Here is a 144,179-nt window from a genome sequence, read left to right on the forward strand (position 1 = left end):
CACAGTCATTAACCAACCACCCTCTTCCTCCACAGTCAGTAACCACCCACCTTCCTTCCTCCACAGTCAGTAATCACCCACCCTTCTACCTCCACAGTCAGTAACCACCCACCCTTCTTCCTCCACAATAACTAACCCCCCACCCTTCTCCCTCCACAGTCATTAACCAACCACCCTCTTCCTCCACAGTCAGTAACCACCCACCTTCCTTCCTCCACAGTCAGTAATCACCCACCCTTCAACCTCCAAAGTCAGTAACCACCCACCCTTCTCCCTCCACAGTCACTTACCACGAAACAGCCGCCCTCCACAGTCAGTAACCACCCACCCATCTCCCTCCACAGTCACTACTTACCCACCCTTCTTCCTCCATAGTCACTAACCTCCCACCCTTCTCCCTCCACAGTCATTAACCACCCACCCTCTTCCTCCACAATCAGTAACCACCCACCTTCCATCCTCCACAGTCAGTAACCACCCCCCTTCTTCCTCTACAGTCACTAACCACCCACCCATCTCCCTCCACAGTCACTAACCACCCAGCCTTCTCCCTCCACAGTCAATAACCACCCACCCATCTCCCTCCGCAGTTAGTAACCACCCACCCTTCTCCCTCCACAGTCATTAACCACTCACCCTTCTCCCTCCACAGTCACTAACCACCCACCCTTCTCCCTGCACAGTCAGTAACCACCCACCCTTCTCCCTCCACAGTCAGTAACCACCCACCCTTCTCCATCCACATTCACTAATCACCCACCCTTCTTCCTCCACAGTCACTAACCACCCACCCTTCTCCCTCCACAGTCACTAACCACCCACCCTTCTACCTCCACAGTCAGTAACCACCCACCTTTCTTCCTCCACAGTCACTAACCACCCACCTACCTTCCTCCACAGATAGTCACTACCCATCTTTCTCCCTCGAAAATCAGTAACCACCCACCCTTCTACTTCCACAATCACTAGCCACCCACCCTTCTACATCCACAGTCAGTAACCACCCACCCTTCTACCTCCACAGTCACTAACCACCCACCCTTCTACCTCCAGTTAGTAACCATCCGCACTTCTACCTCTACAGTCACTAACCACCCACCCTTCTCCCTCCACAGTCACTAACCACCCACCCTTCACCCTCCACAGTCACTAACCACCCACCCTTCTACCACCACAGTCAGTAACCACCCACCATTCTACCTCCACAGTCAGTAACCACCCACCATTCTACCTCCACAGTCAGTAACCACCCACCTTTCTTCCTCCACAGTCACTAACCACCCACCTTTCTTCCTCCACAGTCACTAACCACCCACCCTTCTCCCTCCACAGTCACTAACCACCCAGCCTTCTCCCTCCACAGTCAATAACCACCCACCCTTCTCCCTCAGCAGTTAGTAACCACCCACCCTTCTCCCGCCACAGTCACTAACCACTCACCCTTCTCCCTCCACAGTCACTAACCACCCACCCTTCTCCCTGCACAGTCAGTAACCACCCACCCTTCTCTCTCCACAGTCAGTAACCACCCACCCTTCTCCATCCACATTCTCTAATCACCCACCCTTCTTCTTCCACAGTCACTAACCACCCACCCTTCTCCCTCCACAGTCACTAACCACCCACCCTTCTACCTCCACAGTCAGTAACCACCCACCTTTCTTCCTCCACAGTCACTAACCACCCACCTACCTTCCTCCACAGATAGTCACTACCCATCTTTCTCCCTCGAAAATCAGTAACCACCCACCCTTCTACTTCCACTATCACTAGCCACCCACCCTTCTACCTTCACAGTCAGTAACCACCCACCCTTCTACCTCCACAGTCACTAACCACCCACCCTTCTACCTCCAGTTAGTAACCATCCGCACTTCTACCTCTACAGTCACTAACCACCCACCCTTCTCCCTCCACAGTCACTAACCACCCACCCTTCTCCCTCCACAGTCACTAACCACCCACCTTCCTTCCTCCACAGTAAGTAACCACCCACCCTTCTACCTCCACAGTCAGTAACCACCCACCCTTCTACCTCCACAGTCAGTAACCACCCACCTTTCTTTCTCCACAGTCACTAACCATCCACCCTTCTCCCTCCACAGTCACTAACCACCCACCCTTCTCCCTCCACATTCACTAACCACCCACCCTTCACCCTCCACAGTCACTAACCACCCACCTTCCTTCCTCCACAGTCAGTAACCACACACCCTTCTACCTCCACAGTCAGTAACCACCCACCCTTCTTCCTCCACAGTCACTAACCACCCACCCTTCTCCGTCCACAGTCAATAACAACCCACCCTTCTCCCTCCACAGTCAGTAACCACCCACCCTTCTCCCTCCACAGTCACTAACCACCCACTCTTCTCCCTCCACAGTCACTAACCACCCACCCTTCTTCCTCCACAGTCACTACCCACCCACCCTTCTACCTCCAAAGTCAGTAACCACCCACCCTTCTCCCTCCACAGTCACTAACCACGAAACAGCCGCCCTCCACAGTCAGTAACCACCCACCCATCTCCCTCCACAGTCACTACTTACCCACCCTTCTTCCTCCATAGTCACTAACCTCCCACCCTTCTCCCTCCACAGTCATTAACCACCCACCCTCTTCCTCCACAATCAGTAACCACCCACCTTCCATCCTCCACAGTCAGTAACCACCCCCCTTCTTCCTCTACAGTCACTAACCACCCACCCATCTCCCTCCACAGTCACTAACCACCCAGCCTTCTCCCTCCACAGTCAATAACCACCCACCCATCTCCCTCCGCACTTAGTAACCACCCACCCTTCTCCCTCCACAGTCACTAACCACTCACCCTTCTCCCTCCACAGTCACTAACCACCCACCCTTCTCCCTGCACAGTCAGTAACCACCCACCCTTCTCCCTCCACAGTCAGTAACCACCCACCCTTCTCCATCCACATTCACTAATCACCCACCCTTCTTCCTCCACAGTCACTAACCACCCACCCTTCTCCCTCCACAGTCACTAACCACCCACCCTTCTACCTCCACAGTCAGTAACCACCCACCTTTCTTCCTCCACAGTCACTAACCACCCACCTACCTTCCTCCACAGATAGTCACTACCCATCTTTCTCCCTCGAAAATCAGTAACCACCCACCCTTCTACTTCCACAATCACTAGCCACCCACCCTTCTACCTCCACAGTCAGTAACCACCCACCCTTCTATCTCCACAGTCACTAACCACCCACCCTTCTACCTCCAGTTAGTAACCATCCGCACTTCTACCTCTACAGTCACTAACCACCCACCCTTCTCTCTCCACAGTCACTAACCACCCACCCTTCACCCTCCACAGTCACTAACCACCCACCCTTCTACCACCACAGTCAGTAACCACCCACCCTTCTCCCTGCACAGTCAGTAACCACCCACCCTTCTCCCTCCACAGTCAGTAACCACCCACCCTTCTCCATCCACATTCACTAATCACCCACCCTTCTTCCTCCACAGTCACTAACCACCCACCCTTCTCCCTCCACAGTCACTAACCACCCACCCTTCTACCTCCTCAGTCAGTAACCACCCACCTTTCTTCCTCCACAGTCACTAACCACCCACCTACCTTCCTCCACAGATAGTCACTACCCATCTTTCTCCCTCGAAAATCAGTAACCACCCACCCTTCTACTTCCACAATCACTAGCCACCCACCCTTCTACCTCCACAGTCAGTAACCACCCACCCTTCTATCTCCACAGTCACTAACCACCCACCCTTCTACCTCCAGTTAGTAACCATCCGCACTTCTACCTCTACAGTCACTAACCACCCACCCTTCTCTCTCCACAGTCACTAACCACCCACCCTTCACCCTCCACAGTCACTAACCACCCACCCTTCTACCACCACAGTCAGTAACCACCCACCATTCTACCTCCACAGTCAGTAACCACCCACCTTTCTTCCTCCACAGTCACTAACCACCCACCCTTCTCCCTCCACAGTCACTAACCACCCACCCTTCTCCCTCCACAGTCACTAACCACCCACCCTTCACCCTCCACAGTCACTAACCACCCACCTTCCTTCCTCCACAGTCAGTAACCACCCACCCTTCTACCTCCACAGTCAGTAACCACCCACCCTTCTACCTCCACAGTCAGTAACCACCCACCCTTCTTCCTCCACAGTCACTAACCACCCACCCTTCTCCGTCCACAGTCAATAACAACGCACCCTTCTCCCTCCACAGTCAGTAACCACCCACCCTTCTCCCTCCACAGTTAGTAACCACCCACCCTTCTCCCTCCACAGTCACTAACCACCCACTCTTCTCCCTCCACAGTCACTAACCACCCAGCCTTCTCCCTCCACAGTCAATAACCACCCACCCTTCTTCGTCCACAGTTAGTAAACACCCACCCTTCTCCCTCCACAGTCACTAACCACTCACCTTTCACCCTCCACAGTCACTAACCACCCACCCTTCTCCCTGCACAGTCAGTAACCACCCACCCTTCTCCCTCCACAGTCAGTAACCACCCACCCTTCTCCCTCCACAGTCACTAACCACCCACTCTTCTCCCTCCACAGTCACTAACCACCCACTCTTCTTCTTCCACAGTCACTAACCACCCACACTTCTCCCTCCACAGTCAGTAACCACCCACCCTTTTTCCTCCACAGTCAGTAACCACCCACCCTTCTACCTCCACAGTCAGTAACCACCCACCCTTCTACCTCCACAGTCAGTAACCACCCACCCTTCTTCCTCCACAGTCACTAACCACCCACCCTTCTCCGTCCACAGTCAATAACAACCCACCATTCTCCCTCCACAGTCAGTAACCACCCACCCTTCTCCCTCCACAGTCACTAACCACCCACTCTTCTCCCTCCACAGTCACTAACCACCCAGCCTTCTCCCTCCACAGTCAATAACTACCCACCCTTCTCCCTCCACAGTTAGTAAACACCCACCCTTCTCCCTCCACAGTCACTAACCACTCACCTTTCTCCCTCCACAGTCACTAACCACCCACCCTTCTCCCTGCACAGTCAGTAACCACCCACCCTTCTCCCTCCACAGTCAGTAACCACCCACCCTTCTCCCTCCACAGTCACTAACCACCCACTCTTCTCCCTCCACAGTCACTAACCACCTACTCTTCTTCTTCCACAGTCACTAACCACCCACACGTCTCCCTCCACAGTCAGTAACCACCCACCCTTTTTCCTACACAGTCAGTAACCAGCCACCCTTCTTCCTCCACAGACAGTAACCACCCACCCTTCTCCCTCCACAGTCACTAACCACCCACCTACCTTCCTCCACAGATAGTCACCACCCATCTTTCTCCCTCGAAAATCAGTAACCACCCACCCTTCTACTTCCACAGTCACTAGCCACCCACCCTTCAACCTTCACAGTCACTAACCACCCACCCATCTACCTCCAGTTAGTAACCATCCACCCTTCTACCTCCACAGTCACTAACCACCCATCCTTCTCCCTCCACATTCACTAACCTCCCACCCTTCACCCTCCACAGTCAGTAACCACCCACCCTTCGACCTCCACAGTCACTAACCACCCACCCTTCACCCTCCACAGTCAGTAACCACCCACCCTTCAACCTCCACAGTCAGTAACCACCCACCCTTCTACCTCCGCAGTCAATACCCACTTACCCTTATCCCTCCACAGTCACTAACCACCCACCCTTCTTCCTCCACAGTCACTAACCACCCACCCTTCTCCCTCCACAGTCATTAACCAACCACCCTCTTCCTCCACAGTCAGTAACCACCCACCTTCCTTCCTCCACAGTCAGTAATCACCCACCCTTCTCCCTCCACAGTCACTAACCAACCACCCTTCTCCCTCCACATGGAATAACCACCTAGCCTTCTCCCTCCTCCCTCCACAGTCAGTAACCACCCACCTTTCTCCCTGCACAGTCAGTAACCACCCACCCTTCTCCCTCCACATGCAATAACCACCCACCCTTCTTCCTCCACAGTCACTAACCACCCACCCTTCTCCCTCCACAGTCACTAACCATCCACCCTTCTCCCTCCACATGCAATACCCACCCACCCTTCTTCCTCCACAGTCAGTAACCACCCACCTTTCTCCCTCCACAGTCACTTACCACCCACTCTTCTCCCTCCACAGTCACTAACCACCCAGCCTTCTCCCTCCTCCCTCCACAGCCAGTAACCACCCACCTTTCTCCCTGCACAGTCAGTAACCACCCACCCTTCTCCCTCCACTTGCAATAACCACCCACCCTTCTTCCTCCACAGTCACTAACCACCCACCCTTCTCCCTCCACAGTCACTAACCACCCACCCTTCTCCCTCCACATGCAATAACCACCCACCCTTCTCCCTCCACAGTCATAAACCACCCACCCTTCTCCCTCCACAGTCACTAACCACCCACCCTTCTCCCTCCACATGCAATAACCACCCAGCCTTCTCCCTCCTCCCTCCACAGTCACTAACCACCCACCCTTCTTCCTCCACATTCACTAACCACCCACCCTTCTCCCTTCACATGCAATAACCACCCACCCTTCTTCCTCCACAGTCACTAACCACCCACCCTTCTCCCTCCACAGTCACTAACCACCCACCCTTCTCCCTCCACATGCAATAACCACCCACCCTTCTTCCTCCACAGTCAGTAACCACCCACGTTTCTCCCTCCACAGTCACTAACCACCCACCCTTCTCCCTCCACAGTCAATAACAACCCACCCTTCTCCCTCCACAGTCAGTAACCACCCACCCTTCTCCCTCCACAGTCACTAACCACCCACTCTTCTCCCTCCACAGTCATTAACCACCCAGCCTTCTCCCTCTACAGTCAATAACCACCCACCCTTCTCCCTCCACAGTTAGTAACCACCCACCCTTCTCCCTCCACAGTCACTAACCACTCACCCTTCTCCCTCCACAGTCACTAACCACCCACCCTTCTCCCTGCACAGTCAGTAACCACCCACACTTCTCCCTCCACAGTCAGTAACCACCCACCCTTTTTCCTACACAGTCAGTAACCAGCCACCCTTCTTCCTCCACAGACAGTAACCACCCACCCTTCTCCCTCCACAGTCACTAACCACCCACCTACCTTCCTCCACAGATAGTCACCACCCATCTTTCTCCCTCGAAAATAAGTAACCACCCACCCTTCTACTTCCACAGTCACTAGCCACCCACCCTTCTACCTCCACAGTCTGTAACCACCCACCCTTCAACCTTCACAGTCACTAACCGCCCACCCTTCTACCTCCAGTTAGTAACCATCCACCCTTCTACCTCCACATTCACTAACCACCCACCCTTCACCCTCCACAGTCAGTAACCACCCACCCTTCTACCTCCACAGTCACTAACCACCTACCCTTCACCCTCCACAGTCAGTAACCACCCACTCTTCTACCTCCACAGTCAGTAACCACCCACCCTTCTACCTCCGCAGTCAATAACCACTTACCCTTATCCCTCCACAGTCACTAACCACCCACCCTTCTTCCCCCACAGTCACTAACCACCCACCCTTCTCCCTCCACAGTCATTAACCAACCACCCTCTTCCTCCACAGTCAGTAACCACCCACCTTCCTTCCTCCACAGTCAGTAATCACCCACCCTTCTCCCTCCTCAGTCACTAACCACCCACCCTTCTCCCTCCACATGCAATAACCACCCAGCCTTCTCCCTCCTCCCTCCACAGTCAGTAACCACCCACCTTTCTCCCTGCACAGTCAGTAACCACCCACCCTTCTCCCTCCACACGCAATAACCACCCACCCTTCTTCCTCCACAGTCACTAACCACCCACCCGTCTCCCTCCACAGTCACTAACCACCCACCCTTCTCCCTCCACATGCAATAACCACCCACCCTTCTTCCTCCACAGTCAGTAACCACCCACCTTTCTCCCTCCACAGTCACTAACCACCCACTCTTCTCCCTCCACAGTCACTAACCACCCAGCCTTCTCCCTCCTCCCTCCACAGTCAGTAACCACCCACCTTTCTCCCTGCACAGTCAGTAACCACCCACCTATCTCCCTCCACAGTCACTAACCACCCACCCGTCTTCCTCCACAGTCACTAACCACCCACACTTCTCCCTCCACACTCAGTAACCCCTCACCCTTTTCCCTCCACAGTCTGTAACCAGCCACCCTTCTTCCTCCACAGACAGTAACCACCCACCCTTCTCCCTCCACAGTCACTAACCACCCACCCTTCTACCTCCACAGTCACTAACCACCCTCGTGTATTGCCTCGTGTTAGCTGTTGTAGTTGCTCGTGTTAGTTGTTGTATTGCCTCGTGTTAGTAGTTGTAGTGGCTCGTGAAGTTGTTGTGGTTGATTGTTAGTTTTTGTAGTGGCTCGTGTTAGTTGTTGTAGTGGCTCGTGTTAGTTGTTGTAGTGGATCGTGTTAACTATTGTATTGCCTCGTGTTAGTTGCTGTAGTGGATCATGGTAATTCTTGTAGTGGCCTGTAGTAGTTTTTGTAGTTACTCGTGGTAGTTCGTGTAGTTGCTAGTGGTAGTTCTTGTAGTGGCTCGTGGAAATTGTTGTAGTGGCTCGTAGTCGTAGTTTAATGGATCATGGTAGTTGTTGAAGTGGCACGTGGTCGTAGTTTAATGGCTCAAGGAAGTTGTTTAATGCTCGTGGTAGTGGTTGAAGTGGCTCGAAGTAGTTATTAAAGTGGCTCGAGGTAGTTGTTTAATGGTAGTTATTGCAATAGCTCGTTGTAGTTGTTGTAGTTGTCTCGGGATAGTTCTTGTAATGGCTTGTGGTGGTTGTTGTAGTGGCTCGTGGTAGTTGCTGAAGGGTAGGTGTTGTAATAGCTGACATTAGGGTTGGTGGTGTTTGATGTAGTGGCTCGTGATAGTTCTTGTGGTGGCTCAACATAGTTGTTGTTGTTGTGGTTCGTGTTAGTTGTTGTACTAGCTAGTGGTAATTCGTGTAGTTGTGCGTGGTACTTGTTGCAGTGATTTGTAGAATTGTCTCTTTTGTGGATTTTATAGTGGCTCGTGTTGTATTCTCTTGTAGAAGGTGTTGTATTAGCTCGTGTTAGTTTTTGTAGTGGTTCGTGGAATTTGCTGTATTACCTTGAAGTAGTTGTTGTATTAGCTCATTGTAGATGATGTATCGGCTCGTGTTAGTTGTTGTATAGGCTCGTGGAAATTGTTATACTGGCTCTTCCTCCACATTCAGTAAGCACCCACCCTTCTCCATCCACAGACAGTAACCACCCACCCTTCTACTTCCACAGTTACTAGCCACCCACCCTTCTACCTCCACAGTCAGTAACCACCCACCCTTCTACATCCACAGTCACTAACCACCCACCCTTCTACCTCCAATTAGAAACCATCCACGCTTCTACCTCCACAGTCACTAACCACCCACCCTTCTCCCTTCACATTCACTAACCACCCACCCTTCACCCTCCACAGTCACTAACCACCCACCTTCCTTCCTCCATAGTAACCACCCACCCTTCTACCTCCACAGTCAGTAACCACCCACCCTACTCCCTCCACAGTCACTAACCACCCACCCTTCTTCCTCAACAATAACTAACCCCCCACCCTTCTCCCTCCACAGTCATTAACCAACCACCCTCTTCCTCCACAGTCAGTAATCACCCACCCTTCTACCTCCACAGTCAGTAGACACCCACCCATCTACCTCCAGTTAGTAACCATCCACCCTTCTACCTCCACATTCACTAACCACCCACCCTTCACCCTCCACAGTCAGTAACCACCCACCCTTCTACCTCCACAGTCAGTAACCACCCACCCTACTCCCTCCACAGTCACTAACCACCCACCCTTCTTCCTCAACAATAACTAACCCCCCACCCTTCTCCCTCCACAGTCATTAACCAACCACCTTCCTTCCTCCACAGTCAGTAATCACCCACCCTTCTACCTCCACAGTCAGTAACCACCCACCCTTCTACCTTCACAGTCACTAACCACCCACCCTTCTTCCTCCACAGTCACTACCCACCCACCCTTCTACCTCCAAAGTCAGTAACCACCCACCCTTCTTCCTCCACAGTCACTACCCACCCACCCTTCTTTCTCCATAGTCACTAACCTCCCACCCTTCTCCCTCCACAGTCATTAACCACCCACCCTCTCCCTCCACAGTCAGAAACCACCCACCTTCCATCCTCCACAGTCAGTAACCACCCACCCTTCTTCTTCTACAGTCACTAACCACCCACCCATCTCCCTCCACAGTCACTAACCACCCAGCCTTCTCCCTCCACAGTCAATAACCACCCACCCTTCTCCCTCCGCAGTTAGTAACCACCCACCCTTCTCCCTCCACAGTCAGTTACCACCCACCCTTCTGCATCCACATTCACTAATCACCCACCCTTCTTCCTCCACAGTCACTAACCACCCACCCTTCTCCCTCCACAGTCACTAACCACCCACCCTTCTACCTCCACAGTCAGTAACCACCCACCTTTCTTCCTCCACAGTCACTAACCACCCACCTACCTTCCTCCACAGATAGTCACCACCCATCTTTCTCCCTCGAAAATCAGTAACCACCCACCCTTCTACTTCCACAATCACTAGCCACCCACCCTTCTACCTCCACAGTCAGTAACCACCCACCCTTCAACCTTCACAGTCAGTAACCACACACCCTTCTACCTCCACAGTCACTAACCACCCACCCTTCTACCTCCAGTTAGTAACCATCCGCACTTCTACCTCCAGTTAGTAACCATCCGCACTTCTACCTCCACAGTCACTATCCACCCACCCTTCTCCCTCCACAGTCACTAACCACCCACCCTTCACCCTCCACAGTCACTATTCACCCACCTTCTTTCCTCCACAGTCAGTAACCACCCACCCTTCTACCTCCACAGTCAGTAACCACCCACCCTTCTACCTCCACATTCAGTAACCACCCACCTTTCTTCCTCCACAGTCACTAACCACCCACCCTTCTCCCTCCACAGTCACTAACCACCCACCTTCCTTCCTCCACAGTCAGTAACCACCCACCCTTCTACCTGCACAGTCAGTAACGACCCACCATTCTACCTCCACAGTCAGTAACCACCCACCCTTCTTCCTCCACAGTCACTAACCACCCACCCTTCTCCCTCCACAGTCAATAACCACCCACCCTTCTCCCTCCACAGTCAGTAACCACCCACCCTTCTCCCTCCACAGTCACTAACCACTCACTCTTCTCCCTCCACAGTCACTAACCACCCAGCATTTTCCCTCCACAGTCAATCACCACCCACCCTTCTCCCTCCACAGTTAGTAACCACCCACCCTTCTCCCTCCACAGTCACTAACCACTCACCCTTCTCCCTCCACAGTCACTAACCAACCATCCTCCTCCCTGCACAGTCAGTAACCACCCACCCTTCTCCCTCCACAGTCAGTAACCACCCACCCTTCTCCCTCCACAGTCACTAACCACCCACTCTTCTCCCTCCACAGTCACTAACCACCCACCTTTCTTCTTCCACAGTCACTAACCACCCACACTTCTCCCTCCACAGTCAGTAACCACCCACCCTTTTTCCTACACAGTCAGTAACCAGCCACCCTTCTTCATCCACAGACAGTAACCACCCACTCTTCTCCCTCCACAGTCACTAACCACCCACCCTTCTTCTTCCACAGTCACTAACCACCCACACTTCTCCCTCCACAGTCAGTAACCACACACCCTTTTTCCTACACAGTCAGTAACCAGCCTCCCTTCTTCCTCCACAGACAGTAACCACCCACCCTTCTCCCTCCACAGTCACTAACCACCCACCAACCTTCCTCCACAGATAGTCACCACCCATCTTTCTCCCTCGAAAATCAGTAACCACCCACCCTTCTACTTCCACAGTCACTAGCCACCCACCCTTCTACCTCCACAGTCAGTAACTACCCACCCTTCAACCTTCACAGTAACTAACCACCCACCCTTCTACCTCCAGTTAGTAACCATCTACCCTTCTACCTCCGCAGTCAATAACCACTTACCCTTATCCCTCCACAGTCACTAACCACCCACCCTTCTTCCTCCACAGTCACTAACCACCCACCCTTCTCCCTCCACAGTCATTAACCAACCACCCTCTTCCTCCACAGTCAATAACCACCCACCTTCCTTCCTCCACAGTCAGTAATCACCCACCCTTCTCCCTCCACAGTCACTAACCACCCACCCTTCTCCCTCCACATGCAATAACCACCCAGCCTTCTCCCTCCTCCCTCCACAGTCAGTAACCACCCACCTTTCTCCCTGCACAGTCAGTAACCACCCACCCTTCTCCCTCCACATGCAATAACCACCCACCCTCCTTCCTCCACAGTCACAAACCACCCACCCATCTCCCTCCACAGTCACTAACCACCCACCCTTCTCCCTCCACATGCAATAACCACCCACCCTTCTTCCACCACAGTCAGTAACCACCCACCTTTCTCCCTCCACAGTCACTAACCACCCACTCTTCTCCCTCCGCTGTCACTAACCACCCAGCCTTCTCCCTCCTCCCTCCACAGTCAGTAACCACGCACCTTTCTCCCTGCACAGTCAGTAACCACCCACCCTTCTCCCTCCACATGCAATAACCACCCACCCTTCTTCCTCCACAGTCACTAACCACCCACCCTTCTCCCTCCACAGTCACTAACCACCCACCCTTCTCCCTCCACATGCAATAACCACCCACCCTTCTCCCTCCACAGTCATAAACCACCCACCCTTCTCCCTCCACAGTCACTAACCACCCACCCTTCTCCCTCCACATGCAATAACCACCCAGCCTTCTCCCACCTCCATCCACAGTCACTAACCACCCACCCTTCTCCCTCCACATGCAATAACCACCCACCCTTCTTCCTCCACAGTCAGTAACCACCCCCCTTTCTCCGTCCACAGTCACTAACCACCCAATCTTCTCCCACCACAGTCACTAACCACCCAGTCTTCTCCCTCCTCCCTCCACAGTCAGTAACCACCCACCTTTTTCCCTGCACAGTCAGTAACCACCCACCCTTCTCCCTCCACAGTCACTAATCACCCACCCTTCTTCCTCCACAGTCACTAACCACCCACACTTCTCCCTCCACACTCAGTAACCCCTCACCCTTTTCCCTCCCCAGTCAGTAACTAGCCACCCTTCTTCCTCCACAGACAGTAACCACCCACCCTTCTCCCTCCACATGCAATAACCACCCACCCTTCTTCCTCCACAGTCAGTAACCACCCACCTTTCTCCCTGCACACTCAGTAACCACCCACCCTTCTCCCTCCACAGTCACTAACCACCCTCCCTTCTCCCTCCACATGCAATAACCACCCACCCTTCTTCCTCCACAGACAGTAACCACCCACCCTTCTCCCTCCACAGTCACTAACCACCCTCCCTTCTCCCTCCACATGCAATAACCACCCACCCTTCTTCCTCCACAGTCAGTAACCACCCACCTTTCTCCCTGCACAGACAGTAACCACACACCCTTCTCCCTCCACAGTCACTAACCACCCTCCCTTCTCCCTCCACATGCAATAACCACCCACCCTTCTTCCTCCACAGTCAGTAACCACCCACCTTTCTCCCTCCACAGTCACTAACCACCCACCCTTCTTCCTCCACAGTGACTAACCACCCACACTTCTCCCTCCACAGTCACTAACCACCCTCGTGTACTGCCTCGTGTTAGTTGTTGTAGTGGCTCGTGTAAGTTGTTGTATTGCCTCGTGTTAGTTGTTGTAGTGGCTCGTGAAGTTGTTGTGGTTGATTGTTAGTTTTGTAGTGGCTCGTGTTAGTTGTTGTAGTGGCTTGTGTTAGTTGTTGTATTGCCTCGTGTTAGTTGTTGTAGTGGCTCGTGAAGTTGTTGTGGTTGATTGTTCGTTTTTGTAGTGGCTCGTGTTAGTTTTTGTAGTGGCTCGTGTTAGTTGTTGTAGTGGGTCGTGTTAACTATTGTATTGCCTCGTGTTAGTTGCTGTATTGGATCAAGGGGCCTCGTAGCCTGGTGGATAGCGCGCAGGACTCGTAATTCTGTGGCGCGGGTTCGATTCCCGCACGAGGCAGAAACAAATGGGCAAAGTTTCTTTCACCCTGAATGCCCCTGTTACCTAGCAGTAAATAGGTACCTGGGAGTTAGTCAGCTGTCACGGGCTGCTTCCTGGGGGTGGAGGCCTGGTCGAGGACCGGGCCGCGGGGACACTAAAGCCCCGAAATCATCTCAAGATAACCTCAAGATGGTAATTCTTGTAGTGGCCTGTAGTAGTTTTTGTAGTTACTCGTGGTAGTTCGTGTAGTTGCTAGTGATAGTTCTTGTAGTGGCTCGTGGAAATTGTTGTAGTGGCTCGTAGTCGTAGTTTAATGGATCATGGTAGTTGTTGAAGTGGCACGTGGTCGTAGTTTAATGGCTCAAGGAAGTTGTTTAATGCTCGTGGTAGTGGTTGAAGTGGCTCGAGGTAGTTGTTAAAGTGGCTCGAGGTAGTTGCTTAATGGTAGTTATTGCAATAGCTCGTTGTAGTTGTTGTAGTTGTCTCGGGATAGTTCTTGTAATGGCTTGTGGTGGTTGTTGTAGTGGCTCGTGGTAGTTGCTGAAGGGTAGGTGTTGTAATAGCTGACATTAGGGTTGGTGGTGTTTGATGTAGTGGCTCGTGATAGTTCTTGTGGTGGCTCAACATAGTTGTTGTTGTTGTGGTTCGTGTTAGTTGTTGTACTAGCTAGTGGTAATTCGTGTAGTTGTGCGTGGTACTTGTTGCAGTGATTTGTAGAATTGTCTCTTTTGTGGATTTTATAGTGGCTCGTGTTGTATTCTCTTGTAGAAGGTGTTGTATTAGCTCGTGTTAGTTCTTGTAGTGGTTCGTGGAATTTGCTGTATTACCTTGAAGTAGTTGTTGTATTAGCTCATTGTAGATGATGTATCGGCTCGTGTTAGTTGTTGTATAGGCTCGTGGAAATTGTTGTACTGGCTCTTCCTCCACATTCAGTAAGCACCCACCCTTCTACATCCACAGACAGTAACCACCCACCCTTCTACTTCCACAGTCACTAACCACCCACCCTTCTACATCCACAGTCACTAACAACCCACCCTTCTACCTCCAAGTAGAAACCATCCACCCTTCTACCTCCACAGTCACTAACCACCCACCCTTCTCCCTTCACATTCACTAACCACCCACCCTTCACCTTCACCCTTCACAGTCACTAACCACCCACCTTCCTTCCTCCACAGTAACCACCCACCCTTCTACATCCACATTCAGTAACCACCCACCCTACTCCCTCCACAGTCACTAACCACCCACCCTTCTCCCTCCACAGTCATTAACCTACCACCCTCTTCCTCCACAGTCAGTAACCACCCACCTTCCTTCCTCCACAGTCAGTAATCACCCACCCTTCTACCTCCACAGTCAGTAACCACCCACCCTTCTTCCTCCACAATAACTAACCCCCCACCCTTCTCCCTCCACAGTCATTAACCAACCACCCTCTTCCTCCACAGTCAGTAACCACCCACCTTCTTCCTCCACAGTCAGTAATCACCCACCCTTCTCCCTCCACAGTCACTAACCACGAAACAGCCGCCCTCCACAGTCAGTAACCACCCATCTCCCTCCACAGTCACTACTTACCCACCCTTCTTCCTTCATAGTCACTAACCTCCCACCCTTCTACCTCCGCAGTCACTACCACCCCCTTCTCCCTTCACATTCACTAACCACCCACCCTTCACCCTCCACAGTCACTAACCACCCACCTTCCTTCCTCCACAGTAACCACCCACCCTTCTACATCCACAGTCAGTAACCACCCACCCTACTCCCTCCACAGTCACTAACCAACCACCCTTCTTCCTCCACAATAACTAACCCCCCACCCTTCTCCCTCCACAATCATTAACCAACCACCCTCTTCCTCCACAGTCAGTAACCACCCACCTTCCTTCCTCCACAGTCAGTAATCACCCTGTCTTGATCTCAAACCTACCACCTAGAAGTCTCCTGTAGGTATTTTCACCTCTTGCAACTTAGTTTCCGATTTACTCCTTTCACCTTCCACACAGCCACATGAACCTACATTTGCCCTCTTGGGCCTGGAAATTGTGACCCAAGATTTGAGGCTTGCTTAATCTGTTAATGGGCTGAACATTTTTGGAAGATGGGTGCCTATCCCAATCCCTGTAATAAAGGAATGTTCGGGTGATTGCACCACAGTGTGGATGGCAGAGTAGCCACATCCCTTTAGCATATGTTGATCACACTGCTCTACTAATATCTAACATTCTCTAAGTTAACTTTTTGAAACTTATTTTTTTTGTATATACTTCTGGCTATTAGGTACGTCATAAATATGTGTAGTACAGTATACATATTAAATTTATTGTATCTTCAAAAATTTGTCTATTTTAATATGAATATTGTATTGGTTACATTATAGATTTAGGCCTAATTTTACTTAAGGTAAGCAGAGTAAAGCAATAGGTATACTTAAGTCAGTTTGCTAAGTTAGTTTTGTTTCAAATTACAAAAAATTTCATGTTTATTAAATTGAGCATGTTTATCATTCTGTTGAATTTAATTTTTAACAGATTTAAGAAAATTTGGGCAGTTATAGAAAACAAATAGGTACAACTGTATGTATATTCATGCACTACTATATGTATATCTATATATATATAATAAATATCTATATAATATATCTATATCTATATAATATATCTATATCTATATAATATATCTATATCTATATAATATATCTATATCTATATATTATATCTATATATTATATCTATATATTATATCTATATATTATATCTATATATTATATCTATATATTATATCTATATATTATATCTATATATTATATCTATATATTATATCTATATATTATATCTATATATTATATCTATATATTATATCTATATATTATATCTATATTATATCTATATATATATATATATATATATATATATATATATATATATATATATAATATATATATATATATATATATATATATATATATATATATATATATAATGTCGTACCTAGTAGCCAGAACTCACTTCTCAGCCTACTATTCAAGGCCCGATTTGCCTAATAAGCCAAGTTTTCCTGAATTAATATATTTACTATAATTTTTTTCTTATGAAATGATAAAGCTACCCTTTTCACTATGTATGAGGTCAATTTTTTTTATTGGAGTTAAAATTAACGTAGATATATGACCGAACCTAACCAACCCTACCTAACCTAACCTAACCTATATATATAGGTAAGGTTAGGTTAGGTAGCCAAAAAAAGCTAGGTTAGGTTAGGTTAGGTAGGTTAGGTAGACGAAAAAACATTAATTCATGAAAACTTGGCTTATTAGGCAAATCGGGCCTTGCATAGTAGGCTGAGAAGTGAGTTCTGGCTACTAGGTACGACATATATATATATATATATATATATATATATATATATATATATATATATATATATATATATATATATATATATATATATATATATATATATAGAATCTATAATAGAATCTTTGATCTAATATTATATATATATTTATATATATATATATATATATATATATATATATATATATATATATATATATATATATATATATATATATATATATATATATATATAAATATATATATAATATTAGATCAAAGATTCTATTATGAATCTTCTCCGTTTCTCATGTTCTTTACTTGAAAACTTGGTTGAAAAATGAACTCTCCAAATGTTATTTTACTATTTGTAATGGCTTTACACTAAGAGATGTGTTTTGTTGTACCTGTCAACATTTTCAAAGGCAGAGGTGAAGTGTATATAAGTTAGCTTTTATATAACTGAATATATAACCAGGCAGGGTGAGGTGTTGGGACAATAGGCCTCTCTTGCAGTTTCCTTCTTACATTCTTATAAGGATTTGATCAGTATACTGTATATTCTGCTTTGGTCTTGAAGATGCTAGAATGTACTCGAGTGTGATTGTTTGATTTGTAGTGGTTCGTTGATGTCTAATATTATAATGTTGTTGTATCTGTTGACTATTTGGGTGTTGTTGGTCAGGATCTCTGGTGATGATATGGTTTTGTGTAGAAATTATGTTCTCTAATGGAGCCTTGTTTGTGCATTGGCAGGCATCTTGAAAGAAATGGTGATGTCTTGTCTATTTATTGAGATCATTGAGGATGGCACTCCCCAAGTGGGCATGTGAAGGCATAGACGATATTTGTTTCTTTTAAGGAATTTTGCTTGGTGTTGGGAGGGTTTTCATGAGCATGTTGGTTTTCTTGCTCCTGTAGTAGATTATCATTGATCTTTTGGATGGTGTCCTTAAGGTTCATATTTTTATCAGTAGGACCAAGAAGGCCACCAACTTGCTCCTGAAGAACCTTCCCTACACCAAGCAAAGCTCCTTGTAAGAGACTAATGTCGTCTATGCCTTCACGTGTCCACTTGGGAATTGTTGACAACAATTGACCTAGGTCGAGCCTGGCCCCAAAGTGGGCTCGGGCAGTAAAACTCCCAAAAGACTCTCCAGGTATGCTCCAGGTAATCTCGATATACAGGCAAAAAGTTTTTACTCCTATTATGCTCGAGACAAAATCTATCAAAGTGCCCGACAATGCACAAACAACAAGGTTCCATCAGAGACCATAATGTTTGCACAACTGGATCATCACCAGAGAGATCCAGACAACGAGCAAATAATTTTCATATACAACAGATGATGATTAGACGTTGGTGAAGCACTATATACCAACAATCTCAACCCATTATAAACAGCAAGTTTACACTCTGGTACATTCTTCCATCTTCAAGAAAGACAGAATATCCAGCAGACTGCTCCACCCTTCATAAAACCATAAGTAAGGAAATTACAAGAGGCCAATTGGTCCTTACAATACCTCACTTCACCCCATGCTTCTTGGTTATATATTTGGTTGCTCAAGTTAGCTTGTATACATTTTACCTCACCTGCCCTTGAAAAATTTGACAGGCTCAACGATGCACATCACTTCGTGTCGGGTCATATAAAACTGTAAAAGGAGTTTTGGACAATTAATTTTTAAAGTGCCTTCTCAAGTCCTCACAAAGAACTCGAGAAATAGAGAAAATTTGTTCTATAATCGTTGATCTAACCCTTTTATCATATTTAATAACATTTATATATTTATATTTTCCCTACAGTAATTTGCAGTGATAGTTTTAATTTGGTTTATGAAGGGATGTATTATTAATGATTATTAAATCCTCATTTTTTTCAGAAGGTGGGTGGTTGGAATCAGCTGACTGGAATGGTCAAAACCGAGCGCATGGACAGTATAGATGAGCGTCGTCTTTTAGAGCAGCAGCAACAGCAACGACAGGAAGAAGCTATACGTCGTGCTCAAGAACCTGAAAAAATGGTTCATGATAGCATATACAGATATTTTCGAGATTCTGATAGAGGAAGGGAACCTCAAATCAAAATGCGTTATCCCCCACCAGCTCACTTATCTAAACCTCCCGTGGAAAAGCCCACAGCTCCTGCAGGTTTGCCTAAACTTGCAGAACCAAGCTTCAATCTTGGCAACTACCCATCAAACTACCTTCCTAAAGAAGCGAAGCTTCAACATACGTCTGAAAGGGTACCCTACTCACAGTATCATGATCCAAGGGATAAAACATCTGTTATCATACAGCCAGAAGTGAAGTATGAGAAAGCTCCACCACATTCTGTAAGTCCTAAGCAACGTCCCCCTGAAAGATCTAGTCCATACCCACCTGGCTCAGCGTACAAATCACATGATCCATCTCCATCCCTACACAGAAGCAACACCTCGCACCATCCACCGTCTTTGCCTCATAGTGTGGAGTTGACGAAAGCCAGGCAGCCACAGTCATCTCCACATTCTTCCCCTTCACCAGCCCATCCTGATCGTTATTTTCCTCCAGGGACCAGGCCACCACCCACAACATATTCTTCTAATCTTATTGCTGCTGGGCTGGTTCCCAATCCAATTCATGTTTCCTCCGTCTCTGCAAAGTCCAAGGTTAGCTCACCTCCTCCCCAAATATATGGGAAACCTGGCATTACCACGGGTACTCCTGTTTGTCGCGTTGATTCAAGACCGACTCAACCTGTTCCTTTAACAAGTAAAGCTCCAGTCACGTGTCCTCCACCTGCTCATTCAGGAAGAGGATCTCTTAGTGAATCCAGGCCTCCAATGCCTTCCCATGAACAGAGGCCTCAAATGGATAGAGTTCCATATGATGCTCGTATCTATCCGCCCACAGTACCTTCTCCACACCATAAACATGTAGTGGCCCCAGGTCCTCCTCCTGTAAGAATGCCTGCAGCCACATCTCCACATCTTGCAACCCCTCACATTACCCCACATCCTTCTCCACAGCCAACACAAACACAACCACTTGACTTAGGTACTCGTGAAGACACTGCATCTCCTAGCAAAAGAAGAACCCAAACACCCACTCCACAGGACCCCAAGAAAGCCAAGTTTGAAACGACTAATAATCAGCCATTATTATCTCGGGTATCGGAACCTAGTCCTCTGTACCCAACTGCTGCCACTACTATTACTACAGTGGAAAACACTGCTGTGTCAGCAAATTTGTCACGTGTGGCAAGCCCAGCTTCGCGTCCGCCCAGTCAGCCTCCCCCTGCCACTACCCCAACGTTGCAACGTACAGAAAATTCTTCTTCTCCCGGAACAAATAAAGTACCTGAACCCGAGAAGAGTAGTAGTCCAGGTCCAGTAGGTGGATATGTGCACAAGCTTAAAAAGGCCTGGCTCCAGAGACATGAAAATACGCCGGATGCTCTTCCCCCTACCTCTGCTTCGGCGGGTCTTTCAACTAGAGTAGCAACACCACCTCCGGCCAGTACTACAACTGCATCCTCAAAACCAACTACAACCACCATTACAACTGTTAAAACTGAATCTAAAACTATTGCACGTAAGCCAAAAGTTGTGAATAGCATACCTAATGGGCATAGTCAAGATATAAAAGAGGGCGACTCGAGCTCGACCGACTCTGAAGGAAGTACCACACAAAAATCTAAAAGAGGTAAAGGAAAAAGAAAATTAAAAAAGATGAAGAGGGGTAGTGATAGTAATAGTGACAGTGAAAAAGATAGTGATGCTAGTGAAACAACTATAAAGAATTCTGGACGTTTACCTTCAAAGCCAGATTCTGAACCTAAAAAGAGAGGAAGAAAGCCAAAATCTAAACAAGAAAAGGACAAGGAAGATGGTCCAAAGCCAAAAAAATCCAAAGAGGAGCCCCCACAAAATGATCCTCTGCAGAAACCTCCCGTATCTCAGTTAAAGAAAACAGGGGAGAGCTTCTTGCAAGATGGATCATGTTATGAGGTGGCTCCCAAACTGCCCAAATGTCGTGAGTGTCGTTGGACTGCGCACCAGAGAAACAAGAAAATGCCCAATATATTTTGCCGTTTTTATGCCTTCCGTCGCCTTCGCTACACCAAAAATGGACAGCTAGCAGTTGCTGGCTTTTCTGATCCCATTAAGGATGCATATGGAGAAGATCTCAAGCTGTGGGTGCCAGACATTGATAGGCCTCCAAATGATCTGGATGTTGATACCAGCAAGTTCCTGTTGACCCATGTTGGTGACCAGTTTTGTGACTTGGTAGAACAAGAGAAAGAAGCAATGGCTCTCCACATGGGTGATGGTAAGTTTATTTTATCAATTCAAGAAAATGCATTTGTATATTGAATAAACAATAAAATCAATACTTTGGTAACTTATGTAAATATTGTTATTCCCATGACTGAGATTTATAATAAAGCACCATGATTTTTGGGCAATAATTGTTTTGGCATCAGTTAACTCTGATGCAAAACTTTTCTTTTTTGACACTTAATTTCTCCACCTTACTTGACTTTTTTTCTGCATCATTCTCTCTTCTAATAATCTATCTCTGGATTTTTATCATATTGTTAAAGGATGTGTAATGTTTTTATAATTAAGGTTTACTATTGAAAGTTGTATCAGCTTAATTACTATTTAAATGAATTTTATAAATGTCATTAAATGTTCCATGTTTTGTTTAAAAAACAATGATACTTATGATGCAGGCAGTTTGGCAGGCCTGTTTTTCTTGAGAATAATATCCTAGGTAGGGGAGCAGAGGAGTAGGGTGCAAATGACTTGAACCAGCTGTCTAGTGGATTATGACGCTCATTTTCTGATCCAAAGTGGGAAGAATAACAAAGTTATCCACTGTGGATGTGACACCCAAGTGCTTGCCATGCATTTTACCCCATAAACCTGTTTCTTTTTTAGGTCTGAACTGGTTGGCTGCATGTATAGCTTGTTGCACCAGAGCTCTCTGCAGTTGCATTGATACCATTTTTTTATAGCAAATAATTTATTACCACAAATGATAAAATGCCATTTGTGCATATTTATACACCGTATGTATATATAAAAAGCACACTTTGACTGCTATAAGGCAGAGAAAAACTAAATTAAGGCTGGACTCATTCAGCCTTATTGAACTCGATGAATGGAGTTCATCGCCATTCTCCTCCTGAGACCCACCTATATTTCCACCAATTTGATCAATCTATTTGCAGAAAATACCCTGTAATCTTTCTCCTAACTAGTACATAGCAGTATCGATAGTCAGACCACCACTAGTCCCTCTGAGGGTTTTATGAATGTCATTGGCAATTCCTTGTCATGTTCATCAATCTTATATCCTCATCTTGTATATACAGATACAAGATTTCAGAATTGTTTCTCCACAATGTCTGTAAAGTTGTTTGCTTACACCTAGTTGTAAATTTGGATCGTGTGTTTTGATTTCTGTGATCACTGTTTTCTCCTCTGTTGTCCACCAAAACTGAGATATTTCTAAACGAACAGATTGATTGTTTGGATGGATATGGGTCCCTTATGTAGTCTTTGGAGACATACTTGGCCTCCTTATGGCTTTTGCATGCATTCCATACCATGCTCCTGGATCAGTGTTCATATAGTGGTTCTAATTGCAATTTGTATGTCCTGCTAACTCGGGGCAGTTGATTGTGGCTTGTGGAGCCGCCCCTTTCTTGCCATAGGATAAGCGATAATTGATAAGCATCCCATCATAAAAGGATTTGGCCTGTGGTCTTGTTAAGGCACAGAATTCTGCCCATACCCACCTGGCTTTGACTTGTTTATAAGTTGAGCTATGTTTATTAACCTTCAGCAAAAGTTAGATTAATATTTCAGCAAAAGTTAGATTAATATTTGTGTTTAGTGGCAACGACCATTTTTCATGGTGCCAGAATTTTGTTTGTGGTCACTGCATTCTTTAGCTACTAGTTTTAGGCTGCACAGTACTTAATGTTGTTAAAAATAAGATATAGTGATGATGTACTGTGTATGTCTTGGCATCTGCAGTTCTGTTGAGAACCATAGATTCTTGGTCACTAACACATTCGGTACTTTGCAAATCCCTAATCTGATGGTGGATGCAGGAGAGCTGATTTTGGTGTTATGATACTTATCACTAGTGACTTTACAATACTTTACTACTTTACATTCTCCCTATGAGTTTTTTCCCAGGTTTCTTATATGTTATGATTTCACAGGATTTTATTTTACCTTAAAAAAATGTTTGGTGCAAAATCTGGAAAATGCCTTCGTGCAGTGGCTTGAAACTTTGAACGCTTGTATGTGGTGATGCAAGTAATGTGGGTGGGGAAATTAAGACCTTGATCTGTATCTTTAAAAGTAAATAAGTATAACTGTACTTTAAATGTACAAATCTGTTGCTATGGAATGCTCCCAGTTGTCGGCAACAAACAATATTTCAACCCTGAAGAGTATGTATCATAAAATGCACCATATACCAGATGTAAATTTTATATTCATGACCATACTAGTTTTAATAGACATTTCTAATTTCTTAACAAATACATTTATTCATTCACCTATTGATTCCCGTTAGAATGTTTCCCACAGTCTTAGTATGGGGTGGCATGAGGGAAAGGGAAGTGGAAATATAGTACAATACAGTAATGTGTGGTTAAAGATTTTTAAAACATAATGGTCTAGTCATAAATTGTTATGAGAAATTGGTCAGATGAAATGCTTATTTCTGATGTGCAGAATGACTAAAAAATTATGGATTTTTACTTAGAATTTGTATAATATAACCATACAGTATTTAATTTTAGCTGATTAATTTCACTGATTTGTTTCCAAATTGGGTGTATATATGTAGTGAAATCTTGGTTCCAATCCCCACTTTCCCCTCCCACACCAGTACATTTTGATTATATAATTTCTTACTTTTCCCTACGACCTTCTTGTAGTATCAATCACCACCTCTTATCTCTTTTGGCTTTCATTTTTTCTCCATCCTCTTAACACTAACCTCTTGCCTGTACTTGTTACACCAATCTGTACTCCTTACATTACCCTATTCGCATCCCAAGATATTCCAGCTCAGGATCTCTTCTCTCCTTTTTTTACAATTGCCTTTGATACAGAAACATTGTTATTAATATTAATGTTGTATGAGTATTTTTCACCAATTTGCAGCAGGAGTACTTATGAATTAATTTTTTTGCAGATACTGTAGTGGCATGGAAACGAGTTGTGCAGGGAGTTCGTGAAATGTGCGATGTGTGTGAAACGACGTTATTTAACATCCATTGGGCATGCAGTAAATGTGGCTTTGTGGTTTGCATAGACTGTTATAAGGGTCGAAAGAATGGAACAGTTAAAGTGTGGGATGAAGGGGGAAAAGATCGTGATGAATACTCATGGCTATTGTGTGCTTCTAGACTTCCTCATGAACAGGATAAACTAATGCTTACGCAGATTATATCTGGTAATGCACTCCTTGATCTGGGTAGGAAAGTGCACGAGGTGCGGAATCAGTGGGGCATCCCTCAGTATTGTGATTGTACAGAGGCTAAAAAGTACAAAGACCAAGCACCTCAAGATGACAAGAAGAAAGTCAATGGTGTGAACAAAGATCTGCTCAAGGACATTAAGAAAGAACCTAAGACAGAACTATTTAATGGAATTATAAAGCAGGAGAAGACAGAGAAGGTTAATAGCAAAGATGAAGAGATGTCCAACTCCCCTCTTAACTTCTTTGCTGATGTTGCGTTATCCAGTGACAAACGTGAGAGTGAGGTGAGTAAATGATTTATCATATAGTAGGTACCTTTTATATATGAAATTGTAGTGAAGCTAGATGGATTATTGCTATCATGATCATTGAGAACATCAGTTAATATGTTTTACAACATGGCAGCCTTAACTGGTTTCATGTGATCACATCACATAGTTGTTTGGTATTCTATTAAAATGTTATGGGCTGGATAGTTTTATCGAAAGAATTCTCCTTGGTATAAAAATCTTGGTTGTGAACAGGGTTTCACATAAGCTTCTTATTGCTAACAAAGTATTCTAATAGGTTCATAGCTTGAACTACAGATAGTGAATTTGCCAGTTGGTATACAACCTATTGGTTGCTAGTACTCGCCTAGTTATACTCGCCCAGTTGTGCTTGCGGGGTGGGGGTTGAGCTTCGGCTCTTTGGTCCCGCCTCTTAACTGTCAATCTACTGGTGTAGAGATTCTTTAGCTTCTTGAGCTCTATCATATTTACATTTGAAACTGTATATGAAGTCTGCCTCCATACGGCAGTGGAGTGGCATTGCTGTACTCATTCCTTGTGTATAACAATGAATGGAAACTTGAACACTTTTTAGGTGACTAAATGCTGGAATGCTGATATTGCCAACATGGTGCATTTTACTGAAATTGCTTTTGGAGCTCTTTCCTGGCGTTATTATGCCTGTTAAATTTAGTTTCCTTTGAAGAAATTTACAAATCAGAAACATAGTGAATGGAATAACATGCTTGGTGGGACTTGTCACTTACCAACATCTTGACTTTCTCTCTTCACTCAGTCCTCTGTTTCCTACGTGTCAAATACTCGAGTATTTAAGCATTACTTAACATCTTCTCAAATATCTCCTGTTACACAGCTTGTTTTTCTAACTCTTTGTTTGTCTTTAGTGTGGGAGGACAGTCTTTTAAGACTTCCGGGCAGTCTAGAAAGATGTAATCAAACTATGATTCTCGTGCCGAGTCTGGTCAATCTTGTCATAGAACTTGGTGTGATTTGTAAGGTATGCCTTTCTATTTCGTAGCCCCTCAAGGAACGGCTATCTGCTTTTGCGATAAAAAAACCCTTCATAAAATGGCTCATTTACTGTACATCTTGAGGTTATCTTGAGGTTATCTTGAGATGATTTCGAGGCTTTTTAGTGTCCCCTTTTTTTAGTGTCCTCTTTTTAGTGTTTTTCTTACATGCAAGAAAAAATGAATGAAAATACAAAGAAAAGCACAAACATCCAAGTACTCACCTAGTTGTGCTTTTGGGGGTTGAGCTTTGGCTGTGTATGTCTTTTCATACATATTGAGAGGGGGGTGAGTGGAGTCTATGGTCACATTGCTACATAATTTTCCTTATCGTATAGGGGGTGAGGGCTCTGATGTTTGTTGGAGGTTTCACTTCAGTTTATGCAGTGTGTGGATCAAATACTTATGTACACATAATTGACTAAAAGAGTGATTGCAGGTCTATATGCAGTACTCATTTTAATGTGTTCACCTGTATTTCATGTAAGTTTGTTCCTAGCACAGATCAAAGGACGTGTCTTGCATCCCACTCCTTTGCTCCAATTCTCTCGGGGAATGTTGTCCAGAAACAAACACTGGTGAGAAAGACCAAATTGAAATTTTATGATAATTGCAAGTACAGTACACAATAACTTTATCACATAGTAAACAATTAAGAACTATAGTTCAGTACTATTTATTTGTGAGTCTTGGTTAATTCCAGTACATCAGTATACATTATCTATATATGGTTATAATACGTACATTCTATAAAAATGAACTGATATTAACTAAAATCAACACACGACAATAACCACGTTATCCCGGGATTAACACATGATCTTTTAATTTTGCAATTTTGTTTTTAATGTCCATAATGTCTTGGTCAATAATAATGGGTAGCAAATCACCGAATCAATTGAATATATTAATTGAGTTAACTAAGACACTAAGGCAATGAGATGTTCATGTTAAATGGGAAGGCTTAAAGGCCAGTTAGTAAATAGTTTGTTATACACACATGAACTTATAACATTATTGAGCCTAATAAACCTTGTTTAGTATCTGTTCTGTAAGTTGTGGATGGAAGTAACTTTGACAGTTTGTCCTTTCGGCATATTAAAGTTGCTGACCACCCATACAGGGTGCAAGTATTTCCTTAGTTCTGTGATATGATTGTGTTTCCTGCTTCCACTGATGCTCTCATGTATTTTCTTTCCATGATGAGTGTCCTTGTCTATCTTTTCTATTTCCTTTATTCTGTTAGATTTAGGTCCATTACCCTGTCCTCGTATGGCCCTAGTCTTCTCGTGCCTCACGAGGTGCAGAAGCCACGTAGGTCGTGTAAATTGTCTTTGAAGAGTTCTCGTTTAGCTTTTTAAATTCTGTTCTTATGTGTGTCAACTTTCCTATATGCTGCTGCTGTTATCCTGTTTGTGTGTCTTTTGTTAGGGGGTGTTGGAATTATATTCATTCCCAAGTCCTCTTTCTTTTTTCTGATTCCTGTAATTTTTCTTCCTCTTGTTGGGGCTGAATATTTAGCAATTATTTTTGTTCCAACTTTTGCAGCTTATTAAGGTCTTTGGTTTTTAATTCATTAGTTTTGCATCTTCTGCAAACACTGACATATAAAGGCTCACTCCCTCTGGTAGGCGATTCTATATCGGCACCTTTCAGATTATGACCCTTTGTTTCCTGTCTGGAAGGTCTTCCAGTGCATCCTGGAAACCTAAGCGTAGTTTCAGGATAAGAGCTATGCTCCTAAATGTCCTATCCAGGTGGTGGCACTTGTGGTATACCATCTTCCCAGTACTCTGTTCTGTAATGCTCAGACACTCCCGATAATTTTGGCACCCACCACCACCTCGCTTGTTCCAGCCATCTACCACTCTGCTTGCAAAAGTGAACTTTCTAACTTTTTTTTGGTAGCTTTGTTTCCTAAATTTGAATTTATGACCCCATTAAACTTGATGTTGCAATTTCAAGTATTCTATGTAAATGTCGATTCCTGGTATAGTACAATACTATTTTATACACTGATCATATCACCTCTTTTTCTTTTATCTTTTAGCTTTGGTATGTGTAACACCTAGTTCAGTTTCTCCAGCTATCCCTGCTCCTCGATCTTGTACATCAGTATTTTGTGAGGAATGGCATCAAATGCTTGGTGTATATTGATCGAGCATGACTTTCCCCCTCTAAATCCATGCTACTCATCGTTTGTGAAGTTTATCTCATTACTCTAGAGGGTACATTTTAATGTAATACCACATATGCATTTGAAAATAAAATTAATAAGTACTCCTCATCAAATCCATTTCTTATATTCTTCGTACAGTATTACCATAAGGTTTTCATAAACAAACCCGAGTTTGGATCTAATCATCAGCTGCTGTTTTAATTCCTTTGGAATTTATTTGTAATATTCAATATAAACAGGCAGGAAGTAATTTTTAACAAATGCATAATTTCCAAGAGAAACAAATTGTTTACTACATGCATTTTTATTATTAAGAGTCAAGTTATAATAGTTTCAATAGTAAGGTATTTTTAGTCCACCTTGTACAAATTTAAAAGCCACTCTCTAAATGTTTGTTGGTCCATAGTCTTTATTAGAAACATGGCCCCCTAGAACATTTTGTATGATCTCTCTTCTCTTGAGAATTCTTTTAGGTCTTGGCAGTACCCGATCACTTAAGGTTAAGAATCGTTAATCGTTCAAATTAACAGCTCTACGGATGCTATTAGGTGCCTGAATACACAAACAAATGTCCTACTTTGATTGTAACCTTCGCATCATTACAACATGCACATCATTGTAACATTTTAACTGCTTTGACCCTCTTGGGTTTCTCCACAAACTTAAATTTTATGGGTTGTGAGGATTCTTTGCATCACTGTTCTCCTTAATCTGAATGTCACTATTATTATTATTATTTATTATTATTATTATTATTATTATTATTATTATTATTATTATTATTATTATTATTATTATTATTATTATTATTATTATTATTATTATTATTATTATTATTGTTATTGTATTTATTATTAATGTTGTTGTTGTATTGTAGTTTTATATTTGAAAGAATGTTCATAAATGTGGTCTTTCAAGTACAATATTTTTCCCATCCCTCTCGTAAATTAAAGCGTAAAGAGCGTAAATTTTATTAGACGTGAGAATTGTAATTGCCCTAATTGATTTGTAAAGGTTTTTACTTCTTATATTAATTATATCTTGTCTATCAGCCTTCCTACATTACAAATTTATTAATTTGTGCATAATTAATAAACACATTGTTATTTTGCAGAGTTCTGATTCTGACTCAGATTCTGATTCTGACGAGAAAGAGGGCAACTTTTCCACATTACGGAAGCTATTAATACAGCCAAATGGAAATACGAAGGAAGAATCTGGGATCAGCACAAAGCCCAGCAAGGAGAGTAAAAAGAAGCCCAAATTGGACACTGTGGATGAAATCATATCTAGTGTAATTGAACATACTTCTAGTAAAGAGGATGTGAAGGACAACAATCAGATAGTGCTCAAACATTTCGTCAGAAAGTAAGTTGGAATTTTGTTTATTGTTTTAATACCTAACATGCAGCAATTAATTTAGATGCCCCCCCAAAAAAGAAGAAAAACAAAAAAATCCTCTTAGAATGATTAATTTAGATGCAAAATACACTGAAAAGTGGAAATTGGATGGAATGTTTACATTTGTAGTCTGTTTTGTGCACTGAACAAATTGAATGTATATATATCAGTAAAAAATAGGAAACCTCAAAAGCCCTAATGGCCGTACATGGCAGCTCTTATTTAAATGAATGATGCAAATATTAATGGCTTCCTATTTATATTGTGCATGTAAATATGAGTTGCCTCTTAGCCTATTCCAGGCAGCTTCTATTTATTTCATGGATAAATTAATGAAATATGAAATAAGGATGAGCCCGGCGAGTTTAATAAACCCTGCACTGCGCACTTGTTTTTGGCAAAACTTTCATAGTGCAATTGTTAAGGACACATTTTTTTTTTTCTAAATGTTCAGGTAAAGTTAATGTCAATGTTTCCAAACTCCACCATTTTCATTTCAAATCACAGAGTGACGAAAACATTAAAAAGACATTAAAATATAGGCTAATTAAAATAAATAGCACAACCCCCCCCCTTGCGCGCGCACACACACACACAAAAAAAAAAAAAAAAAATAAGATTAGGCAAGAAAGAGAAGGCTGGGTAGACTGCATTTTCTTGGATTGTCGGAAAGCCTTTGACACAGTACCACATAAGAGGCTGGTACATAAGCTGGAGAGACAGGCAGGTGTAGCTGGTAAGGTGTTCCAGTGGATAAGGGAGTACCTAAGCAATAGGAAGCAGAGAGTTACGGTGAGGGGTGAGACCTCAGATTGGCGTGAAGTCATGAGTGGAGTCCCACAGGGTTCTGTACTCGGTCCTATTTTGTTTCTGATATATGTAAATGATCTCCCGGAGGGTATAGATTCATTTATCTCAATGATTGCTGACGATGCCAAAATTATGAGAAGGATTAAGACAGAGGAGGACTGCTTGAGGCTTCAAGAAGACCTATACAAGCTGAAGGAATGGTCGAACAAATGGTTGTTAGTTTAATCCAAGCAAATGTAATGTAATGAAGTAATGAAGATAGGTGTAGGGAGCAGGAGGCCAGATACTAGGTATCGTCTGGGAGATGAAATTCTTCAAGAGTCAGAGAGAGAAAAAGACTTGGGGATTGACATCACGCCAGACCTGTCCCCTGCAGCCCATATCAAGAGGATAACATCAGCGGCATATGCCAGACTGGCCAACATAAGAACGGCATTCAGAAACTTGTGTAAAGAATCATTCAGAACTTTGTATACCACATATGTCAGGCCAATCCTGGAGTATGCAGCCCCAGCATGGAGTCCATATCTAGTCAAGGATAAGACCAAACAGGAAAAGGTTCAAAGGTTTGCCACCAGACTAGTACCCGAGCTGAGAGGTATGAGCTACGAGGAGTGGCTAAGGGAATTAAACCTCACTTCGCTGGAAGACAGAAGAGTTAGGGGGGACATGATTACCACATTCAAGATTCTCAAGGAAATTGTTAGAGGTAGATAAAGACAGGCTAATTAACACAAGGGGCACATGCACTAGGAGACACAGGTGGAAATTGAGAGCCCAAATGAGCCACATAGATATTAGAAAGAATTTTTTTTAGTGTCAGAGTAGTTGACAAATGGAATGCATTAGGCAGTGATGTGGTGGAGGTTGACTCCATATACAGTTTCAAGTGTAGATATGATAGAGTCCAATAGGCTCGGGAACCTGTACACCTGTTGACAGTGTACAGGTTTTGGTTTGACAGTGTTACAGTTGGTCTTGGTTGTGCTCATTCTGTATTTCATAATTATATAATGTATTTAGGACATTCTTGGTTACTATTCGTAAATGTTTAGGGAAAGATTTAAATCACCACAGATCATTTTCTTCATATTGCATTGTGACGAGAATGAAAATTATGGAAGTTTTTGTTGGTAGGTTTTCTGAAGGCTTTGAACTTGATTGACCATCTTTCATTATTAGGGGGTTTCAAAGTAGTTGTTGTTTTTTATTTCTATTTGATCCTAAAATAATCTGTATGATGATTAGGACATCATTAACATTCATGCCATTTCATAATACTGTACTAGGAAAGATGCTGGAAAATTGTTGTGGCTTCAAGGGGTAAACTACTAAGCAGTTGCCATAATTGGAGACCCCCCCATTCCTGCGTTAAATTGTTGTCAAGGGCTTTCTATTTGTCCCCCCTTGAGTATTAGTGTTATGTTTTTTCCAGATGATTGGGATTTGATTGTTGCTGCTGGAGGTGGCTAGTTTATTGTGCACCCCATACTCATCCTGTGAGCGTTAGTGCAAAAGCATTACAGAGGGCACAAAAGGTCTTTATTAGACCTCATCTTAGATTATTACATAAACAATTTCATCTATCCTTCACACCTTATAGTTACATGTCGGCTAGTTACAGAGAATGTTCTATTTCAAGAGCTATATATTTACAGTAAGTCATTATACATTAACTCTTGGGCTGCTAAGGGTCATAATGGCTTCAACATCCACAGGCACAAAAAAAAAAATCCCCAAAATTCTCTCGTCTTATAAAAGTGTTTGTTCATTTATGTTCCCAGATCACGGGAAAAATAAAAAAAAATCGTAGGTGGTATATTTTGGGTGCACTAGGGTGGGGAAGTCAGGCAAAAAAAAGAGGTGTTGACAGAGCCAGTCGCCAGACAAGGTCTGCTCCTCCCGTGCTGTCAGGTGGGGGTTGCCACAAAGATATTATTACCTAATTATTTCAATGTCTCCGACTGATTTTTTCTTTTTTCTTTATTTTTTGCAGTAATATATATATATATTTTTTTTGCAGTAATAGTATTCAGTAGTGTGTATAATGTGTGAACCATCGCTGTACTCAAAATTATTGTATTCATATTAGTGATTCAATTATGTTAATTAATAAAACAATAAACAAATAGCTTTGCTGTTATTACACTATATAACACAGGTTATATGTATATATCTGCATGTTTTACTCACCATAACAAACCACTAATTTGGTATTGTGAGTCAAAAAGCAACGAGGAGTGACCGCCACATACCAGCCAGCCACTCGCTGCCACTCCCTCCCTCAACAACACCTCACTCGCCCACATTCTCCTCCCATGATACTGTTTTCGCATTTATTCACTATACACAGACGTTATATATAAGTATTTACATGTTTTGTTCACCATAACTGTACATCTAAGCTTGTATGGTGAGTAAAGGCAGTAAGACATAGCTACTCACACAGTCAGCTGGTGGCGGCCGCCCTCAAGGCCAGACGCACTAATATTTCTCCTCCAACAATACTGCTTGTGTTATTATATTATAAACACACATTATATATAAGTATCTACATGTTTTATTCACCATACCTGTACAAATAAGCTAGCATGGTTCCCAAAGACCATAGTGGCCACCAGTAAACAAGACATATCACGCAGACAACGCACCTCCCTCACCAAAATGGCGGCCCCCAACATACTCCTATTGCTGTTATTACACTCTATACATACGTTATGTATAAAGTATCTACATTTGTGTTCATAGTGAACCACTAAGCTGGTGTGGTAAGTCCAGTCAATAAAAGGTGGCCACACACAGAAGACGATGCCACCTCCCTCCCTCCCTCAACATTACTCCTCCCACCATGGAGCACAGCGCTAAATATCACCACAATCCTGCTATTATCAGAATCCTGGTCAGTTTTATCACAGTCGGGGGTCTTCTTCTGTAATACTATCATTGCTATATAATAGCATGAACATATATATTTTTACATTTTTAGGCGATGTGGTCACAAGCTGAACAGCGGTTCTGTGAGCTCATGCTGCATGCGTCAGCCTTGGTGGCTCGCTCAGTACTGAAGCTCACACCCAGGAATGTTAATGTTGGGCCACGATTTTTTTTCTTGGTGGCATCTGTCAACTATCAGTCATGGGTGCACTATAGCTGCCCCTATCCCACGTGGGGCGTTTAAATCAAGGCGCTAGACACTTGAACAACTATTAATGTATTGCACAGTTCCGGTTTTCTTTCTCAAATCATCTATATATGTATTGTGCGGTCTAAGGGTTAATGGTAAGTGTTATCGCTAATACATAATTGTTTGAACAATGGAGATATTACAGTCATAGGGGTAACTGCTGTTTATTATTAGTCTTCACAATACTGAGTTAATTAATCTCATATGTCATTTATCTACTGGGAGCGAAATATGGATACAGCGCAAGGATTTCAGGTATTTTTATCCTTGGTAATAAGATAGGTTGCCATATCATACAGCATGAGCTTAGATTTATCTCTAAATGGCTCAATTTTACTACAATCCAAGATATCGTGTTTGAGTGTGTCCCTGTCTTTGTCCTCACACTTTACTTCATCTAGATCCCTATACAAGCCAAACTGCCAGAGATACTTGTAGCCAAGTCTTATTCGATCTGTGACATCTAAGTCTACTGACTTTGTTACTTGCCCCATACACATGTTTTACTTCACAAATTTCATTGTGATAAACAATGAACCTGCTGATTCCAATTTGCACTGTTCTACTTTCTTCAAATCCATCAAGGAGTTTTCGTCTAATGACACTTTTAAGGGACCTATTTGATTACTCAAGATTCCGTTCAGTACTGTCTTTATTTACTGCAACCTTAGCAAGGGCGTCAACTTTTATCATGTTCCTGCAGGCCAATGTGAGAAGGAATCCATAACATTTTTATATTTACACTGTTGCTAAGTATGCTTATATATCTATGTCTGGCTTCTGAGACAAGCACATTATTACTTGATTGCGAATTGTTTATTGCCAATAGTGAGGAAAGGGAGTCGGAAATAATTAAGCTGTCTACTTCAGTGTTGTCAATAATTTTGAGTGCTACCAACTCTAGCTTACATTGTGGATGCCCAGTTACTAATTCGTATATTCCTTTGAATTGTGTTATCATCGGGCTGATGAGCAATAACAGCACTTCCTGCCCTCCCTGTAGCTGTATTGAGTGATCCATCAGTGTATATGGTCTGTGTTATGTTGTTTTCAGCTTGTATATTGTGAATGTGTTTTATGGTGCTTAATTTAGCAGCAAGCTGAACATGAGGGTTGTTTGTGATTAGTTTCTTGATGGGGTATGCAGGGGTCAGGATGTCAAAAGGTACTATCTGCCAGGGTGGAAGGAAGTGCTGTACTCTTTCATCTGTATATACATCATGCAGTCCCATCATTTTAATATGAGTGGCTGTTCTTCGAATCCATTTTGACTCGTTGGTTCCATTTCGTATGTGTTCTAACAGTTCAACTGACACAATGTTGTTTTTATTATCATGCAGAAGCTTTAGTCCCATCATGAGATTTATTTCAAATATTCTATCTCGAATGCTAAGTATATTGTATTTAATTCTTTCCGCATATTGAGAACTTTGGTAGTTATAGGACAGCCAAGTATAATTCTGAGTACTTCATTTTGCATTCTTTCCAGTCTATCAATACTTTTGCCATTTTGCAGGACTAAAGCTGGTGCATGATAGTCTATCAGAGACCTTATATATGCTAAGTACATCATTTTTGCTATTCTAATATTAACACCATATTTAGGGCTGTATCCCACTACAGTTCTGAAAGCCTTTAGTCTGTCTCTACATTGTTGATGTAACTTATTGACTGCACTTGAGGTTCAAGGGACAGACACACCAAGGTATTTGAAAGAGGAGACATAGTCTATTGGTATGTTATCTAAAGTTTTCGTGGTCCACTTTTGCGGTTGCCAATTTGTCTGTTAAATACCTTGGTTTTAGCAGCTTTGATTACAAGATCAAGGCTCTCACAAGCTGCTTGTATACAATTTAAGATTATTTGCATTTTGTGGTGGGTTCTAGTATGTACAAACATCACTATCTGCATAGCTGATAGTGATGTTTGTTGGACTAGTTGGGATTGATTTTAGTAAGGCATTAATTAGAACATTAAACAAGGTAGGACTTGGTACTCCTCCTTGTGGGATGCCTAATTGCATTAATTTGGTTTCAATTTTGTAGCCTTGGAACAGTGCAGAGGACTTCCGGTTGGTAAAATAGCCCCGTATCCATTGTAATAATTGTCCCCCTATATTCATTCTCGCTAATTCGTACATAATCACTTTCCTATTAGCAATATCAAAGGCATTTTTTAAATCAAGAAATGTTGTGTACTTGTGCCTTCTATCTTCAAGAACAGTGAGAAAGGTTGTGAAACACTTTTACCATGTGAAACCATTGATGTCAGGTGACATGTGCTCTTTAACTCTATACAATACTCTATTAAGCACCATTCTCTCAAAGGGTTTGCACATGCAACTGGTCAGAGGGATGGGATGAAAGGCATCAGGTTGGCCAGGCTTTGGCACAGGTACTGTGAGACTGCTGGTCCATGACTGACTGGTCCATGACTGTTGCCCAGTTATAACTCGCATTAAACAATTCTAATAATGGGTTACCGGGTACACAGATGTAGGAGTCTTAGAATATCATAGGTGATGCCGTCCTCACCAGGAGCAGTGCTACTGCCCCTGGAGAGGGCTGCATCCAATTCATAATCTGTGTATGGAAAAATCACATTCATCATGTTGCTTGCTCAACATGAAATTTATTATTACCAATATTTATTTTTACCAATAATTTTGTTTATGCATTTCCAGGCTTTGCCCAGGGGAGTATGCAGGTTAAGTCCACTAACAAAACCCTCCCATCCATTTTGTTGAGTAGATGATTGGGAGCTCCCTCAATTCAGCATCAAATGGGATATAATGTAGATTCATATGGCCCCCTCCCTCAATTACTTGAATTTCCTAGAGGATCTAAGATACCAAAGTCTTACAAGATAAAATATCTAAATTGTTTTCTTTTCAGTCATTTATTAATGTAGCATTTATACAAAAATCAGTACAATATTATTATTGTTTACTTAACAGGTACAACTACGGCCCCCGTGGTCGGGATCCACTGCCAATCAGGATTATGACAAAGACTGAAAGCAGCATGTTGTATCCGGGTGTGGCACATTCTTGGTTGTGTGATGGGAAACTTTTGCGTTTATTAGAACCTTTGGCTCCAGGCAACACTCCCCTCTTTCAAGACCAATGGAAACGAGGTCAGCCCGTTTTAATATCTGGTGTGGGACAGAAGCTCAATCCCGAACTTTGGACACCTCAGTCCTTTTCAAAGGATTTTGGTGATATTAAAAATGATTTGATAAATTGTCTAACTGGAAATATTGTGCCCAATCAACCTATGAAGAAGTTTTGGGATGGCTTTGAGAATTATGGAAAAAGACTCAAGGATGAGAAGGGTCAGCCAATGGTACTAAAACTTAAAGATTGGCCTCCAGGAGATGACTTTGCTGAGATGCTACCCTCGAGATTTGAAGATTTAATGAGTGTTTTACCAATGGGGGAGTATACAAGAAGAAATGGACGTCTTAATCTAGCTGGTCGCCTTCCAGAATGTTTTGTTCGACCAGATCTGGGGCCCAAAATGTATATTGCGTATGGGTCGGCAATTCATCCAAATAGAGCTTCCACGAATCTACACTTGGATATCTCGGATGCTGTAAATGTCATGTGTTATGTTGGAGTTCCAAAAGATGCAGATTATGAAGATCACATTAAGGGTAAGTTCTTGCTTTTTAAATTGCAATTGCAAATTGTGAATACCTGTTGTGTGCATGGTTTTGCCTTTATTTTATTTTAAAGAAAATATATCAAAATTCATTTATGAAAAAGTTCCTCATTAAATGTTCTGCAGACTTTACCTGTACATTATGATAAAATGACAGTCCATGTGTTGGTAATGTATGTAATGGCTCGTTAACCCTTGAAGAATATCACTAATGAAACCTGGTCACCCTCTGTGGACATGAACAAATTATTATAAAAATTAGGAATTACTGTAGATTTTTTCTAGCTCAAATAGCAGTACAGTATTGTACTTCGATTTGAGCTCATAAGCAGATATATTTTAGGTGAAGAGTGTATAGACGTAAGTGTTCATGCAGTGGGAAGTGCATTTGCACTTAGTTCTTCAGTTCTTCAGTAGACAGTGAATGAATAGTCAATATAGTAAAATAATAGATTTTATATTGTATGAATTGTACTGTTGATACTGCATATATATTCCTAGAAACTGCTTGAATATTAGGACAAAACTGGTAATGCCTTCAATTTATTTGGCAGTCTTGGTAATGTGATATCTAATTAATAGCTCATTTGCTGAATAATTCTGCATGTATACATCTTAAGTTGTGCAATATTCTTCCACCGAGATAACATTTGTTGTGTTTTATGACATTACAACATTTTCTGAATGCTTTACCTTACTTTTGATGCAGGTGCATTCAAGGCCATAGATGAAGCAGGCTGCGATATCCTGACCAGACGGAGAGTACGTGAAAAGGAGGAGGTACCTGGAGCTCTGTGGCATATTTATCATGCTCGTGATTCTGATAAAATTCGTGATTTGCTCAATAAAGTGGCCATAGAACGTGGGGATAAGTTGGAACCACACCATGATCCTATCCATGACCAGGCTTGGTACCTCGATGGCCCTCTTCGAGAGAGACTGTACAAAGAGTACGGAGTCGAGGGCTATGCTATCATCCAATGTCTTGGCGATTCACTCTTCATTCCAGCAGGAGCTCCTCATCAGGTATCTTATTGTTCTTCTGGCTTTTGTATTCAGCTTTTTATTGTTGATATACTCTTCATCATTTGACTTGGTTAAATGACAAGGGTTAGGGGCTGCAATTTTCTACATGCTAGTTTAATTTTTTTAATTAAAAAAAAAAAATTCAGCTAAGCTACGAAAGACTCAAATAATTTTTTTTTTATAGTGCTTCTATTGCAGCCTGCACTAGTTATTTTCTACCTTTGATTTGAAAGTCCACTTTGTCTTTGTTAGTAAAGAATGGTCATAAAACTATGCTATGACACTGTAAAAAAAAAAAAAAAAATTTAATGAGGTTTGCTCTGATGCAGGATATGTTTGTTGAAGTATGAGTAGATTCTATTCTGGTACTAAACATTCTACTTTGATTAGCTGTTGGTAATAATGCTTGAACACAAAGATGATACTAGGAATACAAGGCCGTTCTTCAGATGAAGAGGCTATGCCACACACTCATTACCAATATGTTTTATCTTACAGGTTCGTAACTTGCACAACTGTGTGAAAGTGGCAGAAGATTTTGTTTCTCCGGAGAACATTTCATACTGCTTCCACTTGACACAAGAATTCCGACATCTAAGTGATACACATACTAATCATGAGGATAAACTCCAGATTAAAAATATTATTTACCATGATATGAAAGACTCCATGGCATGCCTAATGGCTACCAGCAATGAATTACAAAGGAAGATTGAGGTGGAGGAAGATACAGACAGTAAAGTGAAAGAGTCAGACTCATGAAATTAGCTCAAGTGACTAGAACTTTGTTGCAATGAAATCGTGATTCTGTGCTCGTGAAAGTGTTTTTACTTTTTTCTTTGCAACTCTTGGAGTTATGGAAAATAGTCGTGTAGTAAGAAAGTGACTACAAATACGGCTTTATTATGTGCTGTAATAGAACTAGCTTTGCAGTGAATGAACAGTGCAGTGGTCTTGGAAAAATATGTTTATAAGAAATCAATTTCCTACTTTCGAGTGCAAAAAAATCTATTCCACTTTCAATTTATAAGACATCATGATTTGTATGGAACATGATAAAGTCCAGTTCATTTTGATGTTTATTAACAAAGACAAGTAATGTAAGTAGAGATGGTGTAATTATTTATTAATCCTATATGATGTACTAATCACAATGGACCTTATTGTTAAGGACCTACATTAATCTCTATGTATCCACGGTGTACTTAAACCAGTGATGCGACATAGAGTGCACAGGATGGTGTGCACGTTAAAAATTTTGAGCCAATTTTGGCTCCTCCACTTGACCCAGTGTGTTTACACAGCTTATTGTGTGCATTCTGGTTACTGGTGTTAGGTGTTGACTCCATCTGGGAAGCCATTTGCAACAAGTGGAGTTGTAGAGCCTCTGTGCTAACAAGCCAGGAAACCCCCTTGTGGCCAGGCAACTGCCCCCGTCACCCTTCCATGCTCTTTCTTTTTATCCATAACTTGAAATGTAACTCTGTAGCAATCTCTGTATCTGTCTGTTGCACACACAACATACCAGTATACATAATAATCAGGCCTCATCTTTAAATAAACTGGCTGAGGCCTGGACTGCATCTGTATATGGATGGGACTTTGCCCAGCTATAACATTGGTAGTGAGAGTGAAGCAGGGAGCCCAAGACCAGGGGGAGGAGAGTTTTGGCTGTGCTATTGAGTGGCAGTAACCAGCTCCACAACGACCCTCCACCTTTGCTGCTGCTGCCGCCACCCCTCCTCTCCCCCACCTCGCTCCCTGTTGACCTAAAACCATGTCTATTTCATTTTGTACATTGATCTCATTGTTGGTGTAAATGTGAGTAGTGTTGAGGGATGGATGTTACTTGTAGTGTGTTTCTCACATGTCATGTTGTTATATTTGTTTATTACTGAAGTATGTGTTTTATTTGAAAAAGAAAAAAAATACAAAACACAAGTGATAGGCATATTGTTGCCATTGACCTTTCTTTTATTAAAACTTAAAACTTAAACAGAGAATAATTTATTTGCTTGTAAAGTGTGGGCGGATGTAGAAATGTACATTGATGTAGACGTGTAGTGCGCGAGGGGTGAGCAACGCCCTGAAGACTGCCCCTCACCCCGCCTCACCAGGAGGACGCAACTCTACTACTTTTTTGTACTGTCAATATGTAAACAGATCACAATTTGAATAGGAAAAATGATGCCAAGATTGTATTTCTCTTCCCCAATTTCCCTTAAAACTGAAATTGTTTGCAGATTTATATTATACTGTATAGGCTGAACTAGAAAGGACAAAAGTATATTTTTGTTTTTGAAAACTATTGAAAATTTGTACCAAGGTTGGTTTTAGGCCTAATTTTTTTATATTCAGCTTCTACTCAATCTTGACTCATAGGTCAGATGTTATGAACAAGGATATTTTAGGGCATTTGAGTAATCTTGACCTTTGAGAGTCGGTAACTGATACTGTGGCTAGTAGATATACCGTACAAATGTATATATGTTCAATAAAGCCTCATAATTAAATAATTCAGCCTGTGGTCTGTTACTAAAGTTAGACTTCTCGGTAAACATCTATTTTTTGTGCTTTGTGTTTAATTTTGTTTAATACATTTAAATTTAAAATTACACCTATACACAGTATCCAATAGATTTAACGACCCATATGGGGTTATACCTCGGTCATTAAATCAAGAGGGTCTACTAAATACGAAGGAATCAAAATGTCCTTAACTCTTTAGTCATGTTTGGGAGGGCAAAAAGATGGATGGTGGGTAGACAGCATACCTAGCTGGTAGGCAGGGCAGGCAGGTGGATGGATGGATAATTGGCTGGCTGGCAGGCAAATGGCAGAGTTGGGGGGGGGGGGGGGTCAGGTAGTTGCAAGAGTTTGAAAGGGGGCTAGGCTGGATGGATGGCTATCAGGCAGGGTGGGTGGATGGATTGCTAGCTGGCTGACAGATTGGGGCTATCTGTGGGTTATCTTGAGATGATTTCAGGGCTTAGCGTCCCCGTGGCCCGGTCCTCGACCAAGCCTCCTTTTTGTTACACACCCACAGGAAGCGGCCTGTAGCAGCTGTCTAACTCCCAGGTACCTATTTACTACTAGGTGAACAGGGACATCGGGGTGAAAGAAACTCCGCCCATATATTTCCGCCTCCACCGGGAATTGAACCCAGAACCTCTGGACTATGGAGCGCTGTCCACTCAGCTGTCAGGGGCAGACGAGATGTTAGCAAAAATTTTCCCAAGTTTATTAAAGCAATAAATCTGGATCTGGAAGTTAGAAAAGATCTTTCAGTTACAGAGCGGCAAGCACTGTTTAGAATAATGTGAGGGAAGAACACATGGATGGCAGGCAGAGAGAGGGCTGGTAGGTGGTAGAGTAGGCAGGCAGCAGTGAGCAGGCGGGGAAAGTGAGGTGGGTGGGCAGGTGGCAGAGCAGATGGTCGAGTACGGAGTTGGGTGGCTCAGTGGGCAGGCAGCAGAGCGGGTGGCAGAGATATCAGACTAGGACTTACACAGACTGTGTTGTTGGCCTATAGGTCACACCCGGTCCATCCCTCCATTCCCACACCTGGGTCCCTCTACTACATCCCTCACATCACTGAACACCCCCAGCTCCCATCCCCACACTGGGCACTCCCAGCTATATCCTTCCCACCTATCCCTCAACCATTCAGCCATGTCTGGATGGAATTAATAGTGTATGGGTTCCCTACCACTGGGAGAAATTGACAGTGCCTGACATAAAAATCATATTGTTTACCGACTGGTTGTGGCCAACTGTGAATGCTTGACTGGCTTTGAGTAGTTGTTAGCATAACTGATTTCCTGACTGCCTGTTACTGGCTGTGAATGCCTGACTAGCTCTGGCTGTGAGTGACTGCTTCATAACAGGTAGTGAAATGTGTAAAAGGAAAAAATGTGACTGTTGGCATGGGGAGGGTAAAGGTGTCACAGCAAATCTAACAGTGGTGTCCAGTTTAATGAGCACTTGACTGTAAACTCTGCTCTTTATTCTGGATTTAAGTGCTAATGAGACTGTAAATAAGGTTGCAGTTACTGACCTCAAATTCTATCTCGGGACTTGCAGAACGGTAAATCGGAAGTCATAAAATTGAGAGGATAGTTGTGTGTTTGTGCATGTGCATTCTTGCCTATTTATGCTCGGCCCTCCTATTGAGCCTGCATGATCAAGCTGTAGTTCTTGGACCCCACTTTAGCTGTCGGTTGTCTAATGCAATGACTCTTAACCTGTTTCTCATACCTGCTCATAAAAAATTATACATGCTTTTAAAGCTATGAATGGAGTTTGCCTCAATAACCGGCTCCTTTAGTTCGCTTCATTTATTCACTGCTCTTATGCTTAAAGAAAACTCTTAAGTCCGAGTCTCGAGCTTCCATCCGTGCTGTTATATTAGTATTAATTGTAAACATTATCTTTTTCCACAATCAATCCCCCAAATTATTTTATAAACACACTTTCCTTGTTTCTAGTGCTGTTAGGTTCAGTTCTCTTTCTTCATACCTCATCCCTCGCAACGCTGGGAAGTCTCATTGCAGACTTTTGCATCTTTTTGAGTTTACCTGTGTTTTTTAAGATGGCTGTTTGGAAGGCTTTATGATGGGGGCAGCATAGTCTTAAGACTGTCTATGCGAGACCAGTCTTCAGTAATTAATAGCATCCTTATTTAAGTTCCTGAAGATCGTTCAGACTTTACCATGCAGCTGAAGTTAGTTACAAGGGCCTCTGAAGTTAGGTTTGGTGTTGTTCACTTCCATGTCTTTATCCCTAATCGTTATTGAAAGGTTGTTTCCTTTCATCTTGAATTGGCCTTTCGGTCTCCTGGCTGTTGTGTTGAACATTATTAGCCATTTTTCTTACCACTTCTGCATCCTTAACTCATAGACTTCATCGGCTTGGAGCTCTGCTTCCCGACTGTCCCTCACTGTCATTTCTCTCTCGATAGAATCCTTGGCGAATCGGATACCTTTGAAAACATTCGTCTTGTATTCTTTTGTTCTAGTATTGGCATCCTTCGTGATATTTGGCGCCTTTTGAATATCCTGCACCTTTGATGATGCTACATAAGTCTCCCTGGCTTGGCACCTTTTGATATAATTACTTAATGGAACTGCTCTACTCCTTACTTTCTAAACTGCACTGTGCCATGTACAATCGTTCTCTTCCTCGTCCAATGTACCGATTTCCAGGACAAAATTATCTAATGTCCCTCGAAACCATTTGCCCCTCAACAAGTAGAGTCTGGTGCTGCTAGCCTTACCTGCTTTTGTTCTGGTATTGCCATCCCGAGTGATATTTAGCGCCTTTGGACTCATTATTGGAGACTGCTTCTTGTAGGTGATTTTAACTAGGCATGCTCTCCATGGTGTGATGCTCTGACGGATACCCAAGGCGGTCTTCTGGAACTTTTCGTCACCTCCATTGTCTCTTGAATTAGGAAAGCCGACTCGCGCATTCCCACCCTTTCTTGTATTGATTCCCATTGCTCGTCCTCCATTTATATAGATCTGTTGTGGAGTGTCCTCGATAATCTCATAAGTGACCATTTGCCCATCCTCATCACCCTCGTCGACCAGGAGGCCTGATCGAGGGGACGCTAAGCCCCGAAAACACCTCTAGGTAACCTCCAGAGTAACCTTTTTGCCCCCCTCTCGTTTCCTCCGTGGTGGTTTGTTAAGGCGGACAGAGTCTTCGTCCTCTATGCTCCTCATTCCAACCTATCCGATCTGCCTCTTGAACCTCCTTTCATTTTCCTCGCTACGCCTAGTGCAGAAGTGTATGCTCTGGTGGATTTTGGACTATGCCTCTGCTGTAAGAGTGCTGTCTGGAAAAGACACCGGTGCAGACAGACATCAGATTCCTGGTCAGTGTCATTCTTAAGTGGTTTTTAAACACTATAGCTTCCTCTTCCCTTTCCAAATTTGAGGGGAGATTATTGCCCTTTCCTCTAACGGCGGCTCCAACTTCAAAATTGATGCTGTGTTGTCCTGAGCCACCAGTCATGGCTTCAATTTCACTAAGTCTAAGACTTGTGGTGTGACTTTTACTTTGATCCAGGTCATTCTTAATCCCCCTTTGTCGCTTTATAGTGGTCCTCTTCTGTATATAGAATCCGCAAGGATTTTTGGGCTTATCTTTGACACTAGTTTGTCTTGATCGGTATGTTACCTCAGAGTTGAATGCTCCAAGGGTTTTACATTCCTTGGTCTTGTAACGTACTTATTGGAGTGGTGATGGACACCCCATTTCTTTATTTGCACTCGTGTCTTAAATAGGATTTTGACTGGCCTGCTTACTCCTCTGGGTGTCCTTCGATTCTTTGTCGTCTTAATGCTCTGCACCATGCAGGGTTGCGGCCTCGGTTCTGGTGCCTTTAGTTTATCCCCAACTCGGAGCTTTTATGATGAAACTGGCGTTTTGTTTCTAGAGGAGCATCGGGATTTTTACTTTCTTCGTTAACTCTTACAGTGTCTGCAGCTTGTTCATTAATGCTTTTGGTTGGCTTTTGATGACCCTCTGTTAGGCTTTGTTCCGTTTTATCAATTTTCTTTGTGTACGGATTTTTGTTTCAAGCATTCCTTTTGGTTTGTTTGGAATGTGTCGTCTCTTGTTCTGTCATTGCTCACATGTGTTGCGAAGTTTTGCAAGACCGACCCATACGGTAAAGGCTTCTTGGCCTGCTATTGTTATGGAGCGCATTTGGCTTTTAACATTTTACTTCGTACTCAAAATCTGTTCCTGTCTTCAGAGATCCGTCAAAGTATGGTGAGGGTGTTGAATACTCTTTGGTGTTTGTGGACCAGACTTGTGCGTGTCGCAAACGTCTAGAAGTTTAGCAGCTTCACGAGTGAACTGTAACAGATTTTGTAATGTCTTCTTCACTTGGTCCTTTGTAGTCAACGGTCCTTTGTCATTGTGATTGACTGTCGTAGTGCTCTCGTGGATCTGGAATTAATTGTGTGGTAGTCGCATGTGGAGAATATTGGGCGTTCAATCTAGGAGATTGAAGACGGTCGAATTATTGTGTTCCAGTCATATTGGTATTTTCCTAAATGAGGGTTTGAATACACCCGCTGAATATGGTAACAGTTATTGTCCTATTCCCAGAAATACGTTAGTCATTCCAGTTTGCACTGTGAATGCCATACCTTTGGTATGGCATACCTTTGGTATGGCATACCTTTGGTATGGCATGTCGGTTTGTTAGTTTCTTGTGGTATCGACATGCTTGGTAATATTTATCGACTTTTGAATAAATTGTGTTAGTATCGGGCTCGGTGCCTTGTGATAGTGGCTTGCTACATGTTCACGGTGGATTGCATTTGCAAGTTTCAGATGTTCCCGATATTATGTATAACAAATTCATAACAAGTAGTTTTGTTTGTCCGACTGGTTTTGATCAACGTTCTACCTGGATGAATGGTAAGCAGGCATTTTAGTTGCACAGATCTGGGTTTTTTATTTAGAATCTCAATCTTCAGAAAGATTGATGTTGCATATCCATCTTCCATCGATTGAAGTGTGCAACATTAAGTGTTGCGCATCCAGACGAAATGTAAACGGCAAAATTGGTAGCAGTCAAAGGCATTAAAATGTAATGGAGTAATAGGTGCATCTATTGCTAGGTGGTCCCGCCTGCTCCTTATTGTCCGAAGTTCATTGTCCCTCTTACAGTTGTGCATGTCCAGACCTTCAGGACGTGCACTTGTCTTGCTTCCTGCCTGTCCCTCGATATCCTTGGTGAACCAGATACCTTTGCTATCGCTCACCTTATGCGGTTTTGTTCTCGTATTGACATCCTTAGTGATATTTAGCTTCTTTGGGTTATCCTGCGACTTTAAATGGTGCTACATAGTCTCCTCGGCTTGGCGCTTTCTTGCGATAATTACTTGTTGCTAGAAGGGAGAATTGTGACTAGACCATGTTCGGACAATTTGCTTAATTGTTATTCCAATTACTCATAAGACATTTAGTATATTGCATTGTCTTTGAGGCGGTGGCTCTTCACCATTAACACCTGAAAACAAATATGACATTAGATAACTATAAACAACTATAGGCAGCTTAATTAAGGCAGCGCTCAACTTGCTCAAGTGTCACCTAACCTAATACTTTAGCAACAAAGTCATTAAAACGTGTGCAATATACAAGTCTTTAAGCTCATTAGTATTCTGAGTGCAAATCATCACTAATAACAGTAAACTCGAATACTTATATGCCAAGCACAATCATAAATTCCTATATATAAAAGTATAAACTAAATATTTCTAGCAACCTACCTCTGAACAATTCTAACTAAGGGAAATGCAACTTACAGTATCGACGCTTCGCGACAATTGCCTCACTCCCGGAGCACTTGCCATCAAGTGCAGCTGGCGACGCCCTCTGCTCAACTACTTGATGGGGCTGCCTCACCACATCGATAATTACTTACATGCAATCTTCACTCTTCGCCACTGTGTCCTTGCCTGGAACAAACGAACATTGCAACAATATCTCTTTCCATGGCAACATGATAATTTAGGGTTACAACAGGAGGTAACTGCGGATCTATCACTGCCTCAGCACCTAAGTTACACTCCAGTAGTTTATCCTACCCGCCGACAGCCCGAGGTGAGGGAGGTGCGTGCTGTGACCCCCACGCCCTCTGCTAGTGTCTGGCAGACTGCCTTTCCACGCTCTGGTACCCACTCTATATACAGTATTCCCCACTTAACACGGATATCACTGTACACACTGCTGCCCTTCAACCGAGTTGGTACCGGATCACTGCTCTGCTACATAAACTATCACTTCACTGTCTCGGCTTGCCCTAAAGCAATCATAAGGCTTTACAAGATTAATGCAACATTAAACGACAAATGATTCTCCACTATTTACTTCAATGTCTTGCATCGATAAATAATGTTAAGTTGCTCTCGTCACTTTACTGCATTGACCTTACTGATCTCATTTCCACTCGGGACTGTCCTTGTACTCGTACAATACTGCGCTCTCGACCACCTCTACAAAGCGCTCTGCAGTTTAAAAAGATTGCATCTGGAATTCCATTAACCCAATAACGGTCACACTATCAGCCGTCGTCCAGCTACAGCTCTAGTCTTGCTATTTGTAAACTATGCGACGTAATTCATCTTCCAGAGACTTCCTCAGGTTCTCCCGTCTACCAGAGGTCTTCTGCTCTCCACTAAGGCTCAACTTTCGCCGTCATCATTATTTGTCGAATCACACACCAAACAGTAGCACGTCCAACCTCTGACTAATGGGGCTGCAGTCACGCGTCCCACGCCAGTGCGACGTCTCGCTGCCTTCCACGTACCTCGCGTGACACTTTACCTACTGATTGGTCCATACCTTCAAGTTTTAGTCAATTCCATTTTTTCACCTCCGGGTTTATGCCTGTCGTCTTGCGGCGCAAATTCTGATGAAGATGACAAAAATCAATGAAACTATAGTATGCCTATTAGTCCACAGGTCGCAGCTCCTGTTTATCATTGTTATTATGAACACCCAAACTCATTCTTATATGTCTAACCTACGCTTGAAACGGATCCCATTTCTTATGTTACCCAGTATTTTTTATCCACAACACCACAAACCTTTTACCAAGTAACTAATTATCAAAAGAAGGCGTCAATCCGGGGGATATGTACCAACCTATTACCAAACTCAGGTCTGTCCTAATTCTAAAATTACCAACTTCATATCCAGTTTCGTGTTATGTTTTCATACATTTAATATCTTATTAATACGCAAAAGATGAGTCGCAATAACATGCCTGAAGATATATTGAACAAACCACATATCAAAAAATGGAAAAATTACGTTTCGGTCCGTCCCGGACCTTTATCAAGTCGTGCGAGAGAAGAGATTGATGGAAGATTTAACCACCCAAGAGGTGGCACGGGCATGAATAGCCCGTAAGGAGGGAAGAGAGGAAGGTACGGGCAAATGAACAAGGTAAGGGAGAGGCGAGGAGCAGGTAAGAATGGGATGAAGGTTAGAAAGAGGAAAGGGTAAAAAAAAAAGAGGGGGGGGGGGTTAGGCTCGAGTCCTAGATTGTTTGTTAAGAAGGTTAGAGCATTTAAGTATGTACTGTGAAAGGGTGGCTGTTGACAAATCTACAAGGGCCGTGACGAGGATTCGAACCTGCGTCCGGGAGCATCCCAGACACTGCCTTAATCGACTGAGCTACGACAGGGTTAAAAGGGTTGAAACCGAAGTTCTACTGAACTTACTGGATCCCGTAGCCTCTCCGAGGCACAAACCAGGCTTTTACACAACCCCCCCCCCCTGCACCCGAGCTATGTCAATAGGCCGTTCTCCCTCTTCGCCCTTACATCATCACACACAGAGATCACACTAACGTGATGCATCAAATGAACAAATCCACAAGGGCCGTGACGAGGATTCGAACCTGCGTACGGGAGCATCCCAGACACTGCCTTAATCGACTGAGCTACGCCAGGGTTAAAAGGGTTGAAACCGAAGTTCTACTGAACTTACTGGATCCCGTAAGTGTGTGTGATGATGTAAGGGCGAAGAGGGAGAACGGCCTATTGACATAGCTCGGGTGCAGGGGGGGGGGGGGTTGTGTAAAAGCCTGGTTTGTGCCTCGGAGAGGCTACGGGATCCAGTAAGTTCAGTAGAACTTCGGTTTCAACCCTTTTAACCCTGTCGTAGATCAGTGTCGGGATGCTCCCGGACGCAGGTTCCAATCCTCGTCACGGCCCTTGTGGATTTGTTCATTTGATGCATCACGTTAGTGTGATCTCTGTGTGTGGCTGTTGACGTTTGTCAACAGCAACAAACTCTAACCCGTCCTCAGATCAAGTCCATTCCATCCAGCGGTCGACCCAAAAAGACACATTCATCAATTTTAACATGCTGTTCATTCAAAACAGGAATGTTCTCACATATAGAATAATATATATTATTACAAACGAACATTATATATTATATATATATATATTGGCATACTGTGCATATTTAGGCACTGGTTATAATATATATATATATATATATATATATATATATATATATATATATATATATATATATATATATATATATATATATATATTGGCACTGGTAATTATTGTTCATAATATATATATATATTGGCACTATATATATATATATATATATATATATATATATATATATATATATATATATATATATATATATATATATGGTGTATACTGGCAGCAGGTTTTCTTTCAAACATGTTTCATTGAATATGACCGCATATTCTGTATTTATTATTTTCTGGTTTAGGGCTTCTATCCCTCTAACTATTTTCTTAGCATCAGGGCTTAATTGAAATAGGAGTTCTCCAAAACTCATTTTCGTACTTTTAAGGTGAAGAAAAGAAGTGATTTACATTGATTTACACATGAAAATAGTGAAAATAACAGTCTGCCATTCTTGGACGTACTAATAACAAAAACAGGAACCTCTTTAAGCACCAACGTATATACCAAGCCCACCAACATAGGATTATGCCTGAACGGTAGAAGTGAGTGCCCCCAAAGATACAAAGCCAGTGTTCTCAATGCTTATATTCGTCGAGCGCTTACCCACTGCTCTGAATGGAGCAACGTGAGTAGAGAGTTTGAAAGAGTAACTCAGGTATTGGTGAACAACGGATATAGCAACGCGGAAATAAACGCTGCTATAAGAAGACACTTGGACCGCTGGTATAATTCAGAACCTAGAACAGAAACCACAACACCCCCAATAAAATTATATTACAAATCAACCATGCACAGTGAACATATAAAAGAGGAAAGAATAATGAAAGAAATAATCCGTAAAGGAGTAAAAAGCACTACTCCTAACCAAAACATAAACCTGATAATATTCTACAAAACCAAGAAGACTTCCGAACTCCTTATCAAAAACAGCCCGAAGCCGACGGAGAACCCTCTACAGCAGTCAAGCGTTGTATACATGTACACTTGCCCCCACGAAGGATGTAACCTTCAATGTAAGTACATAGGTATGACGTCGACCAAGCTGACGAGGCGTTTGACATGCCATCTTCAATCTGGTGCCCCTAGGAATCACATGAGACAAGCCCATGACATTACTCTAACAAGAGAAATGTTGAACAAGAATACTTGCATAATAGACAAAACCCAAGATTCAAGAAGATTACAAATTCTTGAGGCAATTCACATAAGAATAGAGCGACCTACCATGAACACCCAAATCACGGAACTATTTACTCTACCCACCATGAGAGTAAGGACAAGACAAGAACATATCGATGCCAACACAGAAGACAATGTCCAACATAACAGGCCAATTACACTGGATTAATCTTTGTGTTTAGATAGGAGATGCCTCGTATGGGCCAATAAGCCTTCTGCAGCCCCTATGTTTATCCCTTATGTATCCCCCCATGTTTTCGCCTTAATTGTATTATCACCTGACCTAATGCGGGTATAAAATCAACTAGTATTGTAAGATCTGTTCACTTGAGAATGAACCATGGAGGTTCGAAACGTCGTGCAAATTATACAAATAAGTGTAATACACTCTATAGTAAATCACTTCTTTTCTTCACCTTAAAAGTACGAAAATGAGTTTTGGAGAACTCCTATTTCAATTAAGCCCTGATGCTAAGAAAATAGTTAGAGGGATAGAAGCCCTAAACCAGAAAATAATAAATACAGAATATGCGGTCATATTCAATGAAACATATATATATATATATATATATATGTCGTACCTAATAGCCAGAACGCACTTCTCAGCCTACTATGCAAGGCCTGATTTGCCTAAAAAGCCAAGTTTTTTAGTATTAAGTTATTTTCTCTAATTTTTTTCTTATGAAATGATAAAAGCTACCCATTTCATTATGTATGAGGTCAATTTTTTTTTATTGGAGTTAAAATTAACGTAGATATATGACCGAACTTAACCAACCCTACCTAACCTAACCTATCTTTATAGGTTAGGTTAGGTAGCCGAAAAAGTTAGGTTAGGTAGGTTAAGTACTTGAAAAGCAATTAATTCATGAAAACTTGGCTTATTAGGCAAATCGGGCCTTGCATAGTAGGCTGAGAAGTGCGTTCTGGCTACTAGGTACGACATATATATATATATATATATATATATATATATATATATATATATATATATATATATATATATATATATATATATATATTATATATATATATTAGCATACTGTGCATATTTAGGCACTGGTTAGGTTAGGTGTTTAGGTTCTGTTGGCGATTATTTGTATTTGTAGTACGTGGGGTGAAACATTTACAGCGTTGTTGTTCGAACAAAAGTCGTCAGCGAAGCACATGTTCCGGAAGTGTTCGTTTGTCATCAGTTGTGAGTCGTGTGCAAACCGTTTTTCATTCATAAACAAGGAGTTTGGCGAGTGCATTGAATGAACTTTGACCTTTGTTTATGAGGACGGGCTACAAAGCCAGGATTAAGGGTCATGTTGAGCATGTGTACTAAAAAATATCACTAATACCCTTCGTCCTCTTGATATAAAGCTCGCCTTTCGACAAACTAAAACTTCGAAGTAATTTGGTTCACAATGCTCTTCCTGCTTCCATTCTATAAAGGTTTTGTAAAATAATCTGTCCTGCCTCTACTCTTTACAGACGCCGTCTTGTTGAGTCAGCTCTGATACACGACATACCCAACATGAACATTAGTATTGGCTTTATTGGTGTTGACTCTTCCCTTTCTCAGTACATACTTAAATACTCTAACCTTCTTAAACACTCTAACTTGAGCCTACTCCCTTTTTTACTCTTTTCTTTTTCTTACTATCATCCCATTCTTACTTTCACCTCACTCTTACCTTATTAATTTTCCCGTACCTTCCTCTCTTCTCTGCTTCTCTCTCTCTTTGCTTCAGAGAAACCTTCAAAGAGAAAGTGGACTTGAAATGGATCATTAAAAACAAAGAAGATAGCTCATATGAACATATTCGGCAGCCTCCTCCATGGGAAAAATCGAATCTAAAGATTATAATTGAAGGATTACCAGTTAAAAAATCAGTATGTGACTCGCAGAGGCTCAAAGCAGTCATAGAACAACAAATGAAAACCATCTCAAGATATAGTTGTCTGGACCTACAACGACTCACATCTTCACTGACGGATCAGTTGATCAAGAAAGAGGTTCTGCTGGGGCAGCAGTTTACACTAACAACCATGAAGCTTACTGGAGCATGAATAGTGGGTGCTCAACATTATAGATAGAATTATATGCCCTGAAGGAGGCCATAAACTATACAATTGAGAATAATTTACTTGATGTCGTCATTCATACCGACTCTAAATCTTCGCTCCAGGCATTGTTATCCAGTCAACACAGAGATAATATACAACTCCTCACAGAAATCCAACATATAGGAAAAGAAGCCCATAATCTAGAGCTGTCAATCACCCTAAATTGTATACCAAGTCACATTGGCATAGATGGTAATGAAAAGGCAGACTCACTAGCAAAAACTGTCACTGCTCTATCTGTTGTACAGGTTCAAACACCTCCAAATTTTTCACAGATTAAGGAGCAAATCAAGAAGAAAATACTTCCAACTATCAAAAGTCGCCACAGAGCCAAAGTAGCGGAAGATCTACTGCGATGTGGTACGAACAAGTCACTTTCTCAAGTCTTTCAAGCTTGACAAAAAGATACCCAGAGACATTGCCATACAGACTCAGACTTGGTTACAAGTGCTGCTGGGAGGTAATGAACCCAATAGTCAAAGAGTGTCATAACTGTGGAACAGAAGCAGAGGCGCCACTATTGCACTACTTACTGGAATGTGAAGCTACTGAAGCCCTGAGCATCAAACTCAACATTAATCCAGCGACAGCAGCTGCATTAGATGCACATTCCACCGCGACTACAATGATTAGAAAAGCCGTTAAAGAATGGGACTCACTATTTTTTTTTTTACATGCAAAGCATGCAATTTAAATACAATAAAAACAACACAGAATACAGAACAGAACAAAATAAAACAATAGACCACCGGCCAGAAGGGCCGACAGCATAGCACAAAACAAACACGATAAATGCATAGAAAAATACAGCATACATCGAGGCACAAAAATGCAATGGCAAACTAGCAATCACAGTAACATCACAAAACAAAACCTTCATAAAACAAAACATACACCAAGAGGCATAACAGGAAACATAACAGGACAATCACAATACATTCCAAATAAAACATAAAGAACAAACACGTACAACAGGTAAAGCAATATGAAAACACCAGGTCAAACGTACCGCACAGAAACAATACAGGAATAAAAACACTCCCACCAAACCACCCGCCCCGTAACAAACAAAGGGCGAGGCCAAAATAAACAATAATAATAAACAAGCAAACCAGAAAACAAAACAGGTACAAACACAACAACACACATGCACTGGCCTGAAGGACCGAGAAGAAAACACAACATAAAGTACATCAAGAAACATAACAAGACACTTCGCACAGCACCCAACTAGCCAAGAATATCAACAAAAACAACAACTACAGTAACATGAAATCGGCGTACATATTTGCCCGGGAACATATCCGGTGGAAACCGCACATTGAACGCCTCCCAAAGCAGCCACGTTGTCCAGGAGGCGTGACCTAACACCGGGGGCGCCATGTGAACCGGAATCCTGGAAACAAACACCCGCAGACATGGAACCCACACGGTGTTCCTCCGGACGCCAGTAGCCGCCACCCGATCCCATACACCCGGAACCCGCCCACCAGAAAAGTCCTCCGGCCGTTCAAGCAGCAGGAACTCGGCAACCCGGGCCTCCATGTCCTCAATGCACAACACCGCAGGAGGGGGCTCGACAGAGGGCTCAACAGAGGGCACCACCACAGGGGCACCAGCGGCCATGGGCACACCAGACGACTGCAGGGAATCATGGCGGTGCATATCCTTACATAAAGTCACCACCAAGCCACGCCCAGCACCAGCATCCGCACCATCCCTGGCAGCGGAAGCCACCACACCCCACTGCGGAGAGCCCCCGGGTGAGGAAGAAACAGGAGACACACCCGAGACACGGGCATCAGCACCAGCAGGTACATGAACCTCCGCCACCACCAACCGCAGAGACAACGACTCAGCCGGATCCACGCTGTCAACACTAGAAGACCCACAGTCACTAAAGTCCCCCAACATCAGCCCAGGCCGTAGACGAACGCCTGGAACGTTTGGGCTCCGGCCGGATATCGTCAGAGCCGGAAGCAGATCCAGAGGCACGGGCACCACTAGCTGGACGAACCGACGCCCGACGCAGAACGGCAGCAGCCTCGACCACAGGGGGAACCGGACCACACACAGCAGGAGGCTCCGCAGCCACCCCATCACCCAGCACAGACGGCGAGGGTGCAGGGACCAGGACAGACTCGGCATAGGAAGAACTGGAAGACGAGGGGCCCGAGCAGACGGCAGACGGAAGAGGCTCAGGGACACCAGCCGGAACAGGCTGAGCACTAGGTGAGGACACAACCACCGGAGGAGAGGCGACAACAACAGGGGGCGCAACAGGCGGAGCAACAGCTGATACAGAGGCCACCTCCTCAGCCGAAGAGACGTCCACATCCACCGAATCATCCCCCACAGGAAGCGGCGGAAAATCCTCCTCACTGAAGAGATTCACTGGTGCAACGGCAGGCGCAGAACAGGCAGCAGCCTGATGGCCCAAAAGACCACAACGATAACACGTCCGCGGCTGGCGGGCGTAAAACACCCGAAAGTTGTACCCCATAAGGCGCACAGAGGACGGAATATCCGCCCGGAGTCTCATGCCCAGGGTGCAAATGTTAGTCCTCACACCCTTAAAAGGACTGGAAGACACCACGTTCACCCTCACACTAACTACTGCGTCAAACCGGCTGAAATACCGCCGTAGCAGACCCTCCGGAAACTTCAAGGGAGCCCCATGCACACTGACGTAAGTGCACCACTTCTATCAGAGAGTGTCACAGTGCCCGCACCATCCGGCAGGGGTAATGTCCGCCCCTCGTATCGCCGGAGAAAATCGCGATACGCCACCTCCTCTGTGAACTTCACAATCGCCCTACGGGCCGTTACCAACTCGACCCCATAAATCTCAAACACAGGGACAGAGAGCATATCACAAGCCAGCGCAATCTCCGGGTAACCGGCCCGCACAGAGAACTCATAGTCCCACAGACTGAGCCCGGACGACAGGGGAGAGAGGGACCCCCATCGTAACGCCACGTCAGCACAGGTAGGCAGACACACACCCGCCCCCAACCGGCCGAACTGGAAAATAACACCAACTGCCGGAGCGCCGAGGCAACACGTCTGTCCCCTACCGAAGCTAGGGCCAGACTTCATGGGACTCACTATTGAACATTCTGCACCTACATCCGCCACCAAGATAATGTTATTAAAACAAGACTAAAACAGAAGCAAAAAAGAAACAGGGAAAAAGGAGGAAACCCCACCTCAGTTTAATATTTTAACCCAAATATCAGAGTAACAAGGTTATCACGAATAACCGAACTCAATTACGGGCTCACCATAGCCCGTCCTACATGGACATTTCGTTCTGAGTAGCTAAATCTAAAACAACAACATCCTCTCTTCTCTCGCACGACTTGATAATGGTCCAGGATGGACCGAAATGTCGTTTCTTCATTTTCTGATGTGTGGTTTGTTAGTCACATCTTATTAACATCTCTTTATGCCCATTCATCCACTTGTACACTTAAATCATATCACTTATAACTCTTCGCTTTCGCGGTGACGACGATTGAGGGATCGGATGCGCCCGTTTTTCCACTCTCTTCGTATTGAAGGTTTGTATTTTGCAGGATTAACCGACGGCATCTTACGCTGGATGCGTTCTTAAACGCCATATTTGTTAAATGCTAGTTTTCGCTACCTCCTCATAATTCGTTAACATCTAACATTCTCTATAACCTTCCTTCTTGCATACTTCCTGCTTCAACTTCAGTAATCTCTGGCACGCCACGCGTGTACCAGGGCGGTAAGATGACACGCTGGCGGCACCAGCGAAACGCCAATCCTAACACTCGATTCAAACAATAATTCGGTAAGCAAATTTGATTTTGTCAACAGGTTATATGATAAACAAGTGTTGCTATTGTATACCGGTGATTAGTTTAGTCAGCCAGTGTAATGGATGATAATTCTATTACACGACGAATCGGTTCAATAATTAACTCACTGCCTTAAGTCCGCAAGCATCTAAGTCCGCAAGCCTTTCAATAACGTCACTCCTCAGCGGAAGTGACCAGTGGAAGGTCACTGTTCAACATGTAAGATTCTACATCTACGAGTACACATGTACATTATTAATAACTTTTTCATTCATCTGGGCTCATGGGGGTCTACGGCTCGAGTCTCCTAGTGTGTGAAGCCGAAGCTCTATCAACCGAGCTATTGAGTTGTCTTAATATTTACCAATATTTTACCAACTTTATTTACCAATATCTATTATATGATTTAACATGCGCTACATAACTGAGAAATCCAACTATTTTCACAGTTCTGATGATTTTACGCTCAATATTTCAATTATATATTTTTGTAAATCAATTCTTTCTTGAGGTGTCGACACAGCATCCTGAACCTACTGTTTTAGTGAAGTGTTCCAATACACTTTGTGAGATAATGGGTGCGGTGGCGGTAGTGGGCTCAGCTATTCATTACTAGGGATCACTGACTGAAGAGTGGTGGTGGAGGGAGTTCCCGAGGGAGGGAGACGAGCGCTCCAGCAGGTTGTTCACCCCAAACGCATCCTTTCAAACCTCTTTTCATATCATATCTTCACCATTAACAGTCAACTTGATCAATGAAAAACTACTCTAAAATACTTTCAAACCCTGAAAGAGTGATATTGTTTCAGGGAGAGAGGAAGAGTTTCCTCTACGTGTCACAAAAGTCGAGACAGCTGGGTTCATTGACCCCTCAATACCCCCCCCCCCCACCACCCCGCCCCTCCACCCACACAACCTTCCTTTCGAGCCTGGTGTTCCCGCCCGTTATGTGGCCGCAGCGTGTCACGCATCTAGGCATTCCTCTCCCTGTCATGAGAACCAAATTATCTGGTTCACTAAATACGAGAAACCAGCTAAATGAGAGTGCTCTCCCCCTCCCCCTCCCCAGGACGTAGGCCAGCTGGGGTCATCGACTCCACCTGCCCTCGCCTCGCTTGGCCTACACTCTTGTTATTGTTATTGGCGAACCACTGTGCACTGGTGACGATGGTTGACCTGTAGCAAGTCTGACAGGCTACCACATGCGGGGGTCAAGAGGCCACGTTGCCGCCATTAAGAACGTACCCTCAAAATGATCACTCGCTGCAATGCCGCGTCATAATGGTACTTGTTAAGGACATGATACCATTTCCGGGTTGGTATGAGGAGGTAACCCATGTGAGGAGGAGGGGGGGGGGGGTCACTACTCCATGAACGAAACGAGAGAGACATGAACAATTTGGTCAGCCTCTAGTTAACCCTGACGTTCAAATCACTAAAGTTCAAGTTTTACTTTAAGGACTAAAACATAAGTGTAAGGTAAAGAGCTTCGGTTTAACATACGTGAGGTCCACGGTTCGAATCTCCTAGAGCCCAGATGAATGGCATGGGTGTAAGGTTGTGCGTATTGACTGGAGTGTGTTGCATGGTGCAACACTCGACCCTCGCTGGCCACATGTTGCGCTAGTCCACCGACTCCCGACCTCTCCTTGTTTAAGCATTTACAAATTTGTACTGAATTAACTTCTATCTCTGTTCCGTTCCGTTACATTTCCTTAATAATTACAATAACTAACATCCTGGTGCTCCTCTGTGCCTCAAGCTTAATAATCCGTTTTCTCGGGGGACAGGGAGCCTGTTTATATGTGCACTTTTAGTCATATCAATGTCCCCCCCCCACTTTTTTTTTAAACAACAAAATCAACTACTGACCTACCCCCAGAATGTAACTGCACAACAGTTGCCTAACTCCTGGAGTACCTATTTCCGTCCCGCTCGGGATTCGAACTGGGATCTCCGATTGCGAGTCCATAACGAACTGTCCATATTCTAGGCTGCTGTACACTGAACATGTCATCATTCCAACGTTATTTCCCTCGGAATCTGAAATGTCGCAATTATGTCTTGATTTTATATCACTTCAGGTGTGAGGATTTTGAGGTGTGATACAATTTATCTTTCCTCATTTATCTTTCCTCATCGCATTTCTGGTAACTTTTTTTTTTAACTAACATGCCCGAAACGCTTTGCGTAATAGTGGCTTTAGGCATTGTATGTACTAGCCCTATCTATAAATCCATCACTCTTTGTAAAATCTCTTGTATGTATGTACCTTACCTAAATAAACATTTGATTTGATTTGATTTGATTTGACTTTCGTTGTATACCTCTGGATATTTTCCAATATGGTTTTAGGCTTCCTTATGTGAATGTTTCATGCTAGTACTGCATTCTCTAGACCGGGTCTCACACACGCCGTGCACTATACTCTGAAGGCCTCCTACCTAGGCTTCTTTCCTAGGTCCCTCTAGCATAGACTCCTCTTCCCTAGATATACTAGTCAGATCTAACAGTTCCCGTGAATACTGCCAGTGTACATGCGCGCCTCCAGGACTAGGCTGCGGGTCATGCACGCTTCCGGCTCCTCCTATTCTCTTGTATCCCTTGACAGAAACGGTTGATCACGTTTCCTTTCACATAATGCCTCTGTTCACCTGGCCCTAAATAGGCACCAGGTTGTCCACCTGTTGACGGGTTGCAGCCTGGGACCAGTTGTTCGACCATAGGGGGGGGGGAGGCCTCGAAGTAATATACATACACAACCTTTCTGTCTCCGACAACAGAAATTAATTACCAGTTTAAATACAAACTTTTTAACTATTGTAATTATTAAACAAAATCACGGCGCTGAATGACTCGTGTCAGTTCCGACTTGTGGGCATTCTTTGTAGTAATATACTGAAAAACGCCTGCAGTTATATTTCTCCGCAATGACTAAAACCGGTCACATCTGCAGGAAGTCGAGTGTTCAATATATTCTATGACATTCTGGCAACATTCCAGACTTCCTTATGCTGAGAGCGAGTAGAACCACACCTTAACTACGACCTCGCCGGCAGACACGAGCAGAGAAAAACCATCCTGTCCGAGCCACACAAGATTGCGACACAGGTGTGGACGTTGATACGGAAGGAGCGAAGGTAGGCAGTTACCTGGTCCAAGACACGTGCTACACATGCGTGTCCCCTTACGATATCTCGACCCCTGTCATGGCCGCCTCGTCGGTAAACCAGTTTGTGAGTTCCGTAGCGCAACCTCGTCGTCGTCCTCGACTACTGGCGGACTCGTGGCGCTTCGCAGTATACACTAATAATATGGACAATCACTTTGCTTGTCGTACGAGGCACAGATACAGCAAAAGATGTGATGTAAACGGCAAGTTGCGTTGTGGCAGTGAACGTTATGTCTAGCAGTGAAAAGAAAAGGAGCGAGTACCCGCAGAGATCTTCGAGCGTCAACCCGTCTTCGACTCCAACCATTACATCCAGCGGTCGACCCCACAGACGCATTCATAAATTTTAATATGCTGTTCATTCAAAACAGGATTTTTTCAAATATAAATTAGTAATATAAAATATTAGCATATTGTGCATATATAGGTATATGTTAGGTTAGGTATTTAGCTTCTGTTGGCGATTATTTGTAGTATGTGGGTGAAGCATTTATAGTATTGTGGTTCGAACAAAAGTCGTCAGCGAACAACCCGTCCTCGACTCAAGTCCACAGCCCGTCCTCCAAACAACGACCCAAAAGTGATTCCATCCACCCGCCAAACCCCTCATGTTTATGAATAAAAACTGTTTACACACGACTCAACTGATTTCGTTCGAAAACTTCCGGAACAAGTGCTTCACTGACGAATTTTGTTCGAACCACAACGCTGTAAATGCTTCACTCACGTACTACAAATACAAATAATCGCCAACAGAACTTAAACACCTAACCTAACCTATGCCTATATGTGCACAATATGCTAATATATATTATAATACTAATTTATAAATGAATGAACGTTTTGAATGAACAGCATGAAACAAATTATGAATGCGTCTGTGGGGTCGACCGCTGGATGTAATGGACTTGAGTCGAGGACGGGTTGGGAGGTGTGTCCACGGGGCGGTACTGTACCCACCGGGTGGTGGCCTTGGACCAGGATAACGCAAGGAAGCTCTCGGTGGTAGACGTGTTGAGTGGAGTAGAGTGGGCTGGAGAACCAACAGAACCCCTGTGTCGAATACAATGACCTTCCCAGGACAGGATGCGACCCACAACAGCTTACTAACCCACGGGTACCTATTTACTGCCAAACGAACAGAGGCACCGTACGTGCCCACGCAAGGTGAACGAGTGAGCTCATTGTGGTGCCCTCGTACGACTTCCTTGTATACAAGCTTTTGTAACAGCGAGACAGAGGCAGAGAGAGACAGGCAATAAAATATACAGAGACTGCCGCTTTTCTGTATATTACAGAGTTCAGTAATATTAACATTTTCATTTAAACAGTTGTAATTTAGCCCCTAAAGGTCCTTCACGGACGCAGCGTAACAAAATTGTCGTGCATCACCACCTCCGTCCTCCCACCATATGCACGATAATTATCACTAGACAATGCACTATGTACAATTATTTACTTATAAATTATTTATATACAAACAAGGGTAAATTCTTTGTGCACAAGGAAATTAAGACGAACGAGTACATAAAAAGGAAGAATGTACTGGAATATAATATAATTAGTCCGGGAGACAGGGAAGCGTGCAGTGAATGGGGCCCCATTAGAGGTGATTAACACGCTTATGTTTACAGATCTCGCTGTTTCCTGCTTTAAATTGACGATTACCTTCTAATGTTTAACTATACAAGTTAAAAAAATCTATTTATATTTCACTTATTCCTGTGCAGGCGATGAGTCACAATAACGTGGCTAAAGTATGTTGACCAGACCACACACTAGAAGGTGAAGGGACGACGACGTTTGGGTCCGTCCTGGACCATTCTCAAGTCGATTGTGACCATTCCTGGACCATTCTCAAGTCACAATCGACTTGGGAATGGTCCAGGACAGACCGAAACGTCGTCGTCCCTTCACCTTCTAGTGTGTGGTCTGGTCAACAATCACTTATTCCTATTTAGAAAGGAATATAAAATTGACTTCATTTCAGTCATAAATCAGTCAATGGCAGGTAACTTAAGAAAATGTAAGTTGACCACAGGACGGTCTACTTACAATTAAACTCCTGCTAAGCTGCCGCATCTGGTCAACAGTGAACGGTCCACTCCGGCGCGGGATTCAAACTGTTTATCCCTGGTGGAAGCCCAGGTAACGCACCTCATAGTACCAAATGACACACTGCCAGCTACAGTCAACTTGCACTACCCACGAGGCCGCACCAGGAGCTGGGACACGACAGAAAAGAAGGGTTTGCTTCAGAGTCAGGCGTATATACTGGCCCGCAGAGGCCTGAGTAGCACACAGCACCGCTCCTGTGCCAGGTAAGTCCACTACGGGCTCACCATAGCCCGTGCTACTTGCCCCCGCTCCTGTACCAGGTAAGTTACGGGCTCACCATAGCCCGTGCTACTTGGAACTTGTTCCGAGTAGCTGAATCTATAACAACAACAACAGCCAGAGTAGCTGAATCTATAACAACAACAACAACAGCCTGCTCCACTTCTCTAATTTGCTCCTTCGCAAAAAAATACAAATGTTTTGCCTAACCAGAAACATACGAAGCCAAGCATCTAATTTCTCTAATTATTTAATAATATTTAATAATTTAATAATATATTATATAATAATAAGAAATAATCTATTTCTCTCTCAATTTTTATTAACACATTTAAGTACGTCTGCATTTATACAGCTGCCCTGGACTATACGAAGTGAGTGTACAGTGTGTGTCAAGATGCTAAATCTCCTCATCTCACAGGATGGTTAGTCATGCAAGGTCATGTGAAATGTGATCAGTAGTCTGCACTGGCAAACTTTGGGCGCATTATGAGATCATCATTATGACATTATCCTCAAGAACCCGGGAGTTGATAAAGTAGTTACTTTGTTTGGGTGTGAACCCAATCTTTGACTTCGGGTGTGAACCCAATCTTTGACTTCGGCAGTGAACCCAATCTTTGACTTCGGCAGTGAACCCAATCTTTGACTTCGGCAGTGAACCCTTTTTTGGACTGTAGGACCTTCCGGCCCGCTCGTTGTAGTGGCTTTGCGGCTCTAGTATCTTTGCCTTGCGGTATATTTCATGTGTAACCTTCCGGCTATTTTCCTCGTGCTGTGCCTTGCGGCGTTTGTGGGATATTCGAGAATACCTGAGATATATGCAGCCTGTGACCATTCCCCAGGATGCCACCCACAACAGTCGACTAACACTCAGGTTCCTAATCACTGCTGGGTGAATAGAGGCAATGGATGTAAGGAGACTTGCCCATACGTCTCCTCCTGCCTGAGATGTAAGGCTCCTGGTGCCTCATGCTGGGAGGGGGGGGGGGGGTCTGAAGGGTCTAATGACTGGCTATTCAACAGTGTAGTGTGAGATCTGAGACAGTCTCGCCTGAGACTGGTGGATGTCTGCTACTAGTGAGAGATTTTTTTAACCACTCACTAGAAGTTAAAGAGACGGCGACGTTTCGGTCCATTCTGGACCATTATCAAGTCGATTGTGATGAGACCAAGATTGATTGATGAAGATTAAGCCACCCAAGAGGTGGCACGGACATGAATAACCCGTAAGTGGTACAACTTTTTATTCAGTAAATCTTTTCAGTGTTCTGAGGTCGCATTTAATCGTCAAGTTGCTATCGCGGGGGAAGGATAGATGAGACGAAGGAAGGGAAGGGAATTATCAAGGGAAAAGCACCAAGCCATTACGACTATATAGCACTTGGAAGGGGTCAGGATAAGAATTTGGGATGGGACGGGGGGAAGGAACGTCTTGTCTGAGACGAAGGAGGCAAGGGCAATAAACAGGCAAGAGAGAGGTGAGGAGATAGAACTCTTAGAGGACGGTAAGAACAAAGGTGTAATAAAGGAGTGTAATAATAGGAATAAGAAAGGTGCGAGTGTGAGATCATGACCCAGTTCTTCCTAACCTATCGAGGCCGCTGCATAGAAAACGTCAATATTACGGTGGTTTAATAGGTAATTTGTCTATTATGGGTGAGGCAGTTAAGAGGAGAGGTAAGGCAAGTGTCTGAGGCAAATATCTGCAGAACGCTGTAGGAGTGTTGATGGGAGAAGGCACCGGGAGAGGCACCGGGCCCGAGTGATGCAACACTGCCCAGTTACTATGACCCTTAGGAATCGAACGCCGACCCTGGAAGCAGCGATGCCCTCGCATATACCCATCACTTAAAGTGATTGGATCGCACTCATTACGTGTACACATATATTACTAAATTATTGTGAAGTTTTGGGACAAAGGCGCCATGTTGGTAGGTAAATTATAAACTAGATATGTTTTATGCAAATCGCCAAAATATTCACGTTAATAATACCAAAAAAATTTCAGGCTACCAATTTTTGGTTAATATAAAATTTATTCTACAATGTTCATTAGTAGGTTTAAAACAATCATTAAGTTGCACAAAAAAACATTCTTAATCTATTCAGGGCCAGTTACCTGGTTGTAAATCTTTTAGATTAACACACACACATATATCACAATAACGTGATATATCAAATGAGCAAATCCACAAGGGCCGAACCAAGACCATGTCATGATACTTTTGACTAAGGCGCATCTGGGAACATCCCGTGCGTAGGTTCGAGCCCTCATCACGGCCCTTGTGGATTTGTTCTTTTAGATCAAGTTCTAGGGAGAAAAACATGGGTTGGTTAGGATCCAATGAAAAATGAGGTGTTATAAATCTATTTTATAGAACACAGAGGCCCACGACATTTCAATCTCTTGGCGATAAAAATAAGTAAGGTCTCTGGAACAACAGCCGCAGCTTCCAAGAGAGAAAGTGACCAGTTTCTGCTAGATTTACCAGATCAGCCTGGCCGTGATAGGCGTGCGGGGGTGTAACACCCAGGACCTCCCCCCCCCTTAAGAGTTCACACCCAAGGAAGCCTTCTCCAAGAGGTCAGCCCAGATGACCTCCGGTTTATCTTGTATATTGATTAAAAATTCCTGGGTTAGTCTTAGTCAGCATAGTTTCAAGTATGTAATATTTCAGGCAAGGGAATTAGACTCCAGATTCTTATGTGTAAACATCCATGGATCTCCCCCTTTTGGCCAGGTCAGAGGTCAGTCACACACGTAATTAATAACTCCTCTCTTGAAGAGTGTATGGTGAATGTCAAACAAGCTTATTGAAATATTTCTTGAGTGTTTGTACACTCTTGGGGCAGGTAGTAACAGCAGATCTCCCCCCTCCCCCCTGTGGGGGTTGTATATAGAGGGCCTGTAGGGACTTAGGGAACAGAGTGCCGGACACCGGGGTCCAGAGAGGGCTGTGAAGAACATCTCAGCCAGGGAGAGACAGGTTTTAAGGTAATGTGTGTGATCTCTGAGTTTTTGTTCCATGTCCAAATTTCTTAACTTTTTGCCAGTGTTAGAGTAGGATTTATAAGTGGTGATTGACATAATTTTGGTGTTTAATAAATCATGTTAAATTTCCCGTCTGTGTCAATTGTTGAATCCTCTTAGCCTTTTGGATATAGTGGCTGACAACCGTTTCCATAATTAATGACAGTCATAGAAAGTACTCTCCAAGTCAAGCAATGTTTCTTGCCTCGTTGCTTGATATAGTCTCAATGGTCAAAGGCAGATGGTGGCAGCGTATTTCATCCTGTGTTAGCATCTCCTTGTTGGCAGTGTACTTTGTAGTCCCGGTGTAACCATCATATGTCAGCCCATAACAGTGTTACCAAGTGCAACCAATGGGGAAGTGTTACTCAGGATAAGTAGTGTTTACATTATTAGTTTGGTGTTCCATTATAGTGGTGTTCCATTATAGTGGTACACAATTGGGTGGTGTTACAATAGAGAGTGGTGTTACAGGGGGCCTTCGGACTATAAAGATAAACAGCTTCACAGACCAGGCACTCTCCAGGGGGCCAGTTTTTGGATTGGCATCCAATCTTGGATTGGCTACCAGCTCCGTGTCTCCAGACTCCTAGCGGACTCTGGAGGCTCCCAGGTTAAACAACCTTTAGCACATACCGTGGTCCGTGGGTTAAGGCGCGTCTGGGGGTCACCAGGACGCTGGTTCAGTTCCCGACCTGCTCCTAGGACTGAGCCATCTTCACCTATCTTAACATCCCCCTCGATCCACACCTGTGTTCGTCCCTCCGACGACCGGCCTCTTCCAAACGTCATTACTTTGCCTTTGCGCGAATTTAAATCAAGTAGCCAGGCATTGGACCAACTCTCAACGTGCCCTCCACCACAAGATGGCCGACTGCTATAATTAACGTCAGTGTTAAAAATGATGTACCATCTACATCATGTAGATTTTTTATATAACTACTACACTGAGCTACCTGTTGTTGTTGTTTAAGATTTGCTACCTGGAACAAAAAGTTCCAAGCAGCACGGGCTATGGTGAGCCCGTAGTACTGAGCTACCAGAAGTCGCTCAAGGGATAGTCGATTCTGGCGATGATTTTCCAGTTGCAATAGTCACAGACTCTCCTGATGGCTCCGCAACAGACGGTAATCACTATTGAAACAAGTTTTTAAACTGTAATTAGTGGCTTCGTATGTACTATTATTGTAGTCTAGTAATAACTGATTTTACAGGCTCCTTTGGACATCTTATAATATACTGAAATAGAAATAAGTTTATTGAGGTAAAATACACACAAAGGGTGTGGTAGGTAGGTAGCTCAAGCTATTCTCACCCCATTTATAATAATATATTTGTATTAATGCGATTCCAACAGCAAGCTTTGAAAAATATACTAATTACATAAATTTGATTTAAAAGAAATGGGTGTGCGCGCGCCCCTGCCACTGACGACGACGCCTCGCCGGCCCGACGACACGACGCCTCGCCGGCCCGACGCCTCGCCGGCCCGACGACTCGACGCCTCGCCGGCCCGACGACTCGACGCCTCGCCGGCCCGACGACACGACGCCTTGCCGGCCCGACGACTCGACGCCTCGCCGGCCCGACGACACGATGCCTCGCCGGCCCGACGACTCGACGCCTCGCCGGCCCGACGACACGACGCCTCGCCGGCCCGACGACACGACGCCTCGCCGGCCCGACGACACGACGCCTCGCCGGCCCGACGACACGACGCCTCGCCGGCCCGACGACACGACGCCTCGCCGGCCCGACGACACGACGCCTCGCCGGCCCGACGACACGACGCCTCGCCGGCCCGACGACACGACGCCTCGCCGGCCCGACGACACGACGCCTCGCCGGCCCGACGACACGACGCCTCGCCGGCCCGACGACACGACGCCTCGCCGGCCCGACGACACGACGCCTCGCCGGCCCGACGACACGACGCCTCGCCGGCCCGACGACTCGACGCCTCGCCTGCCCCACGACACGACGCCTCGCCGGCCCGACGACACGACGCCTTGCCGGCCCGACGACACGACGCCTCGCCGGCCCGACGACACGACGCCTCGCCGGCCCGACGACACAACGCCTCGCCGGCCCGACGACTCGACGCCTCGCCGGCCCCACGACACGACGCCTCGCCGGCCCGACGACACGACGCCTTGCCGGCCCGACGACACGACGCCTCGCCGGCCCGACGACACGACGCAACAATTAAGCCACCTCTGTATGCAAGGCCTAAAAAGTCACTTGAGTTGCTATTTGTTTTTTCTTATTGTCTCAAATAGCGACCAGTCGAGACACTCGCCATTTGTCTCAAGAGATAAAATGTAATTCCTTGTTCAGACCATTCCAGGGCCTCGGAAATCAGAGCATTACTGATTGGGTGGGGCTTCCAGGGTGTGGGGGGGGGGGTGAGACCAGGGCGGTCGACGCAGTACCCACAAACAGCAACATCACTCACACTACTACAGTTAACCATCGACTAACTTTCTCCCGATGGTTCCCAACATCACTAAACTGTTGTATACGAAACCCCCCGAACCTAACCTACCCGAGGACCCACCAACAGAAAACGGGACATCACGTCAATTTCGCGAGCCGCTGCCATGTACAGTACACCAGTTTTGGGTCCTAGGGAACTAATACGTCATAATGCGACGTACTATTCAAGAGAACGGGTTGAAATAACCGCATAATACCACTTAAAATGATAACGGGCACTATAAATAATTTTATCTTCTGTGTATTGTCCATTATTTTAGTATCAGAGGTTCAACTGTTGATGTAAACAAGACAAGAGTGGCCGGGAATACCTGAGTGGAGTGTGGCTGGCTGATATGGGCCGGTAACCAACACCTTCCGTGATTTCGGGACTCAAAGTCCCCGCGGCCCGGTCCTCGACCAGGCTGGAGTGGTTCTGGGGCGCGGGTGGTAAGTTATTGTTGTTTAAAAGATTCAGCTTCTAGGAACAAAAAGTTGCAAGTAGCACGGGCTATGGTGAGCCCGTAGTAGACTTACCTGGTACAGGAGCGGGGTTGTAACTTGAATTAAAAAAAATCGGGTGGTAAGGTCACAAGGTCACACTAATAAGGGAGGTTGAGGGTTGGGTGAAGGTTGTTAGTGTGGAAGACTGGGGGGGAGGGGAGAGAGAGAGTGAGAGCGAGAGCGAGAGAGAGAGAGAGAGAGAGAGAGAGAGAGAGAGAGAGAGAGAGAGAGAGAGAGAGAGAGAGAGAGTGTGTGTGTGTGTGTGTGTGTGTGTGTGTGTGTGTACTCACCTATTTGTGCTTACAGGATCGAGCATTGACTCTTGGATCCCGCCTTTCCAGCTATCGGTTGTTTGCAGCAATGACTCCTGTCCCATTTCCCTATCATACCTAAAAGTATGAATAGTATTTGCTTCCACAACCTGTTCCCCAAGTGCATTCCATTTTTCCACTACTCTCACGCTAAAAGAAAACTTCCTAACATCTCTGTGACTCATCTGAGTTTCCAATTTCCACCCATATCCCCTCGTTCTGTTATTATTACGTGTGAACATTGCATCTATTTCCACTTTGTCAATTCCCCTGAGTATTTTATATGTCCCTATCATATCTCCTCTCTCCCTTCTTTTCTCTAGTGTCGCAAGGTTCAGTTCCTTCAGACGTTCTTCATATCCCTTCCCTCGTAACTCTGGGACAAGCCTCGTCGCAAACCTCTGAACCTTCTCCAGTTTCTTTACGTGTTTCTTCAGGTGGGGGCTCCATGATGGCGCGGCATACTCTAAGACGGGTCTCACGTAGGCAGTGTAAAGCGTGCTAAAAGCCTCCTCATTTAGGTTTCTGAATGAAGTTCTAATTTTCGCCAGTGTAGAGTACGCTGCTGTCGTTATCCTATTTATATGTGCCTCAGGAGTTAGATTAGATGTCACATCCACTCCCAGGTCTCTTTCTCGAATCGTTACAGGTAGGCTGTTCCCCTTCATTGTGTACTGTCCCTTTGGTCTCCTATCACCTGATCCCATTTCCATAACTTTACATTTACTGGTGTTAAACTCCAGTAGCCATTTCCCTGACCATCTCTGCAACCTGTTTAAGTCCATTTGGAGGATCCTACAATCCTCGTCTGTCACAACTCTTCTCATTAATTTTGCGTCATCCGCAAACATTGACATGTATGATTCCACTCCTGTAAACATATCATTTACGTAAATTAGAAAGAGGATTGGTCCCAGCACCGATCCTTGAGGTACTCCACTTGTTACTGTTCGCGAGTCCGACTTCTCGCCCCTTACCATTACCCTCTGACTCCTTCAGTTCCGCCCTAGTCACTTCACCCACACTCACCTGTGTGAGTGCGAATGAATTATTGTGTGCGCACGCGCGTGTGTGTACGAACATGATGGCACGTACACTAATATTTATATCATCACACACAAATTAAAACTATTTTTAGATAGCAAAGATACCTCTACATGCATGTGCTGCGTTCATATCAGTTGAGATACGTAACGAAAAATTAAGTACTAGATGAGGGAGGGAGGGGGAGTGGGGGGGGGGCCTTTCAAGGCGGACTGTCCGCCTGCTATCATAATTCGCACCATTTCCCATTTCCAAACTTTCCATTCACCTGTGCTTCTCCATCCTCTATACTCTTCCCCCCTCCCCCCTCCCCACCAAAAAAATAGGGGTGACTGAGGTTAGGAGAGGGCAGCAGTGACTGGGGAAAGGGGTGAATTGGAGAGAGAGAGAGAGAGAGAGAGAGAGAGAGAGAGAGAGAGAGAGAGAGAGAGAGAGAGAGAGGGGGGGGGCATGGAGAGATTGGGAGACGTGGGTGACTAGGGAGGGGTTGTGAAGGGGTAACTGGGGGTGGGTGGGGGAGGGGGGTAGAGAATGGAGAGATACAGGTGAAGGGAAAGTTTAGAAATTGGAAATATAGCGTGGGGAGGAGGCGGGCTGTCCGCCTTGCTGACACGATGTGTGGGTGTTGGCAGCTAGGATAAGTTTGCTCTCTCTTGTCAGGGAGCTGTGAGTGTGTGAGAGTTTTTCCACGTATATTTCATATGGATGACTGTAGCTGAATATTGAGTAGTATTCACATATACACACTCCTATTACAGTAAAGGATCCAATACTTAACCCGGCCGCCAACTCCTAGAGGATGAAAACCAACGTTTGAACATTTCTCTTAGTGCTTTCCTGACGACCTCTGTTGTCATAGCACCTCTGCAAATGCTTCTCCTCCGTACCTTAAAATTCAAACAATTCCCAACAGAACCTAAACGCTCAACCTACACCTAAATACACAGATCTCCAATATATATAATAATATAATTCCGAGGAAATCTGTTTTGAATACGCATACAAATGGCCTACCTACAACACCTACGACGTGTATGTAACTAAAGTTACCAGCTCTCTCCCACTCCCTCGCTGATGTATCCGGCACACAGCTCTTCGACCGCGAAAAAAAAGGAAAATATTAATATCATTGTAATGCTCGTTTTCTGTGAAGATTTGGCCGATGACCCGACACGCCCGACTTCAAGATGCAGGAGAACCGCAAACCTCCTTACTGACGACCTTCTCTCTCACCCCGACCCTTCCCTCGATCCCTCTCCTGATGTATTCCTGGTAGCAAAAGAATGTAAGAATATCAATGCCATGTACTTTCATAAACCCAATGTACCTTCTTGTATGTATGCACAATGTATATATATAATGAATAAATTAATAAATCATGAACGGGGGTGAAGGACGGGGAGGGGGAGGGACCAAGATACGTACAGGGGGAGAGAGGGGGGTGGGGTAGGGGGGGAGAAGCGAGTGAGGGGGGGGGGGAAGGGGGTACAAGTAATGAGGGGTAGGGGGGGGGGGAGGTTGAGTGATGGAGGACTAAGTACAGACTCAATTCTTCAGTTTGTGAATGCTAATCATCACGTGGGGAACCCCCGGGAGAAACTCCCATGGCTGGGGGGAGGGGTGTGGGGGAAGGAAAGGGGGAGGGGGGTGGGGGGAGATGGGGAAGGGGGGATTTCAGCTGGAACTAGGTAAAAAAATGGGGGCAGGGATGAAACAGATAGAAATGGAAGGGGGAGAGAGATGGGGGTTTATCACTGACAGGTTCTTGGTTTACCCTCACCACTGTCTTTGTTTACTCTTAATTAATAGTTTAGTTCCTATCAGTTTCTATCTTATCTCTATACTCGAGCACAGGCGAGTAAACACACAAGGCGGGGTCCAAGAGCTAATAACTCGATTCTGCAGATACAAATAGTAAAAATACGCGCACACACGTTACACTTTCTCTTACCCTACATTGTTCTCCTTCAGCTCTTTGTTTAGATAGCCCACAGTGGCAGTGGGAGCCGATGAGAGAGTAGGGAGAGAGCCTTTCGCTTCTCCATCCTGACCTCATCTGTCTAGACAGGAGCAGAGCAGCCAGAGTGACAGCTTATATACCTGAATATATACACCTGTATGTACGTTACTGCGCGCGCGGCCACAAGTCACAGGTGGTCACAGTAAGAGGTCAGCTGATCAAGGAGGCACTGGAGACATGGGGGAAGATGGAGACGATGGTCCACCTGCCAGTAGTATGTCCACTGTCAGCCAGTAACCACGTGACCCTTATCAGTGTAACCTGTGTGTGTACACCTGCCTCCTGACGGTGAACTACACAGTTAGGTTCCTCGGAGGGCGAGTACTCTCTTCTCTGGTGCGAGTCGTGATATCTTTTTAAGGATACTGTGATTACTCGAAGACTTGACCAAGTTCGTATTGGCTAAACATTGAAATAAACAGTTAAGTCAGTTCCGTATTCCGTTAAAGGTTTTATTTTACTGCGCAGCGCCACTCACTGTGAGTAAACATGCCGCCTGAGTGAACGGCCACTAACACCTCCCTTCCCTCAGTGCTGTACCACACGCAGAGCGGACTTTAAACTGTCAAGTGCCTGCCAAACGAGGAGAATAACGAAGATTATAAGAATGCATCCGAGAGGATATGTCAGCGCCGACTTGCAACTCCGCACCTTAGCTGGCCTGGACCAGGACGTGCCCGGGACGAGTCCAGGACGAGTCCAGGACGAGTCATTGCTATTACAGATTCTCTCCCACCACCCCTCCCCCCATCTCTCTCTCTCTCTCTCTCTCTCTCTCTCTCTCTCTCTCTCTCTCTCTGGTGGTTTACTGCTCTTAATTAAGCCAATCTTATTTGTGTTCGCCAGTTAAATGCCCGCGACGCCTCGACTGCCAAGTCTGATCTATGACCTTTGATCTTCATAAAGAAAGTAGCTCCTGAGGTGACCTGAACAGTCAGCCTGGCGAACCAACGTCGGTGGGGGGGAGGGTAGGGGGGAGGGGGGAGGGGAGGAAGTGAGGGAAGTGAGGGAGGAGGAAAAGATGGAGGAGGGGGGGGGGGGGACATCGGTGCACACGGAAAAAAGTACACAGTTCTAGGGCCAAAGTGGTATTAACAACAATATTTGTAATACTTGTAGTAGGAACAGAAGAAAGGAAAAAGTTAGGAGTAAAATAGTACATAAGACAGGCTGAGCGAGACTATCGGGTGAACAATGTGTTGATGCACACTACCCCCCAGGTGTACTACCCCCCCCCCCAGGTGTACTACACCCCCCAGGTGTACTACTCCCCCCAGGTGTACTACTCCCAGGTGTACTACTCCCAGGTGTACTACTCCCAGGTGTAGTACACCCCAGGTGTAGTACACCCCAGGTGTAGTACACCCCAGGTGTAGTACACCCCAGGTGTAGTACACCCCAGGTGTAGTACTGTGGGAACCGACCTGTGAGATTTATATTTATTTAATTTATATGAATTTATATTTACGTTAATTTATATACTTCGATAGCAATTTGTGTAATGTTAAGTGGACTGTATTTCTGCAATAATCTCTTAATCTCACAAATCGATCCTCTGCACATTAGGGGGGTTTATATTAATTGAATATATATGCAGCCAATCAAACTACAGTAATAGACTACATACATTGAAGAGGTTCCTTATCTTATAGTACAGCAAGCCTTAAGTCCACCAGGTATAACTAGGATGTAGACACTAATTATCCTCTTTGAGGTAGCTTCCATCACCCAGTAACTGGTGCACAAAGTCTTGCTTCCTCGTCTTGACCTGTCAAAAGGGGGCTAGCTGTAAAGCCAGAATCCTATATATGACAAGTATATCAGAGAACACTGTACATGGAACCTTAAAGACCTGGCTTAATTACCTTTAGTTTGAGGCTATCTCGTGCTCTAACCGGGTAACTGTTACCTATCGTTCGTTACGGCTCGTGACCCTACAGCAGCCAAACTTTAATTACGTCTAGGGATACGAGACAACTGCTGTTCTCAATAGCGAATCACCAGTATAACCCCTTGATAAGTAATGAGCACAATAATAAATCTTCCTTAGGACTGAAGAATAGAGACAAAATCTTATACATATATATATTAAATAAATCTCAATAGCAAACAGATGATTATATGGTCACAATATATCACATTAAAAATATCACTGTATCTTCCAGACATTAAATTAAAAATATTATATGTATGGCTATGACAGAACAAAAATGTATAACTTAACTCCAACAAGATGTTATCTCTCTGGTTCCGGATCAGCTACTGAATAACAATAACGCGAGAGTCAAAACACATTGCCTTGCCCCGCGAACAAATTGCCAAAGTTACAATATTTATTATTTCAACAATGGAGCAATACATTGTGACAAGAGTAATCTTAAACTAACTTAATGAATAATTAATACATATTGATATACAAAAATAAGGTACTTATTTCTTTACATAGTAATTAAAATATGCATACAGAAGGGAATAATGGCATGCACACCCAGCAACGGACGGTCCCACGACAATTTGCCATATACAGTTCACTCAATTATTATTCACCTCTGTTACCCACATATGATCACATATAAATCATTAGTTCCCGTGGGAAAACTGAGCACACAAAGAAATAAAGCAATCATTCCCACGATACGTTGGGCCTAACGCCAACACTGTAACATGAATGTACGTTTGCATAGAACATATAAGTATATCAATATACATGCTTGTAATTTACATACAATTATAATTGTACATATTAATTTATTTACTTACGTATCTATTAGGAGTACGTAACACTTCCACCTCCAAGAAAAAAAAATGCAATGGATTGAAGATCAATGGCATTTTTTCCGAAGTAAAAATGTTAAGTGAAAAGAAACATTTCATTTATGGTACATCAAAACTTCTTGACAAAGCATCAGCAATAACATTTTGTCTGCCTGGAATATGTTTGATTTCTACATTAAATTCCTGCAAAAACAATGACCAGCGCAGAATTCGTTGGTTCTTGACTTTCATCATATTTATAAAGATAAGGGGGTTGTGGTCTGTAAATACTAACACTTTATTTCCTGATAAGTAAATCTCAAACTTCTTACTTGACAATATAAGACCCAACGCCTCCTTTTCTACCACGGAATAATTTCTCTGAGCTGCATTAAATTTTCTAGAGTAATAATACACAGGATGCTCAATCTTGTCTAAACCAACTTGAATAAGCACAGCACCTATTCCAACATCTGACGCATCAATGTGTAATATAAATGGTTTATCAAATTGGGGACTAGCAAAAATAGGTGAGGTGGACAATATGCCCTTTAGGTTCTGAAAAGCATTCTGACAATCTTGTGTCCACTGAAACTTTACTTGCTTGTGTAACAAATTAGTCAAAGGAGCAGCTACTGTTGAAAAATTTCTACAATAACGCCTATAGTATGCACACATACCAATGAACCGTTGGACTCCTTTCTTATTGGTTAACACTGGGTAGTCCACAATGGCTTGAATCTTATCTTGTAAGGGGATAATCTTACCTTGTCCTACTTCAAGTCCAAGATAAGTTATTGTACCTCTCGCCCAACTACACTTATTCATATTTATGGTTAACTTTGCGTTTTTCAACACTGTAAACAAGTTCTTAAGGCCTAAGAGATGATCTGCCCAATTCTTACTCTACAAAACAATGTCATCAAGGTAGGCCCTACAATCTGGCACATCCTTGAGTAAGAAATTCATGAGTCTTTGAAAAGTAGCAGGTGCATTTCTCAAACCGAATGGCATGACATTAAATTCATACGCACCATCAGGTGTAACAAAAGCAGTAACCTCTCTAGCATACTCTGTTAATGGAATTTGGTAGTACCCTTTTGACAAATCAAGCTTACTTACATATTCGGCATGACCTATGGACTCAATACATTCCTCCAACAAGGGTAAAGGAAAAACGTCCACTGTAGTGTTCTTGTTCAGTTTCCTATAATCCACGCACAATCTCCAGGTTCCATCTGGTTTTGGCACTAACAAACACGGAGAGCTCCAAGTACTTTGACTTGGCCGAATGAAATCATGCTGGAGCAGATATTCCACTTCTGCTTGTATAATTTTCCTCTTTTCGGGATTCACTCGGTACGGATGTTGTCGAATGGGGGTGCTGTCCAGGAGCTGAACGTCGTGTGTGATGAGGTGGGTCTGGGTAGGAACCTCCCCAAACAGAGATGTATGGTTGTCCAGCAGAACCTGGAACTCATCACGTTGTTCCTCCTGTAAATGACATAGCATCTCCCTGCCATTGGAACTGGAACTGAGAAGTTGAATATTAACATCATGTCTCTCACTACAATTATCCTCAGGTGGTAACTCTTTCCGACTAAAACAAGCTACTACACCAGGTCCAACATAAGCTTTTAATCTGTTAATGTGCACAGTCATTTGGGGTTCTGAAAGATTAGGGCTAATTAGTTTATAAGTTAGGTCTCCCACCTTTTCTACCACTTGGTAGGGTCCGGCGAACTTATGGGACATGGAAGTCCCCATACGAGGTTTCAACACCAACACCAAATCTCCGACAGCAAAAGACCTGAGCTTAGCTTTGAACTTCTTGTCATATCTTACTTTCATGGCTTGTTGAGTCCTTCCCAGATGTTCTTTCGCCAACTCACGAGCCCGACACAACTTGGCCTTGACCTCACTCAAGTACAATCCACTCTGATGAACAGAGACATCTCCCAACAACTTTTCTTGTAGCATTTTAAGAGGACCTCTTACTTGGTGACCAAACACTAGTTCAAAAGGTGAACAGCCCAATGACTCTTGTAGCCCTTCTCTAGCAGCAAACAACACAAAGGGGAGATTCTCATCCCAATTACGTGGATGAGTTTCTCCGGTTGTCCTCAGCATTTGTTTCAAAGTCTGGTGGAAACGTTCAAGCCCACCTTGGCTTTGTGGATGATATGGACAGGATAATTTGTGCCGAATCCCTCGGGATTCGCAAAAAGTTCTGAAAACTTTAGAAACAAAATTTCCCCCATTATCACTCTGAATAACTCTAGGCATTCCAAACAACGAAAAGAATCTTTCAAGACACTTGATGAGATTATGAGCCTTGGTATTCCGTAGAGCATAAGCTTCAGGAAATCTAGTAGTCATACACATGAGAGTGAACAAAAACATGTTACCCGACTTAGTCTTAGGTAAAGGACCTACACAATCAATTACAACATGAGTAAATGGTTCATCAGGAACTACAATAGGTTGCAATGGTGCTCTAGGTACAGATTGATTTGGTTTACCAACAATTTGACAGGGTATACAGTTATGACAATATCTGACCACGTCTTTCTTTAACTTTGGCCAGAAAAAATATTTACTTATCTTATGGTACATATTCGTGATACCTTGATGACCTCCCATGGGGTCATCATGTGCAGCCTGCAGGACCTGCCTACGATAATCATTGGGGACAACGAGTTGGGTTCTAATCTCACAATCATCTGAAGAGGGAGTTCCCTTGGGTCTCCACCTTCTCATCAGAAGTCGATCCTTGAAGAAGAAACCCGTCCCTTCCTCCAATGCATCAATATTATCAGGAGCCTCAGAAATACACTTACTTAAACTAGGATCAGTAGTCTGTACAACACTTAAGGGCAATGACTCAGACCCAGCAGCGAGCGGGCAAGAACCTAGTAGCTTGATCTCTTTTCCCGATTGATCAGAATAAAATGGAGTCATAGCTACTTCGGCCTCACTCTCGACAACTGGCGCACTGGAGACAAGCGGGCAAGGTACAGATAGTTCAGCCTCCTCACCTTCACTTTCCTTGTGATTTAGGTTCGGCGGGGCTTCTACTACGGCCTCACTCTCATCATCCAGTCGAGTCATAAAGGAATCCTCAAGATCCACCTCCCACTCCTTTACTGAAGGGGTCCTGGTCTTGGGAACAGCAACCTCAGTGAAGACAGGATTACTCTCACCTGTTTGTCCCATTGATCTAGTTACAACACAAGCAGGGTAAATAATATCATCATCTGCTTCTGGTTGAGCTAATACATTATGGGGTTTAGTTAACATGATGGGACACTTGGGCCCTACAACCATTTGGTTGCCAAAATCATTACCTAGAATAATGTCTACCCCAGGAATGGGCAGTTGTTTACTTACACCAACATTACACCATCCTGAAGTATAGTTAGAATCAAGGTTAACTTGCAATAAGGACACTGGTTGCACACTACCGGCAATACCTTGGAGAAGCACAACTTCACCCAGATCTCGGGTGTCAACATCATCAAGTACCTTCTGGGTAATAAGAGACTGTGAAGCTCCAGTATCACGGAGTAATTGAACAGTCTTATGTCTACCATTATTACATAATAAGGTACCTGTGGAAATATAGGGTTTAAATTCAGCCATCCAATTGGGACTGACTGTAATACATGAAGAATTAATAGGTTGCAATCCTTTACTCATAATAAGACCAGTTGGCCGTAGTTCAGGATGCAAGCTAACACATGAAGAAATCACATGCCCCCTTCTCTTACAATGGGTACAATGTTTGACAGTGGACACACTGGTAGAACCAACTGCCGGTTTAGAATTAGCATTACTAGGCTTAGATAATCCTGGCAATGGAGTAACCATCTTAGGGTTAGTAAGAGAAGAGTTCACGGGAGTAACTGTCGCACCAGGAGGAGACTTATACTGATAAGGAGTACGGTGAGCATTATAATTTACTCTACGACTAGACTTAGGTGAAGTGGCCGTAAACGGGGCCTTAGTCAGCAACTCATGCTCATCCGCGAGCTTTGACAGCTCATCAATATCTGTTACATTCTTTTGTTCTGCCATAAAAATAGACAACTGGTCTGGAAGACATGACAATACTTCTTCCATTATAAGAAGATTCTTTAGAGCATCAAAATCAGTGACTGCAAGTGACTTTAACCATCTGTTGCAAAAATTCGTCTTCTGACGAGTAAAATCTGCTATTGTCTGATCCCTTATCCTCCTTAGGTTTCTGAACTTTTGCCTGTGTGCCTCTGGATTTAACTGGTACGCATTTAGGATGCTTTTCTTTACAAATTCATAATCAAAACTATGAGCGTCAGGTAGGGATGTGAAAACCTCCTGACTACGCCCCTTAAATTGAGACTGCATAATGGCTACCCACTGATCCCTTGGCCAGTTCATACTGATGGCAATTTTATAAAAATGTGCAAAGAAAACCTCAGGATCCTCCTCATTGAACTTGGGCAACTCTATATACTTATTCATCCTGATGGGATTATTATCACTATTTATTGAAACATTACTAGTATTTCCACGCCCAGCTGCCATACGCTGTGATTCAAGCCTGAAGTTAGTGTCAGCCATTTGTTGTTGAATCTCTAATTGTTGCTTCTTTGTGGCTTCTATTTGCAACTGTACCGCAATTTCTAAACGCCTAGTCTCAAGCTCCCTTTGCTGAGCTTCAGCCTCTAATATTTGCTGTTGCTGTTGAGCTTCAATCTCTCTTTGACGAGCTTCAGCCTCTAATATTTTCTGTTCTTTTTGAGCTTCAAGCTCTAATTGGCGAGCTTCTAACTCAAGACGCTTTAACGTCATCTGATCACTCGACTCCTCTCTTAACTCCTCTAGAATTTCTTCATCTAACTCCTCATTCTCAACAAAATGCGTCACAATGACTTTCAATATTTGAGCTTTAACCATTCTATTGTTGGCGGTCAAATCCAACTGATTTGCCATTTGTATTAACTCAGTCTTTTTAAGGTTCTGAATCCCTTCAAAGTCTGGGTGAGCCACCAACGCTGCAACTTTCTCCTCCATCGTTACTAACACTTGGCACTTGATTCACAACAATAATTAAAATAATGGCACTGCACTACACTTCACTGTAAAATTGTCACCACACTGAAAATTCGCTTGGCCTCACTGCACAAACAAAATATATAGGATGACTTACCTCAAAATCGTGAAACGTTGTTACTTGACACACAGGAAAGCTTGCTTGGCACATGGAATAGTTCTTAAGAAACACAGACACTTGACACACTGGTACCTAGGAAGGCAAGGTTAGATTAGCATAGTTAAGTTAAAGTGGGAACAATATTTCCCGGCACAGGCCCCCATAACTCTTTGTTACCTATCGTTCGTTACGGCTCGTGACCCTACAGCAGCCAAACTTTAATTACGTCTAGGGATACGAGACAACTGCTGTTCTCAATAGCGAATCACCAGTATAACCCCTTGATAAGTAATGAGCACAATAATAAATCTTCCTTAGGACTGAAGAATAGAGACAAAATCTTATATATATATATATATTAAATAAATCTCAATAGCAAACAGATGATTATATGGTCACAATATATCACATTAAAAATATCACTGTATCTTCCAGACATTAAATTAAAAATATTATATGTATGGCTATGACAGAACAAAAATGTATAACTTAACTCCAACAAGATGTTATCTCTCTGGTTCCGGATCAGCTACTGAATAACAATAACGCGAGAGTCAAAACACATTGCCTTGCCCCGCGAACAAATTGCCAAAGTTACAATATTTATTATTTCAACAATGGAGCAATACATTGTGACAAGAGTAATCTTAAACTAACTTAATGAATAATTAATACATATTGATATACAAAAATAAGGTACTTATTTCTTTACATAGTAATTAAAATATGCATACAGAAGGGAATAATGGCATGCACACCCAGCAACGGACGGTCCCACGACAATTTGCCAGATACAGTTCACTCAATTATTATTCACCTCTGTTACCCACATATGATCACATAAATCATTAGTTCCCGTGGGAAAACTGAGCACACAAAGAAATAAAGCAATCATTCCCACGATACGTTGGGCCTAACGCCAACACTAACATGAATGTACGTTTGCATAGAACATATAAGTATATCAATATACATGCTTGTAATTTACATACAATTATAAATGTACATATTAATTTATTTACTTACGTATCTATTTGGAGTACGTAACAGTAACCCTACGCAATGACATTAATGGCCACTAATGATAGATAATGGGTTTCGGAAAGAACACTTAACTTGATTTGATGACAGCGTGTTGGAGATGGTACACCTTTGGTTTCCATAACACTACGTCCAAGTAAAATTAACAGGAGCCGAATTTGCTCCCGTGTGAGCCTCTGGTCTAGTCTCAACAATGGCCGCCCCTTCCTCCCCCTGACGCCTGGCTTACATTGTCCACATGACAGAAAGTGATAGAAGGGTCACATTTACTCTACTTTAATATTGATAATTAAGTTAATTTATATGAGATGTTTTATGATGGTAAAGTCCAAAGACTAATGTATTTAAGAATAATTCCCAGCAGAATAGCTGGTGAATTATAATAGTATGTGGTGATGATATCCCGTTTTCTTTAGACGGTAATTCCACTACAAGTTACGTTTTCTATAGGTTACTTGTTGGTAATACAGCAGCAATTATTATCTGTCTGATTATTAAATGGTGTCGGATTTTCCGACATAATTCCCCAGGGGGCTGCTGACGGGTCGAAGTCCTACTTAGAACAGACGAACACCGATACTCCTCCTTCGAATTATTAGATTAATTTGATGTTAGTAGTTAGTAATCACACATTTGTGCGTCTGTTCGTACAGGACGGATGTCCCGTACTAGAGTTGCAGGGGTTAGAAGTCTAATGCGATTTCATTTCCCTGTCAACTTTTGAAAGGCTAATATTCAAGCCTTATACATATTATTTAACCCAGAAGACTGAATGTGATCAAGTACTACAGTCAAGTATGATTCAGGGACTGCAGTGAGATCAGTGACATTAGATATAACTTGAAGTTTGTTCAGGTAACTGGTCACTGATATATAAACACTGAGGCCCATGGAATACATCTTGATTAAATAATAAATGTATCAAATCAGTCATCAGATTTATTGGGGTTTAATTCAGTTAATTGATTCAGAAGATTGAATAGCTCATCATTAAAGTAAAGTATGGTTCTGAGACTGCAGTGGGTTCAGTGACATTGGTCGCAGTGACTTGTAGCTGTTTTAGGCTGCTGTTCACTGATTTACCACTGAGGCCTCATGAACTCATCTTCAGCTTTAAATGATGATACTAACATCAACCTCTGTTGGTATAGTCAGCTGTAATCTCCTTAGTATAATGCTACTGGAGAAATATAATCAGCTGACAAATTTAGATTTCTACTGGTATTGTTTATCTGCAGGCATAGGTCTCCTCAGGCTTGATACTGGGCCTGAGAGTAATTTACCTCCTGCAGAGTTTAACATGGTTATACCCTGATATTTAGTAGGGCTACCGATGAATCGATGACAATAGTCTGTCCCTACAAGGAGACCGAAGTCGGTGAGGTGATCAGACTTAATATTATCTGCCAATTTTATTCCTCTATTTCTCAGGAATTTGGCTGTTGCTCTCAGACCTTGAACTTGTAGGTCTACTGGTATTTTGTCCTCCACAATGGCTTGTACTCGACAGACGTACCTGCCTAAGCGTACTGATGGTTGTACCACCTGGTAGACTTGAGGTCCTGCATCTGTTACAAACCCTGAGATGTTGAATGACATCTGGGCTACAGGCCTTAATTGTAGTTCATCTGCCAGCTTTTTAGTGACATATGTTCTTTGGGATCCTTGGTCAAACAACCCACGGGTATGGACCTTGGCCCTCTTATTCAGGATGGTAATTTGGGCAGTAGGCAAAGTCGTATTACCTTTAGAATTTGCTGATTGGACACTCTTTGTTTGTTGCACCTTGCAGTACTGTACTGTGGTGGGAATGCTATCTTCCACCTTGGGGTTTGGAGACGTTGTTTTGGTGTCTCTGCACAATGCTGCATGGTGCTGACCTTTGTTACACCTATTACAAGGGTGTAATTGGGTATCACAATCCTTGATGTTATGTTTCCTGAGGCACCTCGTGCAATGTTGCAAATCTTTGAGTCGCTCAACACGGGCGTCACTATCAGGAAAATTAGAGCAGTGGTACATTGAATGTTTCTCATTGCAGAACAAACATGTTCCATAGCTTCCAGTACCCTTTGGTGTCACGTTCTTGGATGACACAGTAACTATAGGCTTGGAGGGTCCCACTGCATATACGCCCACACTGCCACTGTTCCACTTTGGTGTTGAATTATATTGTCTAGATTGATTTGGAGTACCTTTGGTACTCTGTGGTTTACTATTATTGGTTTCTGAGGGTTTACTTGGTGGTTTTAATTTGTCATGTGTTCGTAATTGATGAACTACTGACTTTAAACCTTCAGATATTTCATTCATGGATAAGATGCTTTTATTGTAATGAGCACTTATTTGTCTCAATATGTCCCTAGGTATTTTCTCCTGGACAATTATTTTCAAGACCCACTCAGCCCCGTTTGTATCTGCTGTCAGGCTGAGGGCATTGATCAATGATTCTACCTCCAGCTTGAAGACTTGGAGTGAATCAGCTGAAGCCTCCGGTGGGGGTAAATGCAACAGCTCATGAACTAAATGTGATGTTCTAACTTCTGAATCAGCATAATTATCCTTGAGGAGTTTTACTGCCAGATCATAGCCGTCATTAGTTAATCTCAGATGGGATACTACTGTTTTAGCCTCACCTGATAATTGGCCTTGCAAATAAGAGAATTTACTACTCTTTGGTAAAGATTGTTTTGAGTCTACAAGGTCAACGAATTTGTTCCAAAATTCATCCCAATCTTCCTCATCTTTTCCTGAGAAAGTGGGTAAATTAATTGGAGGGAGTCGAGCTTCTGCTTGACTCGTATTAGATGCAACTGTTGTTGTTGTTGCCTTGTTCTGGCCAATTAATTTGATATAAGGCTGTAACGTGGCCTGAGTGTGATCTTCATAATTCGCAAGATCAACCATAATGTCGTCTATTTCTGTTTCTGATAAATTGGTGTTGGCAAGTTCAGCCACATATGTTGCTATTTGGCATTTGATTTGCTCAAATTTACCTGCAGCTGCTTGATAATAACTTTCCAGGTCAGCATAATCAACTTGAGATTGTTGTGACAAATCTTCACATTTCTTGATCTGTCTTGTTAAGTGGCCTTTAAGACCTGCAAGGGTTCTTTTCATTCTCCCTGCATTATCCATACTGGCTAGTTGGTGAAGCCTTGTGGGGCTTGTACTTGGGCTGCTCATAATACTGAACAAGCACTGATGGTAGCCTAGGGTCAAATTCTGCACTCACTAGGCAATAATCCTACCTCTACTAGAGGTTAGCACTTAAAATTAATACACATTATATATATACAATCATACACACTAATGATTTGAGTGATAAACCAGTGTCACTGGAAGTACCTTTAGGTTAGCTGTTCTATATCACCCTAGGATGGTAGAGACACTAATTAATCACTCAAAGGTGTAATGATCATAAGTAAATTATTATATATACACAACTCAACTCGAGTTGATAAAAATTACACCCAAAATAGGGTCTGGACCATTCATTAATGGTGTTAGGTTGTTCAATATAGTACAACTGACTATGGTAATAATGGGACTAGGATGAACAATAATAGTTCAACTAGTCAATGGTAAATATCCTACCCTGTTGTGGGTTGGCAATTAGTAAATATTATACTGTGATCACTAGTGCAATATATATTAAATAATTCTCTATTTTGGAGAAATAATATACACAATTATTGATAATAGCCTCTTAATTAGCCTCTATGAAACTTCTAATATTATCTAGAAGTATTAAATATTATTAGTGACCTCGCGAAATAAAGTCCACAAAATTCGTAGATAATCTCTCGCGAAATTTAACACCACGAAATCCGTGAACAATATCGCGAAGACACAGTCACTAATTTGGCTGGCTTCTATATTAGCGCTGTCATTTCACAGAATAACACGCCACCAAATCTGTGGGTGTACATGAAACCGCTGACGAAGCTGATCTGAACTGAGCGGGGCTCGTGAACTCGCACGAGTCAACGCCGCCGTCATTGACTGCTGGCTTTGTTTAAATAACACTGCACTAGTATATTTAATGAACCCACTGGTTAACTGGTTCATCCGGTACTAAGATGACCAAATGTGGGTTCAAAGAATCAAATAATCCGTCATCCGGTTCGAAGATGACCAAATAATGTGGGAACCGACCTGTGAGATTTATATTTATTTAATTTATATGAATTTATATTTACGTTAATTTATATACTTCGATAGCAATTTGTATAATGTTAAGTGGACTGTATTTCTGCAATAATCTCTTAATCTCACAAATCGATCCTCTGCACATTAGGGGGGTTTATATTAATTGAATATATATGCAGCCAATCAAACTACAGTAATAGACTACATACATTGAAGAGGTTCCTTATCTTATAGTACAGCAGGCCTTAAGTCCACCAGGTATAACTAGGATGTAGACACTAATTATCCTCTTTGAGGTAGCTTCCATCACCCAGTAACTGGTGCACAAAGTCTTGCTTCCTCGTCTTGACCTGTCAAAAGGGGGCTAGCTGTAAAGCCAGAATCCTATATATGACAAGTATATCAGAGAACACTGTACATGGAACCTTAAAGACCTGGCTTAATTACCTTTAGTTTGGGGCTATCTCGTGCTCTAACCGGGTAACCCTACCCAATGACATTAATGGCTACTAATGATAGATAATGGGTTTCGGAAAGAACACTTAACTTGATTTGATGACAGCGTGTTGGAGATGGTACACCTTTGGTTTCCATAACACTACGTCCAAGTAAAATTAACAGGAGCCGAATTTGCTCCCGTGTGAGCCTCTGATCTAGTCTCAACAATGGCCGCCCCTTCCTCCCCCTGACGCCTGGCTTACATTGTCCACATGACAGAAAGTGATAGAAGGGTCACATTTACTCTACTTTAATATTGATAATTAAGTTAATTTATATGAGATGTTTTATGATGGTAAAGTCCAAAGACTAATGTATTTAAGAATAATTCCCAGCAGAATAGCTGGTGAATTATAATAGTATGTGGTGATGATATCCCGTTTTCTTTAGATGGTAATTCCACTACAAGTTACGTTTTCTATAGGTTACTTGTTGGTAATACAGCAGCAATTATTATCTGTCTGATTATTAAATGGTGTCGGATTTTCCGACAAGTACACCCCAGGTGTAGTACACCCCAGGTGTACTACACCCCACGTGTACTACACCCCACGTGTACTACCCCCTAGGTGTAGTACACCCCAGGTGTAGTACACCCCAGGTGTACTACCTCCAGGTGTACTAAACCCCCAGGTGTACTAAACCCCAGGTGTACTACCCCTAGGTGTACTACATCCCAGGTGTACTACCCCTAGGTGTACTACACCCCAGGTGTACATCACAGGTGTACAACACCCAAGGTGTACTACCCCCCAGGTGTACAACACCCCCAGGTGTACAACACCCTGAGTGTACTACCCCCCCAGGTGTACTACACCCCACGTGTACTACACCCCAGGTGTACTACTCCCAGGTGTACTACCCCCTAGGTGTAGTACACCCCAGGTGTAGTACACCCCAGGTGTACTACCTCCAGGTGTACTAAACCCCAGGTGTACTACCCCCCAGGTGTACTAAACCCCAGGTGTACTACCCCTAGGTGTACTACACCCCAGGTGTACAACACCCAAGGTGTACTACCCCCCAGGTGTACAACACCCCGAGTGTACTACCCCCCAGGTGTACAACACCCCGAGTGTACTACCCCCCAGGTGTACTACACCCCAGGTGTACTACACCCAAGGTGTAATACACCCCAGGTGTACTACACCCCAGGTGTACTACACCCCAGGTGTACTACTCCCCAGGGGTACTACACCCCAGGTGTACTACACCCCAGGTGTACTACTCCCCAGGGGTACTACCCCCCAGGTGTACTACACCCAAGGTGTACTACGCCCCAGGTGTACAGCACCCCCAGGTGTACTACACCCCCAGGTGTACTACACCCCCAGGTGTACTACACCCCCAGGTGTACTACACCCCCAGGAGTACTACACCCCAGAGGTACTACACCCCCAGGAGTACTACCCCCCAGGTGTACTAACACCCCCACGGGTACTACCCCACAGGGGTACTACCCCCCAGGTGTAGTATACCCCAGGTGTACTACCCCCCAGGTGTACTACCCCCCAGGTGTACTACACCCCAGGTGTACTACACCCCAGGTGTACTACACCCCAGGGGTACTACCCCCAGGTGTACTACCCCCAGGTGTACTACACCCCAAGTGTACTACACCCCAAGTGTAGTACACCCTTAATGTACTACACCATCGTGTATGCCATGTATTGTACACCCTTATCAGAGAGCATATACACTTTGTATAACACAAGTCTTACACTACGGCTGTACGCGTAGTGGTGTAATAATTATACGGCTGGTCACACACCTGCACAACCCCCCACACCACAAACACCTGCACGACCCCCTTCCCCAAACACCTGCACGACCCCCCACTACAAATACCTGCACGACCCTCCCACCACAAACACCTGCACGACTCCCCACTACAAATACCTGCACGAACCCCCACTACAAATACCTGCACGAACCCCCACCACAAACACCTGCACAACCCCCCGCCCCCACAAACACCTGCACGACCCCCACCACCACAAACACCTGCACGACCCCCACCACCACGAACACCTGCACGACACCCCACCACAAACACCTGCACGGCCCCCACCACAAACATCTGCACGACCCCCCACTACAAACACCTGCACGACCCCCCACCACAAACATCTGCACGACCCCCACCACAAGTAAGTAATTATCAAAAGAAGGCACCAAACCGGGAAGGCTATGTAGCACCATCAAATGTGCGGAATAATCAGAGGGCGCTAAATATCACCAAGGATGCCAATACGAGAACAAAAACGCATAAAACGAACGATATCAAAAGTATCCGAGTCACCAAGAATTCTATTGAGCGACAGGCGACCGCGAGGGGCGGTCGGAAAGCAAGACACACGCTCGTCCTGGAAGTCAGGACATTCAAGAAGGACATGCACGACCATAAGAGGGACAATGCAATTAGGATAATAAGGAGCATAGCGGCGCTCCATCAAGTGACCATGGGTTAAGCGAGTATGGCCAATGCGCAACCTTGCCAGAGCTGTTTCCCATCGCCGGTTACGGTGGTAGGAGGACGTCACAAGGAAACACAACATTTAAGAGTACGCAGTTTGTTACCAGTAACAGACGACCAAGAAGCCTGCCAACGGGTAAGGATGGAGGAATGGATAACCGGGTAAAAGTCGGAATATGGAATTCCTTTACGAGAGATGGGACAAGAGCGGACAGCTTCCTTGGCGGCAGCATCCGCACGTTCATTTAAAGACACACCAATATGGCTGGGAACCCAGCAAAACTCAACTGACTTAAATTTACTGTGAACAAGAAACAGCCAATGTTGGATCTCGACAACTACTGGATGGACCGGATTAAAAAACCCGAGAGCCATGAGGGCACTACGCGAGTCAACAACAACTACAAAGGAAGATTGACAATGAGAAAGCAGGAGACGAAGAGCATAGAGAATAGCATAAAGCTCCGCTGTAAAGATGCTAGTCTCAGGAGGTAAGCGACACATATAAGTGCGATCAGGAAAAACAACAGAGTAGCCAACACCGTCTGCAGACTTAGACCCATCGGTGAAGACAGAAACGGAGTGGGAGTGAGAAGAAAAGTGCTCAAGGAAAAGGCGTTTTAGAACCGTAGGAGGGGTAAAAGCTTTAGTGATGCGGGTAAAGGATGTACAAAACTGCGGAAGGGGGACTCTCCATGGGGGGCAAAGAAGGAACAACACGAGGAGAAACATTATAAACATGAACGGAAAGAGAATCCTGTAAGCGAGATAACCGGACAGAAAGAGGGAGGTGGTGAAGAGGAACAGGAACCGCAGGTGGGGTAAAAGTTAAAGCACGACAGAGGCGAGAGGAAGGATGTTGTAAGGACCGCGCAAGATAGCAAAGACAGTAGCGATCACGGCGGTCCTGGAGAGACAGGAAGCCAGTGTCAACATACAAGCTAAGGATGGGAGTCAAACGAAAGGCACCAGAACTGAGGCGCAACCCAGTATGGTGCAAAGCATCAAGACGGCGAAGAGTAGAAGGAGAAGCAGATGAGTAAGCAGGGCAACCATAATCGAGCTTAGACAGGACGAGAGAGGAATGTAAAGCAAGGAGAGTGCGCCTATCCGCTCCCCAAAAAGTATGGGACAATACCCGAAGGAGGGCAAAGGCCTTAGAGCACTCAACACAGAGGTAAGAGATATGGGGAAACCAAGACAAACGAGTGTCAAGGAATAAGCCCAAAAGCTTTGCGGAATCTTTGTACTCAAGGGGATGACCATAAAGTGACAAAGAGGGACGAAGAATGACCCGTTTCCTAGTAAAAAACATGGCACAAGTCTTAGAAGTAGAGAACTTAAAGCCATGATAGGTGGCCCAAGACGGCATGGCATCAATCGCAAGTTGAAGCCGGCGCTGAAGGAGAGGCGAATCATCACCCTGATAGCAAAGGGTAAGATCATCGACATAGAGAGCGGAGAAGACACCTGAAGGAAGAGAGGAAAGAAGACCATTGAGGGCAACCAGAAAAAGTAGTGCTCAGAACACTACCCTGGGGCACACCTTCGTACTGCTGAAAAGAGGCAGAGAGAGAGCGGTACCAAGGCGCACCTGAAAGGAACGACGTGAGAGGAAGCTGTGGAGAAAGAGAGGGAGATGACCACGAAGGCCAAAAAAATGAAGCTGGGACAGAATATGATATCGCCAAGTGGTGTCGTAAGCCTTTTCCAGGTCAAAAAGGACGGCAACAACGGAGGTCTTCGCAGCAAAAGCAGTACGAATATAGACCTCCAAGTTCACCAGGACATCTGTCGTGCTGCGGCACTTGCGGAAACCAAATTGAGAAGGGGAGAGGAGGTGATGGTGTTCCAGGAACCACATCAGACGAACGTTAACCATACGTTCAAAGAGTTTGCAGACAACTTGTGAGGGCAATAGGGTGAAAGTCCTTAGGGGAAGTTCCCAGAGAGCCTTGTTTGCGAACAGGGAGGACAACAGCATCGAACCAGTCCTCAGGGACTGACGACGACTCCCAGATCCGATTATACAGACTCAGTAAATACTGAGATGTGCACGGAGGGAGATGGTGAAGCATCTCATAATGAATATCATCGGAGCCCGCTGCCATAGAACCGCAGAGGGCCAGGGCAGAACGAAGTTCAGAGAGAAGGGAAGGGAAGGGAACTATGAGGAGGAAGCGCCAAGCCATTACGACTATATAGCAGTGGGAAAGGGTCAGGATAAGGATTTGGGGATGGGACGGGGGAAAGGAATGGTACCCAACCACTTGGAGAAGTTCAGAGAGAGAGAAGGGATCGTTATAGGAAAGCCGAAGACGAGTGCAGAAATCTAAAGGACGAGACTCGAGGACAGGTTTACGAAGAAGGAAAGATTGGGGAAGATGAAGACCAGAGCTAACAGAAGAAAAGTGGGAACCCAGTTCGGTAGCAACCTGCAATGGGTCCGCCACAAGAGTACCACGGAGGTGAAGGACCGGTGAAACATCGAGAATGAACTTACCCGCTATCTTGCAGATATGCTTCCAGATCTGTGGCAGGGGAGTTTCGGACGTAATTGTGGAGATACAAGATGCCCAACATTCACGTTTAGCCGTACGGATGGCCCTACGGGCCACTGCACTCGCTTTCTGAAAGAAAAGAAAAGAATCGGCCGTCTGCCGACGGCGGTGCCTCTTCGAGGCTGCACGCTTACAGCGAACAGCCTGAGCACAGTCTGCATTCCACCAGGGAACGCACTTCCGCGGACCCCAAGAGGAAGAGCGAGGAATAGAGCGGAGGGCAGCGTCGAAGACAGTGTCATGAAAAAGGAGGAGAGCGCGAGGGAGAGGCAGAAGGGAGAGGTCAGAGAGAGCAGCACTGAGGGTAAATAGGTTCCAGTCCGCTTTAGCAAACTGCCACCTAGGGAAAGAGAGGGAAGGATGAAAAGAGAAAAAGGAAACAAGGATGGGGAAATGGTCACTGCCATGGAGGTCATCAAGAACCTGCCATGTGAAATCTAAGTAAAGAGAAGAAGAGCAAAGAGAAAGATCAAGACAGGAAAGGGTGCGAGTCCGAGAGTCCAAATGGGTGGGCTCACCAGAATTCAGAAGAGACAGGGAAGAAGAGAGGATAAACGGCTAAAGAAAGCGACCTCGGGTATTCGTCAGAACATCACCCCAAAGAGAATGACGACAATTGAAATCACCTAGCAGGAGCACAGGCTCCGGCAAGGAGTCCAGGAGGTGTTTCAGATCAAGAAGAAAAAGCGGGACACTCGGGGGAGATAAATGGAACAAACTGTGTACCATTTCCCCACAAAGATACGAGCAGCAGAACAATGGAGAGGCAAAGGAAAAAGTAAGGGGACAAAGGGAACATCAGTGCGAATCAAGAGAGCAGAAGAATTAGGAGTCCCAGCAACAGCTGGGGGAGGGGGGGGGAGAAAGGAATAACCACGAAAACGACCAGGACGAGCACCAAGCATCGGCTCCTGGAGACAGACACAAAGGGGCGAAAACCGCGAAATCAGAAGTTGGAGTTCGAGGAAATTGGCGTAATCACCTCGAACGTTCCATTGAAGAATAGACATCGACGAGAAGAGAAAGGACAACAACAGAGAACAAGGAAGAAACAAAGGCGAAAGAGCAATATAGCACGTTAAAGAATATCAGGGTCAGCAAAGTCAGGGTTAGGGGGCATAGGTAAACTGAGCAAAGACGGAGGGAAGCGGGAGAACAGACCAGAGGGGGGCTGGCGGGGTCCGGAGGAGGAGGAGGAAGAGGAAGAGACAACGGAGAGGAGTAGTCAAGGACAGCAGCAGGAAGAGGGGGAGTAGAAAGAGGGGCGCGCACCTCAGCAAGGGCAGCAACCGAGAGGGAAGCGGGGGCCAAAAAAAACTCCATAGCAGGAACAGGGGGCGCAACCACCAAAATGGGAGGGGAAGGAGCGATAGAGGCAGAAGTAGGGGCCGAGGAAGAAAGTGAAATCTTCTTACCCGCCAGGGAAGAGGAAGGAGAGGAGCCAGGCTGACGCTTCTGACGTAAAGAGACAGGCGTCCCAGCAACTACGTACTGGGTAACGGATTCTAGCGTCTGAACAGGAGAAGCCGAACGAGAGGACATGCGACGGCCGTTTGGAGAGCGATGGACATCAGTCCGCACCGACAGGGAGTGGGGAGAGTCAAGAGACGGAGGGGAAGGATGGGAAGGAGGAATGGAGGGAGACGAGGAAGAAGACACAGGAGACAAGACAGACCAGGTAGAAAGGAGGGGAACCCCAGACAGAGGACCAGGAGGTGGATCCTTCGGGACAGAACTCAAAGGAACAGAGGAGGGGGCAGTGGGTTTATCAGGGTCCAAGGCCCAGAAACGGTTGTGAGTCTGAGGAAGGTGGGAGGAATGAGGAGAGGAAGAGCGCAACACGCGAGCATAAGAGATATTAGCATAAGGCGGGAGCCGGCGAACCTGGCACCTTGCCTCAGGAAAAGATAAACGCTTCCGGTGCTTCAAGTTGAGGACGGCTGCCTCAAGCTTGTAATGGACACACGCACGGGAGAAGGTAGGATGGGCCTCACCGCAGTTGAGGCAACGAGCTCGGGGAGAAGTGCACTCCGACTTAAGAGTGACCTTCGCCACCACACAAAGGACAGAGAGAGACAGTCCCAGAGCAGCGGAGGGCACCATGCCCAAACCTCCAGCACTTGTTACAGAGCCTAGGAGAAGGAATGTACTCCTGGACAGAGCACCTGGCACCAGCAAGAATGACAGGGTGGAAGGGTCCGACCATCAAAGGTAATCTTCACAACCCGAAGGGGTTGACGGCGACTACCACGAGGGGGACGAGTAAACGTGTCCACCTGGAGAATAGAATGGCCCTGGGCATCAAGGATATGTCGAATATCGTCGTGGCAGTCTCGCAGATCCCGAACACCGGTCGCAACATGAGGCGGGAGGAGAACACTGGCGTTCAACTGAACATTCTTTGAGACCCGAACAGGGGTCTCGCCAAGGCAGAATAAGGCAGCCAAGCGGGAAGCTGCATCCTGAGAAGGAGCAGCAATGACACGTGTACCGAGACGAGTGGGGTTGAAAGTAACAGAGGCATCCACGGAATCAACGAGATGTCGATGGAGAAATCGTCAGGAGGCGCAGTCCATTACAGACACGTGTACCGAGACGAGTGGGGTTGAAAGTAACAGAGGCATCCACGGAATCAACGAGATGTCGATGGAGAAATCGTCAGGAGGCGCAGAATCAAGAGGGAGGGGATCAAAATATTTGGCTCACGAAGCGGGACCAAACAAAGCTTGATAGGTATCAGAACGGGAAGGAATCGAGCGAGGGCGGCCGTGACGAAGACGGCGGTGAGAACCCCCAGAGAGAGAGGGGTTAAAAGGCGCAATAGTTACAACTAGAGAGGGAGCCGCGGCAGGGGACGAGGTAGTCACCACTGGGGGCTTGGGGCTCGACCCAACTACAGAGGAGGGAGGGGAGCCGAGGGGAGGAGTCAGAGAGGCCAAAGGAGGAGCAAGGTCGGGGCCCAATGCAGCGGAGGCTACAGAGCCCGGTCTTCCAACAGGGACCGACTCGGGGGCTTGGTCGCCCACCCCACGAGCCTGAGAAGGTAAAGGAAAAACAGCAGAAACAGTAGATATCATTGCTACGAAAAATCAACATTCATTCACGAATGTGCCCCCACACCCACCATGGAGCCACAATTAGATGCAGGACACTCAACAAGAAGCTATCGCCGATCATGCCGGGGCCTCCTAGGGGTGCGTCGTGAGAATACGCCCCACAAACGCCACCTTAAGAACCGACAGTCCGTCGAGATCGGGTTCAGTGACGAAAGGGGGATTAACAATAAAAGGTTCCCCTCACTCTCGACGTCGGGTACTACAGTTCTACGGGTGCAAGAGTATGCCTCCTCAAGCACCCGGGCGTCAAAATAGAAGAAGTCCAAAGGAATAACCAAAACAAGCAAAAGGTCGGCAGGAAAACGGCAAGCAGACAGAAGAGGGGGGAGAAAAACGGAACAGAAGGAAAAGGTTCTCAGCACAATTGGAGACGGCAGCAGGAGCACAAGGCTAGAAAAGGACAGAGGACTGTCCCAAGGAGCAACACACTCCGGCAGCCGCCCACTAAGCTCCCCTCACAGCGTCAACGGGCTGAACAGGGAGGGGGGACCCCCCCACCACAAACACCTGCACGACCCCCACCACAAACACCTGCACGACCCCCCCCTCCCCAAACACCTGCACGACCCCCACCACCACAAACACCTGCACGACCCCCACCACCACAAACAACTGCACGACCCCCCACCACAAACACCTGCACAACCCCCCACCACAAACACCTGCACAACCCCCCGCCCCAACAAACACCTGCACGACCCCCCCACCACAAACACCTGCACGACCCCACCACCACAAACACCAGCACGACCCCCACCACCACAAACACCTGCACGATTCCAACCACCACAAACACCTGCACGACCCCAACCACCACAAACACCTGCACGACCCCCCACCACAAACACCTGCACGACCCCACCACCACAAACACCTGCACGACCCCCCCCACCACAAACACCTGCACGACCCCACCACCACAAACACCTGCACGACCCCCACCACCACAAACACCTGCACGATTCCAACCACCACAAACACCTGCACGACCCCAACCACCACAAACACCTGCACAACCCCCCACCACAAACACCTGCACGACCCCCCAAACACCTGCACGACCCCCACCACCACAAACAACTGCACGACCCCCCCACCACAAACACCTGCACAACCCCCCCACCACAAACACCTGCACAACCCCCCGCCCCAACAAACACCTGCACGACCCCCCACCACAAACACCTGCACGACCCCACCACCACAAACACCTGCACGACCCCCACCACCACAAACACCTGCACGACTTCCCACCACAAACACCTGCACGACCCCCCACCACAAACACCTGCACGACCCCCCACCACAAACACCTGCACGACCCCACCACCACAAACACCTGCACGACCCCCCACCACAAACACCTGCACGACCCCCCACCACCACAAACACCTGCACGACCCCCCACCACCACAAACACCTGCACGACCCCCACCACCACAAACACCTGCACGACCCCACCACCACAAACACCTGCACGACCCCCCACCACAAACACCTGCACGACCCACCACCACAAACACCTGCACGACCCCCCACCACAACCACCTGCACGACCCCCCACCACAAACACCTGCACGACCCCCCACCACAAACACCTGCACGACCCCCACCACCACAAACACCTGCACGATCCCCACCACAAACACCTGCACGACCCCCCACCACAAACACCTGCACGACCCCCACCACCACAAACACCTGCACGACCCCCACCACCACAAACACCTGCACAACCCCCCGCCCCAACAAACACCTGCACGACCCCCCACCACAAACACCTGCACGACCCCCACCACCACAAACACCTGCACGACCCCCCCACCACAAACACCTGCACGACCCCCCCACCACAAACAGAACCAAACAAGAGTCACAGTGACACACCAGGCGTCCTCACAGGGTGATAACAGTCATAAAGAAGTCTCAGGGTAAATGATAAATAAACCACGGATAAAAAACGCCATCTTGATTGGGGGAACGAGCACCAATCACACGCGAGAGACCGGCACTAGTTATTGGCTGAATTAGGACCAATCACATGCGAGGGACAATCGCTGGTTATTGGCTGAATGAGGGCCAATCAAGCACAGGAACACTTTAAGAGTGTTGGATAAATAGGGAGGAATTGCCTTGTTAACGAAGTTGAACCGGAAGCTCTTGCGAGGTCAAGATTTATGCACGTACTTACTTACCTAAGTGAGCTTGCTGAAGTTGATCTCTAGCTCTTGGGTCTTCACATCTCAGTCAATATTCTAATGCGCTTGTTTAGACATCTCTATAGCTCTTTCATAGTTATTTCAAACGCATGAAGTGTTCGAATCCCCCTCCCCACTAAGTGACTTCGGAAGGCAAGTTTTTGTACCTAAACATTTTTCCTACTACGACTGAAGTTATTTCTATCATGACAATGGTTAATTTTGTTTACTATTTACCACCTGCTCGCGCCTGTGTATACCCAGCAGTAATTGGGTACGTGATTGTAACCCAATTTTCAGGTGGTATTCCCTGAGAACACTAGTGTGTAAGGCTGATCATGAGCTATGGCAAGAGTTCCCTGCCTGCTAATATGGGTCATAAGTCGTCTGATTATGTACCCAACTTTGTATAAAAAAAAAAAAAAAAAAAAAACCTACCGGGTACAATATTAACTGCCAGGGTTAACTACTACCCTGAGACCACTGGGCTGAATACTACTTACTGCCTAGCCTACTCAAGGTCAACTACGCCATTCCTGCTTCAACTTTAATACCACTCAACCCTAAGAAACGATAATTCCACCTTGCTCCAATTGACCGAGGTCAATCATCCTTAAAATTACGGTACTTTGGAGAAATTAAAACCACTATAATTGGGGCGCTGCCTCAGATTAGTGTACACCAGTCTTGGTATGTTAGGCAAAACCCCTAATTTAAGGCTTGAAATCGCGAGAGCGGGCTGCTCTCAGGTCTAACTACACGTGAACCCCAGCAGTACCATAGCATCTCTTGGCCAGCCCTATTACCCACGACGGCAGAGCAACCAACAAGTATACTTTATTCCTGGACTGTGACGCAGAGCGGGCGTCTGGGCGCCTCCTCCGCCTGGGAGCCACTGGTTCACGTTTGGTTTTGCAATTTTGGATTTGATACTGCCGCTTGGCATCCCTATTCAACGGTCCGGTTGTACGACGCCTGGTGCACATATCGCCTTGGGTCACCTTGTTGTTGATAGATTATTTTTTTACGTGTTCTGGCTGGTTCTCCCGGCAGGGAGACGGTGTCCGGCACCGGCTTGGTGAGAGGGGGTGGGAGTTGGTGGGCTCCTGGTGTGCCCTCAGTCGTGGTGGGCGGCCGGCTTCTACTCTGCCGGGGGACACTGGATGACTTTTATGTTTTAGCTGGGGACCTAGTTTCTGATTTTGCTGCCCAGTGTTCTGTGTGGGGCGGGGCCGGTGCTTGTTACCCTGAGGGACTCCTGGGGTTCCCCAATATGCCAAAAGGCATATTAGTTCCCAGTGATTGGCGTCACTCGTTTCGCGATCAGGCTTGGCGTTTCACCTTTCCGGGCTTCGCGATTAACCCTTCACGGGTACGCCGGGGTGCATCCGATCCCACGGTCGTCGTCGCCCCTAAATCAACAACACCAACATACTTTATTCCTAAACACAGTTAAGAATAAAGGACAAAAGTAAACTCTGTATATACACCGAGTAGTCGTCGCAGGGTAGTTTAAAATATTTGTTTACAAACATCAGATGACATAAAACGCACGTGACTGGTCACTAGCCGAACCAGTAATGTGATTGGCCGAGGGATGATACGCAGCACGTTATCTTCACTCACATTAGTCAAGTGCCCTCAGTCGACAACCAGCTGAATACAGAATCTTTTAAAAAGATAGCACAAATGACCAGGTACCTCACTACGGTCGTAATGACCAAGTACCTTACTACGGTCGTAATAAAGCCACAACGCAACAAAGCCATTTCAACATAACAGCCATGGCGGTTAGTGATTCTTAGAGCCTGGCGTTCTTTTATCACCCGGGCCAGGATTTGTCAAGGATTTACGCATCCACTTGCGAAACCTTTACATCTTACCTCAATCATGAGAGCTATTTCAATTTATTAAACAGTTTGCGAGATCGGGAATGCTACGAGGTTGTTTACAACAATAACTTTGGGTTGTGAAGTTTCGAAGCACGTAACCTGTTTGATAATGTAAAAAAAAGCCAACACAATTGAGGAAAGATGTAAAGGTTTCGCAAGTGGATGCGCAAATGCTTGACAAGTCCTGGTCCTTGATACGTGGGAATTACTTCACTGAATAACAAACAATGGTATCAATGAACATGTGCGTGTCTCTTACCTCACAAGATCGTCCTCCCGGCAAGTAAGTTCAACCTCGACCCACGCAGCCCGTCCTCCAAACAAAGACCCAAAAGTGATTCCATCCACCCGCCAACCCCCCGTTTATGAATGAAAAACGGTTTACAGTAATAACTCACAACTGATTTTGTTCGAACACTTCCGAAACAAGTGCTTCACTGACGACTTTTGTTTGAACCACAACGCTGTAAATGCTTCACCCACATACTACAAATAATCGCGAACAGAACCTAAACACCTAACCTAACCTATGCCTACATATGCACAATATGCTAATATATTATAATATTAATTTTCATTTGAGAAAATTCCCGTTTTGGATGAACAGCATGTTAAAATTTATGAATGCGTCTGTGGGGTCGACCGCTGGATGTAATGGACTTGAGTCGAGGACGGGTTGCGTAGCTCAGTCGATTAAGGCAGCGTCTGGGATCCTCTCGGACGTAAGTTCGAACCCTCATCACGGCCCTTTTGGATTTGTTAATAATAACAATAATTTTTATTACTGAAAACATCGTTTTTTTTATTTTTCGAAGCAGAAAAATGAACGAATGGATGAAGTGGAGAAGAGTTAGAACAAGCATAAGCTAAGGTTGGATTGTTGACACACAGGTCTATCTTATGCAACTATGGGTTGTTAGCTATTGTCAAATTGCAACATGATCTGTGGCAGTTTAATCTCCGGAGTTATATTTATAACTTGGATAAATCAGGCTGAGTGATCTGCTACATTTGAGCTCTTATAATCATGGAAGTTTTTATTTTTTTTTATTTTTATACAAGAATACACAATGTACAAAACAGACACCCGCCGAAAGAGCAAGTTATGAACATACACAGGACAATATAACAAAGGAAGTAAACACGGATACACTAAACATACCCAACAAAAACCAAGAAAGAAAACACATGACACAAGGCACAAAAAAAAAGATAACCCAGAAACGGGGACAGTATTTACCACAAAAAACAGAACATGACATAAATAGCACACAATAGAAATAACATAAAACAAAGGCACATCCACACAACCTTAAGTACAGAAATACAAAAGGAGAACGCACATACAAGCCCAGCCCCACAACCCAAACACAGGTGCATAAAAGTACAGAACAACAGGCCTCCGAAACCCCTAAGAGGCAAAATTACAAAACTACATTAAACAAAAAACATGGAAATACAGAACATTGAAAGTCAAACAGAAATAACTGAGTACATTTCTTTTTTCTTACTCCGTTTCCTCAAGCATAATTAAAAAGACATAATACAAAGGCAGAACACAAAACACAAATCAAGAAAGAACAGATAAATAATACATAAATAGCCCAAGGCAAAGTACATGGCACATAAAAAGAGAAATAACAATCAGTAATGGCAAAAAGAACACTCATAACACAGGAACAGTAGTACATGAAAAGGGGGGGGGGGAGGACAAAACATAAACCCGGGCACCCCAACCCCCCCACACAGAAAATCACAAAATACAGAAGAGGCTCCAAAGACAGAGGAGCACATAAGCATACATACCATAAAGAACAAAAATGCACAAAACATAAAACCCATACAAGGCAAACAAAAAGGCCCACGCAGGAGCCAGGGAAAACATAAAAACCACACCCACACACAAGCACACCCAATCGAACACACACCCACAGGAGCAACCACAACAGAAACAAAACAACCACACACACACACACACACACACACCCCGCCCAACCCCCGCCGAGGAGGCCCATCGGAGGACCGGGGACCTAAAACAAACCGAACAAGACCCACCCAACCAACCCACAGCCAACATTCACGAGCCCAACCCACGACCAATCACTCAAAAGCAGCCCCACGAACATACGCACCAGTAAACCAACCACAAAAATCATCCGGAAAAGCACGCTGCAGCCACCACCAGGTGAACCGTAAGCGTCCCCTCAAAAACCCCAAAACCCTATCAACCCCATAACCCTCCCTCCGGCCAACCCACACACAATACACATAGTCAGCGACAAGAAGCCAGAGCGTATTACGCACCCGTCGAGAGCCCCGCGGAAAAGACAAAAACAAAAACGGCAAAAAACCACCCCGACATCCCGGCCCACAAACCACGGCCAACACAGCACGAAACCAATCAAGCAAACCACTCAGCCTCTCACAAAAATAGAAAACATGTAACTGAGTTTCAGGCAAACCACAGTGGACACATGCGTCAGAGGCACGCAAACCCAGCATGCACAACCGGTCATTTGTCGCCAACGACAAATGCAACATGCGAAACAACAACTCCCGCTGCTGCGGTGCCAAAAACCGCGCCCCTAACGCCGCCCACACCTCCCCCCAATCCCAACACGGGAATAAAGACTCCACCCGCGGCTGAACACGACAAAATAGAACCCCATAAATCGCCTTCACTGAGACAGACATATAACCCGGACAACGACAGACAGCCCGAAGAATGTCTACCGCCCAGGAGTAAACAGGAGGGGTACAAAAGGCCACCTCCCGACAAACACCGCAATCCACCAAAAAACTAAACCGGACCGAACAATAAAAAATACACAAAGCATTGAGCCCCCCACCCAACGCTAAACCCTGACGCAACGAGACCCAGAACAGCGCCCGAGCCCTGGTAAACACATCAGGAATACCAACCCCACCTTCCCGCACCGCTAACACCAACGTCGAGCGACGAACCGGGTGGTAACGACCACACCACACGTACCTATAAACCTGACGTTCCAACCCCAGAGCCAGCCGGCGATCTAGGGGGAAACACCGAGCCATGAACCAGACACGTGACAGAACTTTACAAGTAACAAGCAACGCTCGCTGATAAATTGTTAACGGGCGCGCAGCCAACAACCCAACCGCAACACCAACACTACGAGAAACCGCACCCCAATTAAATTCCAAAGATCTCTCGTAAGAAGCGAACCAGGTGATCCCCAGAACACGCAGAGAGGAGACCACCGGAAACCAAGACCCCTCCCACACAAGGCGAGAGGACCACCCACCGATACCCATAAGACCAGATTTGGCACGATTGACCTGGGCCCCAGTGGCCAACTCAAACCTCTCAACCACGACCTGGACAGCCCGAACAGAACCAGCAGAGGCCACGAACAGGATGGTATCATCCGCATAACCGCAGATGGGTAACCGAAGATCAGAAGGCAGCCGGGGGGGACGGATCAACGCACAAGCCTTGACCGCCCGAAAAAAAGGCTCCTGAAAGAGCACATAAAGGAGCATGGAAAGCGGACAACCCTGCCTCACCGAACGGCGTACAGGGAAAGGAGCACTCAAGAACCCATTGATGCAAACCCGGCTGCAACACTGAGCGTACAACATACGCACCCAACGAACAAACAAAGGCGGAAAATCAAGCCGCTCTAACACACGAAAAACAAAAGCTAACGAAACACGGTCAAAAGCCTTAGACCAATCCAGGCAAAGCATCGCTGCTGACAAGCGAGAGCCCGACACGTACAGAAGCACATCCCGAAATAACGCATTGCACTGCAGTAACGAGCGACCTGGAACACCACAAAACTGTTCCACGGAAACCGCAGACGCAACCACACGGCGACACCGACCAGCTAAAATCTTGGACAGGATCTTATAGTCCACATTCAACAAAGTAATGGGTCTCCAGTTCGAGAAGAACCGCAAATCGCCCGGCTTTGGGAGCAGCCGCACAATCCCAACGCACTGAGACACAGGCAGAACGCACCCCCGGAGGCAAGTCCGGACCACCTCCAAAAGAACATTACCCACACATCCCAAAAGGCAACATAAAACTCGACAGGAAGACCATCCGAGCCTGGCACCTTCTCGGAACGAAACGACCTCACCACAACGAAAAGCTCCCCCAACGAAACATCTTCCTCCAAACCAACACAATCAGCAGCAGACAACCCCGGAGCACAACCACCCAAAAAACCTTCCGCAATCGCGTCGTCCCCTACCACCTCCCCATAGAGCGCAACCAACTCCTGCCGCACATAATGCAACACACCACCGGTGTCCGAAACAACGGACCCATCCGGCCGTTGCAGAGCCGTAAAAAGAACACCGTCCCGCGCAGCCTTCACCTTCCCTAAAAGATAAGGAGAGAGCCGTTCCCCGTCAACACGTTCACTCACACGAGCACGCACACGAACACCCTCGGCCCACTCATTCCGCAAACCACAAATACGCTCCTTACACTCCGCAATCTCCCCAAAATAGTCAATCCCAGCATTGTACCGCACATACAACCGCGAAAGCCTCGCCTGGAACAACCGCAGCAACCCAAACCTTCCAGCAGCCTCACGTTTGGCAGCCACCCGAAAAAACAACCGACATTGCTCCTTACACCACTCCCACCAATCTAAAACAGAAGGAAAATCACACCGCCGGGCGAGAACCCCGACCCACCAAACCCGAAACTGCCCACAAACCCTCGGAGAACGCAACAACCCACAATTCAGCTTCCACCACCCCGCGCCGACCCGTACCTGACTGGGCACACCAACCCGGACCACCACGAGACTATGGTCCGAGAAAGCAACCGGGACAGTGTGGAAAGCAAACACAGAACACCCCCCGCCAGTAACATACACTCGATCAATCCGCGAACGCGCCCCATGCGCAGCAAAAGTAAAGGACAACTCGCCCCCATAGAGCACAGCAGCATCCTTGAAACCGCAAGAACGCACCACCTCCAGCAGCGCACCCGAGACATTCTGCGGGCGGGCGCTACTACAGTCCCGCGCACTCGTCACACAGTTAAAATCACCACCAAAAACCATACTCCGCGTATCATGACTCAGGAAAGGGAGAAGCCCCACCCGAAAAAACTCCTCCCGTTCCCGACGGCGAGCCACCCCCGAGGGGGCGTGCACCGTCAGGAACGGAAGAACGACCCCCAAAAACTCAATCCTCACAAACAAAACCCGCCCATCCTCATCCACCTCCGTGTGAAGCACGGAGAAGGAAGCCCTCCTAGAAAACAAAATAAGCGTCCCCCCGAAGGACGTCCTCGGCGGGTTGAGCACAACATGAAAATGCGCACTTAAACACTGCAGCACAGACACCTCACGAACATTATGCTCCTGGATCAGAGCCACATCCACACGCTGCTCCTGCAGAACATCCAACAGGCCCAACTGGACCCCAAGATCATTTAAACCACGAACATTCAAAGACGCACAGACAACAGAGGGCGCCATCGGGAGAACCTCAGGACACCCCCAACCCAACGCGTCCCCCAGGGGACACAACCGCACCCGCAGCGGGAGCCACATCCACACCACCAGGCTCAACCCCCTGCCGCACCCTGGAAGACGACCGGCCAGGAACCGCCTTCAAAATCACAGGAGACACACCATGCGAAGAGGGCGCCCCAGGCGTTGAGGACACCATCCACAGTTTTTCCACTGCCTCCGCCGCCCCGAGCCCGACACCACGCTCAACGCCCCGCTCATCCCCAGATCACGCTTCCGAAGGGGGAGGAGGAACCACTGGAGAAGCGGAGGGAGGAGCACCAGCCAAAGGCACACCACCCGAAGCCTCGATCCTCTACCCAGGGGGGCCCCTGCTGTGCGACCGATCCCTCGGAGCGCGCTTTCGGCGAGGAACAGAAGAGCCCAATGCAACCACAGGAGGCACAGCACAAGCGACAGCAGGCGGCTGCGCCACGGCACCAGCATCAGGAACACCGCTAGGCTGGCCGTCAGGAGACACAGTATCAACACCGCCCCTGGCCTCGGGAAGCACACTGGCCACTGCACACGGGTCGCCCGCCGGCACCACACCACACACGTCGGATTCCAAGGAGACACTCGGGTCGCGATGTACCTCCGCCGCCACCAGCATAGGCGCACCCGAAGCAGGAGCCGCGAGAGCATCAGGGTCAACAGACAGAGCAGAGGACCCAGCAGCAGACGGAGAGGTAGGGACAGCTGGGGACGACGCCTCCAGAGGCACACCCATAGAGCCAGGGCCCACTGGGGGCGCCCCAGCCTCCGGCAGAAGTGGAAAATCATCCGCATGGAAAACCGATGGGTCCTCCGGGCGAGGGGCACGGCAAGCTGCAGCGAAATGGCCTACCTCACCACACCGGAAACAGGAGCGAGTCTGCCCCTGGTAAAACACACGCACATAAAACCCACATACAGCCACCCGAGAGGGAATAGCCCCAGAGAGCCGCATGCGCAAAGTACGGGCACCCATACGGAGCCCCTTCAGGCGCCCACTAAGCAGACAGGCATGACGCTGCCCCACCACCTCACCATACCGACGGAACGCGGCGGACAGCTCATCCTCAGGAAACTGCACCGGCGCACCATGAACGCTCACATACGTCAGGGGGCCCCACGGATCGGAGACCTCCACTGTCACAGCAGAATCTGGAGGTACATGCGTCCGTGTACCCCATCGACGCACAAACAGCTGATACACCTGCGCCGAGGAGAATGTCACCGCCACCCGGGTAGGGGAAAGTTTTTCAACACCGTAGAGATCTTGGTACTCCACACGCATGACGTCCATAAGGGCAACCTCCACCAAGGGCCAGTCAACGGGGGCCGAGAAATCAAGCCGGGCGGTGTCGACCCGGCGAACACGGCCACCACTAGTCGACGCCATGACACCCGCCAGGCCCCGGCCAATGGCCGCACCACACCGTCAACAAGACGACCACCACGCAGCAGTTACAGGTCAACACTGACAGCCCGGGCCGAACGTCAGCGCCCTCCGGTAGCAGAGCGGCGAATCCCCATAATCATGGAAGTAGTTTTCCAAAGCAACTGATAATAGTATTAAAGAAACGGGCGGTGTTCCTTCTCTTCTTGTTAACCTAACATCTTTCCTAGGCCTAACTGCATAAACTCACAATATAATTTTTGGGTTTGAGAATAAAAAAAATATTTTCAGTATTAACATACATCCAGGATTGGGTGGATTATTTACCGTTTAATTTTTGTTCTCGAAATCCTATAACAAATTTTGATCGGGTGAGCATTTAATAAAAACAAAGTCTATCCATTTTATTGTCTCTAGTTTTTTTGTGACTGTTTATGCCTCACAAGGGTAATGTATACTGTTAAAATACAAGCCCTGTATACCTCGTCACACATATATATACATATTTCCCATTGTCGTAGACAGAAAGCCTGTGCTTAGGCCTATTCAGACTCACCTATTTTTTTTTATTAATTTCTACCACAGACGTGGCCACACATTTACAATGCTAATCAGCATATATACAATGGGTGCTCACCTTGAGTGCTAGGCCAACTGCCGATTCCCAGGAAGCAACCCACAACAGATCCCTAACTCTCGGGTACCAACTTACTGCTAGGTGAACAGAGACACTTGGTGAAACGTGCTAAACCTTTCCTATTTTGCCATGAACACATTGGAAAGTTAATTTTGAAATGAATGATTTTAGTCCAAAAATAATATGAAAACGGAAATTTTCAAATTGGAAAAAATAAAAATAAGAACCAAATCTAACTTAATTTATCCATTGTTTATGATTTTTTATTTACGTTTCCCCTCCATTTTAAAAGTTTAAGTTTTCTGATTCACGAATTTTGATTTTCAAATCAAATGTTTTTGTACACATTTTTCTAAGCAATTTTCAAAGGTTGTTTTTAGACTCAATTGGTTAGATTAAAAAATTATAGCTGTAATATGTACATATATGGTGTACATAACGCATGCCACATATATGTGATGCAATATTAGTATATTATAAATAAATAAATAAATAAATAAATGTTTATTTAGGTAAGGTACATACAAGAGATTTTTACAAAGAATGATGGATTTATAGATAGAGCTAGTACATACAATGCCTAAAGCCACTATTACGCAAAGCGTTTCGGGCATGAAAAAATTTAATGACTAAAGCTTAATACTAATTGAGCATAAAGAATAAAATGTGTTGAGAACAAATAAAAATAGAGATAAAAAGGAGGGGAACATGGCTGAAAAAGCAGCACAAATAACAATTAGGTCGACAAACAGCGTCGTTTAAAAAAAACAGACATGGGTTGACAATAGAGGAGTAAGGTAGGTTACAGGGAATTTATTAGGTATAGCTTCGTTTTTATCTTAAAACTGGTTGAGAGAGGTACAGTCTTTAACATGGTTGGGAAGGTCATTCCACATTCTGGGTCCCTTGATTTGTAGAGCATTTCTAGTTTGATTAAGTCGTACTCTTGGAATATCAAAACTGTATTTATTTCTGGTGTGGTGCTCATGGGTTCTCTCTCGGGTACCAACTTACTGCTAGGTGAACAGAGACACTAGGTGAAACGTGCTAAACCTTTCCTATTTTGCCATGAACACATTGGAAAGTTAATTTTGAAATGAATGATTTTAGTCCAAAAATAATATGAAAACGGAAATTTTCAAATTGGAAAAAATAAAAATAAGAACCAAATCTAACTTAATTTATCCATTGTTTATGATTTTTTATTTACGTTTCCCCTCCATTTTAAAAGTTTAAGTTTTCTGATTCACGAATTTTGATTTTCAAATCAAATGTTTTTGTACACATTTTTCTAAGCAATTTTCAAAGGTTGTTTTTAGACTCAATTGGTTAGATTAAAAAATTATAGCTGTAATATGTACATATATGGTGTACATAACGCATGCCACATATATGTGATGCAATATTAGTATATTATAAATAAATAAATAAATGTTTATTTAGGTAAGGTACATACAAGAGATTTTTACAAAGAATGATGGATTTATAGATAGAGCTAGTACATACAATGCCTAAAGCCACTATTACGCAAAGCGTTTCGGGCATGAAAAAATTTAATGACTAAAGCTTAATACTAATTGAGCATAAAGAATAAAATGTGTTGAGAACAAATAAAAATAGAGATAAAAAGGAGGGGAACATGGCTGAAAAAGCAGCACAAATAACAATTAGGTCGACAAACAGCGTCGTTTAAAAAAAACAGACATGGGTTGACAATAGAGGAGTAAGGTAGGTTACAGGGAATTTATTAGGTATAGCTTCGTTTTTATCTTAAAACTGGTTGAGAGAGGTACAGTCTTTAACATGGTTGGGAAGGTCATTCCACATTCTGGGTCCCTTGATTTGTAGAGCATTTCTAGTTTGATTAAGTCGTACTCTTGGAATATCAAAACTGTATTTATTTCTGGTGTGGTGCTCATGGGTTCTGTTACAACCTTCTATGAAGCTTTTGAGGTCAGGATTGGCATTACAGTTCAGCGTTTTATATATGTATAATATTTTGGTAGCAGTCTTTCTTGTAAACATATGTTGTTAAACGAATTTTCTCAATATTTCTTATGTTTCTTTTTACTGTTGATGGTAATTGAAAAATCAATTCTCCAAAATTCATTTTAATTTCTAGTCTGACGCGACACTTGAACGTGTTTTGTAATAACTTATTACATTTTCAAAGACTTTAGTTTACACATACACAACTATAACCTGCAAACACTAAACAGAGTTTTACTATGCTAATATTTAAACAGCTTTTGTCTTATATTCTCGCATTTGGGTGAGGTGATATGTTACAACAGTTTCGATCAAAACTGTGAACGCCAAGAAATCCGGACTCCACCTGCCAAAGATTATTGGGGAATATAAACCTGGGTATGCGTATGGAAATGTCAAGACACACAAGCCTGGAAACCCACTTTGGCCAATCATCAGCCAGATACCCACACCCACGTACAGACTGGCGAAGCGACTTAACGGCTTGCTGACTCCTTATGTACCTTGTGCTTTCAGCCTGAAGTCTCCAAAGGAATTTGTTGACTTACTGCGGGGAACACGGGCCACAGGGATAAGAGCCTCGTTGGACGTAGAATCACTGTTTACCAACGTACCTGTGGATGAAACACTCGGGATGATAGCGGACAGAGTGTATCGTGATCCGGCCTGTACTCCTCTTGACTTATCAGAAAACATTTTAAGAAAACTACTCCAAGCTTGTACTAAAGAGGCACCCTTCTTGAGCCCAGATGGGCACATGTATAAGCAAGTAGATGGGGTTGCCATGGGTTCTCCCCTAGGTGTCCTGTTTGCGAACTTCTACATGGGTACCATCGAACAGAAGGTCTTAGTTGACATGAATTTGAAACCTGCCATATACTGCAGGTATGTTGACGACATTTTTACACAGGTACCTGATGTCAGACGTCTGCAGGAGCTGAAGGAGGCATTCGAGCGGAATTCTGTGTTGCGTTTCACTTACGAGATGGAGAAAGATGGGAAGCTACCCTTTCTAGATGTAACAGTCATGGAAAGGAGCGAAGGTTTCCACACTGCAGTCTACACTAAGGAAACAAACATAGGACTGGGTCTCAATGCCAACAGTGACTGCCCAGACAGGTACAAGAGGAGTGTTGTTAACGCTTATGTTGACCGTGCTCTCAGCCACAGCTCAGGATGGAAGCAAGTCGATGAAGAACTCTGTAGGGTAAGGCAGGTCCTAGTCAACAACGGCTTCTCCAAAGGTTTCGTTGAAGACATCATAAAAAGGAAGGTGAAACACCATGCAACCTCTGAAGAGACAACTAACACAACACCTGTACCCCCTATTAGGCTATTTTACAGGAACTTCTTTTCCACAGCTCATAAAATGGAGGAAAGGGTCCTGAAAGATATTGTTAATAGGAATGTTATCCCTACAGACAGAAATCAGAAGATACAATTAACGATTTACTATAAAACCAAAAAAACGGCCAACCTACTCATGAGGAAACTCTCCAGACACAAAGCAGAACGCTTTAAAAGAGACCAACGTCGTCTATGCCTTTAAATGCCCACTTGGGGACTGTAAGCCCCAAAGAACTCAGTATACAGGCAAGACAACAACATCTCTTTCCTGCCGATTAACAATGCATAAGCAACAGGGCTCCATTAAGGAACATATAATCTCTTCCCACAACCAGACCATCACCAGAGAAGTCTTAACAAACAACACAGAAATCATCGATAGATACAGCGATAGCAGGCGACTTGACATCTGCGAGGCACTACACATCAAGAAGTCAAGTCAACACCAGCAATCAACAGCCAATTAATGCACAACTATATTCTACCCACTTCAAGACTCCGTACCAATATAGAAGCATCAAAAGGAAATATGGGCCAATAGGCCCTTTGCAGTTACTTCTATTCTTCCCTTTCATCTATACCCATTGAACCGTGTTCTGTCTTGTGTTGAAAGTTTGTTCACCTCATCCAAAACTGTTGTAACATATCACCTCACCTAAATGCGAGAATATAAGACAAAAACTGTTTAAATATTAGCATTGTAAAACTCTGTTTAGTGTTAGCAGGTTATAGTTGTGTATGTATAAACTAAAGTCTTTGAAAATATAATAAGTTATTACGAAACGCGTTCAAGTGTCGTGATGCAATATATATATGTATATATATGAGTGGCGATGTTTCGGTCGGTCCTGGAGCCTTGTGGTGATGTGATAAGGGTCCATTCCTTTCATGTATGTGATGTATTCTCTTCATATACATATGTATAGTGCTGAGGTGAGGATGAGTCGACACATACTCATATTATGCAGATGTATGTTGTATGTCCTGTCTAGGGAGTTTTGGTGTATGGTGTATGCAAGGAGGGCAAGTTGTGGTCGGAATAATACATCAGTATGGCCTCATTCTTGGAGAATATTGATGTTTTCTGTGTCCTTGACCTCACCAAGGCTGCCATAGCTGGGAATTGGCCATTCATTTAGACTGTGTCATTATCTTGGTATGTGTCACTCACTCCAAGTGACCCACTATCTTGGAATGACCCAGAGTCTTCACATGGCCCTGAATTGAGGAATTCATGAGTCAACCTGGAATGAATGGCACCCGTTGCCAGTGACGTGAAATGGATTGTAATCCTGAGTTAGTATACTGCAGCTTTTCAGTCACTAGAAATGACGTTATCCTGAAGTGAGTCAACTACTGGAAATTCCCAAGCTACGTGGGAGCAAGTCTCCTTGTCACAGTGCCATGGAACGAGTCCATGAATCATTATACTGCAGTGTTGCAACGGCTGGGAACAGCTCACCGTCCTGGAATGTTGGAATATTGAGTTTCTGTACCGTAGTTGGGAGCTCTGAGAGCGTCCTGGTATGGTATGGTATGGTATGGTAGGGGACGTGTGTTCCAGGTATGGTCCACGTTCCTATACCATCACACGTACACACACACGGGCCGGTTAGGGCCGGTGGCTATGTGGACAGTACGCTTGATACGTAGTCATGTGAACCGGGATTCGATTCCCGGGGGCCGGCAGAAACAAATGGGCAGAATTTCTTTCACCCTGATGTCCCTGTTACCTAGCAACAAATAGGTACCTGGGAGTTAGATAGCTGTTACGGGCTGCTTCCTGGGGTGTGTGGGTGTGTGAAAACAAAGTAGTTAGTAACAGTTGGTTGATTGACAGTTGAGAGGCCGGACCAAAGTGCCAGAGCTCAACCCCCCCGCAAGCACAACTAGGTGAGTACACACACACACTGTCTGTCTGTAGTAAAATAAGTCAGTCCTTTGATATGTAGAATAAGAAATATTACGACTGCATTGAGACACAGGAAATAAATGTGTATATTTTCTCAGCAGTTGTGTATACAAAGAGTCGGTGTTAAAATGTGCGGGCTGTTGCAGGAGACAATCACTGCCCACAATACATCACTGTCGCAACTCCTGAAGGATCAACACAAGTAAGAAGTGACACACACACACACACACACACTGGCTGGTGGCTGAGTGGACAGCACTTTAGATTCGTGGACCTAGGGACCGGGGTTTGATCCCTGGCACCGCCGGAAATCAAATGAGCAGATTTTCCTTCACCCTGATGCTCCTGTTACCTAGCAGTAAATAGGTACCTGGGAGCTAGACAGCTGTTACGGGATGCTTTCTGTGTGTGTGTGTGTGGTGAAAAATTAGTTAGTAGTAGTTAGTAACAGTTGATTGATTGACAGTTGAGAGGCGGGCCGAAAGAGCAGAGCTCAACCTCCGCAAGCACAACTAGGTGAATACACACACACAAACCTGTCTCCTGAAGCCCACATCAAAAGAATAACATCGGCGGCGTATGCGAGGCTGGCTAACATCGGAACTGCCTTCAGGAACCTGTGTAAGGAATAATTCAGAACCTTGTATACCGCGTATGTAAGGCCAATCCTGGAGTATGGGGCCCCAGCATGGAGCCCGTACCTTGTCAAGCACAAGACGAAAAGTGGAAAAAGTTCAGAGGTATGCCACTAGGCTAGTCCCAGAACTAAGAGGCATGAGTCACGAGGAAAGGCCGAGGGAAGTGTACCTCACGTCGCTGGAAGACAGAAGAGCTCGGGGAGACATGATCACCACATACAAGATTCTCAGGGGAATTGACAGGGTGGACAAGGATGGATTATTTAACACGGGTGGTACACGCACAAGGGGACACAGGTGGAAGCTGAGTACCCAAATGAGCCACAGAGACATTAGAGACATTATTGTAACATGTAAATTGGCCGTTGTAAATTGTTAGTTCAATCCTGTCTAACTTTGTGCTATGTTGTGTACTTCTGTATTTATATGGTGCTTATGTGTGGCTGGTTGTGTACTGCTGTCTTTGTCTGTGTGGCTGGTTGTGTACTGCTGTCTTTGTCTGTGTGGCTGGTTGTGTACTGCTGTCTTTGTCTGTGTGGCTGGTTGTGTACTGCTGTCTTTGTCTGTGTGGCTGGTTGTGTACTGCTGTCTTTGTCTGTGTGGCTGGTTGTGTACTGCTGTCTTTGTCTGTGTGGCTGGTTGTGTACTGCTGTCTTTGTCTGTGTGGCTGGTTGTGTACTGCTGTCTTTGTCTGTGTGGCTGGTTGTGTACTGCTGTCTTTGTCTGTGTGGCTGGTTGTGTACTGCTGTCTTTGTCTGTGTGGCTGGTTGTGTACTGCTGTCTTTGTCTGTGTGGCTGGTTGTGTACTGCTGTCTTTGTCTGTGTGGCTGGTTGTGTACTGCTGTCTTTGTCTGTGTGGCTGGTTGTGTACTGCTGTCTTTGTCTGTGTGGCTGGTTGTGTACTGCTGTCTTTGTCTGTGTGGCTGGTTGTGTACTGCTGTCTTTGTCTGTGTGGCTGGTTGTGTACTGCTGTCTTTGTCTGTGTGGCTGGTTGTGTACTGCTGTCTTTGTCTGTGTGGCTGGTTGTGTACTGCTGTCTTTGTCTGTGTGGCTGGTTGTGTACTTGTGACTTCTATAGCTCGTTGTGCTTTTGTAATTTGTGTATTTACGGCTTTTTTTTTGGGTATGTTTACACGTGTTTTTTCTTGTACATTTTGCTGTATTGATCTTTCTGTTTTGTGTCTCTGTGCAGGACCCGTTTCGGGGTTGTTTACTTTTTGTGCAATATATTGAGTGTATTACATTGTCTGTTTCCTTGTTTTGTCTCTCCTGTTTGTCTTCATGTATTGTTGATCTGTTCTGTGTGTCCTGTTTACTCATATGTTTTGTTTCATTTTGTGTTTGCCTATTTTGTTCTTTGACCATTTTGTACTTACTTTTATAAATAAATAAAAACACTAGGTGTTTTTAGCCTATATAGCACTATATAGCACTATATAGCCTATATAGCACTATATAGCACTATATAGCCTATATAGCCTATATAGCACTATATAGCACTATATAGCACTATATAGCCTATATAGCCTATACAGCACTATATAGCCTATATAGCCTATATAGCACTATATAGCACTATATAGCACTATATAGCCTATATAGCCTATACAGCACTATATATCCTATATAGCCTATATAGCACTATATAGCACTATATAGCACTATATAGCCTATATAGCACTATACAGCACTATATAGCCTATATAGCACTATATAGCACTATATAGCCTATATAGCACTATATAGCACTATATAGCCTATATAGCCTATATAGCACTATATAGCCTATATAGCACTATATAGCACTATATAGCACTATATAGCTTATATAGCACTATATAGCACTATATAGCTTATATAGCACTATATAGCACTATATAGCACTATATAGCCTATATAGCACTATATAGCCTATATAGCACTATCACTATCACCCTAGCACTATCAACACAGAAACAACCAACAAACGAGTCGGTTATGTAGACCTTATTGGTTGTTATAACCGCAGGGGTCACGTGACAGTCACACCTGTTCGGGTTGATTATAATAATTGCACCTGTAAATCTAATTACTACTATTATTAACTATCGATTTTATTTTATTTATCTATGTCCTTGACTCACAAGCGAGGGACCCGGGTTCAATCCCTGGGCACGACAGAAATGGTTAGGCGAAGTTGCCTTTCACCTGATGCCTCTGTTTACTTAGGAGTAAATAGGTACCATAAATAGGTATCACCTGAACTGAGGAGAGGGAGGGGGAGAGGAAGCCCAGAAGCCTCTAGCATGGGAACGCAGGAATAGGCAGAGAAGAGAAGGCCCTTAAACGTCACTTAAACGTCACTTAAACGTCACGACGTTAGAGTTTTACGTCAGTGAAGGCCAGGACTAAACCCCCATTGATGTGGGGGGTCCTGTAACCATGGCAACCAAGTGGGTGAGTCCTACCCACTTAGGCCTAAGTCTAGGAGCTAGAACCCGGACATCAGGCAATGAGCATATGGCCTTGTTATGCCCCGGAGGCCGGAGTGAACTCGGGAAGCAGGGAAGTTAGTGTGTGTATTTGTGCCTGCATAATCGAGTTATTAGCTCTTGGACCCCGCCTTTCTAGCCAATCTATGGACAAGGCTGACGGGAACTCTAACTCACGGGTTTATTGTATGATCAAGAATTGTAACTAATTATTTCCCTTTCAGATTCTTTAAACATATTATATTCGTCTGCCTTTGTTAGGATGTATGCAATAGGCTGTTTTAATCTTTTAATAAAGTTGTGTATTTATACTACAATGATCTTGATCCTGCCTGCTTCACTAAGTAGATTGTTCCGTAAAAAAAATTTCATGATGATTTTTGCATCATCTGCAAAACATGACACGAAGCTTCGACTAGTATCTTTGTCTATACCCGAGATAAGAATGAGAAATAGCAGCGGTGCAAGGACTGTGCCCTGGGGCACAGAGTTTTTCACTACACTTAGACTTCATCTAACTTGATTGACTGTCACTCCCTGCATTCTGTTTGACAGAAAGTTGAAAATCCAGCGGCGCACTTTACCCGTTATTCCTATTGATCTCATTTTATGGGCTATCGCTCCATGGTCACATTTGTCGAATGCCATTGCGAAATCTGTGTATAAAACCCTGTATTAAACCTTAAACCGCACGCATTTTGCTTTTCCTCTAAGGCTTCTGTGATTCAGTCATAGTACTCACCTAGTTGTGCTTGCGGGGGTTGAGCTCTGGCTCTTTGGTCCCGCCTCTCAACCGTCAATCAACAGGTGTACAGGTTCCTGAGCCTATTGGGCTCTATCATATCTACACTTGAAACTGTGTATGGAGTCAGCCTCCACCACATTACTTCCTAATGCATTCCATTTGTCAACCAATAGTGGTTGAGTAACTGTGACAGACAGGAAAGGACTCATGCCAGCGCTAGGCACTATAGTCCTTCACCCAGCGCTAGGCACTATAGTCCTTCTCCCAGCACTAGGCACTATAGTCCTTCACCCAGCACTAGGCACTATAGTCCTTCACCCAGCGCTAGGCACTATAGTCCTTCTCCCAGCACTAGGCACTATAGTCCTTCACCCAGCACTAGGCACTATAGTCCTTCACCCAGCACTATAGTCCTTCACCCAGCACTAGGCACTATAGTCCTTCACCCAGCACTAGGCACTATAGTCCTTCACCCAGCACTAGGCACTATAGTCCTTCACCCAGCACTAGGCACTATAGTCCTTCACCCAGCACTAGGCACTATAGTCCTTCACCCAGCACTAGGCACTATAGTCCTTCACCCAGCACTAGGCACTATAGTCCTTCACCCAGCACTGGGCACTATAGTCCTTCACCCAGCACTAGGCACTAGTCCTTAGTAGGGGAAACCGGGCCAATGACCGGCAATTTTTATTTTTTCCCATGCCGGTCATTGGCCCCGGGCCAATGACCGGCAATTTTGATTTTTTCCCATGCCGGTCATTGGCCCCTGGGTTTTTCGAACTTTTTTTCCCCATGCCGGTCATTGGCCCCTGGGTTTTTCGAACTTTTTTTCCCATGCCGGTCATTGGCCCCTAGGTTTTACAAACTGTTTTCACCATGCCGGTCATTGGCCCCTGGGTTTTACGAACTGTGTTCACCATGCCGGTCATTGGCCCCTGGGTTTTACGAACTTTTTTTCTCCATGCCGGTCATTGGCCCCTGCCATTTTCGCTCAAGGGGATTAAACGGCCGCCTTCAGTCATCCCCAAATTTCGTTAGCTTAGTGACCCTGCACAGGCATGTTAAAGGGGATTAAAAAGCCGGTCATTGGCCCCAGGGTTTTCTCGAATTTTCTTTCATGGCCTGACCCATGCACAGGCATAGCCAATGGTCAATGACGTCATCAACTTACCTCGGGATTAAAAGGCCGGCTCCTGGCCCCATCATATTTCGTTACCTGAGCAACCCTGCACAGGCATCGCTAATGGATAATGACGTCACCCCCGTCTTCATTTTCCCTGTATAAGCCCGTTTTCTGTTACAGTGTAATTATTCCCATTTTCGATATTTATAGCAAAGGGGGATTCAAATGCTGCCTTCTGTCAAGCCTAATGTGCAATGGCGTTAATCATTATAAGCTCGTTTTTCTCAATAAGGTATTGCCGTACTGTTTCCCATTGTCTAAGATTACATAATAATAACATAAGAAATGACTTCAAACCCTGTTTACAGAACCAGTATTTACCCAGGTCTTTTTCCTAAATCTAAAACTTATTCCAATTTATGTCCATTGTTTCATGTTCTGTCTAGTGTTGATAATTTTAATAGTCTATTAATATTCCCCCTTTATCATGTCCATTCATTCACAGCTCTATCATGTCACCTCTATTTCTTTTCCTTTCTAGAGAATGTAATTTAAGCTTTGTCAATCTTTCTTCAGAAATTGCTTATTGAGCATAGGGCAAAATAAAAATGAAAACTTACTATCTTTCATTTGTATGAAAACAATCCCCTGCCGGGCGTAGTGACTTCAATGCGATTTCAGTACTTATCCAATATTACTGTATAAACTAACAGTACCCTGCCAGGCATGGTGACTTCAATGCGATTTCAGTACTAATCCAACATTACTGTATAAACTAACAGTCCCCTGCCAGGCATGGTGACTTCAATGAAAAGCAAGCCTCTCATGTTTTGAAATAAAGCCTTCGTTTCTGACGTCATCATCCCTAATGTGGCGCGAGGCGCGCTAAATGCGGATCCCAGGAGGTTCACACATAAGTGTGAACTCTTAATCAGGCTTAATACCTCACCTATACTCTATGCTTCATCAGAGTTGATATTCAGCTACAATAGCTCGTATTTTCGGTCATTGCTTATATTTTCTGTTATTCATAAACCCGATCAAACCTTCCTAACCTAACCTAACCTAACATATTATTTATAACAAACAAATACATTCTACAGAACAGTTTTTGTTGTTGTTTAGTGACATCGTGAAAAGCGAGCTCAGGTATAGGGACAATGTATTGATGGTCATTAGCATATAGGTGTGAAGGTATTACAGTACCTTACTGGTCAACTATGTATGACGTCACCAGACAACCAATGCGCCCTTTGGCGTCCTACTGGCATGTGTATTTAATGTTATTATTCAAAAATGACTAGACTATCCATCCCCACCTAACCTAATCAGAGGTTAAAAAATATACATTTTAATCAACCGTGACTGTAATCATTATTCAGTGATAAGTTCAAACGTATAACAGAAGCCCAAATGTCGTACTGCAATTTAAGCAGAATCGTACATCTGGCAGCATAGCAGGTGAGCTGAACATAAGAATAAAGGTGACTGCAGAGGTCCTATTGGCCCATACGAGGCAGCTCCTATATATTTCCACCCAATCTCATTCATGTCCCCCCTATGCTTAAAACAACCAAGGGATCCCACTTAAAGTATTAGTTTACAATAATAGTTTTAATAAATAGCTCTTATTCTAGTTTTATACACAACAGCAATTATGAAACCCTATAGCTAGATATTCTACTATAATCCACAAGTAGTTACCACACATCTGGCAGTACAGCGGATTAGTGGCTGTGTTCATAGGCTAGTCAACTGTCCTCACATCCATCAAATAGATATCCAAATGTCGCACCTCAATTCATCCATCTAGCAACTCAGCTGGATGTTAGCCACTATATTCATAGGCTAATCATTTCTACACCTCAAAAAATCCTAGTCTTGCTACGCAAATCAGCTAACTTGTTTCTAAACCAACACTCACAAATACAATCATGCATACCTACACATACTTCAAAACCTATGCATTCATAGAGAATAGCCTAGTTTTTGCCACCATTTCCCCATTAATCAGATGTAATTTATGCCATACACACAGAAAATACAGCATTTACACACCAAATATGCCATTTATGCATAAAATATATTATTTACACTCAAAATATACCATCACATAAAAAAATATGAGATTTTCATACAAAATATGTCAGTTGCAAACAAAAATATACCATTTACACAATATTGCATGTACACTCAGAGTATGACATTTACACAAAGTACGGTATTTTGCACAAATATATCAAAATGCTTATGCATTTAGACAATCAAAAATGCGCTTTAACTAAAATTACACAATTTCACAAACGTAATTTTCACAAATTACCCACACATTGTCTCATAAACCAAAATACACTTACACAATGAAGATCTATTTTATCAAATTACAGAGCTTACACAAAATACACAATTTTCACACACAAATACAGTTGCACCAGTTCCACTTCAACAAATTAAAAACACAACTTGCATAAATGCACTATTATCACAAAAATTATTATAAAACATGGACATTTATTACACAGTTTGTGTAATTATTTTACATCTTTGCACAATTAATACAAGAAAACTTGCTATATAATTACTCAGCTTGCACAATGACAATCAATACGCAAAGGTATAAATAAACAATTCGTCCATATGCAATTACACATCATGCGCAATTAATACACAACTTATGCAATATTACACATCTTTCATAATTATTGCACACAACTTGCACAAATGCATATCTAGCACAAATACGTACAATACATAACTACCCCAAATATGAAAATACACAACTAGCATAAATACACGATTTACACAAATACAATTGCGACATTTACACAACTTGCTCAAAAATATAATCAATACACAACTTACCAAAATATGAACAATACATAACTAGCACATATTCATTAAATACACAACTATGCAATTTCCGCAAATACACATACAAAAACATATACAATTAATACATACAACTTTCACAAAACAATACACAATTTATAGAAATATAATCAATACATAATTTCAATAATCATACAACTTATGCAAAATACATAATCTGCACAATTAATACACAAGTATATTAATTGTGCTATATATGTACAAACACAACCAACTGGGTCAAACAATACACAATTTGCATGATATTTTTCTGGGTATATTTAGGACATTAATTATAATATGCTAAGTTTAACCAACTCCCCAAAAGTCAGAATTTCACATATAAAAATGGTTCATATAACTTCCGATAAGCTCAATATATAACACATTCTTTTTCCATTAAGATATCAACATTATTAGTGCTAAACTATTCATCTAACATATGTCCACTATTTTTATGTCTTATTAATACCTTGTTACATTCTCTCCAATCAGACCACCATATTTAAGTATTTATTCAAACCATCTAACAGACATATTTGTTCTAGCCTTAGTTATGTTAGGGCAGGTGGGGTTAGGTGGAGTCAGTATTTTCTATGATAATTTTAGACAAATTTGCTATATCTTATCAAAATGCATCTTGTTAAAACTTAAATTCATCTAAATCTATCAAAAATATACTTATACTACGCAAATTTGACTAAATTCAACCTAGCTAAACTAACTAAATATGAGCATCCCATATCCTCACATACAAGCCTATGTCGCCTCTGTCCATACATTATATGAGTCTGCCATATAGCACGAACCCCAAATAGGAAAATTTACACTATTTCTTAAACATACTAGTTCATTACCCTAAGATATTATATATGTCCTTCCCTACAGGACCTCACATAACCTGACCTAGCATATCCAACCCTGGATTTGTTAAAGTTTGCGAAATTTATGCTATGCCACCTAAATTTCACCAAATTTTAGGCAATTTCCACCAAATATACCCAAATGTTGCGTAGCATAGCACTGCCAAAGCCCATTTTCTCCTATTCCATACTACCCTACACAACCTCACCTAACCTGACCTAGCATATCCAAACCTGGATTTGGTTAAAGTCTGCGAAATTTATGCTATGCCACCTAAATTTGACCAAATATACCCAAATGTTTCATATCACAGCACTGCCAAAGCCCATTTTTACCTACATTTTCTCCTATTCCATCCTACCCTATGCAACCTTACCTAACCTATCCTACCATATCCAAACCTAGATTTGGTTAAAGTCTGTGAAATTTAAGCTATCCCACCTAAATTCTATCTAATTTAAGGCAATTCCCACCAAATATATCCAAATGTTCTGTATCACAGCACTGCCAAAGCCCATTTTTACCTACATTTTCTCCTATTCCATCCTACCCTACGCAACCGTACCTAACCTATCCTAGCATATCCAAACCTAGATTTGGTTAAAGTCGGCGAAATTTAAGCTATCCCACCTAAATTCTATCTAATTTAAGGCAATTCCCACCAAATATATCCAAATGTTCTGTATCACAGCACTGCCAAAGCCCATTTTTACCTACATTTTCTCCTATTCCATCCTACCCTACGCAACCTTACCTAACCTATCCTAGCATATCCAAACCTAGATTTGATTAAAGTCGGCGAAATTTAAGCTATCCCACCTAAATTCTATCTAATTTAAGGCAATTCCCACCAAATATATCCAAATGTTCTGTATCACAGCACTGCCAAAGCCCATTTTTACCTACATTTTCTCCAATTCCATCCTACCCTACGCAACCTTACCTAACCTATCCTAGCATATCCAAACCTAGATTTTGTTAAAGTCGGCGAAATTTAAGTTATCCCATATAAATTTGACCTAATTTAAGACAATTTCCACCAAATATACCCAAAAATGTTTTGGAACATAGCACGGCCAAAGCTCATTTTAGCTGAGTTTTCACCTATTCCAACCTGCCCTAGACAACCCTACCCATCCTCTCCTGGCATATCCAAAGTCAGATTTGATTATAGTTTGCAAAATTTATGCCTTTCCCACCTAAATTGTACCTTAATTTATGCCAATTTCCACCGAATATACCCAAATGTTTTGTATCTTAGCATGGTCAAAGTTCATTTCACCCAAGTTTTCACCTATTCCATCTTACCTCACACAGCCTCACCTAACCTGACCTAGCATATCCCAAGCTAGATTTGATTAGAGTTCGTGAAATTTATGCTTACTCACCTAAATTCAACATAATTTAAGACAATTTCTACCCAAAATGATTTGTTACATAGCTCAGCCAAAGACCATTTACCCGAGTTTTAACACATTCCAACCTACCCTACATAGCCTTACCTATCCTTGACCTAGCAGATTTGATTAAAGTTGGGGAAATCTAAGCTATCGCCATCAAATTGGAGACAATTCCCACCAAATACGCCTAAATGTTGTGTATCATAGCACAGCCAAAACCCATTTTACCCACATTTTCATCCATTCCATCTAAACCTGGACCTAGCCTCTGATACTACATATACTCAGAGAAGTGATGTTTTTTGGATATGAACCTAAATGCCCGTGCCTAACCTGCAAGAGTCTTGGAGCTTTGTTGAATATTTTATCTATTTTTCTTCAAAAACTGAAGTTTTGGATATGAACCTATCCGCACTGTGCCTAACCTGCTAGATTCTTTGTTGAACATTGTAACCATATTCATAGAAAAGTGATGTTTTGGATATGGACCTAACAGCCCCTCTCCTTTAAAACTTGGAACTGTGTTCAATATTGTAGATATAGTGTTGGGTATGTGTTTTGTTTTTACACATCAACCCAACTGTCCTGGACCTAACCTCCCTTCATCTAACTTTAAACTTATCATAAATATGGAAGGACGTGTTGTTTGTGCAACAAACCAACCGTCCTTGACCTAACCTCCATTTATCTAACTTCAAATTTATCATAAATATGGGAGGACCGTGTTATTTGTGCATCAACCCAGCCGTCCTGGGCCTAACCTCCCTTTATCTAACTTCAAATTTATTGTATTTATGGGAAGAAGGTGTTGTTTATGCATCAACCCAACCTCCCTGGACCTAACCTCGGATACACGAATCTTGGTTCAACATTGCATCATACTCGTAGCATATTTTTTTCACATAATTCATCCATCCTCAACCTAACCTCTATTACCTGGGGGAGGGAGGTTAATGGAAAATATGATAATAATGGGAATTTTCTATACATCAGTTCAACTTAACCATCCTTAACCTAACCTTAGTTAGAAAGGGATATAACTCACCAAAACTATTTAATTACCATTTACCTTATTTTCCTTATCCTAACCTATAACTAGAGGGTTTAGACCCCCCTTTACCTCGAAATTATGCTATATATTTAAGGTAGGAATATATTTTCACATATAAACCTAACATTCCCCAATTTGACCATATACTAAAGGGGGGTCTAAACCCTCTAGTTATAGGTTAGGATAAGGAAAATAAGGTAAATGGTAATTAAATAGTTTTGGTGAGTTATATCCCTTTCTAACTAAGGTTAGGTTAAGGATGGTTAAGTTGAACTGATGTATAGAAAATTCCCATTATTATCATATTTTCCATTAACCTCCCTCCCCCAGGTAATAGAGGTTAGGTTGAGGATGGATGAATTATGTGAAAAAAATATGCTACGAGTATGATGCAATGTTGAACCAAGATTCGTGTATCCGAGGTTAGGTCCAGGGAGGTTGGGTTGATGCATAAACAACACCTTCTTCCCATAAATACAATAAATTTGAAGTTAGATAAAGGGAGGTTAGGCCCAGGACGGCTGGGTTGATGCACAAATAACACGGTCCTCCCATATTTATGATAAATTTGAAGTTAGATAAATGGAGGTTAGGTCAAGGACGGTTGGTTTGTTGCACAAACAACACGTCCTTCCATATTTATGATAAGTTTAAAGTTAGATGAAGGGAGGTTAGGTCCAGGACAGTTGGGTTGATGTGTAAAAACAAAACACATACCCAACACTATATCTACAATATTGAACACAGTTCCAAGTTTTAAAGGAGAGGGGCTGTTAGGTCCATATCCAAAACATCACTTTTCTATGAATATGGTTACAATGTTCAACAAAGAATCTAGCAGGTTAGGCACAGTGCGGATAGGTTCATATCCAAAACTTCAGTTTTTGAAGAAAAATAGATAAAATATTCAACAAAGCTCCAAGACTCTTGCAGGTTAGGCACGGGCATTTAGGTTCATATCCAAAAAACATCACTTCTCTGAGTATATGTAGTATCAGAGGCTAGGTCCAGGTTTAGATGGAATGGATGAAAATGTGGGTAAAATGGGTTTTGGCTGTGCTATGATACACAACATTTAGGCGTATTTGGTGGGAATTGTCTCCAATTTGATGGCGATAGCTTAGATTTCCCCAACTTTAATCAAATCTGCTAGGTCAAGGATAGGTAAGGCTATGTAGGGTAGGTTGGAATGTGTTAAAACTCGGGTAAATGGTCTTTGGCTGAGCTATGTAACAAATCATTTTGGGTAGAAATTGTCTTAAATTATGTTGAATTTAGGTGAGTAAGCATAAATTTCACGAACTCTAATCAAATCTAGCTTGGGATATGCTAGGTCAGGTTAGGTGAGGCTGTGTGAGGTAAGATGGAATAGGTGAAAACTTGGGTGAAATGAACTTTGACCATGCTAAGATACAAAACATTTGGGTATATTCGGTGGAAATTGGCATAAATTAAGGTACAATTTAGGTGGGAAAGGCATAAATTTTGCAAACTATAATCAAATCTGACTTTGGATATGCCAGGAGAGGATGGGTAGGGTTGTCTAGGGCAGGTTGGAATAGGTGAAAACTCAGCTAAAATGAGCTTTGGCCGTGCTATGTTCCAAAACATTTTTGGGTATATTTGGTGGAAATTGTCTTAAATTAGGTCAAATTTATATGGGATAACTTAAATTTCGCCGACTTTAACAAAATCTAGGTTTGGATATGCTAGGATAGGTTAGGTAAGGTTGCGTAGGGTAGGATGGAATTGGAGAAAATGTAGGTAAAAATGGGCTTTGGCAGTGCTGTGATACAGAACATTTGGATATATTTGGTGGGAATTGCCTTAAATTAGATAGAATTTAGGTGGGATAGCTTAAATTTCGCCGACTTTAATCAAATCTAGGTTTGGATATGCTAGGATAGGTTAGGTAAGGTTGCGTAGGGTAGGATGGAATAGGAGAAAATGTAGGTAAAAATGGGCTTTGGCAGTGCTGTGATACAGAACATTTGGATATATTTGGTGGGAATTGCCTTAAATTAGATAGAATTTAGGTGGGATAGCTTAAATTTCGCCGACTTTAACCAAATCTAGGTTTGGATATGCTAGGATAGGTTAGGTACGGTTGCGTAGGGTAGGATGGAATAGGAGAAAATGTAGGTAAAAATGGGCTTTGGCAGTGCTGTGATACAGAACATTTGGATATATTTGGTGGGAATTGCCTTAAATTAGATAGAATTTAGGTGGGATAGCTTAAATTTCACAGACTTTAACCAAATCTAGGTTTGGATATGGTAGGATAGGTTAGGTAAGGTTGCATAGGGTAGGATGGAATAGGAGAAAATGTAGGTAAAAATGGGCTTTGGCAGTGCTGTGATATGAAACATTTGGGTATATTTGGTCAAATTTAGGTGGCATAGCATAAATTTCGCAGACTTTAACCAAATCCAGGTTTGGATATGCTAGGTCAGGTTAGGTGAGGTTGTGTAGGGTAGTATGGAATAGGAGAAAATGGGCTTTGGCAGTGCTATGCTACGCAACATTTGGGTATATTTGGTGGAAATTGCCTAAAATTTGGTGAAATTTAGGTGGCATAGCATAAATTTCGCAAACTTTAACAAATCCAGGGTTGGATATGCTAGGTCAGGTTATGTGAGGTCCTGTAGGGAAGGACATATATAATATCTTAGGGTAATGAACTAGTATGTTTAAGAAATAGTGTAAATTTTCCTATTTGGGGTTCGTGCTATATGGCAGACTCATATAATGTATGGACAGAGGCGACATAGGCTTGTATGTGAGGATATGGGATGCTCATATTTAGTTAGTTTAGCTAGGTTGAATTTAGTCAAATTTGCGTAGTATAAGTATATTTTTGATAGATTTAGATGAATTTAAGTTTTAACAAGATGCATTTTGATAAGATATAGCAAATTTGTCTAAAATTATCATAGAAAATACTGACTCCACCTAACCCCACCTGCCCTAACATAACTAAGGCTAGAACAAATATGTCTGTTAGATGGTTTGAATAAATACTTAAATATGGTGGTCTGATTGGAGAGAATGTAACAAGGTATTAATAAGACATAAAAATAGTGGACATATGTTAGATGAATAGTTTAGCACTAATAATGTTGATATCTTAATGGAAAAAGAATGTGTTATATATTGAGCTTATCGGAAGTTATATGAACCATTTTTATATGTGAAATTCTGACTTTTGGGGAGTTGGTTAAACTTAGCATATTATAATTAATGTCCTAAATATACCCAGAAAAATATCATGCAAATTGTGTATTGTTTGACCCAGTTGGTTGTGTTTGTACATATATAGCACAATTAATATACTTGTGTATTAATTGTGCAGATTATGTATTTTGCATAAGTTGTATGATTATTGAAATTATGTATTGATTATATTTCTATAAATTGTGTATTGTTTTGTGAAAGTTGTATGTATTAATTGTATATGTTTTTGTATGTGCATTTGCGGAAATTGCATAGTTGTGTATTTAATGAATATGTGCTAGTTATGTATTGTTCATATTTTGGTAAGTTGTGTATTGATTATATTTTTGAGCTAGTTGTGTAAATGTCGCAATTGTATTTGTGTAAATCGTGTATTTATGCTAGTTGTGTATTTTCATATTTGGGGTAGTTATGTATTGTACGTATTTGTGCTAGATATGTATTTGTGCAAGTTGTGTGTAATAATTATGAAAGATGTGTAATATTGCATAAGTTGTGTATTAATTGCGCATGATGTGTAATTGCATATGGACGAATTGTTTATTTATACCTTTGCGTATTGATTGTCATTGTGCAAGCTGAGTAATTATATAGCAAGTTTTCTTGTATTAATTGTGCAAAGATGTAAAATAATTACACAAACTGTGTAATAAATGTCCATGTTTTATAATAATTTTTGTGATAATAGTGCATTTATGCAAGTTGTGTTTTTAATTTGTTGAAGTGGAACTGGTGCAACTGTATTTGTGTGTGAAAATTGTGTATTTTGTGTAAGCTCTGTAATTTGATAAAATAGATCTTCATTGTGTAAGTGTATTTTGGTTTATGAGACAATGTGTGGGTAATTTGTGAAAATTACGTTTGTGAAATTGTGTAATTTTAGTTAAAGCGCATTTTTGATTGTCTAAATGCATAAGCATTTTGATATATTTGTGCAAAATACCGTACTTTGTGTAAATGTCATACTCTGAGTGTACATGCAATATTGTGTAAATGGTATATTTTTGTTTGCAACTGACATATTTTGTATGAAAATCTCATATTTTTTTATGTGATGGTATATTTTGAGTGTAAATAATATATTTTATGCATAAATGGCATATTTGGTGTGTAAATGCTGTATTTTCTGTGTGTATGGCATAAATTACATCTGATTAATGGGGAAATGGTGGCAAAAACTAGGCTATTCTCTATGAATGCATAGGTTTTGAAGTATGTGTAGGTATGCATGATTGTATTTGTGAGTGTTGGTTTAGAAACAAGTTAGCTGATTTGCGTAGCAAGACTAGGATTTTTTGAGGTGTAGAAATGATTAGCCTATGAATATAGTGGCTAACATCCAGCTGAGTTGCTAGATGGATGAATTGAGGTGCGACATTTGGATATCTATTTGATGGATGTGAGGACAGTTGACTAGCCTATGAACACAGCCACTAATCCGCTGTACTGCCAGATGTGTGGTAACTACTTGTGGATTATAGTAGAATATCTAGCTATAGGGTTTCATAATTGCTGTTGTGTATAAAACTAGAATAAGAGCTATTTATTAAAACTATTATTGTAAACTAATACTTTAAGTGGGATCCCTTGGTTGTTTTAAGCATAGGGGGGACATGAATGAGATTGGGTGGAAATATATAGGAGCTGCCTCGTATGGGCCAATAGGACCTCTGCAGTCACCTTTATTCTTATGTTCAGCTCACCTGCTATGCTGCCAGATGTACGATTCTGCTTAAATTGCAGTACGACATTTGGGCTTCTGTTATACGTTTGAACTTATCACTGAATAATGATTACAGTCACGGTTGATTAAAATGTATATTTTTTAACCTCTGATTAGGTTAGGTGGGGATGGATAGTCTAGTCATTTTTGAATAATAACATTAAATACACATGCCAGTAGGACGCCAAAGGGCGCATTGGTTGTCTGGTGACGTCATACATAGTTGACCAGTAAGGTACTGTAATACCTTCACACCTATATGCTAATGACCATCAATACATTGTCCCTATACCTGAGCTCGCTTTTCACGATGTCACTAAACAACAACAAAAACTGTTCTGTAGAATGTATTTGTTTGTTATAAATAATATGTTAGGTTAGGTTAGGTTAGGAAGGTTTGATCGGGTTTATGAATAACAGAAAATATAAGCAATGACCGAAAATACGAGCTATTGTAGCTGAATATCAACTCTGATGAAGCATAGAGTATAGGTGAGGTATTAAGCCTGATTAAGAGTTCACACTTATGTGTGAACCTCCTGGGATCCGCATTTAGCGCGCCTCGCGCCACATTAGGGATGATGACGTCAGAAACGAAGGCTTTATTTCAAAACATGAGAGGCTTGCTTTTCATTGAAGTCACCATGCCTGGCAGGGGACTGTTAGTTTATACAGTAATGTTGGATTAGTACTGAAATCGCATTGAAGTCACCATGCCTGGCAGGGTACTGTTAGTTTATACAGTAATATTGGATAAGTACTGAAATCGCATTGAAGTCACTACGCCCGGCAGGGGATTGTTTTCATACAAATGAAAGATAGTAAGTTTTCATTTTTATTTTGCCCTATGCTCAATAAGCAATTTCTGAAGAAAGATTGACAAAGCTTAAATTACATTCTCTAGAAAGGAAAAGAAATAGAGGTGACATGATAGAGCTGTGAATGAATGGACATGATAAAGGGGGAATATTAATAGACTATTAAAATTATCAACACTAGACAGAACATGAAACAATGGACATAAATTGGAATAAGTTTTAGATTTAGGAAAAAGACCTGGGTAAATACTGGTTCTGTAAACAGGGTTTGAAGTCATTTCTTATGTTATTATTATGTAATCTTAGACAATGGGAAACAGTACGGCAATACCTTATTGAGAAAAACGAGCTTATAATGATTAACGCCATTGCACATTAGGCTTGACAGAAGGCAGCATTTGAATCCCCCTTTGCTATAAATATCGAAAATGGGAATAATTACACTGTAACAGAAAACGGGCTTATACAGGGAAAATGAAGACGGGGGTGACGTCATTATCCATTAGCGATGCCTGTGCAGGGTTGCTCAGGTAACGAAATATGATGGGGCCAGGAGCCGGCCTTTTAATCCCGAGGTAAGTTGATGACGTCATTGACCATTGGCTATGCCTGTGCATGGGTCAGGCCATGAAAGAAAATTCGAGAAAACCCTGGGGCCAATGACCGGCTTTTTAATCCCCTTTAACATGCCTGTGCAGGGTCACTAAGCTAACGAAATTTGGGGATGACTGAAGGCGGCCGTTTAATCCCCTTGAGCGAAAATGGCAGGGGCCAATGACCGGCATGGAGAAAAAAAGTTCGTAAAACCCAGGGGCCAATGACCGGCATGGTGAACACAGTTCGTAAAACCCAGGGGCCAATGACCGGCATGGTGAAAACAGTTTGTAAAACCTAGGGGCCAATGACCGGCATGGGAAAAAAAGTTCGAAAAACCCAGGGGCCAATGACCGGCATGGGGAAAAAAAGTTCGAAAAACCCAGGGGCCAATGACCGGCATGGGAAAAAATCAAAATTGCCGGTCATTGGCCCGGGGCCAATGACCGGCATGGGAAAAAATAAAAATTGCCGGTCATTGGCCCGGTTTCCCCTACTGTCCTTCACCCAGCACTAGGCACTATAGTCCTTCACCCAGCACTATAGTCGTTCACCCAGCACTAGGCACTATAGTCCTTCACCCAGCACTAGGCACTAGTCCTTCACCCAGCACTAGGCACTATAGTCCTTCACCCAGCACTATAGTCCTTCACCCAGCACTAGGCACTATAGTCCTTCACCCAGCACTAGGCACTAGTCCTTCACCCAGCACTAGGCACTAGTCCTTCACCCAGCACTAGGCACTAGTCCTTCACCCAGCACTAGGCACTAGTCCTTCACCCAGCACTAGGCACTATAGTCCACATATCCACCACATCCAGGTTGGTCTGGCAGTCCTTAAAGAAAATATCTAGTTTTCTCTTGAAGATGTCCACGGTTGTTCCGGCAATATTTCTTATGCTCGCTGGGGGGATGTTGAACAACCGTGGACCTCCGATGTTTATAGTGTTCTCTGATTGCGCCAATGGCACCTCTGCTCTTCACTGGTTCTATTCTGCATTTTCTTTCATATCGTTCTCTCCAGAATGTTGATATTTTACTGTGCGGATTTGGGACCTGGCCCTCCAGTATTTTCCACGTGTATATTATTTGTTATCTCTCTCGTCTTCTTTCTAGCGAGTATATTTGGAGAGCTTTGAGACGATCCCAATAATTTAGGTGCTTTATCGCGTCTATGTATGCCGTATATGTTCTCTGTACACCCTCTATTTCAGCAATCTTTCCTGCTCTGAAGGGGAAAGTGAGTACTGAGCAGTACTCAAGACGGGATAACACAAGTGATTTGAAAAGTACAACCATTGTGATGGGATCCCTTGATTTGAAAGTTCTCGTAATCTATCCGATCATTTTTCTGGCTGCCGCAATATTTGCTTGGTTATGCTCTGTAAACGTTAGGTCGTCAGACATCATTGTTCCTAAATCCTTTACATGTTGCTTTCCTACTACGGGCAAATTTTATTGTGTTTTGTACCCTGTATTATGTTTAAGGTCCTCATTTTTACCGTATCTGAGTACCTGGAATTTATCACTGTTAAACATCATGTTATTTTCTGCTGCCCAGTCGAAAACTTTATTAATATCTGCTTGTAGTTTTTGTATGTCTTCAGCAGAGGCAATTTTCATGCAGATTTTTGTGTCATCTGCAAAGGATGATACGAAGCTGTGTCTTGTATTTGAGTTTATATCTGATATGAGAATAAGGAAAAGCAGTGGTGCAAGGACTGTACCTTGAGGTACAATGCTTTTAACTGCGCTTGGACTCGATTTTATATGGTTGACTGTTACTATGTGTGTTCTGTTTGACCGAAAACTGAGTATCCAGTGTCCTACTTTACCAGTTATTCTCATTGACCTCATTTTGTGTGCTCATTATGTTACGGCCCTATTGGGTCGCAACTGGGTTCTTTCTCTGATGTTATTAGAGTTTGGCTATCCGGCCCCAAGTTAGTAGTGGCTTTCAAAGAGTGTGTTCCGTAACGCAAGTAAATTAAAGGGGAAGGGATACAAATACACTAAATTAAATATATAATTACCACCACCAATAAATAACATAACTCTAATAACTCCACGGTCACATTTATCGAGTGCCTTTACGAAGTACGTGTATACCACGTCTGCATTCTGTTTTTCTTCTAATGTCTCAGTGATTTTGTCGTAGTGGTCCAGTAGCTGTGAGAGGCATGATCTTTCCGCTCTAAATCCATGTTGGCCTAGATTGTGGAGGTCATTGGTTTCCATGAAACTAGTGACCTGACTCCTGATTACTCTTTCAAATACTTTTATTATGCGGGACGTTAGTTCAACTTGTCTATAATTCTTTGCCAATGCTTTGCTCCCTCCCTTGTGTAGAGGGGCTATGTCTGCTGCTTTAATAGTGTCTGAGACAGTAATGTCTCTGATTAGCTAATCATTGTTCGTGAATATCAGGTCCAGCGTGTTATTGTTCCAAGTTGGTTCTGTAATCTGCTGATTGAGCTAGAATTTGTCACAGAATCTTAGTAGTTCTCTGACCTGTGGTTGGTTATTTCCAGGTTGATTTCCTGCTATAATGTTATTGTTTACTATTCTCCATTTTAAACTGGGTAGATTGAAGTCTCCAAGGAAGAAAATATCTGGTACTGGGTTTGCTAGGTTATCAAGGATATTTTCTATTTTGTGGATCTGCTCAGTGAATTCCTCAACTGTTGCATCTCTGCGGTTTGTATATTGGAATAAAAATTATATTTATATTTTCTACCTTGATTCAAAGTACCTCTACCATCTCATTGGTCGAGAGTAGTAGGAGTAGGAGTACAGACGTACTCCTTCATTTGATCTAATTACTTTGTTACATCTATGTAGATTATAATTTGGTATCCAGATTTCACTATCCAAGCAGTTTTTTGTGTGGGTTTCTGTAAATAACACGCAATGTGGGAAACGAATGATTTCCCATGTTGCTTGTCACTTCTGGAGGGCTTTGGTAGTTCTCCCCGCTCTCTACCCTGGTACTGGGTGAGTTGTTTTGGTAGTGGTTCGCCCAGTGTTGGTGGTAGTGCGGGTGTTGTGTGGCGTAGGACCTGTGTGATTGATGATGACTTGTATTCCAGTCTTGTGGATATCTCCCTTTCCCTCTGTAATCCTGCAGTGATTCTATCTATCTGTTCCTCTTTCTTAGATGTTCTACTCTGTTTCTGCCTTCCTCTAAAAAATTTCCAGTAGTATCATATTGATCTTCCAGTCTATTACGCTGTGTACCTCTCACGTGGAATTCCGGGCACTGAAGATTGTAGCATTTTTTGTCTCCAATTGAAAATTTACCTAGTTTAAGGTGGAAGTATCTGCACTCCGTTCCAGAACGGCATATAAACCTCGCCAACATGTTTCTGCATTTTCGAGGATGCAGAAAAGTGCATTTTGCACCTAATTTCACATATTTGTATATTCCATGCGCATAGAATTTGCAAATATTCTGAGTTTATATTTTTTCATGGTATTTATACCTGTGCTTGTCTTGGCCGCCTTTTTATTGGAGCCATCTCCGTTGTTCGTCTCAATGCCTTCGTTTATGCCCTCTTTTCCACTGTTGCTCTAATTGATTATATTACCTGGTTCTGCAATATTGCTGTTGTTTTGTACTACAATACTCTCTCCCTCCACACTACTGCTGTGGTTCTCTAAACTACCTATTCCAGAGTTTTGATCGTTATCCAGTGTTGTTTTTTCACGGTCCGCATACATCACTGGAAGCTTTTCTATGAATGTTAATCTGTGTGACTCGGGTATGGCATTCATCAGTTGGGTTATGTTTTCCCATATTAACCTGTCATTTTTGGAAACCCAGTATAATCCTTGGTTGTTTGTGCATGCTGTAGAAAGGTCTGTAGATAATTCTGCACAGTTCAGGTGGAATGTTGCGTTACAGATGCAACACTTGACCCCTGCAATACGTCTTCCAAATGCTACAAAACACTTGCCCAACACCTCTAGTGTCTGATGTATTGTATTGTATTTGTAATTTACTGTATGTATCCCTTGCTGACTTCAGTAATTTCACTATTCATGATATTATATGTATATATTTATAATATCATATGTATACCATATATTTGTAATATCATATATGTTCATTTGTTCAAACCTTATGGGCAGGTACTTAGGATATGGTAGAAAAGATGGTCCCAGTGTGATGTACGGTTGACCATTGTTGTCCCAGGATGGATGCCACCAGTTTCCAATTACTTGAAGGACCGTTTTCGTCGCCAGGGGGTGTGGGCGTCCCCACCCTACCTGCAGTTGCTGCTTGGCTGGTGTTAATGTCGCACGCTTGCGATGGGAGGCACTCTCCCTCCTGTGATGAGAGTAAACACCGTGGGACTGGAGTTTATGGGCCGTGTTGGCTATCCTCTTGTTGAGCTTGTCATGTGTGACATGCTTCGTGTCCCGGTCGACGACATTTATGGAGTTGAGTTGGTAACTGCTCACCAGGTTATTATCAAGTTGGCGGGGGAGGAAGTGTACCGTGCGTTCCTCCGCCGTTACGAAGGGCGTTCCTTGTTGCTGCCGGATGGTGCCGGCTCTGTGACCATTTCAGACCGTAGTGGTGCCCTGACCTACGTGAGTGTGCATGGGGCGCCCTTGGAGTTTCCCGAAAATCTACTCCGGCGTTACTTCCAGCAGTTTGGCGCGGTCATCAGTGTGCGGGTGCACACGCTGTCCTCAGGGAGGTATAAGGGTATGCAGACGAACATTTGTACCCTTGGGATGCGCCTGAGGTCTGACATCCCTTCTTCGTTCCGGCTTCTGGGATACTACGTCCGGGTTTACTATGCCCGGCAACCCCGTACCTGCTTTCAGTGTGGCCTGTTGGGGCATCAGGCTGCCGGGTGCTCGGAGGCTGCTGTCGCTCCTGTGAACCTGTTCCGGGAGGATGATTTCCCGCCGCTCCCTGTTGGGGTGGGTTCCGTGGGCGAGGATGTTGACGTCCCATTGGCTGTTGCGGCTCCCCCTGCGTCGCCCAGCAGTCCTCCTGATGGTGCGGCTCCTCCTCCGGGTGTTCCGGTGCCGTCAGCTGATCTTCCTGCCCCTGTCGCTGTCACAGCTGCTCCCGGGGGTCTTCCAGATGGTCTCTGCATGTCGTTGACGTCTTCGTCTTCCTCCTCTCCTGCTGCTGCGTCTGGCCCTGCGCCCTCGCAGGGTGTTTCGGCTGAGCTGGGTGCCGGGGGGGGGGGGGGCTGCGGAGCGTCCTGTTGTGTGCGGCCCGGTTCCCCCTGCGGTTGAGGCTGCTGCCGTCATGCGACGGGCATCGGTTTGCACGGCTTGTGAAGCCCATGGTTCTGGGTCAGCCTCCGGCTCTGAGGACGTGCGGCCGGAGCCCAAGCAGTCCCGGCGTTCTTCTACTGCTTGGGCTGATGTGGAGGATTTCAACGCCGGTGGGTCTTGGGGCGATGATGTGGTGGATCTGGGTGTTTCGCGCTCTATGTCGATGGTGGTTGCTGACGTTCATGTGCCTGCTGATGACGACGATTGTGCTTATGATTCACCTCCTGTTCTTTCTTCTGCAGAAGGTTCTCCGCAGTGGGGGGTGGTCGCTCCTCTGGACGTAGGTGGTGTGGGTGCTGGTGCGGGCCGCGACCTCGTGCTGTTGCTGAAGAAGGATGCTCGGCGTGGGGAGTCCCTGCAGGTGACGCGTCCAGTGGTTGCCGCAGAGCCCTGTGGGGCTGCCAAGGAGGCTACCGGTGTGCTACCCGTTGCCCGGCCCCATGGGGGAAAGCCCCTCCCAATCATCTTGGCTTCCGGCGTGGCGTATGATGGGAAGCAGAACCCTTTATCGTTTCACTTTGTTGACTGTGTGCAGCCTGTTCCGTGGTGCCCCTCGTCCGTCTGGGTTCCGCAGGCTCAGTGTTTTGTTGTGGGTGTGCCGGACTTGATGCCTGATCCTCGTACGGCTCATAATCATCCTGTTCCGGATAACATCATGTTGTTTTGGGAGGCGTAATGTATTTGTTTCCCGGCGGCAGAGTGGCCGGAAAAGTATGAGGCTATTGAGTAGTTTGTGTGCTTGCTGTGTGAATGGGACCTGTGGTATGTTTTGCACTGTGTTATATTTATTGTGCGCCCTTCAGGCCGTTGTTATGTTTAGTTTTCTCATGACCCTGTTTATTGTATTTCTTATATTTCTTACCATGTTTTGCGTGTAGCTGTACCTCTCACTGATCATCTGTTACTTTGATTGTTATGTTATGTGCCCCTCTGGCTATGATAAGAAAAATAAAAATAAAATGTTTATTTAGGTAAGGTACATACATACAATAAATTTTTACAAAGATTGGTTGACTTATAGGTAGAGCTAGTACATACAATGCCTAAAGCCACTATTACGCAAAGCGTTTCGGGCATGATAAACTTAAATGACAAGCTTAATACTAATTGAGCATAATGAGTAGAATGAAAACAAGAAATGAAAACATAGATGAAAAAGCAGCACAAATACAATTAAGTCGACAAACAGCGCTCATTAAAGAAAAACAGACATTGGTTGACAATAGAAGGGTAAGGTAGGTTACAGGGAATTTATTAGGTATAGCTTCGTTTTTAACTTAAACTGGTTGAGAGAGGTACAGTCTTTAACATGGTTGGGAAGGTCATTCCACATTCTGGGCCCCTTGATTTGTAGAGCATTTCTAGTTTGATTAAGTCGTACTCTAGGAATATCAAAACTGTATTTATTTAATAATAATAATAATAATAATAATAATAATAATAATAATAATAATTTTTATTTAGGCAAAGGTACATACATAAAGAGATTTTACAAAGTTTGTTGGCTTTATAGATAGGAGCTAGTACATACAATGCCTAAAGCCACTATTACGCAAAGCGTTTCGGGCAGGAAAAAACACTACTGACTAAAGCTTAAAACTAATGGGTAAAAAGAAAAAAAATGCGTTGAGTACAAATAAAAATAGAGGTAAAAGAGGGGGGAACATTGTTGAAAAAACAGCACAAATACAATTACAAATTATTACAGAAAATTACATTAAAACAGCGTTGATTTGTAAAACAAAAAAAAAACAAAAAACATACATGGGTTGACAATAGAGAGGTAAGGTAGGTTACAGGGAATTTATTAGGTATAGCTTCGTTTTTAACTTAAACTGGTTGAGAGAGGTACTGTCTTTAACATGGTTGGGAAGGTCATTCCACATCCTGGGCCCCTTGATTTGTAGAGCATTTCTGGTTTGATTAAGTCGTACTCTAGGAATATCAAAACTGTATTTATTTCTGGTGTGGTGCTCATGGGTTCTGTTACAACCTTCTATGAAGCTTTTGAGATCAGGATTGGCATTACAATTTAGCGTTTTGTATATGTATAGTACACATGAGAGAATGTGCAGTGACTTAATGTCTAACATATTCAGGGATTTGAATAGGGGTACCGAGTGATGTCTGGGGCCAGAGTTGGATATTGTCCTAATAGCAGTATGATGTTTGCCCTCTTGTGTTTTGTGCTTGTGCCTCTCCTTTTATTTCGTGCACGGCCGGTGGTTAGTTGTGCTTGTAGTTATTGTGCCTTGTGTGGCTTGTTTCTGTTACTTTACTTGTTGTATATTTTTATTTATTTTTGTTATTGTTTTCCTTATGCTTTCCCTATGTGTTATGATGTTTGTTTTGTTTTATGTGTTATTATGTTTTGTGTATTGCTGTCCTGTTTACGTTATTTTCTCTTGTGTTCTGTTGATGTTTGCTGTTTTTTGTACTGTGCTGTTGGTCCTTCTGGCCGGTGGTTCTTTGTTTTGCTTAATTTGTTTCTTCTGTTCTTTTTATTGCACTTATTGTCTTAAACTTGCATGCTTGCATGTAAAAATAAAAATAAAAAAAAGTTTTCAGTTACTTGATTTATAACACTGATTTATTATTTGGCTGTATTACTACAAGAAATTTTCTGCTTAATTTCCGGCTTGCAATGGTATTCACTTACTCTATTACTAATTTCTAGATCCACATTCCCATATTACACTATATATTGCCCGTATATTATCACTGAGGGACGTGCCATAGCCTGGGTAGGTCTCGTGGCTGTGGTGTAAACACAGCCTACTGTGATGCCGCCTAATTTTTTGGGGAGTAAAGAGGATGTAGAGGCATAGGTGAAGGGAAGTATAGAAGTGGGAAATACAGTGAGAGGTATGAAAGCAGGCGGACTGTCCGCCTTGCTGACACGATGTGTGGGTGTTGGCAGCTAAGCTAAGCTGGCTCCCTCTTGTCAGGGAGCTGTGAGTGTGAGAGAGGTTCTTCACATGTGTTTCACCATATATGGATGTCTATAGATTAGTACTGTGTAGCACTCGTATATATGCACTCCGATGCTTCTATATATGTCGTTCTGTTTAGGGCTATTTATTTATTTTATTATTATTATTTATTGATTTATATATGTGTACATATACATATCCACATACACACATATGCATATATATATACATACATACATACATACATATATCCATACATATACACACATATACATACACATATACGCAGTTTTTTTTAAAGTACTGGGGGGAGGGATTTCTGGTGAGTATTTCATCTGGATATTATGTACTAGTGCCTAGTGTTGGGTGAAAGACTCGGGGAGTGAGGGGGAGGGAGAGAGGTGTTGCCCGTGCTCCGTTAAAATCTCGAAATATACCGGGATTTTTTAGGGTTACAGCCATGGATCACAGTCATAACAAAGTGCATAGTGACTCGTTGGAAAGTTGAATACAGTCATTAACAATGAAACTTTGAGTTAAATAGAGAATAAATGTGGGACCACGTGGGAGCCAGTGTCATGAGGCTCTTGTGTTACACTCGTTAGTCGATATATATGAAATATAGTGAACAGTGACACATGGAACAGTGAAGTGGAACGGGTAACACAACTCATATAAAAGGTGAAAGTGTAGGAGAATTGTGTATAGAATATTTGAAATATAGAATAGCGGCAAGAGGCGGTATCATATATGGTGAAACACAAGTGAAGAACCTCTCACACACTCACAGCTCCCTGACAAGAGGGAGCCAGCTTAGCTTAGCTGCCAACACCCACACATCGTGTCAGCAAGGCGGACAGTCCGCCTGCTTTCATACCTCTCACTGTATTTCCCACTTCTATACTTCCCTTCACCTATGCCTCTCCTTCCTCTTTACTAAAAAAAAGGCCTTCATCCAGCACTGGACACTAGTCCTTCACCCAGCACTAGGCACTATAGTCCTTCACCCAGCACTAGGCACTATAGTCCTTCACCCAGCACTAGGCACTATAGTCCTTCACCCAGCACTAGGCACTATAGTCCTTCACTCAGCACTAGGCACTAGTCCTTCACCCAGCACTAGGCACTATAGTCCTTCACCCAGCACTATAGTCCTTCACCCAGCACTAGGCACTATAGTCCTTCACCCAGCACTAGGCACTAGTCCTTCACCCAGCACTATAGTCCTTCACCCAGCACTAGGCACTATAGTCCTTCACCCAGCACTAGGCACTAGTCCTTCACCCAGCACTATAGTCCTTCACCCAGCACTAGGCACTATAGTCCTTCACCCAGCACTATAGTCCTTCACCCAGCACTAGGCACTATAGTCCTTCACCCAGCACTAGGCACTAGTCCTTCACCCAGCACTAGGCACTATAGTCCTTCACCCAGCACTAGGCACTATAGTCCTTCACCCAGCACTAGGCACTAGTCCTTCACCCAGCACTAGGCACTATAGTCCTTCACTCAGCACTAGGCACTAGTCCTTCACCCAGCACTAGGCACTATAGTCCTTCACCCAGCACTAGGCACTATAGTCCTTCACCCAGCACTAGGCACTAGTCCTTCACCCAGCACTAGGCACTATAGTCCTTCACTCAGCACTAGGCACTAGTCCTTCACCCAGCACTAGGCACTATAGTCCTTCACCCAGCACTAGGCACTATAGTCCTTCACCCAGCACTAGGCACTAGTCCTTCACCCAGCACTAGGCACTATAGTCCTTCACTCAGCACTAGGCACTAGTCCTTCACCCAGCACTAGGCACTATAGTCCTTCACCCAGCACTAGGCACTATAGTCCTTCACTCAGCACTAGGCACTATAGTCCTTCACCCAGCACTAGGCACTATAGTCCTTCACCCAGCACTAGGCACTATAGTCCTTCACTCAGCACTAGGCACTATAGTCCTTCACCCAACACTAGGCACTATAGTCCTTCACTCAGCACTAGGCACTATAGTCCTTCACCCAACACTAGGCACTATAGTCCTTCACTCAGCACTAGGCACTATAGTCCTTCACCCAGCACTAGGCACTATAGTCCTTCACCCAACACTAGGCACTATAGTCTTTCACCCAGCACTAGGCACTATAGTCCTTCACCCAACACTAGGCACTATAGTCCTTCACTCAGCACTAGGCACTATAGTCCTTCACCCAGTACTAGGCACTATAGTCCTTCACCCAGCACTAGGCACTATAGTCCTTCACTCAGCACTAGGCACTATAGTCCTTCACTCAGCACTAGGCACTATAGTCCTTCACCCAACACTAGGCACTATAGTCTTTCACCCAGCACTAGGCACGAGAACCCACTTAAGGTACTCGGGAGTATCGACAGTGTGGACAAAGATGCAGTGGTTACGTTGAGAGCGTCAGGAGAGGGAGCCGCACACAGAGATGGGGGGGGGGGGTGTATGCTGCTGTGAGGACTGATGGGAACTGTATAGATCGCTATTGTCATATGTATTGAGATACACATGACAAGGAAGTGGCAAGTAGCTATCGTTGTAGAGGGTTACTTGACGGGGGACCCAAGAGCTACTGTTATTATTCCAGCAAGTACTGTATGTAAATACTGTTAGGTAAGTTGTAGGTTATTATCATATCCTTCCCTTCTATCCCCTAGTCTTTAAACTCACACACACGCACACTCACTCTCACTCCCTCTCTCTCTCTCCTACACTTGTGTCAGTGCTGCCGCCCGTGACATTAACAGCGCCACTGTTAACAGCATCCCGACACCTATGTAGGCATAGTAGCCGTGAGAGAGTGAGAGTTTAGCGTCCCCTTGGCTGGAGGGCCTCTGGTGTATGCAACAAGTCCCTTCGCCCTGGGGATGGCACAGTTAGCCAGGCTGCAACACAACCGCGACCTTCAAGAACCAAAAGTCAGCGAGTTTTACCTCCGATATCAATGGTAAAAAAAAAAAATACACTGCCTGAAGTAGCTCGCTTCATGATAGGACCGGGTCTCTTGTCTCTTTTTTTTGTATTGTCAAGCTTAGGTTGCACAGCGCTGTGCTCATCTTGTCCTCATAATAGAACGTCGCATTTTGACGTATACTTTATTTAAAGCCAAAAATCGTCGTACTAGAAAATGGTAGACGCTGGCGAAATTGACATACTGTCCCGTTTTCTGTTTTGGGTCCTCTGGTAGGTTAGGATAAGGGCACTTTAGTACGACAGTTTCTTGACGTTGGGAAACCTTAGGAGGGCGGGCTGCAAGAATAGGATGGAAGTGTTTGATTGTTTCAAGCGTAGGCTATACATGTATATGGGTGGGTTTGAGCGGTTATATAAAGTTCTATAATATCATATTGCACATTTAATTGCTATGGAGACGAGGTGGGAGGCTGGATGTGACGTATGTGGTAGGGAGGGATAGGTGGAGGACGGGTAGGTGGTGTAGTGGAGCGGAGAGACTAGCGGTGGATCGGATAGGAAGGCTGGATTAATTTTAAATTTTGCCCCGAGGGGCGAGTTTATTATGCAGCGCCACTCATCCTATGAGTGGACACGCCGCCATAGCAGCATGTACAACACTCCCCAATAGGAAGAAAACCCGCTGGCTTGTTCATCCTGTCACTTGTGGTCTAGACGCGCACTGTGTACAGGAAGGAGAATAAGAGTCATTACACAGAAATATTCACTTACAGGTCAAGTGTATTAGTTACAATGTTCAGATAGTATTTACACACTTCACCACACAGGACTGTAAATGTGCCCGTCAGATTCTGCAATATAATGTTTAGGCAATATTGGTGCCTTTTAGTGGAGAATCAGAACGGAGGCGCTTCCAGCACTATCCAGCACTAGTCAACACTAATCAGCACTAGTCAGTGCTAGTCAGTACTATCCAGCACTTGTCAGAACTGGTCAGCACTAGCCAGCACTATCCAGCACTAGTCAGCACTATCCAGCACTAGTTAGCACTAGTTAGCACTAGTCAGCATTATCCAGCACTAGTCAGCACAATCCAGCACTAGTCAGCAGTAATCAACACTAATCAGCACTAGTCAGTGCTAGTCAGCACTATGCAGCACTAGTCAGCACTATCCAGCATTATCCAGCACTAGTCAGCACTATTTAGCACTAGTCAGCGCTATCCAACACTAGTGAGCACTATCCAACACTAGTGAGCACTATCCAGCACTAGGCAGTGCTATCCAGCACTATCCAACACTAGTGAGCACTATCCAGCACTAGTCAGGGCCAGTCTGCACTAGTCAGCATTATCTAGCACTGGTTAGCACTACCCGGCATTATTCAGTACTATCCAGCACTATCATAAGAACATAACATAAGAACAAGGTAACTGCAAAAGGCCTAATGGCCCATACGAGGCAGCTCCTATCTATAACCACCCAATCCCTCTCATAAACATGTCCAACCCACGCTTGAAACAATCGAGGGACCCCACCTCCACCACGTTACGCGGTAATTGGTTCCACAAATCAACATCCCAGTTACTGAACCAGTATTTACCCAAGTCTTTCCTAAATCTAAACTTATCCACTTTATACCCATTGTTTCGTGTTTTGTCTTGTATTGATACTTTTAATACCCTATTAATATCCCCTTTGTTATGTCCACTCATCCACTTGTAAACCTCTATCATGTCACTCATGTGGGAGCCGGTCGGCCGAGCGGACAGCACGCGGGACTTGTGATCCTGTGGTCCTGGGTTCGATCCCAGGCGCCGGCGAGAAACAATGGGCAGAGTTTCTTTCACCCTATGCCCCTGTTACCTAGCAGTAAATTAGGTACCTGGGTGTTAGTCAGCTGTCACGGGCTGCTTCCTGGGGGTGGAGGCCTGGTCTAGGACCGGGCCGCGGGGACACTAAAAAAGCCCCGAAATCATCTCAAGATAACCTCAAGATAACCACCCCTAACTATTCGCCTTTCCAGTGAATGCAAGTTAAGCCTTGTTAATCTTTCTTCATATGAAAGATTTCTAATTTTGGAAATTAACTTAGTCATCCTACGCTGGACACGTTCAAGTAAATTTGTATCCATGTACGGCGACCAAAACTGAACTGCATAATCTAAATGGGGCCTAACCATAGCAAGATTTAGCTGAAGAACCACACCAGGTGTCTTTTTACTAACGCTTCGATTAATAAATCCCAGTGTCCTATTTGCCTTATTACGAACATTCAGGCATTGATCCTTTTGTTTTAAATTCTTACTAATCATAACTCCCAGATTTTTTTCGCAATCTCAACACCATCAAACTCGTATCTTGTAACTCTATCATCATTACCTAGCCTCAGAACTTTACATTTATCAGCATTAAACTGCATCTGCCAATCTTTTGACCATTTCAAAACCCTATTTAGATCAACTTGAAGTGATAGTGAGTCTTCTTCCGTGTTAATTTCCCTACCAATTTTTGTATCATCTGCAAATTTGCAGATGTTGCTACTCAAACCTGAATCTAAATCATTTATATATATTATAAACAACAGAGGTCCCAGGACAGAGCCTTGAGGTACTCCACTAACAACATTATCCCACTCTGACTTAACTCTATTTATACTAACTCTGTTTCCTTTGGAATAGCCATGCCATAATTCAACTTAATATAGCACCCCCAATACCATGAGCCTCTATTTCTTTAATCAGTCTTTCATGTGGCTCTGTATCAAAAGCTTTGCTAAAGTCAAGGTACACAACATCACAATCCTTACCACTATCAACTGCCTTAACTATGCTGGAATAAAAAGATAGCAAATTTGTTAAACATGAAAGGTCATTTGTAAAACCATGTTGCGACTCATTTATTAATTTATGTTTTTCAAGATGAAGACGAATTTTATTTGCAATTATCGATTTTCCCACAATAGATGTTAGGCTAATTGGCCGATAGTTTGACGCAAGTGAGCTATCTCCTTTCTTAAAAATTGATACCACATTAGCTTCCTTCCATGACTCTGGCACTCTACCTAACTCTATTGATTTATTAAATATGGTAGACAGTGACTCGGAAAGCTCCTCTTTGCATTCTTTAAGCACCCTGGCAAACATTTCATCCGGCCCTGGGGATTTGTTTGGTTTGAGTTTTACTATTTGTTTAATTACGTCCTCTCTGGTAACTGCTAAACTAGTCAACCTGTCCTCGTCCCCACCCACATATACTTGTTCGGCTGAAGGCATGTTGTTAAGTTCCTCTTTAGTGGAACTCTTAGTGGATTACTCCCAGTTAACGCACCACCTTGAAGACAGCAGTAGTCACAAGGCACAGCACTGAACACAAGAATCAGGAGCTGGAGTCACATGACCAATGCCTAGACACATCAGCCGAGAACTGAGATGGGGATAGACGGCGCGAGGGGTCTGGGGCCCCCCCCTCCCCATCCCGGGGAGGGGTGAGCTGCGCAGGCAAGTGGCACAGCACGTGTGACGTCATGCTCATTTGCTCGTTTTCACTTGGAAAGTTCTGTTCACTCGTTTAGCTTTCAGTAGTAGTTTTAACCAGAATCGGGGTTTGCTTTGGGGTATTTACCTTTCTGGGTGCCTGACCTAGTCAATGGCAGTCACAGAATGCTCCAAATCACATGTGCAATTCTATAGGCCATTGATCCCCTTACCTCTCCGAGGGGGCCAGGCTCCGACTCGTGGTTCCCGGCAGGCCCAGCACTGGTTAGCACTGGTTAGCACTAGCCAGCACTATCCAATATTAACCACAGCACTCGCTGCCTGCGCTGTTGCTAGCTGGCGGCACACTGATTTGTTTCCTGGAAAACATCAGATTCTGAGCACCCATCAGCTCAAATCACTGTGGTTTTGTGAGGAAGAATACATCAATACTCCAAGACCCTGAGAGTATCTTGTTTGGAGGAAAACAAAACTGATTTCGTCTACAATTGATGGACAAACAACGTTGTTGATTAGCCAGTGTCACACCAGCCAGTGTCAGACAATGCTTCTCTGTCCACAGCCCAGCCACAACACGACAGTGTGAGACAGGAGAGGACAGCATCAGTCACACACCAGCCAGTGTCAATGTACTTCTCGCCATAGCCCAGCCACAGGACAACATTATGAGACAGGAGAGGACACGACCAGTCTCACACCAGACATCGCCAGACTCTGCACATCTTCCAAAATTCAAGATAATACAGTGTTACGGTATCGTCACCTTCATTGAAGTATGGAGTGGCGATTTCGGCGCCATCTATGGGTCGGCACCTCAGTTTCCCTGATATTGGACGCTACATGGACAACGCCATCTGTTGTTGGTGGTGTGGCAGCGACAAATGGCTCTGGTTTCCTGCCCTAGTTACCAAGAGAGGTCGATGTGGATGACCTCTAGTGGGTGGCATGCCACGATCAGCGACACCTAGGTTGTGCCAGGCTGAGTGTTACCTCATGGTTTCCCCAGTGTCGTGTCCATCTAATTAATGACGTTTTTATGTCCACAGAAGTGATGTGTGGAGGCAGTTGTACTGAGGAAGGGAGTTTACCTTGCGCAGTCCACGAACTCGTAGCCTGGTCTTGCAAGAAGACTAAGTAAGTCGCCATCGAGCTGAGCAGTGTGTTAGCTGCTAATATACGCAGTGTTGGTATAGATCGGCGTACCAGGGATTGGCTTGGGAGAGTTGCGGACGACAGTGAGGTGCCTATTGTGAAGCGCTGCTAGCAAGCTGCTAGATGCTTCTGCCAGGATGTTCACTACCCCTGTATATGGTTGCTTGAGAACCCTGTCAGCGTGCTGCTGAAGTCCTCTGCCAGTGAGTAGCTGGAGAGCGAAGGTGGGACACCTCGTGATATTGTGTCGGTGGACTGGCCCACGTAAAAGGTGAATTCGCCAGTGTTTGTCAGTATGCGTGGACAAAGTACTGGACGGTAGAAACACTGGAGTTGGTGAACACTGCAAACGCATTTGTGTCCTGCATGAAAGTGGCACTCTTGTACATAAGTGTAGTTATAATCTATTTAATCAAATATATATTTTAATGGTGAAGGTGAGTATACTCTTAAAGGGATCTGTGTATTGTTCATCCCCCCTTATTCTTTATTGCACTATACAGCCAATTCTTGAAAGCATACTACCGACTTGGGGTCGGATATTATTAGACAGACCACTTTCCTACAGCATATGGAGTAGTAACGGCAATGGAAAAGGAACAATCAGAGTTCAAACTTTCTATCACAGTCAACCTGAAAGGATAAATAATAATGACACCACAAGA

At 44.0% G+C, this 144,179-nt stretch overlaps 2 protein-coding genes across 2 annotated transcripts; both read left to right on the forward strand.

Moving 5' to 3' along the window:
- The first annotated feature begins 18,847 nt into the window (after positions 1–18,847).
- Positions 18,848–40,690, forward strand: Kdm3 (Lysine demethylase 3). Its single transcript, XM_069308822.1, has 6 exons — positions 18,848–21,751; positions 24,647–25,218; positions 29,528–29,781; positions 36,765–37,462; positions 38,180–38,496; positions 38,995–40,690. Exons 1-6 carry the CDS (start codon positions 19,351–19,353, stop codon positions 39,256–39,258), a joined length of 4,506 nt encoding a protein of 1,501 aa, XP_069164923.1. The 5' UTR covers positions 18,848–19,350; the 3' UTR covers positions 39,259–40,690.
- Positions 40,691–66,557: 25,867 nt separating this feature from the next.
- Positions 66,558–67,479, forward strand: LOC123769580 (proteoglycan 4-like). Its single transcript, XM_069308947.1, is given in 2 exon segments — positions 66,558–66,631; positions 66,633–67,479. Coding segments are annotated over 2 exon segments (921 nt in total).
- The last annotated feature ends 76,700 nt before the right edge of the window (positions 67,480–144,179 follow it).

The sequence above is a fragment of the Procambarus clarkii genome, chromosome 63 (genome assembly GCF_040958095.1).
Source record: "Procambarus clarkii isolate CNS0578487 chromosome 63, FALCON_Pclarkii_2.0, whole genome shotgun sequence".
Lineage (NCBI taxonomy): Eukaryota > Metazoa > Arthropoda > Malacostraca > Decapoda > Cambaridae > Procambarus > Procambarus clarkii.

What these genes read in the sequence shown, in the direction of transcription:
- Kdm3 (XM_069308822.1), top strand. Translation starts at nt 19,351, where the DNA reads ATGGTCAAAACCGAGCGCATGGACAGTATAGATGAGCGTCGTCTTTTA. An exon ending in TTATGAAGATCACATTAAGG is followed by an intron (nt 37,463 to 38,179) that starts GTAAGTTCTTGC and finishes CTTTTGATGCAG; the next exon opens with GTGCATTCAAGGCCATAGAT. An exon ending in CAGCAGGAGCTCCTCATCAG is followed by an intron (nt 38,497 to 38,994) that starts GTATCTTATTGT and finishes TTTATCTTACAG; the next exon opens with GTTCGTAACTTGCACAACTG.